The sequence below is a fragment of the Xiphophorus couchianus genome, chromosome 16 (genome assembly GCF_001444195.1).
Source record: "Xiphophorus couchianus chromosome 16, X_couchianus-1.0, whole genome shotgun sequence".
NCBI lineage: Eukaryota > Metazoa > Chordata > Actinopteri > Cyprinodontiformes > Poeciliidae > Xiphophorus > Xiphophorus couchianus.
In genome coordinates, this window is record NC_040243.1 from 18,444,833 (window position 1) to 18,587,290 (window position 142,458).

General features: G+C 42.1%; 7 protein-coding genes across 13 annotated transcripts in view; 5 read left to right on the forward strand and 2 right to left on the reverse strand.

Moving 5' to 3' along the window:
* ap5z1 (adaptor related protein complex 5 subunit zeta 1) overlaps positions 1–6,814 on the forward strand; it is a 13,108-nt gene extending 6,294 nt beyond the window's left edge. For all 3 annotated transcript variants that reach the window (XM_028041899.1, XM_028041900.1, XM_028041901.1), the window contains 11 exons: positions 1,234–1,374; positions 1,470–1,507; positions 1,750–1,912; positions 2,332–2,510; positions 2,587–2,729; positions 2,806–2,924; positions 3,973–4,100; positions 4,168–4,265; positions 4,341–4,473; positions 5,065–5,279; positions 5,366–6,814. In XM_028041899.1, coding sequence (XP_027897700.1) covers positions 1,234–1,374; positions 1,470–1,507; positions 1,750–1,912; positions 2,332–2,510; positions 2,587–2,729; positions 2,806–2,924; positions 3,973–4,100; positions 4,168–4,265; positions 4,341–4,473; positions 5,065–5,279; positions 5,366–5,618 — 1,610 coding nt within the window. In that variant the 3' untranslated portion in view covers positions 5,619–6,814. The remainder of the gene's footprint in view (positions 1–1,233; positions 1,375–1,469; positions 1,508–1,749; positions 1,913–2,331; positions 2,511–2,586; positions 2,730–2,805; positions 2,925–3,972; positions 4,101–4,167; positions 4,266–4,340; positions 4,474–5,064; positions 5,280–5,365) is intronic.
* A 1,625-nt stretch (positions 6,815–8,439) lies between these two features.
* On the reverse strand, positions 8,440–17,718 carry mmd2a (monocyte to macrophage differentiation-associated 2a). The gene is made up of 7 exons (XM_028041912.1): positions 16,527–17,718; positions 12,668–12,749; positions 11,281–11,441; positions 10,925–10,999; positions 9,996–10,097; positions 9,800–9,869; positions 8,440–9,003 (listed from the first exon to the last, which is right to left on the reverse strand). Exons 1-7 carry the CDS (start codon positions 16,553–16,555, stop codon positions 8,803–8,805), a joined length of 720 nt encoding a protein of 239 aa, XP_027897713.1. The 5' UTR covers positions 16,556–17,718; the 3' UTR covers positions 8,440–8,802.
* An 8,101-nt stretch (positions 17,719–25,819) lies between these two features.
* wipi2 (WD repeat domain, phosphoinositide interacting 2) lies at positions 25,820–34,379 on the forward strand. Of its 2 annotated transcripts, none has more exons than XM_028041908.1 (12): positions 25,820–26,070; positions 26,743–26,825; positions 27,438–27,607; positions 27,685–27,781; positions 29,073–29,170; positions 29,340–29,432; positions 29,533–29,603; positions 29,751–29,858; positions 31,286–31,450; positions 31,738–31,845; positions 31,923–32,020; positions 32,967–34,379. In XM_028041908.1, the coding sequence occupies exons 1-12, from the start codon at positions 25,997–25,999 to the stop codon at positions 33,077–33,079; spliced, it is 1,278 nt and encodes a 425-aa protein (XP_027897709.1). In that variant the 5' UTR covers positions 25,820–25,996; the 3' UTR covers positions 33,080–34,379. The 2 variants fall into 2 exon arrangements, with proteins under 2 accessions (XP_027897709.1, XP_027897707.1); XM_028041906.1 differs by having other exon boundaries at positions 25,821–26,070; positions 29,751–29,864.
* Positions 34,380–42,575: 8,196 nt separating this feature from the next.
* Positions 42,576–60,801, forward strand: smurf1 (SMAD specific E3 ubiquitin protein ligase 1). 4 transcript variants are annotated; one of them, XM_028041902.1, is made up of 18 exons: positions 42,576–42,872; positions 50,751–50,789; positions 50,880–50,988; positions 51,086–51,219; positions 51,311–51,376; positions 52,725–52,800; positions 52,890–53,101; positions 53,178–53,262; positions 54,044–54,193; positions 54,523–54,751; positions 56,046–56,149; positions 57,171–57,285; positions 57,372–57,550; positions 57,669–57,806; positions 57,897–58,017; positions 58,137–58,338; positions 58,896–58,980; positions 59,061–60,801. In XM_028041902.1, exons 1-18 carry the CDS (start codon positions 42,818–42,820, stop codon positions 59,158–59,160), a joined length of 2,199 nt encoding a protein of 732 aa, XP_027897703.1. In that variant the 5' UTR covers positions 42,576–42,817; the 3' UTR covers positions 59,161–60,801. The 4 variants fall into 4 exon arrangements, with proteins under 4 accessions (XP_027897703.1, XP_027897705.1, XP_027897704.1 ...); XM_028041904.1 differs by having other exon boundaries at positions 58,905–58,980; XM_028041903.1 differs by having other exon boundaries at positions 54,047–54,193.
* Positions 60,802–62,182: 1,381 nt separating this feature from the next.
* rnf216 (ring finger protein 216) lies at positions 62,183–80,692 on the forward strand. Its single transcript, XM_028042433.1, has 17 exons — positions 62,183–62,336; positions 63,218–63,335; positions 64,329–64,459; positions 64,580–65,851; positions 66,592–66,668; positions 66,791–66,899; positions 67,731–67,892; positions 68,002–68,113; positions 68,216–68,349; positions 68,702–68,752; positions 69,518–69,655; positions 70,477–70,625; positions 70,727–70,805; positions 76,373–76,470; positions 77,960–78,182; positions 79,462–79,531; positions 79,942–80,692. Exons 2-17 carry the CDS (start codon positions 63,272–63,274, stop codon positions 80,310–80,312), a joined length of 3,240 nt encoding a protein of 1,079 aa, XP_027898234.1. The 5' UTR covers positions 62,183–62,336; positions 63,218–63,271; the 3' UTR covers positions 80,313–80,692.
* Positions 80,693–86,828: 6,136 nt separating this feature from the next.
* Positions 86,829–106,413, reverse strand: fscn1a (fascin actin-bundling protein 1a). Its single transcript, XM_028041891.1, has 5 exons — positions 105,337–106,413; positions 93,535–93,691; positions 91,741–91,862; positions 88,679–88,846; positions 86,829–88,589 (listed from the first exon to the last, which is right to left on the reverse strand). The coding sequence occupies exons 1-5, from the start codon at positions 106,175–106,177 to the stop codon at positions 88,381–88,383; spliced, it is 1,497 nt and encodes a 498-aa protein (XP_027897692.1). The 5' UTR covers positions 106,178–106,413; the 3' UTR covers positions 86,829–88,380.
* Positions 106,414–135,369: 28,956 nt separating this feature from the next.
* On the forward strand, positions 135,370–139,283 carry actb2 (actin, beta 2). Its single transcript, XM_028041894.1, has 6 exons — positions 135,370–135,518; positions 136,868–136,997; positions 137,117–137,356; positions 137,708–138,146; positions 138,231–138,412; positions 138,502–139,283. The coding sequence occupies exons 2-6, from the start codon at positions 136,875–136,877 to the stop codon at positions 138,643–138,645; spliced, it is 1,128 nt and encodes a 375-aa protein (XP_027897695.1). The 5' UTR covers positions 135,370–135,518; positions 136,868–136,874; the 3' UTR covers positions 138,646–139,283.
* Positions 139,284–142,458: the final 3,175 nt, after the last annotated feature.

Sequence of the window (142,458 nt, forward strand, 5' to 3'; positions counted from 1 at the left end):
GAGAAATGTAACTTTTTAGTTTTGTGCTAAATATTAGATGTAGCATTTAGGTTGTGGTGGTAATGCCTGTTTAAACTTGTCCGCGCATCTTTAAAGATTCTTAAATTCGTGTATCTAAAATTTTATTTTTTTAAATGTCTTATATTAATTAAAAATGTATGTTGGCTTTCGATACGTTTTACATTTCGTCGTGGCAAAACTATTTAATCTTACATATTATACATACTTTTTTTTTTTTTGCCTCGCGGGATTTTCCGTCAGGCAATATTTTGAGTCGCCTGCTGACGTGACTCGAGGCGGTTCAAGTGTTATCGCTAAATAGCTAATACGTTCTTGCTAGATAGATAGCTTTTTTCCGTCTGGCATGGGAAGGTCCATATCTTTTGTGGACGAGGTTCGTTAAGTATCAGTTTTACCTATTGAAGAATTTTATTTCAACAAAGTGTTTACTTTGGAGAAAAATACAGCTATACTGAAGCAGGGAAAAAAGATTTAAGGGAATGATAATTAATGTCTTCGACCAAAGTAAGAATGTGACAACATCTATTAATAATCTCACAAGTCGTACTAATTTCTTCCTTGGTAACTTTCTATTCTTTTTATTTTTGTATTTTGGCAATTTTCTTTTGTGTGTTCTGATGTGATACAAGTCTTAAATTTAATTCATAATTATCTTAAAAAGTCCTAAATTTGAATTGGTAAAATCCTGAAATAATTAAATCTATGCATTTAATTGTCCAGGAATCCCAGCTCTTTAGGCATTTTTCATGATGCTTGTTCTTGATTTTTTTTAAGCTGTTTTTTTTTCTCTATTTATTTGGCTGTGATGTACTGTATATATGACATTAAAGTAGCTAAATAAACCAAACTTTAGTGACATTTAGATCATCGCCTATGATGGGTTGTTTTTATCGTAAAAGTTGAGTCAGAAAACATGTGTGGCTTGCAAGTATGTTTTTATCCATTAAATTTGAACTGATTTGGTCACATTTTAGCCACAAACTTCACATCTTTTTTTTTTTACTCTATGTGACAGAACACAAAGTTGCTCATTATAGAAAGGAAATGCATATAATTTTCTTATTTGTCTTTTTGTTTTGCTTGCAAAGTATTTTAACATTCTGCTTTTCTTTATTTGTTTGTTTTCTGGACCTCGATCCAAGTGGATCCAAAGCAGTCCAATCCAAGCTTCTTTTCTTTCCACTCTTTAATACCTGACCCTGCATGTTGCAGATGATCAATCAGAAGTGGACGGATCAGTGGTTTCCATGGTTTCGGCGACGTCCTCCTCCAGCCGCCTTCTTCCCCCAAAGGAGCGTCTGAGAGAGAAAGCGTTCCAGTACTGCCAGCGCCTGATCGAGCAGTGCGATCGCAGTGAGTGAGCTCCACCAGGAAATCCTCCTCTTTTAGTTCGAATCGTTTAAGCATGTGAGGCTGAACTCCGGTGTGAATTTCTCTCTTTCCATCAGAAGCACAGAAGAAGTCGGACACGGAACTGCAAAAAGCGGTGAGATTTTGAAGGTGTAAAACCATGAAAAGGTTTCATGAAAAGAAGCTGGGCGATAACTCTACTTCATTGATTTTTGAAGATTTAATTATTGGGAAATCTGGATATGTTTTTTTTTCTCCACCAATGAACTCTTTGGGTTTCCATAGTTCATAGTGACGTTAGCCCGACCTTTATCAAAATATTCACAAAAACACATCACACCACTGCTGTTTGTGTGCTGACTGGTTCCTCTCTGTTAGTGCATGGTGGAGGCCGTGTGCATCCTGGACTGCGTGTGCGTGGAGGACCCCTCCATGGTCTTCCGCACCTTCCCGTCCATAAAGGCTCTGTTCAGTCGGCTGAGCTCGGATTTGTCGTATGCCAGAGTCCTGCTGCCCATAGCGCAGTTCTACCTCAACCATGGTGAGCGCTGAAGGCTGACTGAAATTTACTACACATTACCCTCAACAGTGGTCAGAGCTTGTTAATAATTAAACAAAACAATAAAATCATTCACTGAGCTTAAGTTGGTTTTTGTTAGTATTTATTACTACTTCTGCAAGACTCGTTTTATTTTTGACGCCAGATCCTTTATGGTAGATCAAAAATTTTTAATCATACAGTCTGATTTAAAAAAAAAAAAAACGTGAAAATTGTGGGAAAAGTGTACAGACTCTGCTCTGAATGCTGTCTTTTTGACAACTTTCTACTGTTGATTTGAGAGCTGCATAGAAACCACAACGCGGTTTATGTTAAATATGGAGAAAAATCCACCAACAACTACAAATTTGTTTATCTGAAATTGAATAACGGTAGATGCGACCCTGAATGTGTGTGTGCAGGTGAAATGGCAGCCGTGGACTGCGAGTGTGTGTGGAAGTTGGTCTTTGCCCACTTTCCCGCTGAGCTCTTCAACGACCCTTTCCTCGCCCACGAGCTGCTGCGCTTCCTCCGACAGAACCTGGACGGCCTGCGGCTCCGAGCTCCTGAGTTCATACGATTCCTCCCGAACCTCCTGAAGGTGTCGATCCAAAACCCAGGCATGCTGCATCCCCCCGCGTGGATCCCTGCTCACTTTCTGACCCTTCTGTGTGTAGTTTTTAGCATGGGATAGCTCAGCGGTTGTGGATGACTTTGTGGATCTGCTGCCCTCTCTGGTTACTGAAGGAACTGCGGTGGAGATACTTCACACGCTGCTGGACCTGCCATGCCTTTCTGCTACACTCGTCTTGCAGCTCAGGTTTACAGACACACAAACACATTCAACGCTGGTTATTTACCCCCGTCTCACTTGTTTCTCCATGTGCGTGCTGCAGGTCCGTGTCTTTGCCCATCTCGGAGTCGAGCAGCCGAGGCTTGCTGCCGCTCGACGCATTTCGAAACCCCGCGTTCAGAGGACTTTTCCTTTTTCTGCTTCGAGTGGAGACGGGCTCAGGTAGTGATGGACTCGAGATATGTTGGGAATTCTTTCTCCACACTTACATAATCCACACGTGTGACAGACGGGTATGAAATCTATCTGAGCAAACAGTTAAAAAACTTATGATTAATGGTTTATTAGGTTAAAATTAGTTCCAATCTATTAACTAATAACGCCCACTTAAACCTTCTTTCAGTGTTGTAGTTTGGCCGCCATCCAGGAGAGGGCGGCGCTGGTCATCTCTAAGTGGAGTCAGTTGATGCAGAAATAAATATGGCAGGCCCATACCGGAACAGGAAAGAGAAAGGGGCCAAACAGAGTCCAGTGTGGGACTTAAAACGCCCTTACTGCGGTTCTGTTTTGAAACATGAACAAGCTTAATGGCGCTCGTTCAGCCGGGATGCATGACGGGAACAGCATCGACTTCTCAATAAAAAATAACGGATGTGGTATGAAGGCGAGGATGTGAAGACTGAATAGCAGAGGGCATAACAGAAAAAAAAAATTACATAATGGGAACAAAACACGATCCTAATGAGCAAGGTTGATTTTTGGGTTAAAGTGCTTCATGAAGCAGTTTTAACTTTCTTTCAAAGGCAACCACAGACAACACATTAACAGAGAGATGTTCACAAAGAAGTACTGTTTCACATATTTTATTCTTTTCATCGTTTACATTTCTGTTCAGCAGCTTGAGACGTTCCCATTTTGTTATGTTTCATATATATGTCTAACTGTAGTAATATGAGAAACCCACAAGTTTCTGTTCATTCAGTCAGTATTTAATGCAACAGCAACAAAAATAATGTTTACATTTTCTTATGCTTTTTTTAAATTCAGCATATCATGACAAATTCAGCCCTTTATGATATGAAAAGATGATTGACCCTTTTGATATAAGAGAAAATTAATTTTTTTAAAGAAAATGACCGCTTATAAATTAATTGTTAGTTGATCAGATTAACTCGATAATTGTTGTTGTTTTCAAGACTTGTTATTTCTACACCGGTGCTTGGTAATAAAATTGTGTTTTTTTTCGAATTGATTTTGCTTCTCTTCTTAGGTCACACCATCGACCGGTTGAGCACGCTCCACGATCTGCTGGCCGAGGCGGCCGACTGGCCCAGAGTGGTGCGCTGTGCCCAGGTCGTCCCCGTGCTGCTGCACATTTATTTCAACACGGTTGTTACGGTAGGGACAGAGCGCATCCCGAGTTAACATTTGGAGCAGACAGAATAACATCGTTGTTGGTTTTCAGGTGGGTCAGGAGAAGCTGTTGGCTCACCTGATTCTGGTGATGCTGGAGAGGAGCGGCCTCCTCCTCGCCATCCCCACGTACAGCAGAGAGATACACAGGTACAACAGGAGACATTCCCTAAAGGCTCCGTCTCCGTTTCCCCGCCTCCTTATTCTCTCTCATTGCTCCTGCAGGGTGTTCAGCTGCCACCTGCTGAGGCTGTGCAAGCTCCGCCCCTCTCTGGTTGTGGACCAGTCACATGAGCTGCTGGAGTTTGCTGGGACAACGGCGAACGTCTACAGCAAGGAAGAAGTCTACACTCACGTGGTAAAGAAAAAAGAACAGTTTTGGTTCTGATTAAAAATGTTTCCAATCATGTTTTTTTTTTTTAAGGAAAAAATCACTAAATATAGCCACATAGTTGCTAAGTTGGCAACAGTCAAGTGTAGAGGTAGACATTTATTTTATTGTTCATTTATTTTTAAAATGATCTTATGGTGATAATTTGGATTTGTTGTCTTGAGGAATTCAAAATAATGATGTTAATTTAAAAAACCTTTCAGTATTATCAGAATTATATATTTTTTTCCCACTGTTTGTTTCACAAGAGCATCAGTAAATATCAGTAAGTTTGAAAATGCGTTTAAACGCAATTACTGTGTGCAGCTTCGCAATATAAATCTCACTTATTAAAGTAACTGTGTTTTAGAGTATTTTCTGAAGGACAATATTTGTTTGTGGCGCTATTATACCTAAAAAAGGAGTAATAAATAGTTTTTTCATCATTTTCATCTGCGTACGTACAGACCTGACTTGGTGGGCGGGTCCGTCACTCAATAGAAATGATAATAAAACGTAATAGAAAACGCTGAGCTGTTTTTTTTTGTGTTTTTTTTTCGTTTTGTTTTTGGTCGGCAGGTGTGGGTCCTGGGGGAGTACCTGTCGGCGGCGTCTGACTCCCGCTGCTCCGTGGCGCTCATCACTTCCTGTTTTGAAACTTTGGAGGCGGTGCTGTTTGAGATAACCTCGTCTGCCCCGCCTCCTGGAACGGTGTGCCCCGCCCCTAAAGTCATCACCACTTTGATGAGCGCGCTGGCTAAACTGGCGTCGCGATCACATGACTTGATTCCAAGGTGAATAACTTTTTTGTATGCGTGTGTTTTATTAGCGTTCCTTTCAGAATAATGTAAGGTGATTGACTGTTTCTGTCTCTCGGTAGGGTGTCTCTTTTCTTCTCCAAGCTAAGAACTGCAGCCAGAAACGGCTCGGTTGCCTGGTGCGCCGACGAAGACGACCTCGTTGCCATAGTAACCCGTGGTGAGGAGTTGTGGTTTCTGCTGAAAGCCCCCGGTGTGGCTCAGAGCGTCCTGACCCCGCCCCCTCACGTCCTGACGCCACGCTGGCACAGAGACACGAACCTGGCCATGCCGCTGCAGCTCCGAGTCCTCACCAGGCTCACACACTCACAGTGACTCACACACACACACACTCTCACAGTGACAGACACACACTTCATTCTCCTGCACTGGCACTTGATATGAATTATCTGAACAACAAAACACCTTCATTTTGAAATTAGATTTTTTTTTTAGTAAATAAATGAGATTTAGTGATGTTGTAAATAACTTTAAAATAAATAAATAAATAAATCTCACTGGTTTTTAAAGTGTCATATTTATTACAATGATTTTACTGAAAAATAGCATTTTTACAAAAAAATACTTGATTAAAAACACACTCACACACACTGTGCTTCACTTCCTGAGTCAGTGGTGTCTTAAGACAGTAGCACATTACGGTAGAAAATTCCTCACTTGTGGTTTTTACTGTTCTTGTTTAGGCATCATCAATAAAAATCAACATTTTCATGAAAACCTGCATGCTTAAAATGATTAAATCGACACTGTAAGCCAGATTTAACTAGTTGGTTTGATTAAATTGTACATTAAATGACACATCTGTGAATCGAAAAGTGCTTGTGAATTTAAGTGCGTCATAGTAGCAAAATAACTGGCAATTGCAGTCCAGACTACGTAAAGAGTCTGAATGCAGTGGTATATCTTTTAAAATGACTACAAAAGTTTTGATAAAATCATTTCAAAGCTTTTTTTCCACTTTTAGCACAAATCAGCTGAAAGAAAAACAAAACAAATACAAAAGCTTCATAAACCTGGTTGCATAAATGAGCAGAGCATCGGTCTGATCATTTCTGTATTCGCTCTTCGAGATCTGATGAAACTTAAATAAATATCAGCTGTTCTAGTGAAAGCAATCTAGCTGGTCAAAGGTATCAATCAGGAGAAGGGTACAGAAAAATCCCACCAAGAAAACAGACTAAAACTGGATGATTTTCCAATATGCACACTTATGTAACTGGATAATTCAGATGTTTTTGTTTTTCAGTCAAATACTACAGGATATGCAACATGTTAAATTTGAATATGAATAATTTATCATCGTCTCATTTTATTTGCATCGCAGAACACACTTTTTATATCCACTGCAGTCCATCTTGAATTTGCCTGTACAATTTAAAACCTTTCCTTTCGTCAGTTCTCTGTGACGCATCTTTAATGATGCCAGATTGGAGTTATTTACCCACGACATGTTACCATAGCAAATTATGTCAAATTAATTAGCGACACCTTCACAAACAAATAAAAATCAACAACAAAATTACAATCAGACGACATTTATCCTGAGAGCAGCTGTCGATCCACATCGGGCTTTAAGTCCGTCTTCATTGCTCCCCACGCTCTTAGTCCACCTGATGAGTGGACTTTTAACCAGAAATTCTCAGCGAAACGCAGAGCATATCCTTAAAAGAATGCCTCCCTAAAACTTTCACCTTGAGATAAAGTCAGTAATTAAAAGTGGTCGGTAAGTTTTGGAACCCCAAAACGAGCAAATGGTTACAGTTACTGTGAAAAAATCTTGAGATATATCAGATTTTTTTTCATTTTCACTCCCAACGGCTGATCGATTTCATGTTGTTCATTATGTCAGTTAAGTCCAGCCTATAAATTATTCAGTAATTGTCTCTGCTAATTGTTGAATCAGTGGTGAGTGTGAACACACACAACCCAACTGAGCAAAGAACTCGTTTTGAACTGGATCTTTAGGCACTTTGTTACCAGCAGCCTGTTGCAAAGAGGCAAATTGTTCAACGTGTTCAGTTGAATCTAACAAAAAGCAAAAACCAGATTCCTGTTTCAACAAAAGGAAAATACTATTTTAGCTCAGATGTTGTGGTTCCCAAAGAGAAAACAATGCATCTTATAAGGGACCTGTCTCTGATACTGATTCTTCTTCTTTTGTCCTCCACATGACACAATACACTACCAAGACCTGGTACTTGAACTAGACTTGCATAGAAAAAAACAACAAAAATCCCCCCAAAAAATTATTGTCAAGTCCTTTAGAAACTCTTTGCAACTCTGAATCTCTACCACTTTAAAACGACCATCTTGGAAATTATTGCTTCACCTTCACAAACAAATAAAAATCAACAGCATGAAGCTAACTTTATGTTAGCTTCATGCTGACATAAAGTAGCTCCTATGCTAGCTTAGCATAAAAAAGACATTCTGGTTTTTCCCCTGACTGCCAATCAACGGTCATCTTCATTTAGCTTTAGAGATAATTTTCTATCTTAAACTGCAGACATTATGTCCTTTTATAAATACTTTTTTTCTTAATCCTGCCAAACAATAGTGCCCTGCAAAAGTACATTTACCCCTTAAACCTGACATTTTCTCATGTTACAATCATAATCGTTGATGTGGTTTAATGGGGTTTTACGTGATTCGTCTGTGAAATGGAAAAAAAAAAGTATGGCTCTCATTTCTTTATCAATGAAAGTCTGAAAAGTGCGGTGCGTATTGTGTTTTGCAAAACCCCCTTTCACTGCAAATGTAGCTGAAAACCTTTTGAGGTGGAATGAGCACATCTTGAGACTAAAATTTCATCTTTCCAAAAGAACCTGACCTACGTCTGGACTTTAATGGAGCCGTTCAATCTCACGAACATGACGCGATTTAAACTTTTGTTGCAGCTCTGATTGTAAGCGTCAACGAAAATAGGTCTGAGTATTCTTCTTCCACTTCATGATTATGCACCCTTTTTTTGTTGGGTTACTGTCACATAAAATCACCATAACACTCGTTGACGTCTGTGGTTGTAACCTGACAAAATGTGAGCAATTTCAACACTTTGGCCACCATACACTTTAAATTATTCTTCTGAAGATATTTCAATGCTAAGCCTATGTTTAGCAACAACAGAAAATATTTTAGCAATGATATAAGTTATTGCTTAAAAAATGTAGGCTTCAGAATCAAAAACACATAAAGTACTTAAAACCTTTGCACAGTTCTCTATTTAGGCACACAAATGAAAACTTGATACAAATAATGCTCTTAGTCAGCTCGTTAACAGCAAAAACACAATAATATACTAGAAAAAGCTCCCATTTATCCTACTGTACTGGCTTTGATCAGGTGTTTCGTCCCTAAAACTGAGAGTTTAATCATCAGCACCAACCCAAGATGAAACCCTTCAGTCCATTTAAGTGCAACCATCAGTAGCCGCCTTCGGGTTTCGAATTGCCAGCTTTCAGTATTTATTCTCCAATGAGATCGGCTGAAAAGCTGTCCGTCACCTGGAGGTCTGCGGCTGTGGTCCCGCCACGTACAGGTACCTCCAGATGGCGTAGTAATGAATGCCCGCTCCGACCGCAACGAAAAGATGCCATATTGCGTGGGCGAATGGGACGAGCCCATCGCTCTTGAAGAAGGCCACGCCCACCACATAGAAGATGCCTCCCAGAGCCAGCTCGCACACACCTGCGCGGTCCACCTGTGATGGAGCAGGACACATGTCACTGAAGAGCCTGGGGGCACGGCAAGGGAAGGCAGGGAAAGTTTATTTGTGCTGCAGTGGTTAGAAGTAAAAAAAAGAAAAGTTAAATAAATTGACTAAAAGAATAGCACAGAAACTAAATCCTACCCAGATTTTTTTTATTCTCATGTTGAGGGACACTTGGTAAACTGGCCTCTGATTACTTAGAGAGTATCAAGTACCATTTTTTTCAAATTGAATGTTTCTGTTGCTTTCAAGTGTTTCAAAAGTTTACCAGTCTCATCCCAGAGGACGCGGCTACTGTTGATATCACAAATGTGAGGGCAAAACACTCCCAGTGATATCCGTTACACTCCTCGCTCCTGTTTCAGTGATGTTTGAAATAAACCTAAAAGCCGCTTTGGCGAATTCTTTTAATCTTTTCTGAAAATAACATGACCAGATTTAAAGATTTAGCTGGTGAGTTCGGGGCCTCTAAACTCAAAGCTAAGAGGTTTTAGAAGAGCAGATTCAACTTTCAGGCGCTGAAAGCAAACATTAGGGGCTTCTAATGAGTCTAACCACAATGATTCAGAAGAGAAGAAGGTTAATGACAAACATTTGCATTTGTTGGCTTAGCAGAGCAAGAAGATGTGTTCGGAGGAAATGCGCTGAAGCAAACGGGTCTCGGCTTGACTCTCTATAGGGGCCGTGCAGTTCAACCACAATGGAAGGAAGTGTCGAACGATCAGAGAAAGGCTTAGCTTGAAGCTGAAAACAGACAATAGTTAGACCCTGTTGTTTTAGTGCTCACCATGAACAGAATGACCAACGCAGGAACAGCCCCCATTGTCACATATCCCAGCAACTCTCCCAGTTTGTACCTGCGGAGCAAGAACGGGAGCGTCAAAAAGACAAGACTTCAGAGTTTCACCTGAACACATGAGGGCCGGAGTTGGGTTTCAGTCAACACGTTCACGCAAAGCTTTAAGAACTTGAGAGAATCTTACCTCTCGTGGAAAAAAAAGACGTACGTGGACCCAACGCAAGCCATGACCCAGATCAGCCAGCGCATGTGGTACGTCCAGGGTCCCAGCTCCCTCAGCATCAACCTGTGGATGTTTTTAATGCAACTCTGGTCACGTGCCTCCAACTTGCAAATTTTTCCCCGCACATGCGCCAACATTATAGACACAGTTATTCAGTGACTGTAAGGAGCCATTGTCCTGTGGCGAAGCATGAACATAAAGTCTTGCGTCATCAGCATTGATGAGGGAGGATATGTTGTAATGAAACCAAAGACTCAAGACGAGACACAATATTGAGTTCACAAGATGAGACCAAATTTTAGCGTTACTTTTAAGAAAACCACAAAGATCCAATTTATGCTGCACAAAGGCCTTTAGCCAATCTGACATCTTTCTTCTTCTGACTTCTTGAATCTCTCCAGACCTTAGGACAGAGCTTCAACTGCCTGCAGTGCAACATTTACCACTGCAGACCCGCAGACGTCCTGGCATTGGAAGTCATTGTGATGCTTTCTGTCTCTTTCAGCATCAGAACAACTTGCAGTACATATCGACAGCGGTCTCCTGCCATAGGTGAAGTTTTAATATTGCAAAATCTTGTACGATGAGATCTCGTTACTCTACTCTAGAGCTAAGGAAAGTATATTGATGTTCAACAGAAAGGAGCCTGAGAATTGAACCTTGAGGAACTCCAGGTGTAATCTTTGTCCCACAAGTAAATCCTGAACCAATTTAGCACAGCACTGTTCCAATCTCTCAACCAATAAGGGTAACGATCAACCTGTCAAATCAAGTAGTGTCAATAGATGCCATTTAAGACCTTAATGATGGTGTCCCAGTGCCTAAAACCCAACCGGATTAGATGGCGTTTGATTTTGATTTTTACAGAACAATCAAATCCAAAGACCCACCAGGGAGAATAGGAGGCAGCGATGAAGAAGTAGATGGCCATCCGGTCACACATGTGGAAACGTTCCTCCACCTTCCTACAACAAGTTACAGACGAAACATTTCAAATTCAGTACGGTCTTATGAAATTATATCTAAAATGTTACGCTTCAGTACTAGAAAACGCATAAAACCACCGCAAGGTAATTGTTTTTGACAGATTTGAACATGTCCTCCATTTGTAAGCAGTCTTCTACTGAAGTTTCAAACAAGTCGCGTTCTTCTCTCCACTATTGTTCTCCCACTGTAACATGACAGACCCACGGCGACATGAAAATCTACTAGAACTGCTGAGATGCACACAGGTGCAAGCACTCACCGGAGATGGCTGATCTTCCAGGCGGCCGTGTGGAAGAGCGTCGAGGTGAGGAAGAGGCCAGTGAGACCGCTCCCATAGAGCAAGGCAGCGACCCGGTGCCATTTGTCCACAGACAGGAAGTAAAGCGCAGACCCGCCTACCATGCTGGGAAGAATCCAAAACTTTAAAAAAAAAAAGTCATAAATTATTGTTGGGATTAACTCAGAGCTTCATATATATTTTTTGTTGTTAATTCTTTAACAGAAGGCTGAAAGAAATATGTTATATTTTGGCTGGGACGAATGCTGGCCTCGACTTCACACCAGAGGTTTCAACATGGCGGCGAGCCTAAACTTTGTTTCTAATAGCTTTTATGAACATCATTTTAAGTTTTTCCTTCCATAAGCAAACAAATCTTAATTTTCTCAGCGTATACTGTAGTTGCAGGTGCTACACGAAACATTGGTTGTTGACCCATTTTACTTACAGCTCTGGAAAAAACGAAGAGATCACTGCACTGAAAGCTTCATGGTTATTCCACCAAATATTGATTTCTGAACTCTTCTGAGTTAAAACATTAGTATTGTTGTTTCTAAATGAATATGAACTTGTTTTCTTTGCATTCTTTGAGGTCTGAAAGCGCTGCATCTTTTTTGCTATTTTGACCATTTCTCATTTTCTCCAAATAAATACAGTTTTGCGTTGAATTTCAGAGACATGAGTAGTAAATAGAATTTTCTTTTAAATTCAATTTACTCAAACATATACTCATGAAAAGTAAAATCAGAGAAACTGGTCATTTTAAGTGGTCTCTTATTTATTTCCAGAGCTTTATGTGTCATGTTAAATATTTTCACCACTTCACTACTGTAGACAGGAGGATCAGACATATTGAAACGCAAAGTTCGCCTTACAAGTCGTAACTGGGGGTAGTTGAAGTTGTTCCTCGTTTCCCAGTAGGAAAACCCACTTTTGAGGGTGTATTACTTGATTTTCAGACTGGGAACTCAGAATTTCCCCGTTCCAAGTACAACTGGAACGCAGCATTAATGAATGCTGAAACAGAAGGACTCTCATCTCTAACAATCTGGTGTCCAAGAAGGAGCAAATGTACATAAATGATCAGTGGCAGGTGAACATGCTTGGCGGTTAATACATCACGGCTCAAGCCAAAAATCTAAAGAAGCCTAAACACAACTGAGCATTATTTTTCCATTTTCTTCCAATTTCTGCATCCGTCTGTTTCGTTCCATCTGTGTGAGGCTGCAAGGATTACAGCAGATTAAATGAAACTCGCAGATTATCTCCTCCCGTCACACAGCCAAAAGAGAAAGAACTGTCCTCTCCATTCTGCCTCCACATCCAGTCAAACACTTCCCACTCCCCCTATACATGCTGGTCATCTTACCGCGTGTGTGACACAGTTGGCTGCGTGTTCGTACTCTGTGGGCTGGTATCTCTTGTTGGCCGGCACCCTGCAGTTCATGTACCTGACCGCAACGACGGCAGAGAGGGAGAGAACACATTAGCAGTAGATTTAGAGGCCAGACGGGTCAATTTGTGTCTTTACTGGTTCCGAAAACACAAAGGGAACCGGAGCAATGTGCTGGACAAGTGATTATTCTTGGAGGATTTGCAGTTTTCTAATCCATATCACACTTTGTGTGACTTTTAGCTTTCAACATCCCCACTGAGGCCTTCCACTAAGTCACATGACTTTAAACAATGTCCAATTCTCCAACGATAAGTTGAGTTCTAGGTGAGCAGGCAGCCAAGGCTTAAACAAAACATTACCTTCCCCTCGTGTGTTTTTCTTCTGCTTCACCTCCCCCTAAGTGTTCTTTCTCGCTCAACCATGAAGCCAAGCAGCAGTAAGAGGTATGCGCGCATGATGATGAGCACACGGCCTATATGCAACCAAACAGCACGACCCGACCGGCGCGGACGCACCTGCGTCCCCACGCGAGGGGCTGCGCTCACGTAACTTAGTGTTAGTCTGGGAGAGTGGAAAAAAAACAAAAAAAAAACGTGGTTTCATAACATCTCCAGATGTGCTGTGAGCTGGGATGGAGGGATTTACTGCTGATTAAATAGGATGCACAACGGAGGCGTTCATATGCTAACTCTCTGTAAACTGTGCACATCCATATTAAAATGCCAGGCTTCTGTGATGGAGGAAATATATTTTTTTTTTTTTTTTTTTTACATGTATCCTGATCAAATAACAAAAACTTGCGGAAAGAGCCTGTCAGCAACAAGTGCTGAATGTGTTTTAAATGCAAAATAAAACTTTATTATCCATATTTTAGGGTGGGACAACTACATATGCTTGCATTTATTTATTTATTGAGTTTTACATGATGACTTTTTATAAACCAAACATGATTCTCTGGGGGGGGGCAAAGGGCTAGTTAGCATATTTCCAGCAGGTTTCCCCAGCTACCCCTTTGGGGGCCGCCACTGATTGGGGGGGAATATATAATAGTCTGAAGGAATCAAAATAACTTATGGGCCATAATTTCAAAAGATCCCAACACATCACCAAGGGAAACACAATAACCACATAATGGTGGCGCCATCATGCTCTGGGATTACATGTTTTACCAATGTAGGTCAGAGGTTGTTATACAGGTGGATTAAGTTCTGATTAGTTCCTGTTTGTTTTGACCAAAATCTTTGAGTGGGTTTCCTTTTTTTAATCCCCACGTGAGTTCAAGAATGATTTCCTGGAATTGAAATTCCAGTTTTGAGAGTTGAATCAGAATTGAAAATAGATATCCTTACAATCATAATCTGACATCATCTTTGTTAATCACCTGTTCTTATATTTACTCCAATTCCCCGGCATGACGAATTATAGTTTTAATCATGACAACAACAAAAAAACAACGGAAGAAATCTTCATGTTTATTGAGATCCCGGGAGTCGTAGCACATATAGCCGAAAAATTAACGTAGAAAGACTATAAAAACACATCCAGCCATTTTTTTTTTTTTTAAATAAATCAAAAGTTATAAAGAATAACACACTGAACTGTGGATAATAAACCCTTTCCAATATGCTTTGACTGGGTTTCAAATGTGAAAGCTGCTAAGATCTGAAGCTTATACATAAATAATTAGGCATCATCTGTCCTTCAACCCCGCCCTCTCTCCACCACAAACAGATCTGTTGACGTCTGTGATGGCTTTAGCTAGTGGATGTGGGCATCAGGGTCCCAAAATGTACATGGCAGATCTCTTTATCACATTTTCACCCTTATTTTTCTGTTTGTGTTCATAATGCAAAGTGGCTGGTCCTGCTTTCTGTAGCCTCACTGGAATTCCCTTCCTACTTACATGAGTTAAAAAAAACAAAACAGTGACATGACGAACTAAAGTCAAAGTTTTTATTGTCAAACTTCAGAGCAGAAATATAGAAACAATTAGTAAGATAACATCCGATGTTTGAGTAGCTGCCACTTCTTCCCCGTTTGTCCTCCATCTCTTGAGGCCGTGCCAAGAACGCACAACAAGCGAGCAGCTATTCTCCTCAGCACCGTTGCTGTGTTTGTGGCTTCATGTGGCGCTCTGCTGTTCTCTAATCAGCTATGACAGAACTCTGAGTGTGTGTGTGCCAGGGTGTGTAATCAACTGAAAAACGGGGCTGATCGCACAGGATGGATGGCAGCGTTATCTGTCTTCTTTTCTGATCCTCTCTTTCCTCTTAACAAGACTTGCCTCTTCTTCTTCTTCTTCTTCTCCTTTTGTGCACAGATGGGCGTCACATGCCGGCTAAATGTTCCCACGTGTCTACAGGAGCCCGGCTTTCTCCTCGCGGAGACAGAGGGCCCGTTGCACCACACAGCGCATGAATAGGATCAGCTGTACGTAATAATGTAAGGATCAGAGCCTCTGGATCCCAGCGTGCGCCGCAGGAATCTGTGCGTGAGTAACTCCAAGGCTATTCCTTTCACTGCGAAGATCAAGTTAATCTCCTCTGGGAGTCCCGACTCTGGTTCTCACGATTATAGCCAAGCTTCCCCTTCGACGCAGTGAACGTCCCGGGGCAGGACTGGACTTGATAAACTGGTGTCACGACGCTGAACTATGACCCGCATCGGGGGAGGAGGGGGGGCTTACTGAGAAACAGAAGCCTGACCCATGTATGTGTTTCAAGGGGGTTACAGAGCAATATAAAATAGCAGATGATTGTGACGTAGAAGGAAAACTACACATGGATTTCTTTTGTTTTCAGCCATCTTTAATCTGACATATAAAACCACCACCAGTGTTAAATCAGCAGGGCCAGATTTACAAGGATGTGTGGCCCCGGGCAGAGCAGTTTTGGTGCCCTGTCCCCTAAGAAAAACCTATTTTATTAATGCAAATTACAGGACACTAATAGGTTGTCATCCACAGCTATGCCTTGATTCATGGTAGGTTTAATAGCCCCCCCCCCCCCCCCCCCCAAACAAACGGCGCCCTGGGCTACTGCCCCTATGAGCTCTTCTTAAAATCTGGCCCAGCAGATCAGGGATAAAGTTGTGCAGACGTTTAAAGTACTGCTTGGTTATACAACAATATCCAGATTTGACCTTCTAAGGAGAAACTTACAGTAAATAGACAGAGTGAAAACAAGTGGTGGCAGCATTATGTTGTGTAAATGATTTTCTTCGGGGATACAATCCTGGACGACAAAATAATTAGAGAGCGAAAATCTTACGGCAGGACAGCCTGCAGTGAAATGGTTTAAATAGAAATATGCTCATGTGTTGGAATGGACCAGTCAAAGTCCAAACGTGAAATTTAGTGAGAATCCGTAGCAAAACGTGAATATTGATGTTTACGGATGTTGTCTATCCAATTTGACAATTGGACAGATAGGAAGTGTTGGCTTGGTTAATACACGCCACATGTTTCCGTTTTGTATGAATGAAAACGATGAGAGTCGTGAATGTTGCACTGACTTAGTGTTGGCCTTCTTGTTCTATCACATAAAGTCTGTGGTGGTTTCCATGTTACAAAAGGTGAAAAGTTTCAAGGAGCGTGAATACCTTTCGACGCCACTGTACCCCGGTGGAGGAAATACGATGATCCCGGGAGAAAGATTAATATTTGAACCGATTGCTGCCTCGCATATGCGCGCGCTCACTAATCCGTAAATCGCTCTGATTGTCCTCGCGCCAGCGCGTCACAGCGCGTGGTAGATGCACAACATCTGTCCGCCGTGTGTGGGAGTCTAGTTTCATTCATAATGAGCTCAAACTTTCTTTTCCCCATAATTACCTTCCAAATTTGGTCTTCTTGAAGTCCATCTCGAGCGCAGAAAAGCGCGTGCGTCGGTGCGCTCGCGCTCTCTTCACCAACCCAGTAGCGACCGTGGTCTCCTCCTCCTCCTACTGACTCTCCATGCCGGATGTCCCACCGCCGTGCTTTCGGAGATGAAAACAATAAAACGGCGCTCGCTCATATGTCCAGCAGGGCAAAAGCGACCTGCAGAGTGGGCCAACTATATCTGGAGCGCCGAGACTTCCTCCCCACGGAGCGGCATCACGACACGAGCACGGAGGGAGCGAAGCGCCGCGAGGAGGGTGTGGGGGGGAAACACTGAGCGGAGTTTGGTTTCGACTCCCGGACTTGTTTGCAGGATGATCCGCGGGACTGGACTTGTAAGCCCTCCCCTCCCCTCTCCCCTCTCCTGGTGATAACGCATCAGCGGCGAACAGCTCCTCCTCGCTGCACGTTAGCGACACACGAACAGTGAGGCTGGTGGAACATAACGCAACACTTTTAGGTGGGTTCTGTTATACAAACACAGGCCAACCGCTTAAAGACACAGTCCAGAGCTGTAGCTCTTTCTCTTTCTCTCTCTTACAGATGCACACTAATGAAAAAAAGACAGCTGGGTAATGAAACGGTTATTATACAGTTTCACCAAGTATAACTTTTTTAATTAAAAAAAAAATCTAGTTTTGCTTTGCATGTTTGTGAGTCGATGACATCACATTAGGCACGAGATTTCAAACTTTATTAGCAACATACAAGTCAACACATTGGGAGGAGAAGTTTGATGAAAAACAAAGAACAAATTATGAACTCAAAAGAACTCGTCAGCTGACTTGTGCCTCATATGGTTTCTCCAAATGCTAAGTTTTTCTAAAGCGAAGACTTTATTTTAATTAAATAAACATTTTATTATAGAATGGGGGGGGGGAACTGATCACAACTCAGTGCCTTCATCTGAGTGAGCTTTATGAACATAGTGTGTGTTACCCCCCAAATGAACGTGCTACATCTTAACCCTCAAACTTTATTTAAGAAGGTGTTCTTCTTGTTTGTTTTTTGTGATTTTTCTGATCGTCTAGGTTTCAAGTTTTAAGTCTAGTGAGAAGATTCTGGGTTGAGAAGTCTGAAATGTGTCCGGTCATTCTTCTTGGTGTTAAATCGCTCATTGTTCCGATGTTTTTTACTCCGATGAATAAAATAGCACATGTTGCTTGTTACGTCTAAAATTGGAATCAAGTGGTCATTGAATTCATCATAGTTGCATCAGTTTTATTCGTCAGTTTCTTTCACTTTATTGCAACCATTCGCAAGGACACTACATTTATTTTTCTTAGCCAGTTACAAACAGGGAAATATTTCTAATAAAGTTTTAAAGGTTAAAAAAACACTGTCCTTTTTCAGCATTTTAATATTGGACTGTGGCTACAGTTGCTCTGTGGGAAAAGGGAAAGCCTCACCATTCATGTAACGCTGCCTGCAAGATTTGATTATTCAGATTATGTTGCGCTTTTATAGGCTTCACTGGGGGCTTCGGTGTAGACAAAATATAGTATATCGATGTGTTTTGACATTGTTTAGCAGCTATAGAGCTGAACAATAAATATCATCTCCATTTGAGTTAGCACAAGACAACTCAGAAATCTGACTGTTGGCATTTTCTGAAGTTTCTTGTTGAAATTCATAATAAGTTTCAACAAGTAAAAACTTGAGGAGAGCCCATGAACAGACAACAGAAAGCCTCAGCTTGGAGGCGGGTTTATAAAGTTTGAGCTTGATTTGCAGCCAAAGGCAACAGGAAGAGGAAAGAATTTTAAGGGATACCAAAAGTTCCTATTAACAAACTTCCTATTTGTAAAAGAAAAAAAAAAATGACAAAGTAGCTTCTGTTACAAGATTTTAATTGTTAACCAAATTGAACAAAACCAAGCCAGAGCATTTTGCCGTAAACACAACAAAAAGACACAGAAAAGTAAATAAAGATGAGAATCTCTCGGTAATAAAAAGCAGTTACTCTGAAAAATGAGTAAGAATCTCTCTGATCAAAACTATCTCTTCACCACAAAACACTTGTAGACAGTAAACGGAAACTAAAGTTCTAAAAGCCGCACTACCTTCATCTAAACGAAGTACGCCAGAACTGCTTTTGGTTTATTACGGTAAGATCTTGCTAAAACTGTTGTCTTTCTTTGCCTTTTAAAAATGAAGTGTTGGTTTTTAACATTATTTACTTATGAAGATTTTTGGTGGTAACCTTAAATATCATTATTGTTGTCTCACTCATTTCATTTATTTATCGTTTTGGCCACTAGAGCCATGAAAAAACTTTTTAAAAAGGAAAATGTGTGAGCAGGTTTGAAAAGGTGTGTGTGAGTGAGGCGGCCTACAGACCTGACTTAATTTCTTCATATAGGAGGAATTGGCCAAAATTTATGCAAAGCTTTATGCAACTCCTGTGGAAGAATAAGCAAAGTATCAAAAAAATGAATAAATTGTGAAACTCAAACAGCAATCCTTTTGAATACAAAGAAAATGTCTGTAAACACCTGACTACCCCACTCAGCTCCTTCAGACTAGCCAGCAGCAATTAGCAACCACTTGGTGGAACTGCACATCAGCTGAACTTATTATTACGAGCTGCTTCTCAGTGAAACGCTGGTAAAAAATGTTGCTAGAAGGTTAATAGAGGAGTCATGTTGTGATGACTTCCTGAAGGCAGAGTTTCAGAAAGAACAAGAGCTTCTTAAAGAGACAGAGGCCCAATTTCAAGGAGTTAAATTACAAAGTCAAATTTTTCTTAAGTCTTATTTGATATATATAGCATTTTTATAACAACAACTGAAAGTAACATACTTCCTAGTTACATCATAGTTACTTGATTATGCTATAATTCAAATTAAATAAACGCCATGTGGCTGTGAAAGCATGTAATACTGCCTCTTTTAAAAAAAAACAACTAACTTTTCCTATTCTGGGATTTGGCAACTACAAATAATTTTGGTATTCGTAAATAACGAATACCAAAATTTGTTGTTTACCCATTACTTTTATAAAGTAAAACATTTCAGTCTGAATTTATTGACAGACAGATGGCTATCTGCCTTTTTTATACAGCAACTGGATTTATAAATAGAGAAGATAGAAAATACACTTTAAATTCAAACTTTTTGCACCCAATATTTGATTTAAAACACCTCCCACCTTCATTGTATTGTAAATGGTAGTCAGTAGATATATATATATATATATATATATTTTTTTTTTTTTTCAAAGTCTGCTCATGCATTTCCTCAAAGTCACGTTTGCACTTGCTGTAAAAGTGAATGGAAAATTAAACATTATCCTGCGGTGACCGCAGCCAGCAGAAGCCAGTTGAGGCCGAGTTCAGCAGCTGTGCGAGGGAACAGAAACAATATGCAAATACACGAACATCCTAACGAGTCAGCAGGACACGTGACGCGTTCACCCCGCTGTGTTTGAAGATAAGATTCAGTATCAGTGACTGTGTGGTCAAGCAACCAAATATTCTGGTAAATAACACTCCCACCAGCACACAGTGAGCAGGCCTGGGGGTGTGTTTGCGTGTGGGTGTGTGTGTGGGGGTGTGTGTGTGTGTGAGTGGATGGTTTACATACAGGAATAAATACATGTCAGAGCCAGCAGGTGGATGGGAACGTGTGCAGTTTGTGCTCAATCATTTATCGAGTCAACCTGCAGTTATCAGTTAATTTACACTCTGGGTTATATTGTCCGCTACAAGATGAACATGGATTTCTGATTTACAGCTGCGAAAGGCTGTTTCTCAGGCCCCAGTTTCTCTGCCCTCTGGCCGTTATGTTTGTTTGGACAGCCTGGTTTGGACCTGCTGGCAGACCGGGGGACGCTCAATCCCTGGAAACGGTAAAACTGGACCAACTGACGTCGCTTTCTCTGAATCATAATGTAAGCAGAGTAGAAAGCGACCTTTGAGGAATTCACAAAATGCTGCTGTGGTTGTTTAAAAGACCAAAGTCAAATCTCACCATGGCATTTCTCAAAGTACTCAGATGTTTGTTTGTTTTTTTTCCTCATTGCAGCCACTAACCTTGGTGTGTTTTACTGGGATTTTGTGTGACTGACCAACACAGAGTGGAACACAATTGTGACATTGTAGAAAATATGATGCCGTTTGTCTAAAACTGTCGGGCAACTGCATTCACGCCCCATGTTAAATACTGCAGAATCATCTTTTGCTGTAGCTCCGAGTCTTTTGGGATACGTCTCTACCAGTTTTGTACCTCAAGTCTGAAATCTTTGATGATTCTTTTCATCGCAAAATAGCTCAAAGTCATTGAGAATCCGCAGGAGAGTGATTCTTAAACAATGATTCCTTTTTCTTTTTCTTTTTCCTTCATCCATCTTCTGATCGGTTCTGACCGGCTTCTCTGTTCCCTGTGACATGACGCTGCCACCACCATGTTTCACTGCGGGGATGATTAAGTCGATGTGCAGTTTTATACTTTTTCCTGCCACACATATTGTTTTACATACATAATCCTGGTCTCGTTTGACCTGAGTACTGTTTGCCGTGTCTCTCAAATGGCTTGTGGGAAACTTTAAAAGTGGCCATATTTGTTTCAACTGATCGTTACTTCTCTACCTCTGGCTTTCTGCTGTGTTCCTCGGCCTCCACGATGCTTTTTTCTTCTCTAATATTACAAAATTCACTTTTATAATAATAGAAAAAAACTTTTCAGAAAACATTTTTATTTCAGAGCATCACAATAAAAGGGGCTGGGTAAAAATACACACCAATTTTTTTTCTGTAATCTCACAAATTATGCACCGTTTTGTGTTAGCTTGTGACATAAAATCCCAATAAACTGCCTTTAAGTTTTGTGGCTGTAATTTTACAGAATGAGACAAAAGTTCAGTGGGTGCCAATGTATATATATAAATATATATATATATATATATATATATATATATTTTTTTTTTTTTTTTTTTTTTCTTTTTTTGCACAAGTATAAGCTGTTGATTTTACCGAGGTGTTCGGCGAAATCTCGAGGAATCGAACATTTCTGCCAAATTTAATCGAACAAAACAACACGGACTGCAGGTGCTTCCTTACAGAAACAAACAATGTTGCTTTGTTTTCTCCCTCAGCTGTGCTGCCCTTCTCCTCGCTCTTTTTCCTCTCCGTGCCTCTGCCAGCCGTCTGACTGTGTCTGGGTTCTGTATCCTTCCTTTGTTTGGCGAGATTCTCGCACTGAACAAGCAGCAGAGCCAGCCGGCGCAGGCTGCCAATTCCTCCTGCTTCACTTTCCTCCGAGTTGTTCTCCTGGCGACCCATATCACACACACGCACACCCCCCCTAAGATTTCACTGGCATGACTGGTTGCTTCTTTCGCGTGTCCCTCGCCAATTACCAACGACTGAAAGACAAACTGCTAATTATCTTGTGGAGCAGCCAATTCTCAGGACAAGTCGGGGCTTGGTGCAAAAAAAAAGAGAAAAGATCCCGTTGGATGACTAACGCTGCTGATGAGTTGAGACAAGTTGGGGAAAAAAAGAAGAAAGTGGTGATGTTAATGTGAATAAATTCAGGTGCTGTCAAGTTTGTTTCATTTGTCAGGAGCTGGCATTCAGAACGATTAGGAAGTCTGCGGATGAAGACCAGATTTCCCGTGACGCAGGTTTTATGTAACATTCTGGCATTCAACAGGCTTCTGGAAACCTATTAAATCATTCCATTTTACCTGTGATCAGTTTGTGGAAAAACGTAATGCCCAATATGAACCTAACAATCGTGATTTTTTTAACCGTGGCGGGGAAGCCGGAGTGCCTGTAGAGAACCCACACATGCACAAGGAGAACAGCAGACTCCAATCCAGGACCTTCTTGATGCAAAGCAACAAGTGCGACAGCCATTTTCTATCATATTAGGCATATTAAATCTAAAATTTTGATAGCACTAAAAACAGTTAGGAATGAAAAAACATAAGTAGCTGATGAAAGTAACTAAAACACAATTGTAAAATAAGACACAAAAAACACAATTTCTGGAGAGGAATAATGGGGTGTTCCAGTTGAACTGATGGGAAAAAACATCAACTGGAACGCCTTCTGAAGTCAGATTTCCCACTGCGAAACTGGGAGCAACTCCACTACTCCCACTGTAGGGAGGACTTTAACTTAATGCAAAACTATAAATCAAGGAAATTGTGTAAATATATCTCATCTCTTGATTTTTTATTCATTTATTCTGCTCCCACCAAGTAAACTTGTGGCTTCTCTCTTTCTTAAATTCATGTCCTTGCCAAAAAAGCCTTGTTTTTGTATTATTAGCCATAATTACCCCCTTTTATCTTCTGTTTCTGCATGTTTTTGTATCGCCTTGTCAGATTTGTGCCTCTGTATAGTGTTGGTAAATCTTAAATCAATTTTTTTTAAAAGGCGGACTTCCGTTTCAATATGGCCGCTCCTCGCATTAACAGTCATAAGTTGTGGTGGAAACTGGAAACGTGTTTATTTACAAATGTAAAAGTGCATTTCAGATTAATATTATATGTAACGCCTGCAATTTGTTCTAAGCTGAACAAATTAAAAGTGGCTCTTGCATATGAAAAATAAAGCTATTGCAAACCATGTTTATGGGCGTCGCCATGTTGAAATCCGACTTTTTCACTAGAGCGTTGTTAGCCTCGGCTAGCGTCAAACCCAGCACCGAGGTAACACTTCCCAGCGAAGTGGAGCACACCTACATTTAGTTTTTTTGCATCATAATTATAACATTCTGCATTTTGAAGGAGGTTTGACCCGTCTGAACCTTGGACATATAGTCTGGCTGCTCCTATCTGTTGAAGGGAGAGTGAAAACCTTTCTGGGGTCAAAACAGCAATCTGGTGCCTCCAGGAAGTGAGTGTGGTAAAAGGGTCTCAAAGGAATTTGAAATCGGCTTTTTCACTCTATTGGAAATAGTCTAACTATGGAGGACACTCCAAATGAGCGCCTAGATCTGGCCGTACGAGCAAGTATAGCAGACAACGTTTTGCAAAAAGGAAGCCTCCAAATACCTTAAATTCCCATGGTGCTTGAAGAAATACAGTGGAAATTAGTAAAATGTGTGTGATGCCTCACATCTGAGGTGTTCATATGCACAAAAACATTTGACATTTTCATGCATCAGGATGAAATTACATGTTTTTTGCCACCATAAAAGCATTAAAGGTTAACTATCAGAACTGATGAGCAGTTTTATAAGCTTACATATTGTTGGCCGGAGTGATTTAATCCCCAAACAGTTTGCTCACAATGCTTATGAATGAAATGGGAAGGAAATGGGATAGGACAAACAGAGTATCTATCATAGTGAAAACAGGATTAGGAAATACATCCTCAAAACGTTCACAGTATTTAAAAGGGAAAGTGGCAGGTGCTGCTAGTAGTGTGTGTTTCATTAAACTGTTTAGTCATCAGCGTGAACATCTCAGTGTGACCATACTTCTATATTATAGAATCAATATCGTTCTGTCCAGTGGAAACATTTAATGCTTTTGGTATTTTCCCAGGAGTATTTTAGCCAACGTTTAGACAGTAATAAATCGTGACGTTCACAACAGAACAATTTATGCACCAGTTTTGGTTGGTCAGAGAGAGACATCCTATTTTCTCTAAAAGGAATACGGCAGCAAAACTTAGGCAGTTAGGTTGTTCTATCAGAATGAACCACGACGAATCTGGAAAACCTTGAATAGGCATAACTGAAACCAGGACATCAGCACATGCATTTTATTTTAACTGTCAAGTATGGCAATAGAAGAGCGATAGTTTGTGCTCGACTTGTAGCCACAGAGTCTGTCCTATCACGCACTGATGATACGATCATGAACTCCTAAATATGCTGGCGTGGGTCATGTGGGCATTGCGGGTACCAGGCGCCCAACAGGTAAAAGTCGTCCCAAACAGAACAACGATTCCAAACACACCAGAAAATCCAGAATGATTGAAAATAAAATAAAAACAGAGACGTTGCAATGACCCAGTCACAGTATGGACCTCAGTTTGACTGAAATGCTGTAGTGGGCTCTTAAAGAAACAGAAACAAATGTTGTAGCGATGCGGTAAAGAATCATAAGGATAAGACTGTTTAAAGCTGTTGCGGCTACGGATGGTTCTCCGAGCTGGTCATTAATAGGATGTGTTGGTTTTTCTCACGAGTTTTAGAAATGCTGCCCTCTGCTGCTGAACATGAGATTTGCTTACCAAGTTCTGAACATAAACCGAAACTTCTTGTACATTTAATTATTTCATTATCACGCGTTAAATTTTTCCAAAAGTGTTTTACACATGCGCACAAATACTACCAAACATATTTGTGTTATTATACAGTTCACTGTCTTTTTTTTTTTTTTTTTTGCTTTAATCTACTTTCTCGTTTAATATTTTAAAACGGTTTAGTGAATCCAAAATGTTATGTTTTTATTTATTTGTTTGGGTTTTTTCACTTTCATTTTATGCTGGTTTTCTTTTCTTTTTTTTAAACAATCCCTTTCACAAGCAACTGACAATCAGGATGATTTTACCTTAAAATGCTTAGTACTTTTAAAAAGGGAGATCATTACACCGCATTTTTTGCTAATATGTTATATAAAAAATATTTATTTTGCAATGTGGACAAAGCACACTTGTTATTTTTTTTATCTAGTCAGTCCTAAAATATAATTCATGCAAAAATGTTAATAAATAAATAAACTGACTAATTAATTAATTACAAATAAATTAGTGTTTATCCTACTCTGGCCCTCTAAATGCAATCGATTTGGAAGGTATGTAAAATCTGCCCTTCTGACTGAACTGAATTGAACTTAATTGAAGGATCGTGTATCAAGGATTTATCAGCAAAGACGCCAAACCAGTCTGTTTGTGGGTTAATAAAGTTAGGTCTAAATATATTATAGTTATCGGCTGAATTTAAATGACACATCAAGAGCCCAACAAATTTTCTAGTTCATTGTCCACCACAGATTAGGAGGATTTGTGTGATTAATGTTGGACGCTGTATGCATTACTACACATCCTAAAACTCCTATATGTGACGGTAGAGGGCGCTGGTAGATCAACTCACAAATTACGTTACATTGTTATATTTTCCATAGAGTCATACTTGTAATTCATCCTCTTCCTCTTTTCGCTGCTGTAACACAGACGTACATTTTGAATTTCGCGAACGGTTAAAATTTATTTTTTAAAAGCTATTTATTGACACTTTGTGACGTTGGCCCTTTAAGGGAACTGAACGCAGTCTTCCACTGAGCATGCGCGCAGAGGGTCAGCAACATCCCCAGTGAAAAACAACAACAATCAGAACCGTGGGGCTGGAAACGGAGATGGCCCCGTGAAAACGCAACACTTATACTTATTTCATTGAAACAATTCCAGTCTCGTTGCTGCTATTTTACCAGAAACTTTATATGTCGACGGTGTCGAGCCCATGAACCTGGCCAGTCTGAGCGGGGATGCTGGCGGAAGCCAGCTTCTCTTCGCCAACTTTAACCAGGACAACACGTAAGGCTGGGCCGGGGAGCGAGTCCGGGGATGCAGCGGCCTGTGGGAGTTTTCAGGCTAGCTGACGTTAGCTCAGTGTGTAGCTGCCAAGGCTGCGTGACATTCAGGACGGGGTTTCTCACTGTAAAATTGAAAGTAGCAGTCAGGTTGTTAAGGAAAACATCTGTATAGGATTTTAAGGTACTGAAGACTAGCTTAGCTTGTTAGCTAACGTGATGCTGTAATATCGGGGCTAACTTTAGCCACAATACATCCAAGTTAGCCTCCACGGGGATTATTAGGGTGTCTAAATGAAGGCTGCAAATGTTATTCTTTACCCGAAAGCTAAAGTGTGTAAAGTTATAATTATGTGGCGTGTTTCAGTCGCTCTAATGATGAATGACCAACATTTTCAGGAGCTGTTGGATCTAGTCTTGCTCGCCGCATTTGCATTCGTTCATATTAGGAAATGGGAGAACTGTCAGCGGGGTTTTGTTCAGCTGAATTAGCAGCGGACAAGCCTGGGTATTATTGCAAAACCGCCTCAGTCGGGTGACAAATGTCGCAGTGTGACAGCTAACTCTGGCGTATCCAGTGACACAGAGACAGCGGAGCTCCATGCAGCCTCCATGTGCCGCTGATGCAACGCTCGGTCACTTGCAGATGTCTGTCCTCCTCCCGCTGTTCCTGCAGGTCTTTGGCTGTTGGCACCAAATCAGGATACAAGTTTTTCTCCTTGTCCTCTGTGGACAAATTGGAGCAGATATATGAATGTAGTAAGTATTGTGCGAACTCTGTTCTTTCTTTTCTTCCCCCTCCTCCAGACTGTGTTTCCCAGCAGGTTATCACTCATCACACCGCTGCTCAGTCATATGTTTGAGTAGATGTTTTCAATGCAGTTTGTCTAGACAGAATTGAATCACCAACCCGTTAGTAGTTTTTTAGTTGTTTTTTTTTAAACAAAAATATTAAATATCTTGTAAATCTATGCTTTAACATCATGTATTTCCCTTCTTAGATTTAAATTGTATTATGTAATTTAAAAAAAAATCCTTTTATGTTTTGCAAAAGTATTTACAGCTTTTTAACGTCACAACCAAAACTTTCACTGAATTTTTCTGAGAGTTTAGGTGATAAACCAACATAGTGTAGAAATATCACACACGGTTTTACTTTATTCCTACTACAAATAAAAATGTGTAAATATGTTGTGTGCAAGCCCCATTTACTCTGACGCCACTAAATAAAGTCCAGTGCAACGAAACGCTAACTCTGAAGAGTTTGGAAAAACCCCTGGTTTTTCCACACTAAGGGTTGTTCTCGTTTCCGTTGCGACGCGACGGAGCAGACGCCGTGCGGTGATGTTTTCTGTGCGTCCGTCTCCGCAGCTGACACAGAGGATGTGTGCATCGTGGAGCGCCTGTTCTCCAGCAGCCTGGTGGCCATCGTGAGCCTGAAGGCACCCAGGAAGCTCAAAGTCTGTCACTTCAAGAAGGGAACTGAGATCTGCAACTACTCTTATTCAAACACCATACTGGCTGTGAAACTGAACAGACAGGTAGGGGAAATAAAAATGACAACACGGTTAGTTTTGTTTTTGTCAATCTTGTTGATGTTGCCGTTGTCTCCCTGCAGAGGCTGATTGTGTGTCTGGAAGAGTCGCTTTACATTCACAACATCAGAGACATGAAAGTGCTGCACACCATCAGAGAGACTCCACCCAACCCGTCAGGTCGGTTCACACAAGCTGGATTAAAAACGTATTGATTCAATTTGCGGTGGAATGAAAATGGATCAGTTCTCCTCCATTAAAAGTTTACGAGAATCTGTTAGAACCAGGAACTGATGTGTAATTTAGGTTATATATACGTATATATACAGTACATATACTGTACATATACTGTATCTATATACAGTACAGACCAAAAGTTTGGACACACCTTCTCATTGAATTCAATGAGAAGGTGTGTCCAAACTTTTGGTCTGTACTGTATATATATATATACCTATATATATATATATATGTGTGTGTGTGTGTGTGTGTGTCACAGTAAATCAGAATATTATCAAAAGAGAAAACTTTGACCACTTAATAGTGGTATTAGCTGTAGCCTGTCCAGCTGCAGTTGACACCTTGTCAATGGGAAATTTACTGAATTTATGTAATGCTTTTACATAAATTCAAAGTGCTTTACACAAAAGTCACATTCATCCAGTTGTAATCACAAAGGCGCACACATTCATACACTGACACTGAACCCCAAAATGGCCACCTGTAGAGTTAGGGACACAGATGCATGAAGCTGGAATTCAACCCATTATCTTCAGATTGCTAAAGGGATTTCTCTACCCACTGATCCACTGTCAGAATCTCCCCCCCCAAAATCTTTTTTTAATCAAACTTTTTTCTTCCACTAAACTTTTTATTGACGTACTTGCATACAGAACTCTGCAAACTGTCCATGTCAGGCCATAACATTGAAATAACATCTCTGAATTGATTATTATTATTATTATTGCTCTTAAGAAATATTCAAGTTTTTAGTGAAACTGAATGTTGGATTTTATTCAGCAGTAACCCCCCCCAGAAATAAACACTTGTAAAATGTCTCACTTGTCATGTAATGTATTTGTAGAATGATTGTATTTGAACTCAGTCGACATTCACATGGCAAAAACACATAATTTTACTATAAAATATTTTTGGTCCAGGTTTTGTTCAAATATGTTAGGAAATTTGAAATGAAATAAAACTAACTGATAAGTAACTTTTCAGAAAACCAATAGGAGCTTGTTACAAGTCAATAATTCCTTAATATTGATGGAAAAACTACTAGTTATTTGTAAATTAATCTGCCAGTGCAGCAACACATTTCCCATTTATAATATCAAGACGTAGCACTAGAAATTAAACCAAAAATACGTAGCAAGATTTTCTGTTTTTGCAGGTTTAGATTTAAACTACTTAACACCTGCTTCAGTTTTTCTGTAGTTCATCTTTTTTTTTTTTTGCTTCTCTGCAGGACTGTGTGCTCTCTCCATCAGCAACGATAACTGTTACTTGGCGTATCCGGGCAGCGCCACGATAGGGGAGGTCCAGGTGTTCGACACGGTCAACCTGGTAGGGGGAACCGACCCGGCTCAAGCAGTTTGGTTTATGTGGCTGAAATATTTACACACACTTCTTATCTGTAATGTTCGCGAGTCTAGATGGCATCCGTTCGGTTTGGGTCTCTCTGCGTGAGCTCGCTCAGCTTAAAGTAAACACGGGCGTGTTTTGTTTTCCTCAGAGGGCAGCCAACATGATTCCGGCTCACGACAGCCCCTTAGCGGCGTTGGCGTTCGATGCCAGCGGCACCAAGCTGGCCACGGCTTCAGAGAAGGTAATTTGTCTGACGCGTCTGGAGGACAGACAGAGGAGGCCTTGTGTTCCCTTCCTTTTTTATCTCAGCCTGCCTCCTGTGCGTTTCACTTCCCTGTCAGGGCACGGTCATCCGCGTCTTCTCCATCCCAGAGGGACAGAAGCTCTTTGAGTTCCGGCGAGGCGTCAAGAGGTAGAGCACGACTGAGATACCTGAGCGGTTTGCTGGTTGGGAAGTGAAAGAGAAGTCGAGCCTCGGCTGTGTTTCTGCGCCTGCGCATGTTTCCATTTGCTGAATGTGTGTGTGTTTTATTTAGTTTTTTATGTTTTTTGTTCTCAGGTGTGTGAGCATCTGTTCGCTGGCGTTCAGCATGGAAGGCCTGTATCTTTCTGCCTCAAGCAACACAGAGACGGTCCACATTTTCAAATTGGAGACACAGAAGGAGAAGTATGTGTAAGTGCCCTTTGTTTTTCTTTCTGTCCATTATTTTAACCCTTGGGGAAAAAACACAGTGCCTCCTGAATGTTTCACCATTCAGTTACCGTATTTTCCGCACTATAAGGCGCACCTAAAAACCTTAATTTTTCTCAAAAGCCGACAGTGCGCCTTATAATCCGGTGCTCCTTATATATGGACCAATATTGAGCCACAACAGGTCTCGCAACTACGGTAAGCAGCCGCCGACTTCATTTTCCCCCATAGAAGAAGAAGCGCGCGGTGCATGCTGGGTTTTGTGTAAAGACCCCAAAATGGCTCCTATTAAGAGACACGCTTACGACGCAGAGTTTAAGCTCAAGTCACGCAGTAGAACACGGGAACAGAGCAGCAGCGAGAGAATTTAACATGAACGAATCAATGGTGAGGAAGTGGATATATATTGTGATTGCACTAACATTTGATTTACCGTAACAGTATCAGATTGTTTTTTACGTGTTTATTGAATCGAGGAAAAGTTCCCCTCCACTATATGTTACACCTTGCTGTTGTTAAAAGATAAACTGTGTCACGAAAATACCACGTCACTTACTTTACCTCGGGGAAAATAATCAAACATGTTTGTTCATTTTGGGAATGAACGGAGTTTTCAGAACGCTGGTTTGTAATATATTAATAAAGTTTGACTGACCTATCTGACTATTTTGTTGACATTGCCTTTAGCGCAGTTCCATCTAATGGATGCATAATGTAACCCCAGCCTCTACTGTAGTGTCTATTCTATGCGCCTTATAATGTGGTGCGCCTTATATATGAAAAAAGTTTTAAAATAGGCCATTCATTGAAGGTGGGCCTTATAATGTGGAAAATACTGTATTTTACAACCACACACATCAGAAAGATGATTAGTAAGTAGTCTTTATTTATTTTTTTCTACATGTAGAGTCTTAAACTTGTCGTGTGCATTACTTCCCATTCCCCTTAGTGAACTCTTTGGTGGTCTTTACTAAATTTACACATGTGGAAACTCATGTTTATGCTCATCCTTTCCAAAAACAAGTGCAGCTCAGTCAGAATGAACAGAAATCATCTCCAAACATACATTTTCAAGTCTTGCCTCGTGGACTTTGACTAGGCTTAGACATGCTTTGATCACTGAAGGTCTGGTTTGTATGTTTTGGGCCGTCGTGCTGCTAAACGATGAATTTTTGCCTCAGTTTCAAGTTGTTGTTTTTTTTGCAGCTTCTGACACGTTTTTCTTATCAGAAAACTCCACATTCTTTTCCCAGCCCTGGAAGAAACGTGATGCTGTCAAGTAAAATAAAATAAATAAATCATAGATCACATAAAATCCTTATAAATTATAGCAAAAGAAATTTCAAATAAACACTTTTGCAGCAAACTATAAACATTCTCTGTTTCTCCCCCCCCCCTTCCAGGCCGGCTGAGGAGCCGACGACATGGGGGGGTTACTTGGGGAAGGTGCTGATGGCGTCCACCACCTACCTGCCTTCACAGGTCACAGAAATGTTCACCCAGGGACGAGCTTTCGCCACCGTACGCCTGCCCTTCTGCGGACACAAAAACATCTGCGCCTTAGCTGTGTGAGCACAAACGAAACCTCTTTTAGTTGCTTTGAAAACAAACCTGATCAGTGCACATTTCCCTTGGTGTTTACCAGGATTCAGTTGCTATAATTTTTTGAAGAAAAATGTTTGTAAAAGTTGACTGACTTCCTTTTCTGATCCGCCTGATAGTGTAAGAGCTGAAATGCAAATGAGCAGGGAGATGACCTAACTGCTCTGTGTGTGTGGATGCGTGTGGGTGTGTGAGAGAGAGCTGCAGCAGAATGCTCAGCGGGTTTCTGACGAGCCTCCGTTTTCCAAACCAGGATTCAGAAGATTCCCAGGCTGCTGGTGGCAGCGGCTGACGGATATTTGTACCTGTACAACTTGGACCCTCAGGAGGGGGGGGAATGCACGCTCATGAAGCAGCACAGGTGAAGCAGAAAGGCTGTTACATCCAGCAGACTGTGGGAGTTTATTTATTTTAACGTTTTTCTGTTTCTGCACGCAGACTTGACAGCAGTGCCGAATCTCCCAATGAGATCCTGGAACAGGGCTCACACGATCGCCCCCTTGTGGCCCAAACCTACAGTGCTGCTGTCAGTAAAGGTAATTTAGAAATCTGCAATTCACTCAGAACTGTTCTAATTTACATTTTATATCAGTAAATGCCTTGAAAATATACTGGGGACAGGATCAGATCAGATGGTGGAGCCCTGTGTAAAAACAAAGACGGGTCATAGCTGGAACTGTGTGATAAAATGTGGGAGGAATAATTTATCTTGTACTTTCATGCTTGAAGCACATATACACACACAAAAGGTTTTGGTAATGCATGTAATGGAATTTTTCACACTGTAAGATTTAGAGAAATCCAACCTTTTTGAGAACATGTGTTCATTTATTTTCCACTGCTTTTTCTACAGTTCAAATGATTCATCACGATTAATCGATTTATTGAAATAATCGTCAACTAATTTAGTAATCGATTCATCGCTAACTGGAGTATAGAGAATCGAAAAGGGCCATTTGCTGAAATAATAACACAATCAGAGCAGCAATTAACTCAAAACTTTACTAAAAAGAAATTACATTTTGCATTTGAGATAAAAAAAAAAACTGTCTGTAAATTTGTTCTACCCTATTAAGCACGCCTGGCTATCTAATTATAAATCTGCAAATCCAAAAAACAATCAACAGATCAGCCCTCTGCTGTATTATTTATGCTAGAAGTATTTTTTTAGCTGGAAATGCCTCTTTTGCTAAAAATGATCAAGTGTTCACTAAATGAATGCTATGTTGTTGCATTTTAGATATTTTCTTATGTACAAAACGAATTGAATTATTCATTTGCATCTCTTAATATATTTCTAATATTGCATTGAAACGCCTTAAATGAAATGCTTCCAAATCCGCAGAATTTTAAAAAATAGAAAAAAAAAACTTCCTACCCTGCATAACTTCAATTCCTATTGAAGTTACGCAGGGTAACTTCAAATGTGCAAAGCTGTTCGTCTCACTTGTCCCGATTGCGTCCGACTCTCTCGTCTCCTAGGTTACTGCGAAGAGCAGGGCGCGGTGGGAGGGGCGGGACTCGAGGAGGACCTGAACGACTTGCGCCTGGAGGAGGAGAACGAGCAGCCGCCGCTCATCCTGGAAACCGACTGACCCCGACAGAACCCTAAAACCCTCCTCCCGACGTCCAGAGGCCTCTTCTGGTGCTGCTGTGAAAACACCAGACACGACAAGGGGCAGGGACGGGATCAAAGGCTGGGGGAGGCGTTCAGGAACCTGCCTTTCAGTCTGTCTGTCTGTGCGTTGTTCTGTTCACATACCAATCACTTTTCTGCCCCCCTCTCCTCTCTCCACTCCTCCTCCGTCCCCTTTAGTTTGCCTGTGCGGGCCAGAATCTGGAGCGTTTTGCATGTACATGTGCCAACTGCTACAAAAAAGAGCAAAAACAAACCATGCTTCATTGTGAAACTGAGCCCCCCCCACCCTGTGAGCGTGGTCGAACAGAAAGAGTAAAAAATAAAAAGAAAACACAATGTAGCCGTGTCTCATTTGGTGGACACGTATATAAATGCAAGCACTGTGTACAATGAAAGTGATTGTGTAAGTGCCTCTCTGTTTTTTTTTTTGTTTTTGTTTTTTTATTTCTGTTTGGAAGGGGAGGACATTTTTAAAAATCCGTCGTCAGCAGGCCGACGGTTCCTGATTGTCTGGCGCAGCATCCGTCGGGTTTACCAATTTTATTTTATTTTTTTCAAAAAAAAAGGAAGATTTGAAAACTTCCGACTTGAGACATTTGTGCGCTTAGCTGAGACTTTGTGTGTGTGTTGGGCATGTACAATAGCAAAGCATCTACCCCCTTTCCATCATCCAAGCTCCTTCTCTTCTGCACAAATCGGTTGATTCCTCTCTTTTTTTATTTTATTTTTTAAATGACTGATAATATTGATGGTTTTATAAACAAACAAAAAAAAAACCTTCTTAGCTAATCAACCCAATGATGTGTCGTGCGTATGCAAACATGCATGGTGTTGTTGACGTGCTACTGTGCCCATCCATCGCAGACATACGAGTAGAGAAAGACAGTACGGCGTCGGCCGCAGACTCTCCTTCTCCTTCATCCTAATCTGTATCTCTATACCTTACTAGATGTGGTCAGATTATACCGGCCCTAATCCCAGACGTCCCTCGCTGGGGAAAGAGTAGTGAAAGTGGATGTTTGACCATAAAATGGGAAACGGTGGACTGAAACTTTGATCTGAAGGTCAGGCTGAGCCTCGTCATCCGGTCCAGGATGCTGCATGATTCCCAGTTTAATCCTTTAGCGGTCCCAACACCCTCTACCAAGGATTAGCCCCGGGATTATGGAGCAGCAGACATTTTCTAATGATTTTGTACAAAATGTAAGACGTTCATCTGAAGGTAAAATGAAAATAAAATTCTGTATTGATGTATACGAGACGTTGCTTTTCTCTTGCGTTTCATATAAACTTGGAGGGGAGGAAAAATCCAAGTTGACCCACAGCAGTGATTAGTTGTGCGAATTTAAAGGTTTCAGAGTTTCAACTCCCATTTTACTGCTGCAAAAATAAAAACTTCTGAAACGTTCAGACAGCTACATGCTAAAGTTTAGGGCTGAAACAATCGGATTTATTGTGATTAATCGATTGTTGAAAATATCAAATAATTTAGCAGTTGTTTATGGCTTTCTTTTTCTTTTTTTAAGACAAAATGTAATTTGTTGAAAGAGCAACATGGAGAAATTAAGTCAAAACTATGCATTGCATTTTAAAGTAAAAAAAACAAAACGACTTTGTATGTGCAGTCTGACAAAATAGCAAGTTGAGCTTTTCACATATTGTTGCTAAAAGTTATTTTTATTTTTTTGCTGCAGACACAAATGATCAATTGTTCACTGAAGGAATAAAATGTTTATTTTCTTGTTGAAAGGGAACTCAAATTTTTTGCATTATATGTGATGCTAGTATTAAAGAAACTTTTTTACACTAGAAATATAGTATAAAAATGTTTATACTAGTTTAAAAAAAACTGAAGATTGTTTGAGTAATTGATTACTCAGACAATGATTAGTTGCAGCCCTTCTACAGTTAAGTCTAAAATTATTCGTAGTAAATATTAGGCAAAGAGCCTTTCCAAACTCAAAGACTTGAAGCTCATCACCCAAAAAAAACGGTGACATGCAAAAAGTTGCTGAGCATTTATAGTCCACAACGGAATTTTTTTTTCTTTCTTTTTGTTAAATTGTAAACAAAAACAGTTAAATTTGCTCATCCTCCGTTCTCACTGCCAGACAAACTTCTTGGTTGAATGAAGGTCATTTTAAATCTTAACCTTACTGGGCTGTGAATACGTTTTGGCCTCATTATATCGTCTTCAGTCGTGGCAAGATTTCTAATGAAATGCAGAGGGTTCAGCTTCAACCGGCTCGGGTAAGCTGGGAGGAACAAAACGTCAGCCTCCAGGCATGTTGACAAAGTAATTGTTCTTGGTTAAAATAACATGACGCAAGTTATTTTTGTACTAAACATCAGCCTGAAATTGACACAATGGTCTTTTTTTTTTTTTTTATTGTATAATCTTGTAGAAACTGCAATTTATTAGATATCACAATTCAACCAAACTATATATGTATAGTAGGGGAAAATTTTCTATTCGTTTCTATGCGTCTCGTTTGTGTGAATTACGGTAAGAAATCGCAACAGCTTCATAAATAATACATATTTTCTCCAATAAAAGTTGTATTCGTTGCAGCTTGACATGTTAAAGTTGCTTTTCAACTTGTATTATTAATAGCAGTATTACTACTTATATTTATTCATACTTGGATACTTAGAGCTACATAAGCAACGATTTCCACCCATTTCCAGCAACAACAGTTATGCAGCCCAGACTACATGGATGAATTTATACATTTATTTCTGATACTTTCCCTGCAGTGTTTCTCTTCAGTGTGATGAATCCTGCATGTATTCCGGAAAGACAAAAAAAAGAAAAAAGAAACTTTTGCACAAGTGCAAACTCATATGTTGCTTAAAACTCAAATCATTTTGTTTAGCGTATTATTTTTATTTCTTTTCTGACAGGTCTTGTTGCTCATTTTTACTGTTTTCCATGTCATCGTCTGCTCTTTATTTCACACACTTGTGATGTCCATTCTTCTGTAGTTGATCTCAAAGTCACAGATCACTCGGGTTTTTTTATGAGAATTTGAGGAGGATACAATTCTAGGAAACTTAAAAGCAACTTGTTTTCCTGAACAATGTACATTTTTCATGGTATCTTAGAAACGGTCAGTAGCTGCATTTCCACGTTTAGTGTGTCCACTATTGTGAAAAATCATTGCTTAGCATGTAAAAGTGCCTCTCTTGCTTGTAAAATCTACCAGATTGTAATGACATCCCATCAGATTCAGTCTTGAACTCTGACCTTTCCAAAACTTTTAATTTTCCTCTCGCATTTTTCCCCTTAATTTGAATGTTGAAATTTAGGTTCAGTCCGTCCAGATCATGATTCTGCCTCCGCTGTTTGTTTGTCGGTGCTCTTTTGGAGACACTCAGTGTCATGTTTAAAGACGTGGGAGATCCCACCCCGACTCCCTGATGTTTTCCTTTAAAGAAAACACGTCTTTTCTTGTAATCCTCCTCTCTGGTCCAGACGTACGTAGAAAACAAAGCATCCACAGTGGAAATTCCTGCAGTTCTTCCTGTGTTGCCATCAGGTTCCCGGACCGGTTTCATTCCTCTCTTGTCATCAGCTTCAGAGGAACATGAAATGTTTTGTGAAGTACCTGCTGTCCCGTATCATCGCAATTATCTATGACTCTCCTCATTGTGCTGCTGCATAAAACACGATGTGAAGTTTTTTGGCTCTTGTTCTGACTGAAGTGTTAACACAATGTGTAATTAACGAAGTACAGCTCGAACCAGGAACTTTGATCAACGCCCAGGAAAGATGAAACAAGTTTTATTTGAATGTGCAAGATGATCACTGGCGAGAGAGCTACTTCAGAGTTGAGTGGACTTTTTATTTTTTTTGGGATCCCTCTCCTGACGGATACGTTTGTACAAAGCGGTCATTTTGATCCCGTGTGACCTCAGCCAGCGAGGATTTCACAGGATGAAATGTACAGAGAAAACCAACGCATGCACAGGGAAAACATGCAAAATCCATGCGGAAAGACCCCGGGCCGGGAATCGAACCCAGGACCTTCTTGCTGCAAGGCAACAGCTCTTCAGCTAGAATCATTACAATTATTTCTATAGGCTATACCACATACAGCAATAACGAAAGAGTGTTTTCAAAATCACAAGTTTACATAAGGAATCATTACTATGTCTTCAAACAACGAGGGAAAGCCCAGGATGATGTCATGACTTTGGAAACTTCCGGCAGGTTACATCTGAGTTAGCCGGAGCCATACCTGGAGCGCACTACTTTCTGGTTTGACACGGTGGGAAGGTAATAGTTGTAAAAGTAAGTATTTTTTAAAAAAGTAACATAGACATGACGGGAAGGAGGCACGTTCTGTGACCCAGAGAGAATTTAGTTTTGGTCCGAAATGTGCGAATAAACCCCAGAGTAAAAGCTAAAGACTTTGTGTCTATGCTGGCTGAAGCTGGTTAGGCCGAGTCATTGTCCACAGCGAACCGTTTCCGGTGTTACCCGGTCCCGACTTGGGCTGAAAGGCCGCCCAGCGAAGAAGAAGCCATTACTCCCAAGATAAGAAAAGCAACCAAGCTACTGGGAGAGCACGAACATTCCTCCAGTCATAAATTTCATCCTCTACCATCACCTGCATCCTTCAAAGGACGCACTCTGGGATTCCTCGACTTCCTGGTGTTGCACCAAAATATATCATCTCCACTAGTAAATCCCGTCTGAGAAAAAAAGAATATAAGAACGTAACATTGTTTGCTAAAAAAAAAGAAAATACCAAATTTATGCTCCCAAATAAGCAAACCAACAAGCGTTACAGAAAAAGTGTAACACTGATTAAACATGCTGGTGTAACACTTTATAAATAAATGCTCACTGAAACATAGCTGGAGGACATGTCATATATTTAGGTTTGTTTTTTTTTTTTTGTATTTTAATTGTATTTTTTTTTACATTTTTACCAGCTGGGTTGGGGACTGCAGTTGGAAATTAGCACATAGAGATAATTTCCTGGTACAGTGCATCTTTCCTCTTGTGGCTAATATATATTTTGTACATTGTCCCGGTTTCAAATAAATAAATCGTAATGTAAAAATCAGACCCAATGCAAAATAACAAGGCACATTTTACATCAAGGAAGTACAATTTCACTTCTGTGAGGATATACAAGCATGTTGTGAAGAAAAAAAGGAAAGGGGAATTACTATTAAGAAAAACTTTCCATTATTTATGTAAGACTTAGTGACCTCCAAGACGCCACACCTGGCCATAGTGACCTCTAGAGATTTTTTTAATGCACCGTACTGCTCACTGTTCATGGTGGCAAAATAAAACTAGGTCATTGTTCAAGCAGTGGCATGTGTGTCATGGCTTATAGGCAAATGCTGCTTCAACTACATTTATCTCAAATGGTTTGCTAACATGTAGAAGCAAAAGTGTCATGTGTGCTTTTCTTCAAAGTAATTATTTATTAGCAGATTGTTGTTTTTTGTTTTGTTTTGCCCTCTTTTGAAATAACTCATTGAATGTTGGAATTTTCACTCATGAAGGGAACATTTTCTTTGTGAGAATAAATTCACAGTACTGACAGTAAATTATTTACACAGGAACAAAAGCAGTTAGATCCTTTGAGTTTCAGCACCAGGATCCTCTGGAGTTTGTTTTGCTTTTTACATCATTCCATTGAGTTTCGGTTTCGAGTTGACTCCTGTGTTTCTGCTCTTTTGTTCCGTTCATTAGAGTTTTTCCCCTTTGCCTCCTTTCTGTTTTGATTCTGTGTTCAACAATGTTCTTCCCTTCTCCTCCTCCCTTCTTTATGGCTCCAGTAATCATCCCAGTTCCTCCTGGTGGTTCTGTTGTCTTCTCCGTGCTGCTAATTCTCATTTTCGTTGTTTTTTGTAGCTTAATTCTGGCTACCTTGTGCCTGTTTTTGATCTCCTACCAACAACAAGCACAGAAAGCGTGCTTCTAGAGTAAAAGATGAAACGATTTAAAGGTTCACTCTGAAAACATGAGATATTTCCAGCCTGTAAAGTTTGAACAAATTTACAGCCAGCAAGTTGACTTATGACTTTATTCGCTGTCATTAAAATCAATAGCACTGCAGCTTCATCAGCCTCACCTACGAGTTCTGGCTTTTATCCCAAACAGAGGCCGATAAAAAACGTAATCTCCCTACCAGAAACGGTTTGTCAAACATTTCACTTTGGTTCTAGTAGTCTCTTCGCATAGCTTCTGTGTTAATTTTTTTAAAAACCTGCACGTAAAAGGAAGGCTGTGTAACCTGTACAACTGGTACAGCCTGATCCCGACTAGCAGGAGAATGAAAGTCCACTCAGAGGTCCAAACATTGGCACCAGCCCACCTGAAGTGGATTTAAACGAACTTGCCCTGGAAGCAGCAAGGATGCAGAGAAAACCTAATCCTCACAGAACTTCTGAGAGAGGAAAGGGAAGAGTTTGGAACCAGAGGAGACTCTCATGTTTCTGACTGGACTTTTCCTCCCAAATCCAACGGCCTTCTTGGGTTTTCATACTTCCGAGGATGAGATTCTTTCCGGCCAAGTCCCAGAAACAAATAAGGAAGATGCTGCTTCGTGCATAATTTGCACCATTTGTCTGAGACAGATGTTTGCTCTTATGTGACAAACGTCGACTGTTTTCTCTTTTTTTATCTAATGTAATGGCAGGAGATGGAAAAAGGATAGGAGAGGAGGGAACAGAGAGAGACAGAGAGGAGAATAATTGCCGCTGATTTCCCTGAGAGCAGATCAGAGAAGCGTTGATTTTCAGTGTCAGCACTCCAAACAACACAGACAGATGTTTGCTCTCTGCAGACGCCTCCTGTAACAACTTCAAAGTATTTCCCCTCTCCCTAAACAAATCACGCCAGTGATTAGCCACCGCCAACGACTGGCCCATTTCCACATAGAGCTCTGCTTTTACTTTCAAGCAGCTGGTCTCCAGGGTGGAGACTGAACAGACCCACACACACGCACACATACACACACACACACACAGCATGCATGCTCATCTCCCCTCTGTGTCTGAAATCCTGAACCCCCTCCCCCCCCTGCTTATTGGTCATATTATTATAACTTTCAGCATTCATATCTCAACAACCTGGGTTGCTTAGTTCAAAAATCACCTACTGTTTTCACATGCATGGTTGCAAAATCCTACTATTGTTATTTAATCTAATAATCTGGCTTTTCCTGAACAATGCTAAAAACATTTTAACTGTTTGCAGAGACTTTCACTTTCACGGTTGACAAAAAGGCCGCACTGGCTGCTGAAGCGTCCCGTGTGTCTGCATGATGGGATGCGAGGAGGAAGTGACAAGGAGAGCAGCTGAAACGTGAGCCGTTAAATGTGAAGATGATGGAAGAAACACTCAAAACGATGTTATGGGTCAATTACTCCAAACTTTTCAGTCAAAATGTGGTTGAAAAAATTATTTAAAACAGATAGCTGATTCCTTTTTAGCTTTCGGGAATATTGAAATTATACTTTTTTTAAAAAACTGTAATTTTTTTATTTACAGTTTTTAAAAAACTGTAATTTTTTTACAGTATTTTTAAACTGTAAAAAATTGAGTTTAAATTTCACAGTTTAAAAACACTAATTTTTTTACCGTTTTTTTAAACTGTAAAATTACAATTTACAATTTAATTTAAATTAAACAATTTAATTTAAATTAACTTTGAATTAAATTACAGTTCAGATGAACTGAACTGTTGCTTTGTTCAGTTCACAGCAGCTGAACATTTTTCTGACCCGAACAAGAGGCCAGCAACTGACCTTTTGTTAGTTGCTGGCCTCATCTCTCTGATATAATTTCATTTCTTCTCTTGTTTTTATGTGTCCTCTTTTTTTTGATTACCATATTGCTATTGTACATGTGCAGCATTTCCATAGTGCGCACGCAGTCACACACACACACGCCCACACACACACATACACACACACACAGCCAAATAAACAAATAGACATCCAGTCTCATAACAAGTAGGCGTACACGGTGAGTGTCTTTATAAACTACTGGAGTGTTCAAACAATTAAAAAAGGAGCCAAAACACAATCTAAATGGAAATAACATAGAATAAAATAAATCAGTTTGTGCTTTGTGACATTATAAGGATGGCATTGCGCAAATTTAATAAGGGTGAGTGTGATGAGGAATGTTTGACTCAGATGAACAAAAGAAAAGTTGACAAGAAGAAAAAAAAGGAGCAATGAACAGAGTCTGCATGTGTGTGCTTATGAGCCTTGGTGCGTTCGGGTGTTAGTAAGCCGAGCCTCTAAGTGAACAAGCGGCCTTGGTGCTGATGTGGATTTACTGGGTCCTGTAAACAGGCTGAAGAGAGCCTCCATTGTTTCCAAAGCTAATGCTACAGACACACAGCTGAGGAACTCAATCCCATAATCCTCAATGCCTCTCTTTCCTCCTGGCTTTCGCAACTGTGTCGGCCTCCCGTGCTAAAAACAATCCGTTTCTGAAAGCAAGAGAGACGCTCACCTCTCCTGGTTCTTCTTCTTCTTACAGTCCGAAGTGATGCATGAAAACTTCAGGCGAAATCAGATGAGCATTGGGGAATTGCTCAGTGCACTTTTATATCAAACTATGATTACATGAATAAATATAAATCTACTCCCCTAGACATTATAACTAGCAGAACAACTGCTATCAACCAGTTGCAGGAAATCTGGCCCTCTTTGCTGCAGAATTGCTTCTGAATAAATATCACAGAATCTCATTCAGATTTAACTCTAGAATTTGACTAGGCCACTACAAAACACGGTGCATTTCCGGGTCAGTTTTCTGCTGCATAACCTAAGTGCACTTGACTTTAAGGTAACAACTTTTTTTTTTAATTATGACAAGCTGTCCAGATGCAACAGGACACACATCTTACAAATAATCATAATTATAAATACTTTGTCCCCAAATCAATTTCATCAATCAATTTGGTCAAATTGAATTGTGGTAGACAATTACAGGCTTATCAAGATCAACACAAAATAAATCACAAGTACATACAGGCCAGCTAGGCATTCCTTCAAACAAACTACATACGCGTCATATGATTAAGAGCTTAATAGTTTCCGAAAGAAATTAGAATTTTGATATTTTTTTTTAGTAAAAAGATGCTTGTTTGTAAATTGAAGAGATGTCTTACTACTACTCATATCATTATCGATTTATTTTAAAAGCTTTACACGTAATATATGTTAGCTAAAATGGAAGTGTTGCTATTTCGTGAAAAAGGTATTTAGCTGAATTAATTTGTAAAAATTCTATATGTTAAATTTAATATGCAGCATCCATTTATTAAAAAAAAAAAAGTTGTTAAACATATTTTTATAACAGTCTGTTTATAACCCAGTGGTTTCATTTATGGATTTTAACGCACCAGTCAGCTTTTTGAGCGGGCGCGCTCACGCTATCCGGCGCGCGCACGCAGCGGTGAGAACATGACGTCAGCCGCGTACGTGCTTAAGCCTGCCCGAAAATGTTCTCCCGTGTTGTTGAATTTCGAAGGAGCGCAGGACTTTGCGGTGAAATAATACAGTTTTGTCGGTGAGGAATAGCTAAGCGGACCACATGTTTCGCCGCTGAAGTCCCTCGCGGTTCCGTTTCTTGGCGAAGGTTGTGATTTCGGGCGACTCCGAGGGAAAGTTTGAGCTATCCTTTTTTTTTTTTCTCTCTCCCGGAGTGATGTCGAATCCTGGGAGTCGGAGAAACGGGTCCAGCATCAAAATCCGACTGACAGGTAAAAAAAAAAAAAAAAAAAACGAGCCAAAGAGAAAACGCTTACAGTGCTTGTTTTATCCAAAGCTAAATTGCCTTGTACACAAGCGTATACTGTAATATGTTGATGTAGTCAAACCGAACAAGTTTCTGCGGGGCTCTTGGTCTGTTCTTCACCCAAACATCCGGTTTTTGCGAGGTGAACAGCAGTTAAAGCCTAGCCTGTTAGCAAAAATGCTACCAAAATTGCCGATAGGACAGCCGAAAAGCTGTCTTTTGTTGTTTTTACGGCTGATTTACGCTTCTGTTCGCCTGTTTGCACGTTATTAGAGAGAGTGGCGACTGAAAGCCGTCCAGAAACTTTATTTACAGCCAACCGTCGCCTCTCAGTGTTAGCCCGCTGCTGTTAGCCTTTAGTAACACTGTAGTTACTGCTGACCGCTATAGCTGGTTAGCTACACCCTTTTTAAGGGGGTTGACCACCAGCAGGACCCGTCGCTTTTTTAGCTAATGCGACAAAATTAAAAGCATATAAAGCAAACGTTTCTCCGCATCCTCTGCGAAATCGATCTTTTTCGTGCAGATATGACATGCTAGCCTAGATAATACCAGTGTGTATCGATTGGCGTTTGGCTGCTGTGTCAGCTGCAGTTAGACTCATTGAACTTATCCCGACCCGGACGAGTTGGACACGTTTGCTCTCTGAGCATCACGTACTCAACGCACCAAGGATACATGTGTATATATATATATATTTTTTTTTCTCAGTTTTTGGGTCAGGATTTTCTTCGTAGGACTCTGTTTTTTTCTCCCACTTTTCTACGTGGACAGAGAGCAGGAGCAACGGTTTTTACTGTAGCTTAATGTAACGCCACTAGGCATCGAGGGGCCTCTATTCAAATGGAAATGACCTCCCTTTGCTGCCTGGCTCACTGTTTCCCTTCTGCTCAATTTACAACGGGACATGCAGGCACCACAGGTTCATTTTGTACAGTTTTATGTTTTATTTTAAATTTTTTGGTTTAGAGTTGCTAGTGTATCAATAATGTGTTCACGTGAAAACCTGTTTTAACCTTTATTTTTCTGCATGGCTTTGCTTTTTGCCGAGCAGGATTTCAAAGCCGGTAGAGCAGCAGAAACATCCTTCCCAAATTAAAGACTCATCTTTCCACATTCCGGATTTCACAAAACTCCGAAATGTCTTTTCAGTTCATCTGCTCAGGCACATAATAGACCAGGTTACTGCTGCATTTTGTTAATGTGGAAACAACTGATGCCAGTCATTCAACTGATCAGTTCATTTAATGCTACTGGTTAGAGCTATGCAGTGAAATCTGTACGTAAATGACACATGTGGTGACAAACCACGTGATCTCGCTCCCTCTGTTATCTTTTTGTATCTGAAAGCAACCTATTCTACTCATGTACTTTAATAAGCAATGAAGATAATGTAACAAAATGACATTTGTGTACCTGTATCCCAGAACAGCTAAGCAAAAAATATGTCTGATTGGATCAAACACTCCATTGAAGCGAAGCGTTGTTCTGATCAGGTTATTTTAGGTGCTTTAATTGTTTTGCCTCGACTCCATCCAAAGAAGTTCAGGAAGATCCAAATAGATCTTATCAGAAAGTTGTGGCTCAGATGATTCGCTGTGAAAACAAAGCAGAGAACGTGTGTGTGGGTTTGTGAAAGGCACGTCGCTCATTATTTCAACATGGATGCAGAGGTTATTGCCCCCCTCCGAGTGTGTCCCGCCCCCCCAGGTATGACTGGAATCCTAATTGGGCGAGGAATGCGCGCTGAGCCAATGGGCCGACTATGCTGTCGGCCAGCTCTGTTTAGTCTGACAGACTGAACGATTGTTTGGCCTACATCAGAGAAGCCTGTGTGTCTGTGACAGGGAGTCTGGCTCTGGGTCACACTTCAGAGCGCCCTCAGTGTGTTTATGCAGGCTTCTATTTAGCCAGACAGAATGTAGTTGTTGTATTTGATGGGTACCGTACAATAACCCTCGGGAACAAGCATTAAATTAGTGGTTTCACGAAGATTTCTGCGAAGATGTCGGTACGACGCGAACGAGCGCAGCATTTAGACCTGGCAGGTTTCCAGTCGTCTGCAGCTAGGAGCTTAAATAAAGCGCAGACGGCCGATGGAGGAAGCAAATGTGCAATTTTTTCCCCCTTGTTTTAGTCAAAACTTGGGTTTTCTTTAAACAAAATTCAAATTTCCATAAATGCCTCAACACGATGGATCAATATTGAAAACACACGCTGCCCCACTGCAATCCAAAATAGAAGCAAACTATTTTTGCTTCTAATCAATTCATTAGATATTAGAAAATATCTAATGAATTGAATTACTTTAATCACAGGACCATTTAATCTTTCATATTCTATGTAGTTTTTCTCACAAGACTTTCCTGTCAGACAAACTTTGAGTTGCGCTCAGACATCTTCTTTCCGTTCTGTAACTGGAAGCAGATGAAGCTATTGCTAATTAGTTGCTAATAAACCACTGCTAGCTAGCTGTTTTGCATCTTTCATGGGTAAGAGTAGTTTATCACAATGTTGGTCTTTACCTGGCTCACTTCTATCGCCAAACTCATACGATGCTACATTCATTCTGGGAAAAACCTTGGCACTACTATGGGAAATATGTGACTCTTTTGTACATTTCTGTCATGACACGTGTCTTAAATTTCATTCATAATGGTCTTAAAAAGGTCTTAAATTTGCGTTGGTGAAACTTGCACAAACCCTGTGTTTTATAGCATTTACCTTTGTGAAATTGTAACCACAGAACAGCTTTTGAAGTCTGCATAGTCAAAGCTAAACAATGAACCATTTCCAGGAAACCAACTCATGTTCTAAGCACTTTCCTGTTACTCACTAACTATTAAGTGGGTACTGTCGAGGGACCACAAACCCTTCATTCTGCAAGTGGCCAGTGTTGTCTGTTTTTCTCTGGCTGTTGCGATTGGAGTTGGTATTTGGGTCCTGGAATTACTACTTCCTCATTTCACGTAGCAGTCACATGATCAAGCTCTTAGACGTGCCGTCAGCCCTTTTTTTGTTGATGCCACCGAGGATCCCCACCAGTGAATAAACCATCGCTGATCATGCACTCAGTTTATTAAACTGAGCTGCTGCTGGTGCTGCTTTAGGTGAGGTTATGTCATAGCGTTGCTGCAGATTATTGAATATGATTACATAGTACCTCTGGGTTTTAATTTGTTAAAATGATGGCTCCTTTTAGAGCTCTCTGTTAGATAATCTGGATACAAAATAATGTTAGAAACTGAATTAATGAGACATTTAAAAAAATGCATGGAAGTTTGGGAAATTAATATAATAGGTGTTCTGTTCTGCCAAAAATAAAGGGATAAACAAACATTAAATCACAAAAATGTATAAGTTTAGTCATACGTTTTTAGCCAGTTGTAAAAATAGATATATAGAGGACAACTATGCACTTGTTTTTGGAAAAAAACACAATACTTCAACAGTTTCTCATTGTTTAAGCAGAGATTTGGCAAAAAAAATATGTTTTAAGACTAAAGAAATAAAACAATCAACTTCCCCAAACTAGGAAATTTCATGATCTTGTTTTAATTTATTGCAGACCTTTTTATTTTTCAAAACTGATGTGAAACACAAGGAAGTGATATGACTGATAACTCCTGAATTAGCACACAATAGTTGTGATATAAAACTTATAATGCTGTAACTCGATGATCTTTCTGGTTGTTTGGTGGGTGGATTAGTAATACGGAGCAATTTGTCTGAAATTAAGGTGACATTTCTAAAGCAGCTTTCTTTTACATCATGGTAGAGATGAGTCAAAGTTTTGTAATCAGTGTGATCTGTGTTTTTATTAAAGATTCAACCTGACAATAAAGACTTTAGACAATTCTGAATTATCTTCAACAACTACAACATAAGGAGACATTCAAGTTCACATTTTTAGTCTTGTTGCTGGTAGCAGTGATTAATTTATTACATTTGAGACAAATGTGACAGCATGTTGTGTGCCTAAAAGACGAATGGCTGTAAATTGGAGTTTACAGTCTTAAAACAAACAGAAAGGGCTTATTCATTTCCAACAAAGTTTATGAAGGGCAGCGAGTGAGAGCTTAAAAAAGATAAAACGAAGCAACTTGTTTACTTTCAGCCTTCCTGTTGTCTGCTGAAATCTCACTCCGTTTAAAAAGCAGCGAATGCCCTTCACAGAACACATTTCTGATTCCTCTGGCTGGATTTTCAAACACCTTGCTGAAAATGGCTAACTTTAAGTCTCTGTTACTCATTAAGGACCTTAACAACTATGATAGTTGCTGTTACCCTGGTCTGTTAGGCACGGTGCATTCACTAATCAAAAATAAAGATAGGATTTTTAAGTTTCTTACAGACTGAAGTTAGGGCGATGAAGCAGGAAGTTGTCAGATTTCAGTCACCAGACGATTTAATGGCTTGTCTCTAGAGTTGGGCGATTAATTCATTTGATAGAATAGTGAAAATTTTCTGTTCACTGAAGATTCACTTTTTGGAAAATTAAGATTTTCTTTCACTAATGCACTTCTCGGGTTTCCAGCACGATGTTAAGAACTACCGTCTTGTTTGACAAGATTGTAGTTATTTTGACTTTGAATTCAGTTGAACTCAAGGAAGGAATTATTAAAATAAAAGCCAGTTTTTAAAGATATTTTCTCTCATTTGTATTTTTCAGGGAAAAGGAGTGAGGAAAAATATAGACTAAAATCAGAAATTTAATTTGGCAAAAAAACAAAAGCCATATCGCCCAGGGCTTAGCAAGGTTTCCCCCAGAAAACTTGTAGTAATGGACCACTCATCATCGGTTCAAGGGCCACAATAGACCTGTGCCCCACACTTTGGACACCCCTGTGTTAAAGGGTGGCCAAAGTGTGTGATCATAAAAAAGAAGACGGTTGTGTAAGAGGAAAATGTACACAATTATTCTCAAAATGGAGAGTTTGACTGTTACACTTCATTTTAGCATTGATTTATAATATTTTATTTTGTTTTATTTTTGATTTTGAGAAATCACTCGCACCCCAAAGCAGTCCTTCAATTTAGTTTGACTTCAGCCTGAGTGGAACCTTTTTGCTTGTTTTTTTGCCCCCCTCTGCTTTTACCTCTTAACTTTAAAGCCAATAATGCAATGAACTAAATTGGCAGTGAGGGAAATCGGGCACCAGCTGAGCTGTCTGTGTCTCGGCCATCGGTTACCTTGGCAGCATGGGAAATTTCCCGAGACGCTGCGAAGGGGGTCCGTCACACATTCAGCGCCGCTAAGGAGGTGGTCAAGTAGCCTAAGAGAGGGGGGGGAAACAAAGCCGGATGTTGAAATCAGAGCTGTCCTCTGTTTGTGGCGAGGGAGCGGAAGTGCAGATGGAGTGGAGAGAATGGTTTTCCTGGACTGTCTGGATGAAAGAGGAGTCAGGGATCAGCCTCCCTGTTCTTTTCCTCTCCGTCTCTCTCTCTGTCTCGGTGCCCGACGAAAAGATGAGATCTCGGTGTGGAATGCGTGAGTCAGGCAGAGGAGCACTGAAAGAGGTCTGCGTGGGGAAAGAGGGAAGGATATCCTGTCAGCATTCTCCATGGCTGGATCACAGGAAGTAGGACCCGGCTGAGCCTGACACATGTTTGCCACAAGTTGCCACATCCTAAACCACCGACTGCCTTACTCACCGCCTGGGAGGGGGGAAGAGGCCTGACGGGTTTTAAATCTACTTGAAGTGATGTTTTTATTGATTAGTCATATTAATCCCTAACAGGCTTCATTCACTTATCTTTGCTGGTTAGAGGAAGTACGGGATACTTCTGTTTTTATCTAATCACCATTTTTACACATTTTTGTGGAAATTGTGTTGAGAAATATGTGTAGATGCTTTTTATTATTTAATGGTCTCTCTTATTGAATAGATTGTCATGGTATGATTACTTTAAGTAGAAATTCAGTAGTAAAATATGGAGAAAATGATGAAATTGGTTTCATATAAAGCAGAATTATTTGAAAACAGAAATATTTAAAGCAGCTATTCAACATATTGCTTACTAAGCTTGTAACATGGCTAAGCCTGGATGATATGGCTAAAAAGCACATTATGATATAATCGTTTCATATCAGTCGATATTGATAATTGTAGATTAGTTTTTTGGTTTCAATATCTGAAATGCTGCTAAACTGGCGATGTGACCTTTCCCGTTTTATCCATAGTTTTAACTCCACACCATTATTTATTTATTTTCTTTTAATATCAGAGTAGAAAGTACATGGTGTAATACATTACATCATTGAAGGGGGGGGGGTCATGGAACTAACAAAGAAAAGAAACAAGTTATTGTGTTTAAAAAAAAGCATTTTTAATTTTTAAGCAGTTATGAGGTACATAACATGAAACTGTTGCACAATTTACTCAACAGGTTGTTGCTAGGTAGCCAAAGAGTGAGTGAGTTAAGATGCCACCAACCTTGCTTAACTCGCTTCAGAGGTTGAGCCGCTAAAGTATTTCTTATGCCTACATCCCCCAGAATGCTTTGCATTTCTGGCTCACTGTTCAGTAAAATGATTGAACATTCTGTCATGTATTATCTATTACTATTGAACATGTCTATCACGGTGTGTATTGTTATTAATTTATTGTTCCTAGCCATGGAATAATTGGCTGTTAGATGTTAAACTTTTCTGTGGTTTTGCTCTTTATCAAAAAGCATAAGCTAATTCAATTTCTGATTTTAATTTAATTCCCTCACTTAAAAAAAAAAATGGAAATGACAGAATATATGTATTTTTTTTTAAATCATTCTTTCTTTAAGTTGACTTGAATTTGGAGTTGATGTAAATAGAAAGTGTAAAACACGCTTAGTGAAACAAGATGGTAGCTCCTGGATGGGCTGACATCACTCTGAACTATGGAAACCCAAGGAACACATTGGTGTAGAAAAAATAAATAAAATATTTTCCTAAAAGAAAGTCTCCAAAAACATCAAATTCAGTAAAATAGATTTATCGCCCAGCCTTAACTCCTAAACAACAAAATTTGTCATTCTTATAAGTGAGTAGCCATTTTTCAGCTACCTGAAATTATACCAGTTAGAGTACTGTTGTCTGCAACAAGTTTTTTATTATTTTAATTGTGATACACTATAAAATTAATACCCACTCTATTTATTTTCAGTTTTAACCTTTTTTTTTTTTGCAGTTTTGCTCTTAATAACATAATAGTTCAACACTTTCTCTTGTAACTTTTTAAAACTTCCTTGTTACTATATTAATTACTCTAGTCACACAGTTTAAAAAACATCTTTATTTCTTTTGTTAGTGGAGATCACAGTTGCTTTGGGTATTTATTGTTGTTTGTTTTTTTTAGCTCATTAATATATGTTTATATGTATCCTCTGGCTATGTGAGCATGTCTAAAGTGTCACCAATACAACAGAAAGTATTAATTACATCGTAAGTCGGTGTGTAAACACATCATGTTGTGATTACAAGCTACTGCATGTTTGTGGAGTATTGAGAGCAGAAGACCAGCTCTGTTTTCCAACATGTTTACTGCATGGCTAACATTAGCTGCGGCTCACACCTGAGCTAAATTGAAGTGACTGTGTCATCCGCGCGCTGCATAAACAGGAGAATTCATGTTGACATGCAGCTTGAGAAAACTTTGAGACAGAGTGGGCAGCCTCATCTCAACAGCGGCATGCATTATCCTGCTCACCCAGTTCTGCAGCTCATCAGTATTCTCTGGCATTCATATTTTATCCTAAACTACATTCTTCCTCCTCAGAGTGTTTGTTATGCGTCAGAATTTATTAGAGCTGCCTACACAGTAAGATTAGCCTCATGCTTATGCCTTTTTTTCCCCCCTTGCAGTATTATGTGCCAAGAACCTCGCAAAGAAAGACTTCTTTCGTAAGTATTGCTGTGGCATTTTCCATTAGTCTACTGTAGTAACAATTGGTACACAGAGCAGCGTTTTGGTGACGTCTTGTGTGCGTGCAGGCCTACCGGATCCTTTCGCTAAGGTGGTAGTAGACGGATCGGGTCAATGCCACTCCACAGACACAGTCAAGAGCACACTGGATCCCAAGTGGAATCAGCACTATGACCTGTAAGCCTCCTGGCGACCCCTCACCTCCCACATGCCTAGGTTTTAAATTCAGGCGGCGGTGGCGTAAAGAAACCTGACGAGTTCCTCGCTTTTGCAGCTACATCGGGAAGACGGACTCGATCACCATCAGCATATGGAACCACAAGAAGATCCACAAGCGGCAGGGGGCGGGGTTTTTGGGCTGCATACGACTGCTTTCCAACGCCATCAGCAGGCTAAAAGACACAGGATGTAATTTAGATTTTTTTTTTTCTTCTCTAAATGATTTTATTTTTAACCCTATTTGCATCTGGTGCATTCATTCTGACTTTCCTCCCTCCAGACCAGCGCCTAGATCTTTGCAAGCTGAACCCCTCTGACAGTGACGCAGTGAGGGGGCAGATCGTAGGTGAGGATGGACACACTGATAAGCTATCTCTGTTTCCACTTGCCGTTTTTTTTTTCTTCTCTATCTTTGTCTCCGGGCAAATGTTCAGCTGCAAGAATGTTAACAAAACCCAGAAAGAGCGCACACATCGCACTCGTTTCAGTCTGGAAACCTCATCCCCGTAGAAGGACTTAAGTAATCTGCATACCAAAAGATTTGAATGTCATTAAAAGTTTATTTCGTTCAATAACGTCACACTTATTTCTGTTCATTTTGATTACTCTGTCATACAGACTTAAACCCAAAATCCACTCTTATCAGGAAATGAATAATATTACATTAGAACAATAAAAAAAAGCATTTTTTATTGCGAAATGGCAGCGTATAGAAAAATATGTCCATGTGCTCGACTGTAGCTTTCTGCCAGCAGTCAGTTTCTTTAGCATTGACCCTCTTCGGCTTCCTCTCCTCGTCGGGGTGTCAGTGACCGTCTGCTCCACATCTGTGAAGTCAGCAGTTATCCCGTCCCTTTATAGACCATAAAATAACACATCTACACATTTAGAAGTCATTAAGTTATAACGATCAAGGCTTAAAGAAATAAATTCTACATCGACCAATGTGGACCTCTATAACACCAGTTTCACTTTTTAATTGAATCAGTTAAAAATGTTTCATCATAATTTATTGTAGAACGCATAGAGAAGCCGCCATTTTGCTGATAATGCTGATTTGCTGATTTTGCTGACATGTTCTTCCAAACTGGAATTCACTCGCAGAAGACCCGAAGCAGTGTTTAAAAATAAAATCAAGAAGTTAGTTTTTAATTTAGCTGATTTCTAAGATCCTGTTAACATGTTAGATTATCTTTCTGATTGACTTTTAAATGAAAATTTATTCTGAGTGTAAGAAGAAATTCAATTGAAAACTTTTTTTTTTAATTAGACATTTTTATATTTTTATGGATGCTTAGTTGGTTTGGAATTTTCCAACTTTATTTGCATTTATGTGAATGAATTGTTTGTTTTCAATGTTTTTTTTTAAATCATTAAAATATTTGTAAATACATTTTACTTCAGTCTAATTCCTACTTTTCTTTAAACCCAGTTTTATATTTTTATTCCTGTGTTTTTATTGGCCATAAAGATGGAAAACCGACGTTTCTTCCTCCACCATCCACATTGACAGATTCAAACATCTATGAATGTATTTTTTATTTTTTTCTTCATACATTTTGGCAGTTTTATCTGTTTCGTTTTGTTTTTTCTTTATCTTGTATGGCACTTTATATATTTGGTATGAAAGGCACTGAATAATTACATCCTGACTTATTGATTCTGTCCGATGTCGACATATTTCCTGTTTGTAGTGAGCTTACAGACGCGGGACCGCATTGGCAGCGGTGGTCCTGTAGTGGACTGCAGAGGACTGTTGGAAAACGATGGGTGAGTGCATCTCCAGACTTTTATAACTTTAACGTTATTACAGTTAAATATCACGTTTAGACTTCTGAGCTTTGTGCGTAACTCCTCAGACCTGTTTTCGAGGGCTGCTTCAGCGAAGAGCCGCTGCCCTACTCCGACCCCACCGGCGCCGCGGGCGGCGGGAACTGTCGGCTGGACTCACCGGGTCAGGAGGGCCGTCTGCAGACTCTGCGAATCAGAGGGCCGGACTCCAGAGGTCATGGCCACACCCCTCAGAACAGACCTCACGGGCATCAACCGCCTGATCTGCCAGAGGGATACGGTCCGTTCTCAAACACATTTATCAGCCATCTAAATTTGAAACGGCCACGAATAACATTGTTTCCTTATTGTAACAGAGCAACGAACAACTGTGCAAGGCCAGGTGTACTTCCTTCACACACAGACAGGTGTCAGCACCTGGCACGACCCTCGGATACCACGGTAGGATTACTCACTGGTTATAGTCAAACACAGCTTGAAAATAAGGAAAATCTTTAAGAAATTACACTGAAAATTATACTTTACACTTGAGCAATTATGTTTCTTTGTACAAAATCTGGTGTTCTGTTTGTAGGAATGAATAGTTATACATTTAAATTGATAAACAGTCAGAGAAAAGAAGAATAATGCTGAAAAGTCTGAATAAGTATAGAGAAAATAAAAACTGAGCATGAAATTATTGATTGTTTTTTCAGATTTTTGTGGTCATCAAAAAATTCAAAGATCTTAGTTTCTGAAAAATAAATAGTTTTTCAGATTGATTTGTACTTAAATGTTTCATCACAGCTGTGACAACGTTTTAGTTTTTGATTTTCAGACTTAAGAACCCGTAAGTGAATGCTCACATTTCAACAAAACAACTATTAGCCCTGTAGTTCCTCTGAGATTCAACTTTAACCTGTACTTGTTGTTCTGAAAGCTGCTGTGGTTTAAATACCAAACATATTTGGCACATTGTGCATATTTACATCAGATTAAAGGTAGCAGAAATGCTGAACTGCATTTAAAGAATCTGCATGGCGTGTCCCAGTCCTCATTTGAGGAATTTTTAATTTTTGAAATGAGCTTGGTCCAAAACAAGAATTATAAACATAAAAATTCTGACTTGGGGAATATTTTGTGCTCACATGTATTGAATGTAGTAAAACCCGAATGTAAAATCTAGAAGTTTGAGTCAGAAAACGTCTGAGAAAATGTTCTGCCACGTCCTCTGATTCTGGAGTAGGGATCTGGCCAGCGTGAGCTGCGAGGAACTCGGCCCGCTGCCAGTGGGGTGGGAGGTCCGAAGCACCGTGTCCGGCCGCATCTACTTTGTGGACCACAACAACCGGACCACGCAGTTCACAGACCCCCGTCTGCACAACATCATCAGGTGTGTGTCTGATCCAGGAACACTCCAGATTTCTCCCGACTGCAGACTCGGCCCGCTTTAGGGTGGCAGACTCCTGCAGCACGTCCTTAATTAGTGGATTTTAGTCTGATTTGTTCTTAGCCTGATCTGACACCGACGTAAAGCTACACCCAGTCTGGCCCCGGACGTGACCTACTAACGGTCATCAGCTCCGTTAACACTGCAGGGAAGTGTGATTTACAGAAACGCTGGCTTACGGGAGATTTAGCTCGGCGCGCGGTGTCTAATCCTGTCTGCTCTCCTGGCCTGCCGCCGTCTCACCCACCTCTCGCTTCTTCCGCTCTCTCCAGCCACCAATCCCAAGTGAAGGAGACGTCCCAGGCCCCGCCGATGGATGTCGGGGTGGACGAGGGGGGAGGCGGAGGGATTGGCGGGGGCGGAGGAGGAGACGGAGACATGGCGGTGCGCTACGAGCGAGACCTGGTGCATAAGCTGAAGCTGCTGCGCCACGAGCTGTCGCTGCAGCAACCTCAAGCGGGACATTGTCGCATTGAGGTGTCCCGAGAGGAGATCTTTGAGGTAAGGAGGAACAAAAAGGTAATATACCACTGGACTGCATCATTTTTGTTTCTGATTCCAACAAAAAAACAATAAATATATATTAAAAACAGCTTGCTAAATGCATGTAAAAGTGCAAAACAACATGTTTTTATCACCTTTTTTTCCCCCATGAAATGTGTTTCTTTTCCCCTACACATCAAAAACACTAAATCTTACCAAGTATTTTTGGCCTAGTTTCTAATTTATAATATCTTGGCACAATTAAAATAGAACAAAACTAACTTACAAGTAACCTTTCAGCAAGATAAAGGAGCTTGTTTTAAGTCAATAATTCGTTAATAGTGATGAAAAAAAGGTACTAATTTCACATTTTTCCCATGTTATGAGTGAAACAATCTGCCAGTGGAGCTAGCAGTGTAGAAGATAGATACATGAAGTTGTCACAATCTTTTCTGGACACAAAAATGGCTTTAATATATTTTTTTTTAATCTGTTTTTTTATTTTTTATCCTCTTTGTTTTCTTTGAATTACTTATTTTTTCCCCGAAACGCCTCAGCGGAGAAACATTTTCAACCCTGATCCACTCAGCTGCTTATTATTCTACTGAGCTGAGAGGTTTTCAGATTGTAAACATGCCTCTGATTGGTGGATAGCCTCTGTGCAAAACCTTGTTTGTGTTGCATCACCGGCAAACAACAGCAGCTGCTGCTGCTGAAGCAATACCGACTCCAGAACCTTTTCCACTTTTTTGTGGCACAAACTTTAATATGTTTTATTGCAGTTTTATGTGATAGACAAACACAAAAAGTAGTTGTGAAGTAAAACAATGATACAAAGGGTGTTAAACAAGTTTCTCAAATAAAAATCTGTGACGTGGGTGTTTATTTAGCCCTTATCAAGGGGACTTTTCCACCAAACCGGATTCAGTGTTAAACTTAGCACCAGTTTGTTTTGTTTCCACTGAGAGAAACTGTGTCTGCCCCGAAGAAGCAGCGCTAACCCGCGTTATGGTCGGCAGGCGTGGAGCCGCGTTTGTCAGGAGAACGAGGCAAAACCGATGAACAACAGGCCAATCAAAACATTGAGTGTGCCATGTTTAAAACTCCTGAATTAAACAAAAAAACATTTAGCACTAGAATACATTAAACCACCAGGCTGCAGCACTAAATGTCGTATTCAACATTGTGCTTAACTCGGCTGATTAGGATTGTGACACGTTCACGGCCCAGGCTTGTTGTCTCAAACCGTTTCGGCAGACTTGTATGAGTTATTCAGGTTTGTGTGTGATCTGTATCCTGTCTGCGTTCCCAGGAGTCGTATCGACAGATAATGAAGATGAGGCCGAAGGACCTGAAGAAACGGCTGATGGTGAAGTTCAGAGGAGAGGAGGGCCTTGATTACGGAGGAGTGGCCAGGTGAGGGTGAAGGCTCTGAGTTGTTGTTTATTGTTGCTCTATTTCTTGTCTGTGCCACGTTTTATTAAAATGTGCAGCATATGTTTAATTAAGCAGAAGTGCTGATTCTTTTCAGCTAATCTGTTAAATATTTCCAGTCATTTACTTTCTCACAGAGGTAAAAATCATATCTAGTGAGAGAAACTGAAGGTTTTCCATTGTTATTTCCTTCCAGTTAGTATATTACTAAATAAATGTATTTAATAAAAATAATACCCACTTTAGGGCTGAAACAATTAATTGAATTAATTATGATTAATCGATTATTGAAATAATTGTCAACTACGATTAGTAGTCTATTAGTTGTTAATAGGAGTTTACAAAGATTTGCTGAAAGAACAACATACTTAGAGCAGTGATTAAACCAACGCTGTACAAAAACATAAACATTTTCGCATTTAAGATAATAAAAAAAAACTCTTTGTAAAAATGTTTTACCCAGAACTCCACAAGTGATAGTTTTTGCTTTATTTGATTCAAAATCTTAAACCAAAAAATCTCCTATAAATGCTATCTATTTCATATCAAAATAAATCAACAGATCAGTAGATAATATTTCTCTAGCTGCAGATGCATCCTTTGCCACAAATGATCAACATAACATACACTAAAGGAATGTTATTTCATTTTAAGCAATACATTTTTTATTCGAGAATGTAAATGAATTATTTGCGTCTTTTAATGTATTTCTAATATAGTGTTTTTAAAAAAAAGCTTTAAGTGGTTAAGTGGCCATTTTTTATCATGTTAATCATCAGAGTAACCTGACGATTACTAAAATAAACGTTAGTTGCAGCGTTAGCCCCCGTTGTAGCTTCCTTTAACTTGAATAGAACAGAAAATTCCTTTTATTTGTCCTTCAGTGGGAAAATTTCAGAGTATCAGTAAGAAATTCACAAGCACATGTATGAAGAATAAGCAATAATATCTGGTTCATTGTGTTTAAGTTCACTCGTTTAATGCTGAGTAACCTTGTCTCCAGGGAGTGGCTGTATCTGCTGTGTCATGAAATGTTGAACCCCTACTACGGCCTCTTCCAGTACTCCACTGACAATATCTACACACTACAGATCAACCCCGACTCCTCCATCAACCCTGTGAGTTCACTAATAACCCGCTTTACGTCGAGTTAATTATGGATCTCAAACTTTGGTTCACATTCCTTTCTCTCTCTTTTTCTAAGGACCACTTGTCCTATTTTCACTTTGTGGGCCGCGTGATGGGCCTGGCGGTCTTCCACAGTCACTACATCAATGGCAGCTTCACGCTGCCCTTCTACAAGCAGCTGCTAGGCAAACCCATCCAGCTCAACGACCTGGAGACCACGGACCCGGAGTTGCACAAGAGCCTCGTCTGGATATTGTGAGAACTTTGCCTAGATCGGCCCAAATAACCCACTGTGACTTTGAGTCACTTCCCTGTTTTTATTTCATATTTTACAGCCCAGTGTTCTCTTTATCGTGTGTGTGTGTGTGTGCAGGGAGAATGACATCACTTCTGTCCTGGATCACACTTTCTGCGTGGAGCACAATGCCTTTGGGAAGTTCTCCCAACATGAACTCAAACCTAACGGCAGAAATGTTCCCGTCACTGAGGAGAACAAGAAGGAATACGTTAGGTGGGCACAGATAACAAAACAAGGTGTTCAGAAATGCTTCCCAGTGTGGTGTGGGATGCTGACTTTGCTCGTGTTGGCTGTGTGTTGCAGACTTTATGTGAACTGGAGGTTCATGCGTGGGATTGAAGCCCAGTTTCTGGCTCTCCAGAAAGGATTCAGTGAGCTGATCCCACAGCACCTCCTCAAACCGTTCGACCACAAAGAGCTAGAGGTGCGCGCCTCTGAACGATAAACCTTCATTTGAGGGAAACCAGCTTAACCGACCAGGATTCTTCACATCTCGTTCCTGTTTTCAATCTCATAACATCCCGCTCTCTCCGTCCCATCCAGCTAATAATCGGCGGACTGGGGAAGATAGACCTGGCGGACTGGAAGGCCAACACCCGGCTGAAGCACTGCACCGGGGAGAGCAACGTGGTGCGGTGGTTCTGGCAGGCCGTGGAGGCCTTCAGCGAGGAGAGGAGAGGGCGCCTCCTGCAGTTCGTCACGGGCTCCACTCGGGTTCCCCTGCAGGGGTTCAAAGCGCTGCAGGGTGGGTCAGGCACCGGCACAGAGCCTCCACACAAAATCAACACTGCAGTCGTTTCATATCAACATTCGTTCATTTACTGCCAATAGGTTTGTTTTGTTTCACGTTAGGGCGGAAACAATTAATTGTGATTAATCGGTTATTGAAGTAATCATCAATTATTAATCATAGCTTGTGAGACAAACGGAAGGTTCTTGTCAATTCCTTCCAATCGGCATATTGCTAATTGAATATGTGCTGAATAAAATGGGGGGCTGAAACGATTAATCGTGATTAATGAATTATTTGAAATAATCAACTAATTTAGCAAATGATTAATCGTTAACTAGAGTATACAGATTCTAAAATATGCCATTTGCTGAAACAACAGCACTCTCAAAGCAGTATTTGGGGCAAAACTGTACAAAAAATATGAACATTTTGTAATTTAGATGTCAAAAATAAGGACAAAGATAAACCTGTAAATAAACCGCCTGCGTTTATACTGGTGTCTGATTTCAAACGACCAGCCAACCGTTTCCCATTGTAGAGCAGTGATAACTAGAATGTATGTGTGTAAGGCTCTACAGGTTCTGCAGGACCGAGGCTCTTCACCATCCACTTGATAGACGCCAACACAGAGAACCTACCGAAAGCTCACACGTGGTAAGACGCCTCGGGTCTCATTCATTCATTCATTCATTTATTAGAGTCTGACTTCCTGACGAATCCTTTTTCATCTCCAGTTTTAACAGAATAGACATCCCTCCCTACGAGTCCTACGAGAAACTTTACGAGAAGCTGCTGACAGCTGTGGAGGAGACGTGCGGCTTTGCCGTGGAGTGATGGCTCCGCCACAAGGACGAGGAGGACAACGCCGGTCACACTCGCTTGCACTTGCACACCCAACTATCTGACATTCGACATGTATGCACACACACGAACCGAACTCGAGGTGTACTCCGAGTATACCGAACAGCCAAGCATTACGAGAACACGCCGTCTCTTGCCACCTCTGTGCCGCCGGACTGCCTGCGGTTAAACGAGGAAGCGCAGCAGCAGCAGGAGGAGGAAGCAAAGGAGGAGGAGGAGAGGGAAGGGGATCAAAGGGGGGGGTGGGAATAAAAGAAAAAAAAAAGTATTTTAAAAAATTTTTCAAATATTTTCAAGAAGCATTTTTATCCTTCAGTTTTAACAAGCTATGATGTCACTCTTAAGAATGTGTAACCACGGCAAATTCGACTCGAGTCGCGCTCAAGTCTTCGGGCACAATCAGCCAATCGCGTACGAGCCTGCGAACTTTGAATTCGGGTGTGCGTTGAACAAGGCGGGGAGCGATGTTTTTTTTTTTTTTCTTTCTTTTTTTTCCTCCGTAACAAGCTGATTGATCGACTAGTATTCATGCTTCATGTTTAACCACTGTTGCGTGTCTTTGTGTCTCAGTCTGCATGTGAGAGAGTGGGATTTTTTTTTTTTTTGTATGCGTGTGTGCGTTTGCATGTGTGTCGAGCATGGCACTCTGTTATGCTGTAAAAATGATAAAATGAGCCTCCATTTAACTTTTTTTTTTTCCTCTTACGTTTGTACCTGCGACCACTCTGATCCTCTCTGATGTTTTTATTATTTATTACTAAATGATTACTGACCAAGCTGCTATATGCTCTGCAATGAGCCCTCACTAATTTCTTAATCGCAGCTCAACCTACTGGAGCTGAAGGGTCAATTCTCATGCAATTCAAGTCATCCACAAAGTGGATTTTTTTTATTTTTTTTTATTGAGTTTTGTTACTTTCAAACATCCATGTTACTGTGGGGGGGAGAAAATGCTCTCGTCGGTGTACAAAAGATGTTGGTGTTTTGAAAACACCGGGTTACATTTGCTGAAGTTACATTTCCCCTGCCACCCCCAACTGTAATTTGAGAAATAAAATTAATCCAAGGGTATGTCCAAGATTTTATCTTGTTTTTTATTTTTGGTGGGGTGGGGGGGGAGGGAGTTTGTTATTCGTAATCAAAACGAGCCTCAAGATGCAAAGAAGCCACTTCATTTGCAACATCTGTGCTTAAAAACAAAAGACCCCTTAAGCCTTTTTATACATGTCTTATCGCCTATATTGCCATGTTTTTATTCCTCCTAAACATGATTTTTTTTCTCTCTCTCTCTCTCTGTAGCCAGAACGTTTGGAAAACTAATCATCATCTTTAAGACCACAATGAATGAACTTTTGAACCATTTAAGCTCCACAGTAGAGAATGAAATCAAATTTTATTGAGCGAGAAGAAACATGCGGACGGGAGGGAAAGAGAGGAACGTTCCGTTGTAGATTGAAGACTGTTACGCAGTATTATTTTAATCTGCATTTTCTATGGTCTAATTTCACTGTGTAATGGATGCAAAAGTATTGTAACTTACAATGTACTAAACATTTATGAAAAAATACAATGTAAATAAGATTATATTAAAAGAAATTAAATTGAAAAATACAATCTGGCGTGTGTGCGTGTCGCCCTTTCTTTGCCGTTTCAGTTAGACAGACTTATAATGATGTGCTTAATGGTTGTAAGGATTGTTTTTGTAACAATTCAGAAAAATTATTCTTTACAATCCTGGAGAAGCTACAGAAAATCCCTAAAGAATGATGGAAAATTATATCTACTGCCTGCGGGAGCACTTATACACATAAATCTGAAAAGTGTGGCATGAAAGTCAAGGTAGCACGGGGTCCACGCATCTTTAAAATGTCTTAAGTTCATTATTAAGAGCTCTCCATTTTATACAAGTTAAATCAGCAAAACCAACACTTTTGGATGCATTCACCATCTCCACCCAACTGGCACGCACCTCACAAAGAATCAAGCGCACCCGTCTCTTTCACTGCTCAAGCTCAGCAGCCGAAGCTGTAGGTAACCTGGCACACCTGTGCTCACACACTGACCTGGACAGGACTCACAACACTGAAGCGCTCTCCAGATTGGAGTGTGGATCAGGTGCTTTTACTACTAAAATCTTCCCAAAACACCCGTTCTTTCTAACAAACTAAAATTACTAAAAACTACATTCCCGGATGATCTCTGAAACAATTCCCTTTTATCTGATTTACTTTAATTCCCATCTAAATTTCTAATTAACAAGGGGGGCACTTCCAAAGACCCTCTTTGACTTTAGTATTATCAGCCATCTTCTATGGTGCTTTCCGTTAAAACAGCAGCTACAGCTTAGATAAGCTAATCAGGAAGGCCAGCTCTATGCTAAAATGCCCACACAACCCAATGCAGGTGGTGGGAGACAGAAGGACTCTGGCTAAAGTAACATCACTATTGGACAACAAGGGTGTCAGCTCATCCTTAAAAAGTTTTGCATTTATATTGCTCAAATTTAGGCCTTAAAATGGTTTGAGTTCATTTTGTCCAAACTGGCTGCGCTTTGTGTGGAAGGATGAACAGAAATGTGTGGTGTCCAGGTGTGTGAAGCTGGCAGAGACATGCTACAACAAACCTGCAGTTGTAGTAGCAACGCAGTAGGTATTCAGAGTGGCTGAATTCACATGCATGCCACACTTTTCAGATTTCTCTTCGTGGGGGGGTTAATCCTGTTTCAATTTCCTCCTTCCTAGTGAATTTGTCTGTGTTGCTCTATTGTGCAAAGTTAGAATTTTTTGGTATTTTCCAGATACCTTGGTAACCAAAACTTTATCCTATTTCAATTCTAGAAATAGTTTGTCTGGTAATTTTTTAAGTCTTTATCCCTTCTGTCTATATATGTAATATTGAGCTTACTCGGGTGGGAAGAAGAAATGTAGCAAAACATTACACTTTTGCTTTATCTTCCCTTACCGATAGCCTTCCTGTACAAGTGAAACGCTCAGCACGTCTTAAAGACTACATTTCCCAAAATCCAGCAGGAGGACGTAGGCGCCTCTTCATGTTTTGGCAGTTTCTCACCGATAAAGCTACACGGATATAGAGCCTATCAAGGAGACAGACCACCGGGATTTTTCGTGGTTATCCACGACAAAGCTACGGTATTCAACCTTTTTATTTTGTGGGATTTTCTTTATTAAAAATAACCCCGTGTTTTACTCCTTATGCGACTGATTTGAAGCGCTGCTAGTGACTAAAGGAAAATCCTGACTTCTGTCAGCTAACTAGTTACCCTTCTAGCTAGTTAGCCAGGCAGGCTAATACGCATCGAGTAAAGCTACTCCGAGAAGAGCGGAAAAGACTGACGATAAGTGGCCTGTTTGTTTTTAAAAGCTGCAGTCTCGATGTTCTTTGTGTCGGAGCCGATGTCAGTGCGATTAACACAGCGCAGCTACTTGGAGCAACTGCACTCTTAGTTCCTGCTGTTAGCCAGAAACATCTGAACTACACGTGAGATTTAGATTGATTTAAGGCATATCTGAGCGCCTGCTGGACTAAAACAGCCGCAGCCTTTGTCAAAGCTAACAGAAACGTACGGAAAGCGGTGGCCGGAGCTGGGTAAACAATCAACTTTAGGATTAGCTGTCAGTGTTCAGTTTAGTAAGGGGGTTGTTGGGGTTGCTCTTGTTCAACTGCTAACATGTGATTTCCTGGTAATCCGTGATTTGTTTACCTCTTAAATCTCAAAAGTTTGACCATTGCAGACCTGATTCCGCGTCGCCTTTTGTGTTCTTTGCGTGACGTATGCATGTTATGGCAACAAATGATGCATTAAAAATGAAACCAACTGGTGGGTTTTAGGGGAATTCTGTCTGCATTAGTGATCCAGAGTGTGACTCATGTTGCTTACCGCTATATATCCACAGTCACCGGACAGAAACCTGCATTTCTGATGATCCAACTTTCACAGTGTGAAGATGATATTGCTTAACTTTCATGATGAACTCTCTCTCTCTCTCTCTCTGTGTGTGTGTTTTTGTAGATGCTACTGACTGGGCAGTGACTGGCAGTGTGAGCTGGTTAGTGCTGCTTCACAATGGCCGATGGAAATGATGATGATGTCATCCACCTGGCCAGCTTCAACGTGCACCGGAGCCAAGGTGGGACTCATCACTGACATGCACTGCATCGCGTTTTAGCACATTACATCAAGAAGAAGAAGAAAAAATAGTTGAATGCATGCTTTATGTGTTTCATGCTTTTGTCTGTGGACCTCAGTTATTAGACTTTTAGTTAGTCGTAAATCTTTACTTTCACTAGGCCATTTTAGCAAATGAAGCTCAAAGTTTCCCCCAGAAAACTTGCCAAGCCCGGTGGTTGGGTGTTAGGGCAGTCATTCATCCAGCAGCCCGTCGTGTTTTTGAGTTAAAAAATGTTTAAAGTTGACAAGAAATTTGGAAAATATCACTTGATAATTGTGTGCTATTGGAAGAGTAATACCTGTACACCAACTATAAAGTCTTAAAAAATGCAGACATTTTAAAAAGACATAAATAAATAAGCATTGCCAAGCCTGGTGGGGGCACAGGTATCTGCTCTTCTTTTGAGTAAAGGTAGTTGGTTACGATGAAATGAAAACGAAAGCAATAAATGGGTTTAATAGAAGACGCGTGCTGCTTATTTTAAGGTTCTAATCTGTGAGAGAAAAGTACGGCCCAAAGCATGACGAGTCCAACACCGTGTTTCACAGTGAGGATGGTGTATTCAGGGTGATGTGGGCAAGCTGATTTCTGCCACCCAGGCATTTCTTTTGGAACATATTTGTGTGCTTACAGACACAAATGTTTTTTTTTGTTGGGGTCAAAAATCCATTTCCAGATGGTAAAACATGTTAATGTCCAGTTTTCTATTTTAAGAAACAATCCATCCAAACCAACTGGCATAAATATCTATATATTTGCTGTAAGATTTTGACTGATTTTTGTGTTTATGTTCAGAAATGTGTGGCTGTACATCACTCAATTCCCTTGTAATTGATCAATTATTCCTCAGTTCTTTTGACAGCTATGATCAATAAAGTTAATTATTGTCTCGTAGCGTTTAGTGTGCTATGTTTGCTATTGATCCAGCAGTGTGTGTTTGTGTGCGTGCAGGCTCTCGTTCGGGTCAAAAAGAGTTAATCACCATTTCCGATGACTCGGATGAAGAGCCAGTGACCTTTTTACCCGGCAGTCCGGTTTTAGTCCCAGACGATGGCGATGACGACGACGTTAGCATACTAGAGGTGACTGACATGTCGATCAGATGCTTTATCTCACTTTTTCTTTGATTAATGTTATAGGTTTTTTCTGCTTATGTAGCATTTTCCCTTTGTAGATTTGTTGTGTTTGTAATTTTCTTGCAGGTACCACCTCCGGCACGCAGGAACATAATCCGTCAAGCAGCCAAATGGAGCGGGATCTTGCACAACCCGGGTCAAAGCAGCGAGATGGTCACCGCCGGGGACCCAGACTCCGCTGTTTCTACCTCCAGAGACATCAGGACAAACCAGCAGGCCACACAGACATCGACCGCTGCGCCCTCTGCCCCGACGTTGCACGCACAGCTTCAGCCAAAGCACCACACGTCCGCGCGGCACCGGGACAACACGCCGGCCCATCCCGCCGACACCCCGTCTACCTCTAAGCCGTCTGGGACAGCTACCATTTTTCAGGTTCAGCCGAGCACATCGGGACTCCTCCAGGGCCCCTCGGCGTGCGTACCGCAGCGTCAGAGACATGAAGCTGCAACCGCGGCGTGTTCCTCCACCAAGCCTCAGGAGACGGCGAGTACGTCCGGATTCGTTCTGGGCCCCTCGGTGTGCGTACCGCGGCGTCAGAGACATGAAGCTGCAACCGCGGCCTGTTCCTCCGCCAAGCCTCAAGAGAGGGCGAGTACGTCCGGATTCCTTCTGGGCCCCTCGGCGTGCGTACCGCGGCATCAGCAACATGAAGCTGCCAAGCCTCAGGAGACGGCGAGTAAGAGTGGACGAGCAGCAGTGGACGGTACTCAGGCCAGTACGTCATCTGCGCACGCACGGACTCAGCCTCAGCCGCAGCCGGGCACGTCTGCGCAGCCCAATGTCTTCCAGGTGAGCCTGGTCGTGCTTCCGCAGCCGCCCAGCATCCGGGCGTCGGCGCTCATAACCCAGCCGCAGCAGCGGCCCAAGAACTTTCCGTCGCACAATCAGCCGCAGGGCAATCTGGTGCAGATCGAGCCGCAGCCCCTGGCCCAAGCCCCCGCCCAGACACCTCAGGCCGCGCCCGTCGTCCCTCCCGCGGTTCTAATCGCTGCTGCCCCAGAAAGATTAGGTTCTCCTGAGGCGGGTCACCGAATCATCCTGGGGAGCCAGGCGCCGGCGGAGGCTGTCCCGGATCCCCCGCCGCAGGCCTCTGTGGCAGCGGCGCCCGCCCACGAAGTCCGGCCGGCCAACCCGCTTATGCCCCATGACCGAGGAAGGGCCGCTGGGCTCGTCCTGGCCCCAACTCCAGAGCAGGTAAATCCAGCGCCGGCTCTGGTGGCCGTCCCCCCTGCACCCGAGGCCGTTCCCCAGATAGAGGACGCCAGACCCGGACCCTCAGCGCCGCAGGGCAGACCGGACCAGCAGCCTCACGTTAGAGCCCTCATCACTGGAGTTGTGAGTATCTCACACACTTTGCTCCTCTCCACCCAACAACCATTTAATACCACAAAAGTATTCATGTTCATTAAAGCTGCAGTACGTAGCTTTTACTAAAAGATGATGTTTACAAATTTGTTCAAACTGTCACATTATGAGACAGAAAATGTGTCCCTGGTGTAAGGAAAGATACATGTGAGAAAGTCGTGGAGTTAATTGTAATCACAATTGTTTTTTCATATTTCAAATAAATATCTTCCTGTTAAAATGGTCCAGTCAAAGTACAAATCCAAAAGCCAACGGACAATCTGAGGTGAGACGTGAACATAGAGGCTCGCCATTCAAATTAGAATGAATGGTAGAGATTTGCTTGAAGGGATATATGCTAAATTTCCCCATATTTGATGAAGAAATGCTTGGCCACAGCATGACTCCACCGCCACCGTGCTTTACAGTGGGGACAGTGTGTTCACCGTGACGTCATTGTTTCCTCACATTGTAGCTGGATTTATATTGAGATTAAATCGCACACAGCTGGACTTTATTTAATGATCAGGCAACATCTGAAGGCAGATTTTATTTTTTATTTTTTCATTCTTTTAGGGGATCAGAATAAATGGTAATGAATACCATGTTTAAGATTTTTCTTTTTCTTTCAGAAGTTGAACTTTATGCGTAATTTTTCTTTCAAATCCACATCTCTGCACTGCTTTGACCAGGACCGTCACCTAACGTCTGTTTCTCCGTCTCTCCTCCAGCTGGATCTACTCCCAGACGTCCAGGAAGCGTATGTAGCAGAACTGATCCTGAGGAATAATGTGAAAGACTTGAATGTGTAAGAAGCATTTACTTTCCTATTGTGGAAATAATGGATACACATTTGTGAGAATTCGCCTCTACGTTTTTTTTTAACCCTGATGTGAAATAATTTAAACTCTGCGTCGTTCTGTGTGGCAGGATCTGCAACCTGCTGCTGGAGAATCCAGAGTATCCGAGGAGGGAGGCGGCTGCGGCCACAGCCGCTCCCACCAGCATCCTGCTGGAGTCAGGAGACGTGCAGGTGGAGGTGGGTGCTGCTCTGCTAGTCCTCCCCTCCAGAAGGTTCCACTTCGTGCGGGATTTCAGTCGCTGAACTCAAAAATCAGAACCTATGTTCCAGAAAACCGATTGGTGGTTCGGTTCTGCTGTCTGATTTTGGCATCAGCCGATAGGAATAGCTCTGCACCCTGCATTGTCTTACAAAAAGAATGAACAAATAAAACCAAAATAAACTATAAAGAACATTCATGTTGTCTTTAAAAGAATATTAAAAAATGAAATGAATAATTAAGGTGCTGATGTCTTAAACAGTAATTCTAAAAATAAACCAAGAAAAGAAAAATAAATTGTAAAGGTGACGCTGTCTTAAAAAATAATAATAGTAATTTTAAAAAGTCAAGAAAAATAAATAATAATGTAAAGTACTGCTGTCTTTTACAAAAGTAAATAATAAAACAGCTGGTACCTTAAAAATAGTACAATAAAATGAATTAATAAGAAATAAAATAATAATTATAAAAGGTACTGCTGTTGTTTAGTCCATCGTGTGCAGAAGCTGTCCCAGATTACAGCATTCCCTCTGAATCCTACAATGTACAAATTAATTAGGTTTTTATTAAGAAAATAGTTTTTCCAAAGCTTTTGCTATTTAGGGTCATTTTCAGCACCTTCCAACCTGGTAAAGAAAAATAAATGTTCTCTTGCAGTACGATTTAGAAAAATCCAAACTTTACTTTAAGTACAGTGCGGGAAATGCACTATAAAGGAAAAATCGCTCAGCCCACTTGTTTTCCTTGAGTTTGTTTGTGCGTCAGTGACTTATCTGAGAATAAAGGACGCGTGTTTTTTATTCTTTCAGGTGACTGAGGACCTGTTTGACTATGCCAAGCTGAGCACGGTGGGGCCCATGGTAATCATGCAGGCTGCCGACTTGCTGATGGCAGACTTCAGGATGCTCAGCTGTCAGGACATCAAATGGGCCCTGAACGCCCTGAAGGGACACTATGCAATCACACGCAAGGTACCGCTGCTGCTCTATGACAGCACGAATCTCAGAAATGCAGTCTTCCTTTCTACCTCGCCTGTAGCCTGTCTCATCTCCATTACATGGGGTTTTTATTTTTGATCAGGCCTTATGTGAAGCTCTGAAGAAGTGGCAGGAATCCGGCGACCCGTCCGGAAAGAGACGACGGAGCAGGACCTCGTCGGAGCGCTGCTACATCGATTTTCATTTTGAGCACGGTAAGGATAATCGTTTTTACATTCTTTCTTGCCGATAAATAAGTCACAACACGAACTGGAAACCAGGTTCTCAGTTTGACGAGCATCCTGTTTGCACACCAGGTTCTTACAGGTTGGACAGAAGGATGTATTTTTTGGAGAACGACCGACGCTACTGCAGGACGTACAACAATCTGGAAGGTTCTGTCCAAAAGGAGCTGTCGTTCTATCAGCAGAAGACCAAGGAGTGGGCAGAGGTACACAAACTTGTTTTCTGAACTATTAATGGTGCTTCATCTCTTTTCATGTTAAGCTTTTTTTAAACAGCAGGTTTTGTTTTTTTTGCCAGATTTTATTTTTATCTTTCATGGTCTATTGCTGCTATAAAGACCATCAGTGACATAAAAGCCCTAAGTAAAGAGTCTATGATGGGGTTCCACAAGGTTCAGTTCTTGGCCCTTTTTCTTTTTTTACTTGTTGTACTTTAGTTTATGGCACATTTTACGCAGTATTTTGGCTACAAAGCTTTCAGTTGTACAACAGAATTGATCAAATTGCTTAATATAGGTGTCCCTGCTAATAATAATAATAATCCATCTCTGTCTCCAGCACGAAGACTTCCTCCTTGCTCTGCAGGTCAACGAAGATGAATATAAGAAGGTATGAACCACATATTTTAGCTCAACTGATTTTATTTGCTACAACCTAGTGCTGCATTTGACCAAACAGTTCCTGGTTGCTTTACTGTCGTTACTCTATTTTGTGTGACAAAGTTACTGCCGAGTTTAGTATGTGTGTGTTTGTTTCAGATACAGGACGCCACGTCTCAAACGTTCTGTTACTTTGAAACAACGAAGTGAGGAAAAAGACGACCTCGGTTTTCAGAGTCACAAAGTTCAACAGGACACATTTTTAAACAAGATTACTTTCATGCCTCTGTTTTGCGCTTCCCTGATTTCCAAGAATAGCTAAATGAACCCAATCAAAAGTTACGTTATAACCAAGCTGCCGAACGTTCTTATCGTTCTCAAAGCAAATGAGGTACAGATAAATTCTCCAGTCGTCGTGAAGCCACTTCTCGGGATAAGTGGGTTTTCTCATTTAAAAGCTAAACACCGTTAAAAAAAATGTTCGCCGTTACCACAGGAGCACAGCTCAGTATCCAGCTTAACAGTGTTCAGCACCTGTTGGGGAAAAATACTTGAATAAAGTGTAAATTGGAAACAACATCCTACAATAGCTCCTATATCTGTAACTCTGTCAAATTATTATTTTGGATGTTGGCCTGTCTCATTTTATTCTTAAAAAATTAATTGAAAAGAAAGTTTGATCTCAAATATTTCGTCTTGTTTTTCCATCAGGATGTTGTCGAGCGCTGGAGCTTGGCGACTTGTGTTGGTAAACGTGGGCTTGTTTTCTGCACAGGACGGTCAGCTGATCGAGTGCGGCTGCTGCTACGGGGAGTTTGCCTTTGAGAAGATGACGCAGTGCTCGGACGGACACCTGTTCTGCAAGGAGTGCCTGGTTAAATACGCTCAGGAGGCCGTTTTTGGCTCCGGCAAGGTACTCTGGTTTCAGTAGAACATGACAACATCTCTACGGCCTTGAAGTGTCTCGCATTTTCTTATGCTGCAGTCAGAAATTTCAGGATATTTTAAGATTTTGTGTGTCTTACTAAAACAAAAATGATGTGAAAGTGACTGTACTTCTTGTTAAATTTGTGTTCGGCTTCTGCAACAGTAGGAGTTTTGGGACCACATTGAAGGATTTTATTTTTAATTACGAAAAAAAGTTGTGGAAATACGAGAGTTAAGTCATCGTAAAGCAAGAATAAAGTCGCGGGAGGGCAGGACTAAAGTTGTTGTAAGGCGAGAATAAAGTTGTAAGAATAATAGATTGAAGTAGTAATTTTACATTGGCTCACCATGACCACACCACCCCTTGTGTAGAAACATGGTGGTGGCAGAATCATGCTGTGGGGAATTTTATCGGCTGTTGGTTGGAACTAAAAAACAGGGGAATCCTGGAAACAACACGTTGTAGATGTATTGCAAAGAAAAATGTGCAAAAGTGATAGACTTCCTCCAAGGTATTGGAAGAGGTTGAATACAAATGCGTGCCACACTTTTCAGATTTTTCTTGAGGGAAAAACATGAAATCCAGTTTTTCTTTGTTATTCCACTTCATTTTAAAGTAATTTTTTTTTTTTTTTTTTTTTTTAAGTTCAAGGGTTGTGAATACTTGTAGTCGCCACGGTAACAGTTTACTTTCTTAATGAAATGCATGTGGAGAGCTATGGGACCCGGGAGATAAATCGCAGCTTCGTAACAGCTGGAAGGTGTCGCTCGCCGTGACGACAGGAGTGTGTATTTTTTGTGTTTTAGTCGGAGCTGAGCTGCATGGAGGACGGCTGCCCGTGCTCCTACCCCATGTGCGAGCTGCAGAAGGTCCTCCCCGACAACATCCTGTGCAAATACAACGAGAGGCAGGCGGAGGAGGCGGTGGCGGCCACCTGCGCCGACGAGTTAGTGAGGTGAGGCGCGGCGCAACGCGGCCGGACCCCGAAGAAGGAACTGCGACAAATGCGTCTGTTTTCTCACTGTTTTCTCTCTCTGTTCTTCTCGGCTCTCGCAGGTGTCCGTTTTGTAACTTCCCGGCCTTGTTGGACAAAAACATGTCTCTGTTTAGCTGTCCCAACCCGCGCTGCCGCAAGGTCAGTCCACCCGCCTTTCCCTCAAAATCAAAGTCCAGACTCTGATTCTAGCCGTCATAAATTACACCGCATCAATCTCCTCGGTGCCTCGGTCCAATCAAAGCGAGAGTGACTGCTGGAGGGGAGAAACGGTTCCCCTCTCTTCCTTTGTTTTTGTTGTTGTTGTTTTTTTTATCTCTGCGTCTCCTCCTTCTATCTCAGGAATGCAAGAAGTGTGTGTGGGTGTGTGTGGGTGTGTGTGTGTGGGGCTTTTTGTCCGGTGAGGTTATCACAGGAATTCCAGTGTGAAATGCTTTAGTGTTGGTGAGAAAGAAAGTGACAGAAACTCACAAATATGCCGCCAGTTGTCATTCTTGCGACATAATCACAGCCCTGGTGTTTTGCTCTCGGTTAGTCCTTGGCTTTCTGCTGGTGGGAATGTCCCACAGTTACATCTCCTCCACAAACTCTGATCTCTGTTATTGAATAAGAAAACATCGTTCGCTTCTGACCTAAAAGTGTGTATTTTTTACCTGCTGACGATGTGCTAAAAGGGCAAGGCTAGCTAATAACTACTTACTTTTTGTTTTTTTCAAATAATTGTTAGTTACGCAAGTTTTTTTTTGTCATACCACTTACACGTTTTCACCTTTTGACTTGTTAGATTGTCCAAATTCAGTGTTTTACGTCATAAACCAGCAGAAACTCGTCATAATTGTTACATAATGGTGTTCGAACTCGTCCCCCTTTCCTCTGATCCCAACAATAAAATTCCGTCAGATGTTGATAATAGTCAGTCCACCTGTGTGTGATTTAGTCTCTGTTCTGTGAAGGCCTCAGAGGTCTGTTAGAGAACAAACTGGACTTTTTTTTTTATTATTATTTTTTTAGGGCTGAAACGATTAATTGTGATTAATCAATTATTGATATAATTGTCAAATATTTTAGCAATCAATTAATCATCAAGCGACTCAAAAAAGGTTGTTTATTTTTGGAAGAACATTCTCAGAGCAGTAATTGAGCCAAAACTACAACAAATATAAACATTTTTCATTTAAGATTAAAAAAACGAAGACTTTTTAAAAATGTAAATATGTTACCCAGAACACCTGAGGCGGTGGAATATATGGAGTGCTATGTTATTACATTTTAGGCATGAATATATTTAAAAAAAATTTTTTAGAAAGGAATTGTTTGTTCATTTGCATCTTTTACTGTATTTCTAATATATTTATATCCAATTGTTTGATTACTAAAATATTTGATAGTTGCAGCTCTGCTGTTTTTTTTTTTTTTTCCTACTAGCTTGGATTAAAACTTAATCATATGTTAGGATGAACTAGATCTTAATCCAGTGGAGAGTCTGGGGTGAAATGTTGCCGTTTACAGTCTGACTGAGTTGGAGCTACAGAGGGGAAAAAAAAAAAGAACAGACTCAGATTCTAATCCAGACACGTTAATCTGGTTGAGACGCGTTGTACAAAGGCCTGCGGGCGGTTCTGCAGCAGCGCACCTCCGGTATCACGAGTTGTTTCCATAGGAACGTCCCCAGGGGATCCGAGGTGAAACCGAAATTATCCGACTTCTTAGTTTCCCTTTTGCTTTTTTCCCGCCTTGAACGATTCTGACATTTAGTTGCAGCTGCGTATGTTTGTAGAACAACAATCAGGATCCGTGCAGGAAGAAGTTATCTGCGGCGTTTACAGTAATCGGCCTCTAGGTGGAGCCAGAGGTTCACTGATTCTCCTGCACAAGTTGGGTTTCCTGCCCTGCTTGCTCACTCCTGATCCAGAGCAGAAGAAGTTCGGCAGACTTCTTCTTCTTTGGTTCTGATTCATCGCTAATTAGCATGCCTGAACAGATCCCAGCAGCTGGGATGGGCTCAGAGGGAACTGCGTGCTCTATCCGTTTTAGGTTTTGTTTTTGTTTTTTTGTTCCTTCTTGGCAGGAAGCTCTGGCCTGGTAAAATGGATTTCTTCTTTGTTGTGTGTAAAAACATGAGGGTGTGTTTTGTTGTTTGCTTCACACACACATAAACACCTGGAGTCCGTTAAACAGATGCAGGGACCGGTTCCAGGAAGCCGTTGGTCCGTCGTGGCCAAACAGCTCTCCCTCCAGGGTGGGGCGTCGTTATGTAACTAACACACTTCTGTTAAGCCCCGCCCATCCAGCCGCCCCCCCCATTGGGCAACTCTCCTTCTCTGGTTTCTTACTGGTTGGGGAAGCTGCTAACATCGTTTTGAAACGATCCGGCTCTGTTTTGACCCAGATTCTCGTGTGTGTGTGTGTGTGTGTGTGTGTGTGTGTGTGTTTGTGTTTGTGGGGTGGGGGGTCCTGCATGTGTTAATCCGATCCACATGTGTCTGGGCCTTTTTATTTGCTGTCAGAACCACCAACACAAACGTGTGGAACTTTGCAGAACTTTTTCTTTTTAATGCATAATTTACACTTAACTGTGTGCATAATTGTCATAATGAATCATTTAATCCCATGATAAATTAAAAGGAGCTCAATAATTTCTATTTGCCTGATGTGTTGTTTTCCTCTTTCCTCTCGCTCTTTCTGTCAAAAACAGGATAACAAAAGTCTTCGGATCTCATCGAGCAAAATAGTCCTTTAATTGAAGGACTATTTTGCTTACGGAGACTCCATAATTCATTTTATTTGTTTATGTTTAGCAGACATTTAAAATGATGCTGCTAAATAGTTGTTAGAAATTAAAGTTTGGAAGTGTTTTCTTGTATTATTTTGCCTTTTACTTGAAAACGGTCTCAAAGCCACAATATAATCATTTATGGCAATAACTTCTGGGGCAATTTATTGTCCACCATCACAATAATTGTGAAGCAGAGGCAGTTTTGGAGGTCAGAATTACTCCTCAAGTGTGTTTAACGAGGTGTGAATGCTTTTATAAAGCACTTTGACGCTCTTTGCTTCTCGTTCAGTCTCCAGCGCCACTGCCTCCGTCTTGTCGTGTTTTCTTAATTTCCTTCCTTCCTCCTTCAGCAATTAAACGCTCACCTCTGCACAGCCTCAATGGCCCCGTCTCAATCAGGAGCGCCGCAGACGGCCTGCACTGCCTTATAAGGGCTGCTGCAGCACCACAGAGCAGCAGCATGGGAGGGGAGAAAAGATATGAATGAAACCGGGCGTGGGGAGGGGCAGAGCTGAGGGAGAGGAGAGGCGAGTTGGAGCAAGTAGTAAAAGAAGGCGAGGCTTGTTAAAAGTGCAGGGTTAATTGTTGTTGTTTTTTTAAGCAAATGTGTGGTTTACCTCTGGCACACCTTTAGTCTGGTACAGGTGAAACGCTCCGGGGTTGACGAAGCCACGCCCCTTTAAGGTCGGACCCTGACGTCGTTATTTTTAGCCGCGCTATAAGAGCTCAGGTGTCTTCCTGCTTTTCAGTCGCATGCTTTCACTCTCTTGTGCTGCTCTTCTTCTCGCTCTCTGTAAACCACTAGGGGGCGATCTTTCTCCACTCCATCTCACTGTTTTTCTTTCCTCCCCTCCTCTAGCTCTTCTGCCCCTCTTTGTTTGATCCGAGGTTTTTTTTTTCTCTCCTCTTCTCTCTGCTGCAGACCGGTTCCTGTTTCCTCCCTTTTTTTGTGTCTTCGTCGTCTTTCTCCTTCTGCAAACTCTAACAATAATCCAGTTCCTCACCCTTTGGCTGAACCTGCACGCCGCACAGCCGTGTCAGGAAAAATACCGTTGGCGCAAATAAGAAGCAGATTTGTGCAGACGTGCGTGCTCAGACAGTGATTAAAGGATGCAGAACTTAGGCGTGACCGCCTCCCCTTCGCAAAGGTCAGATTGGATCTTGCCGCGCCGCATCAGCTGTCGTTCGCCGCGCTCTTCAATATTAGATGAGCGACTCAAATATTTATTGCAGCACCACTTAGCTAAGGGTTAGCAAGGCGAGGGGAACCATCCGAGCCGGTCCGAGGCGTGCACGTGTCTCGGGGGGCCCCTCGGCGAGACAAAGCAGGCCGGAGGATGGAGTTCGTCCTTGTTCCTAGGCAACCGAGCATCCTGCAGCCGCAGACAGATGTTTGCGGCAATAAAAAGAAGAAAGAAAAAAAGCTGCACCTACATGTCTGCGAATGGGGCGTGTGCTGCAGTGGCCACGGCAGCAGCATACAGAGCAGATGATAAAGGGCGGGGGGTGTTGCTCTTAATGCAGTGCGCCTCTGGTTTGGCGTGGATTTGGAAGATGTCAGAGAAGATGGATGACATGTGGTGTGGAACTGCAGGTTTTAGCAACAGTTACCAAGGTGACGGTGTGGAAGGAGAAGAAAAATACAGATTTCTATTTGACCTGAAAATTGCACGGCGGGATTTCTTTTCAGCTGATAGCTCAGCAAAGATGTTGAAGGAATTTGGTAAACCTTTCTACCCACATGCAAACAAGCTGTCAAAGTGAAACACGGCAGTGGCAGCGTCATCCTGATGGGGGGGCTTGTCTTCAGCAGGGGTACGGATATAGTTGGACAATAAATCAATAACAATATCTGTTGATATCGATAGATAAATATATCTAGATGTAGAATATTCAACAATTTCACAAAGTCCGATCCTCTGCCTACATTCTAGGAGATGTAGGCAGAGGAAAGGCTTTAACCTCGCAAACTCTCAAGGCTAGCTAAGCACGGTTAGTGGCATCGACTAACTCACTCACTCTTTGGTTACCTAGCAGCAACCTGTTGAGTAACCAATCAGTAATTATCTATATCAACTCATATTGAGTAGAAGAATATATGGTTTAGCAATATATGCTGGGTTCAGCCTCCAGCAGGACAACAGCCATGAAGACACCACTAGGGCTACAATGGATCGAAGCATTTTCATCTGGTAGAATGGCCCAGTCAAAGTCCAGACCTAAATCTTCTTGAAAAGTGATGTTCAAAGATTCTCTCTGTCCAGTCTGACTCTCTTCAGATGTTTTCACAGAATGAAACCTCCTGACTTGCTGCTTTAGTCGCAGCTTCTGATTGTTTCTTTGTTTATCTGGATGCCCATTAGACGTTGCCGTGACGACGGCTACTCTTCCTGCAATGCACAGCATTACGAGAAACGACAACAAAAAAGCACTCATTACAAAAGCAGTTACACACACTTAGTATAACATTAGTAACGCGACATATTATTCCATAAGTGTCCAATTTAAACACATTTTAATAAAATCTCTGGCAGTTGATGTAATTAAAACCAGATGATGGACAGGATTTCTATGCTCTCGTTCCTCTAAATGTGACAGATTTTCATCCGGTCTTCCTGTTGTATGCCGGAGGAGTAAAACAACCTGTTGAAGCAACCTGTGCCTTGTGTTAAATGTGTGCCAAGTGTGGCAAACATTTGGGATCTTAGATACAGTTTCCAAAAATAAAAAGCTTAAACTGGCAAAATCAGCCTTATTTTTAACATACGGCCAACCCAATGCTCTGTGCATGCTGAGATTATTTATGTGGAACAATTCAGTGCAAGACGCCCTATATTGGATGTCTTGTAATTTGGTTAGATGTTCTTCTCTCTCTGATTTCTCGCCATTCTCATCTGACTTTGCTTTTTGTTGCCGTTTGTTTTTCCTTTAGGAGAGCTGCAGGAAGTGTCATGTCCAGTGGAAGCAGCATGTGGGAAAAACCTGCGAGCAGGTTCTGGAGAGAGACGAGATCCGCATGAGAGTTCTGTTGTAAGTTCCTTCTGAAATCTGCTTATTGTGGCCATTCTGTTAGGAGAACCTGCATTCATCAGCGTTTGACTTGATGGAAACCAAACGCCTCTGATACAAACTTTTTACTCGTCTAGATGTTTTGTTTTTCCACCCATTTTGACACTTTGTGCACATTTGGATTTGAGTCCCTGCTCGTTTTCCCGTCTGCCACCCCTCTCTGGCAGGAGAGGATGCTGGGTAAACAATATCAGTTTCCCGGACGACGCTCCGGGAAGCAGCCGTGTCGGTGGGCCAGCTGCTTCCTTTCGACCCAGCAGGCTCAGAGGCGCCACTTCCTGTTTTCGGAGCAGCTTTACTTCCTGGTGCCGAAAGACACAGGAAGAGATCTGGTAGATGAATCAGTCGTCCTGTTGTTGTAACGGGACGAAACCAGTCGGCTAAGTGCTTTTGCACTTTCCCACAAGCGTGGAAGTCTTAAAAAGTCTGCAACTTCAAGCGTCTAAAATTAAGGCCTTAAAATGTCTAAAATAATTTTTTTGTCCCTGGTTTTTCCTCATACATTCCATGTAGAAAAGTCTTGGAAACTTTTCTGTCAGGCAAAAGTTTGAGTCGCACACAGGCGTCTTGATTACGTTCTGTAATCCGAAGCGGTTGAGGCTACCGCTAACCTGCTGCTAATAAGCCCTTGTTAGCTAGCTAGCTAGATTTTTTGTGTGTCCATGATTGGTAAATGTACCACCAGTTGTCCGAACAACGTTGGACTTTGCCATTGGCTAAATGCTGTTGCCAACTTGTACGATGCTACAAAGCTTCTGGGCAACAAACGTTTGGCACTACTGTATTAAATATGCAACTATTTTTTGTACACATTCGTTGTGATTCAGGTCCTAAATTTCATTCAGAATGGACTTTTAAAAAGTCTTAAGTTTGTGTACATGTATAAATAAGGCCTAAGGTCTTAAATTCATTAGAAAATATGCAAGTTGGCCTTAAATATTTTTCTTACAGATCTTAAATTTTGTTGCAGCAAAACTATTCAACCTCCTACCTTCTTTGTAGTTTTTCTGTCAGACAAAAATTTGAGTCGCACACAAACATCTTTCTTAGGTTTTGTGACTCGAGGTGGTTCATGCTAACCAGCTGCTAATAAAGCTTTGCTAGCCAGTGTAAATTATAGCCGGTTGACTGAACAATGTTCATCCTATCCACTGGCTCACTTTTATTGCTAATGCTACGTGCGTTTTAGGCAAAAGATGAAGATTGGCGCTGCCATGTAAAATATGTGATTTTTTTTCCCCCCTACGTTTTGTGTTGTGATCCAGGTCTTAAATTTCATTCATAAACTTATTAAAAAGTCTTAAATTTGAGTTGGTGACACCTGCATGAACGCTGCTTCATTATTGTGAAGTAAAAACCACGAGTGGTTGCAGACGGTGTGTTGAAACGACCTTTCCTGATCTCGTATATTGCTGCGTAAACCGTCACCATGTCGGCGTTCTGACCGCAGCGAGGAGCGGATGACGGCGGCGCGGGTCAGGAAGTGCGTGAAGTGCGGGACGGGCCTGGTGAAGTCGGAGGGCTGCAACCGGATGTCGTGCCGCTGCGGCAGCTTCATGTGCTACCTGTGCCGGGAGCCCATCACGGGCTACAACCACTTCTGCCAGCACGCCCGCTCCCCCGGCGCCCCCTGCAGGCACTGTCGCAAATGCTCGCTGTGGACCGACCCCACGGTGAGTCTGAACACTCACACCGTTTTATTTTTTGTTAGCCTGGTATCCATCTCCTCGCCACCCACAGTGCACCTTGGCTGCAGCTTCTCTGGCAACCAGAAGCATCATTTAGCTCCCAGCCGGCCGATGAGCTGGCACAGAGCTCGCCGTGGCAACGAAGCCAAACGACGGGATTAAAAGTCTGGCCTGTAAAGATACGCTGGAGGGAGGCGGCTGACCTCTTACCTTCACCAAACGGAAGCCAGATAATCTCTGAAAACAAAAACTAGATTGAATATATATGTATATTTATATGTATATTTTTCCATCCATTTGTTGGAAGCTCTGAAATTCGCTTTTGTCATTTTTCAGGTTTAAATTGTTACAGAAAAAAAAGAAAACTGAGAAATGAAAAGAATGTTTCATTTCTTTTGTTTCCAGACTTTTTGTTATTTTTATTTTCTAAAGATCAGTGATGAGAAAGATCTTACCAATTTTTTTGCAACATTTTTTATTCCCTTTCTTAGATATTTATTTCCACCTTTTTTTTTTTTTATTTACTCATGATTTATCCAATGCATTTGCTTATTTTGTTTTTATCCCTTTGCGGCGCTTTGACAGCATCCTTGACCTTTAATCGGCCAAATTACACCCTGATTTTAACGTCTCCCTGCCGAAACGTTTTTAAGATGCGAAAGCCACAGATATTTCCTGGTTTTTTCTTTTGGACTCAAACCTCTTTCTATCAGAGTTTCAGGCTGGAGCTGCTCCTCTGGGTCTGGTTAAAATGCCGGAGCTCTGAAACTGTTGTGAAACTTTACAGTTCACAACAGTGAGCACAAACCGAGACAGATCGCACAAACAAGCTTTTGTTTGCGCGATCTGTCTTCAGTGTTGCGTAACCCAGTCCATTTATGGCTAATCTTTTTAGTTGCAGCTGAAGTAAATTAGCTGAAATAGCTCTTTAATGCTCTTCCACATCGGCTGCCGTTTAAATTATGTTGTCTCACAAATCGTCGAGCGCACACACAGAGAGAGAGAGACCGACTGACATTCTAGCAGCTTCAACCGGAAACCTTTTTTTTTGTTGTTGTTGTTTTTATGCTGAAAATCTAGAAATTTGAGCCCAGGCGTCGTTACGTCGGCATGACGACGTGTAGGAACTCCAGACTTCACGCTCTTGTTTTGGTTGAACGTCGTGATTATTTTTATTTTTATTTTATCATAAGGTCATAAGGGTGGAACGTGGAAGCTGCTGAAGCAGGTTTGACATGAATCTCTTTCTCTTTTGTTTCTGCAGCAAGACGACGAGCGAATCATCCAGGAGATCCAGAAGGAGGGCGAAGCTGAGCTGAGCAAGAAGTGTACAGGTCAGTCAGCGCGGCGGGTTCTCTCGACTTCGCATCTCTGTTTTCTGAAAGACGGCAGAGAAAAGATCCGGACCCCCAGGATGTTTTAATCCGACATCTGAATGAATTAGGGTTTCGCCGAAAAGTTCGTTTATGTTAGTAAGTTGGAAAAGTGAAACTCATCATTAAATTTGTTATGCTACAAAAGAAGGACCAGCGCTAAAGAAGCTGGTAAACGTTATTCAGATGTATTGATAGAAAGTTGAGAGGAAGGAAAAAGTTTTACAAGTGCTCAAGCAGCAGTGATCACGTTGGGGTTGAGAGAAATTGTAAGAAATAGTTGTCTGTCCATCTGTCATAAATCTATTCATCTGTTTATTCATCCAGCCATCACTCCGTATGAATCTCTTATTTTCTTCTTCTTCTGTCAGATAATTCAGGGAAGCGGGTCGGCCCGCCTCCTGAGGCCATCAAAGACTCTAAACGGCCCCGTGTGGGTCCGCCCCCGGAGAACCCCCCACATCCCAACGCCCCGCCTGCAGCCCCCCACGGACCCCAGGCGGTCCAGGCCCCCCTGTTTGTCCCCCCTCGCGCCCACTACCACCCGCCGGTGCCGCAGGGCCGGATCTACCACCCCATCATCATCCCGCGGTTGCCCCCGGCGCCCTACGTGCCCCCGCTGCAGCACGTGCCCCCCCTGAACAATAACAACAACAACAACCAGCACAACCACAACCCGCCCTTCAACATGGACATGCCCATGCATTACGGACCCCCGCCACACTACTACAGACGCTACTGACAGCGCGGTGAGTCGCCGCCCCGACCCGACTGCGACGTCACAGCCAGGTTTCCTCTCCGCGTAACAAACACTGAGATCAGAACTGCATTAAAGACGCAGCTCTGCCCTCTTTTTAATTTGCCTTCTGCTGACTTCTGTTATTCAAGAGGATGTTCCCTTTTTACTTTTACTTTTTACTCTCTTTGTCTCTCTTTACAGAACCGAACCGACGGACCGCTGAGGCAATTTCTGTCCGGTTTCTACAGATATTTTTGAGTAATAAAATTGTATAGAAGTGCAAAACGACAACAACAAAAGAAATACGTTGAATTCCCTTCTGTATTTTTGTCTAACAGGTATGAATTTTCTAATAATAAAGTTTTCTTCACGATGCCTCAGAATTCCGCCTCCGGCCTCGTCTCGCGCAGGAGGGGAAAAAAAAACGGGCTGAGTCACGATAACCGAGCCCAGAGGGGGTGGGGGGGCTCTCCTCCAATCGCAGCGTCGGCGCTGGCGTCGCGACGTTTTCTCAGAGAGCCGAGTTCAGCCGAGTGTGTCTGTGAGTGTGACGGATCACTCGGCCGCACGCCGCCTCCGGTGCCATCATGGAGGCCGCCGCCACTGCTGCTGCTAACAGGAAGGACGGTGAACCTCCGCTGCAGCCCTGGGCTCCAAAGGCTGTTAGTCACGGATTGCATGAGAAAGAGGAGGAGGAGGTTCTTTTTCTTTCTTTTTTTTTTTTTTTTTTTGCTGCTGTTTGGGTTTTATTTATGCGTGAGCCAGAATTGGATTTTAATGAGATTATTCGTCTCTAAGCAGCAGCCAAGTGAAAATGGCTCCAGCGATCTGCGCTGCGTTTAGAGCAGACGCCAAAAGAGCGCAGGGAGGGGCCAAGGAGAAATGCTGCACCGCTTATAATCAGTTTTCTACCCTCAAGTCACACGGTAACCTCATGGCCCCGACCTTTGACCCATCCATGCAGGTCATCATCCGGGGACATATGAACGTCTCCTCCTGTTTGGAAGAAAACCCTAAACCAGCTTTTAGCCAGTAACTAAACTCATTTTCTATTTGGGGAATCTTTATTTTTTTTTTTTTTTTGCAAAATTAAAATTGAAGGGGAAAAAAATTTATAAAAAATATAAAAAGATGCGCCTCTTCTTATCGATTCCCCACAGCACGATGCTGCCACCGCTGTGTTTCTACAGACGCGGTGCGTTCGTGGTTTCATGCATGGTAGTTTTCTGACTTGCGCAGCGTTTTGCAATTAGACCAGGAAATATAAAAACGTGGATTTGATTAGGTGACTTCCGATAGAAATTGATTTCACTGACGCAGGATAAAATGCTAGTTTTAATTTGATTCCCTCAAGTACGACCCGCTCATGTAGCAACTACAAGAAATCGTGAATGAAAAGGAGCAGAAAGAAGTATAAGCTTAAAATTTCAGACATTTAAAATACACAAACATCAGCTGATTCGCTGCCGTGTTGCTTCGTCAAAATCGTATTCAATTCAGCTCGTTTCATTCCGTCGTCACCATCCTGAGTCTGAATTATTTTAAGAGCAATGTATGTTTTTGTTTTGTTAAACTTCATTCCCCAGTTTCTCTGTTCCGTTTTCTTTCTTTTTTTTTTAAGCCCCTGATTATGCTGCGGGGTTCCCCAGATGAGGCTCATGGATTACGCTTGCAGAGAATTAAAGAGAATTATCAGCTAATGACTTTGTTCATTTAGACAACAGAGGGCCTTCTCGGCTGATGCGATTAGGCAAAAATAAAAGACAATTCCAGCCGTCACTCATTCACACCCACTGCTATAGACTTAAAAACACGGAGGACGGAGTTGGATTGTCCAAAACCTTTTCTTTTTTGTCCAGCTTTTGAGCATCGACAGAGGATCAATCTCTACAGCATAAATTAGATTTATGCTAAATTAGCCGCCTATTCTAGATATTTTAGGTGGATTCTGTCCAGTTTAGTGGGTCACTAAATCTGTGAGTGCAAATAGTCTGAGCAAGCACGGGGCGCCAGTGGAGGGAAACCTCTCCGACGTGCCGCCGACTCGGTCCGAGCGGCCATCTTCCTCGATTGGCTGGAGGGTGAGAAAAAACTCGAATCGTGTGATAAACGGTCTTAATAAAACACGTAGTCATAATTAAAAGGCAACACTTTTGAGTTCATTTTGTTTTTTGGATTGAAAATATAAAAGTCACTTTGAATGCTGATGCATGTGTAACTTTTACGATTCAAAATTACACGTTTCTCCGTTCTGCTAGCACCTTTTTATGTTGCGATCTTTATTTGGCAGACAGAAGATATGCATGATCATTGTGAAAACGTATGTAAGTTTTCCTAGATGTTATGCATTCATTCCCCCAGAAGCTAATAGAAAAACTTCTGCTTGGACCAAAACTCTGCTGCTCGTTCCTGGACTCTGACTTTCTTCATCAGAACGTCTCCGTCTCCGTCACAGTGGGTTCCTCAGGGTCGTGTGCTTAGTCCTTTGCTATTCCTCCTGTTGAAGACTTAACAGAGGGAAACCTGATCGTTAAATGTGCAAATGGCGCCACACTCTTATGCCTTTATGTCGACTTTATGATTTAGTCAAACTCACACTTCCTAAAGAATCTGAACATTAAAAAAAATTGCTCTCAATTTGTTGAGGACTCCCAGGAGCAGGACACTTTTAGATTTGATATTTATCTTTCAAAACTTTACTGATATTATATGAATTATATTGAAGCACACCAGAAGATGCTTCTTTCTGCGCGACCAGCAGCTAACCTTTAGTTCAGTCTCTGTTCAGGAGCAAATCTGGCACCAAATCCAGCCTTCACAATGAAATGTATAAGTCGAGCTTCCAGTACAGTAACCTTCATCCTCCGTTTTGAAAGAGCACTCGGAAAAACAAACAGGCTTTTCATCGAACCCTGGCTCCGGACCTGGACCTCTCAATGGGTTTTCGATGGCCCAGATTAGAGCTTTTGTTCTGGGAGAAAACGCGAACCAGACGCGACCCGCATATCTTCTGCGACACCTGAGATGGACAAAGCAGCTCCGCGCCAGAAACTTCCTGCTATTCAGATCAGTGATCTGCGTTCACGCGCAAACGAGGCGAGACCTTCAAATCCTGAAGGTCTCGCCTGGAGGTTTTTCATCTGTGTGTGTGTGTGTATATATATGAAAGGTCTCGCCTGCGCGAGCCGGCTGACATTTTGAGCCGTTTCGGACTTTAAAGAGGCTTTAAAGACGGATGTTGATGTTTTTTCTCATGCTTGTGCGATTTCTTTTTTTTTTTTTTGACCAACAAAAACTCTGCTGCTGCTCTATTTAGCAGAGTTTACTAAATGGGGGCTCCAGTTAGTGGATGGAGTTTGGTCCTGCTTAGTATGATGTCGAATTAAAAGCGGAAAACGTGGCTGATAAAAGACGAGTACTTTGTTTTTAATCCTTAGTAGGGAAAAAAAAAAAAAAATCTCTGGAATTAGTTTTGATTTTTTTTTAACTGCATCAACTTCCAAAACCTTGAGGTGAAAAACCAAATTTGTGCCACTTTTTTTTTTTTTCCACGTCACGTTTGTTGGGCCACACAAAATTCCCCCGAGGTGCCTCAAACGGCCCGTGTGCCGCATTTTGGACTCCTCTTGTGTAGATGAACATATGAGTGTGTGTGTGTGTGTGTGTGTGTGTGTGTGTGTGAAAGCTTCCTCCTCTGGGACCGCTGGTGTCTGCCAGTGTTTTCCCCCCCGGCGGTCCCGCATCCCGCCGGCTCTGTTTGTGTCTGTTATTGTTTGTGTGTATCTTTAAATGAGGGGATGTAAATTTAATGAGCGGCGCGTTTACAGCTGTGAGCTCACAGAGCAGCTGCTCACGCCTGCCCAGCTGCTGCCTCATCTCCCTCTGATTAATAGGCGTGTTTGTCACGATAAAATGCCTTTCTGGCGTGGAAATGCAGCATTAAATGTGAACTAAATAGCGGCTTACAAAAAAAATATGGAGACGTTCATATTCCTTGAACGTTTCCATATTTTGTCATATTAGAGACTGCAGAGCAGCTGGGCTTGCACCGGCTGCATTTCATCGATTTGCACTCACAGACACGCCACACTTCTCAGTTTTTCATATGTAAAAAATGTTTTGAATATCATTTTCTTGCATACCACTTTGTGCTTATTTTTCACATTAAATTCCAGTTAAATATATTAATTTTTGTGGGTTTTAATGTGACAAAACAGAACATTTCAAGGGGTGTGAATACTTTTGCGACCCTCTGTGTACACAACCACTAATACAATAAGTTATTCTTGCCCCCAAGAAGCGAAATCGCTTTTTTCCCCCCAAAACGTTTCCTGCCAAAACAACTATACATTTATTTTTGGGGGGATTTTAATATCTAAAAATCACCAATGAGCTCCCACTGCCACCCAGGGAAACATTACGCCCGCTGCAGAGGTGAAAGCTCGCAGAAAGTCTTTGATTTGCATTAGTGAGTCATCCTGCTATTCATCTCCCACATCCTAAAGAGATTAGCGCCTGACCCACTGACCCGGAACCGGACCTGCGACTGTCTGACTGGGGAAACGTGTGGAGGCAGGTTCGATTAGAGCGCCGCGGAGCCACGTGGTCGACATGATGAAAGGCAGACGCCCCCCTCTCTTCTTCTTCTTCTCCTTCTTGATACGAGTCTGGAGATCGAGGCGCCCCATGTCTCGGGCGCCCGCTCGCAGCTGCCGTCTCCATGGCAACACTGAAGCCGGACGGGGCTGCAGAGGAGATGGCGGCCTTTCTGCCTTTCAGCCTTCCTGATATGAGCTAGTCGGTGTTTTAGCCGCAGACCGCCGCAGCCATTCCTGGGAAATGGATCATATTTTTAGTGACTCATCTTAGGAGCTGGGAAAAAAAAAAAAAAAATGGAGGCCGGGACGAAGGATGGAGGGAGCGAGGACTGATGGGAGATTAGAGGAGGAGTTGGCGCGTGTTTGTTTTCAGCCGTGGCGGTGGTCGGTCCTCTAGGATCTGGGAAACAGATTGGGGAGAAATGCTCTGGAGGCTCCATCACGACGTTACCACCCGGATCTTTCAGAGGGACGCACTGCCTCCCCCCTCCCCCCCCACACACACACACACACTCACACTCTGCGCTCCAGAATAAATGTTTCAACACAAAGGCTCTATTCAGGAGACAAGGAGGGGGAAAAAGTGTGTGGCTCTCCCGCATAAATGTGTGCGAGTGGGACAACACATGGAGCCGCTGTGGTCAGAACCTGGAGGGAGGCCAAGTATGGAGCTAAATCGTGGCCATAAAGTTTGTTCAAAAGTAAAAAAAAAAACATACATTGAATCAGGAAAAAACAATCCTCTTTTTTCTGTTGCAAAATCATTTTTCAGATTTTACTTTAAAAAAAAACAAAAAAACTTTATGACCCCAATTTAGCTCCATAAGCAGACCTGGAGCTGGGATTACGCGGAGCGGTGAGAACACAGAAGGAAAAGGTTGGCATTTGCACAGGTATACGGGTTAAATGTTGAGATCCGAGACGTTTTAATGGACGTCTCGGCTCTCACAAACACTGTGATTTTTGGTTGTGGCATCGTTCATGAATAATTTGTCAGATTTCTGCATCAGTCTGTGTTTCTGGCGGAAAGAAATGTGTGATGTTTGGACAAATCAAAAATAATATGTTTAGGATGTTTTGAAGGTTAAAAAGACTTTTTGTCTTCTGCCGTTTTCTCAGCTGAAAACTTAATCTGGTTTGAACGTTTAAAATTAAATTAAAACACAGCTGGGCTTTCTCCTTTTATTCAGAGACATTTAGTGTGAAAAATGCAAGTTGGTTTAGATTCCACCCTTAGGTTTCTAACCAATAAACCGACCAACACAACAAAGTGCATGAATCAAGTAGAGGTGACAGTTTCCATCTGCCAGTGGAACGAGGCCATTTTATTAATATTAAGAAATTATTCACTTTAAACAAGCTCATTTTTTGCTAAAAGGCTAGTTTTATTTCAAACACACTAAAACATTTGCAGTAATAGAGCAAAAACCAAAATTAGACCAAAAATACTTAAGATTTTGTGTTTTTACAGTGTGGAAATGGCTCAAGCCACGTGATTTATTTCTTTTTATAAAAACTGAAACCAAAAAACAAAAGTAATATAATAGTTTATTTAAAAAACAATAAAAAATTGTTTCAGTCATGCTGCATTTTTTTCTGGACCAAAGGCAAAAGTGGCTCTCAGGGTTAAAGGTCACTGACCCCTGATATAATCCATTACCCAGTCAAGTATTCACCAGGGTTTTTTAATTTTATATTTAGCTCCACCCTAAGGAAGAAAAACATTCCCACAGCATGCTACTGCCTCCACCATGTCTCACTATGGTGACGGGTTCTAAGGGATGTGCAGAGTCAGATTCTCTGCCATGAAGTGTTTGCATGCAGGCCAAATATGCACAACATCAACAGCTTTGGTGCGTATCAGCACAATTATGCTCATATGCCACTGACTGAACATTGAGACAAGAAAAGAAAAAGTCACTTTGCGTTCCAAATTCCAGTTTTTATTGGTTGCTGGATTTCAGGTGAACCAATGGCACAAGAGAGAGATTACTCCACAATATCCCAGAAAAATTGTACAAAATAATACAAAAGGAAGTTCCAGTTTTACAAAGCAAAATGTGTGGACTTTCATTTTCTTTTCTTTCTTTTTTTTGATCAATTAATTATCCTACTGCCAAAAAATCAAAACTCAAGAGTAAGGCACAGTCATTACCACATGTTTACCCTCCCAACATCCAGTTTGCCAAAAGTTTCTCGGAGAGGAACTTCTCTGTTTTTGTTTCCCACAGAACCTTTCATGAAAACACTCAGAACATCAGAAAAACGTTGGACCGGATACAATCGTGCATCGATTCGTCGAGTGATTGCAGTGATTGGTCGTCTAAGCGGATTTAAAAAAAAACAAAAATAAAATTTTAAAAAAAATCAGCACATTGAGATTCCGTGCGACTGAACTACGAGATGAAACGTCCGTTTCGAACCGAGACGGCAGGAACCCGAGATGCAAGAGAGAGAAAAAGAGAAACGGATTTTGGGTGAACAGGTTCTCCGATGTGAAGCCGAGATGTTGAACGGGAACATGTTGCTAGCACCAGATTCCAGTTTTGAACAGCTTGTCGTCTACCCAGTATCAAAAGTTTGGTCTGCGTAAAGGCTCAGGTGTTTGTTTGGTCGAGGGAAATCGAGAAAAAAAAACTAAAATAATAATTAAAAAAAGCAGCTTTCTAGGCATCTATTGACTGTTTCACTACATTTACTACATCTATCCGCTGTACCCTTTTAGCCATGATAATGTCTGTGCCTTGAACTTGGAGCAAGAAATGAATCCAACTGTGCAAGAGTGCAGCAAACGTACGGAAACGTGTGTTGATCTGCGTCGGCTTTTAACCCTTTATACCGTTTCTCCGACTACAGCTTCCGGAGGATTTAGGTTTCTTCCTACGACCTGCTAAGATCTCAGACTTCTGCCTCGTCACCGACTGATGATAATACAGCTAGAGAGCAACACGGGCTTACATCTAAATATCATACACTTGAGATGAAAGGAGCGTGGGGGGAGGGGCTAAGAGGAGGTGGGCGGGGCTTTGTCTCGTCGAGTTACATTGTCTACATCGTCAGATCCACTCTAGTTATATTACAGTCATCAAGAACGCCAAGCTCTCATAAACAAACGCTGAATCTGGACCCTTCAGTCCAGTTCAGACGCCAACAAGCAGAAACGCGGAGGGAGCGAGAAGTGGCGCGACAAAGACGGATCGAAGCAGGAAAAGTGCACAGCACCCTGTGGTAACTACGGCGACGGATACAGGTTGGCACCGGAGGGCAGAGCTGACAAAAAAAAACAAAACGAAGAAAAACGGAGGAAGGAAGGAAGGCAAGGGAGGGAGAAAGGAGAGGCTCCTGTCTTCTATCCTTGCTGATCTCTGTGCAGTTTGTCAACATATAGTCAAAAAGGGGGCGGGGTTTAATATGAGGGGCAGGGGTGGACGGGTAGGTGTTTAGGCGGTGGACGGGTCAGGGGGCTCTGGTACTCAGTACTCCCAGAGCGTGGCGGTTTCCAGGTCGTCGGCGTTGGCCTTCAACACGCCGGCGTGGTCGCCGCGGAGGTACTTCCCGTCGCCGGCGTGGCGGACGGCCAGCTTGTTGTAGTCGCAGAACTCGAACAGGAAGTCGACGGGAGTGTCGCTGCTGCTCACGACCGCCTGCTCGTTCCCCACCATCCAGTACTTTCCGGTGGAATCTGCAGGACAGACGACGGAGAAGAAGGCGCGTTAAAAGGGGCGACGTCAAGATGGGATTTGCGGATTTGCCCTCGACAGCCGCGCCCACCCTGCAGGCTGTAAGCGCCGTCTCTGAACTCCAGGGTGAAGTAGTCGTAGGAGGAGCGGTTGGAGTCCAGCGTGCCGGTCACCTTCCTGCAGCCGATGAAGCCGTGTTCGCCACGCAGGACGATGATGGGACGGTTGATCAGCTTCATGATGAACTCCTCGGACTCTCCTGAAGATGGAGGACAGGCGACACAGAGACGGTCAGCAGCAGACAGGGCTGGGCGATGTATCAAGTATACTCAATGTATCGTGATATTTTCAATTTACGATAGTGAACATGGCTATATCGCAACCATCCAGCATAAATTGTCGTTCAAATAATAAACTTTCGCCGTCAAATTCTAGTCCCTCTCCCCTCCCAACCTGAAAATTTTCTACCAATCGCGCTGCTCGGAGAAAACAAACATGGCGACAGCGAGAGTTTGAGGCGAGCCGTGAATGAGACGGTAACTGAAGAGGAATCAGATGAACTAGTCTGGTTCCGAAGAGAAACAGCGCTGCATCAATAATCTGGCAGTGGTTTGGATTTTATATGGAGGACGTCAAACAAAATGAGGTAATTTGTGAAACAGGTTTTAAAACTATTGTGACAAAAGGTTGCGTCACAAATCTATTTCACTGCCTAATCAGACTATTGTTTTACATGCCGTTCATAGCCGGTAGAACTGGTCCGTTAAAGTGAAACCTGGAGACGTAGGTAGGATTAACTTAGTGATATGCAATAGGAAAAATAACTCAAAACTACTCATTCCTTTTTTTCCTCGCTCTCTGTCGGCTTTACGCTACGCGTAGACTCGTTGCCATAGCAACTGACAACAACGCAACTTTATGCATCAGGATTACCCCCACACAGAGAAGAACATTTACTTTGTTACAGTTTTATGCTTTTAGACTTTTTTGTGCTTTTATTAACAAGTGATCGCTGTGGTAGATTAGCCGCCGCTGCTATTAGCCAAGCTAACACAGCGGTGGTTGGTAAGATAATTTAAACACCTGCTTTGCTGATGCTCTGTCAGTGTGTGTGTAGGTCGCCTTTTTAGTTTTAAGATGAACCAAAAACACACCTTATTCCACAGCACATCTATGTTAAGTTTGTCAAAGTCAAGCATAACTGACCTACTTCTCTCTCCCTCGCTATTTTTGTTTCTTAGTTAAAACTTAATTCTCACCTTATCTAGTCATAGTGTAGACAGTTCATAGCAAATCACTGCATCCCTTTTTATATGAGCTTACATTTAAGTCTAGCAGAGAAATGGGGGCAGGAACTTGCATGGGTGACATCATGCTGCAAGGAGCATAGTTTAAAATAACTTTGGAGCTCATTTAAGAATATCGTGATATATATCGTGTATCGTGATACAGCAAAAATATATCCGGATATTAGATTTTCCTCAGATCCCCCAGCCCTAGCAGCAGAGTTACTGTTCTGGTACAACTCATCTAGATATCCTGACTAAACAAAAACACATCTGCCCGTTTCGTTTCTGCTTCACCACCATCAGGAGGGGGAAATAAAGAAGAAAAAAAAAAAGGTACGATCGGCAAATGCTGGAACATGATGTCCATAATTTGAGACTTTTTAGATCTGCACAGCTTGCAGCAGGAAAAGCGGTCGCAATGGTTGAAATCCCTGACAATTAAGTGCTGAGTTTTGTTGTATTTTTAGTGTTGAGCAGCTGTTTGGAGCGGAGCAGCTGTTCTCCAACCAGATCGTGAAACAAGCTGCAAGTTTAGAAAACTAGTGAGAGCGAAACGCTGAAACCTTTCGTTCGGTGCATTCTGACCAGTTTAAGGTTGGAAGGTTTTCTGAAGGTTACAAAAAGCTTCCAGCATCCATTGAAATTGGGAAACTTTTAGCTGAAAATTTCACATAGACCAACATTTAGCTTCATCAAACCAAATTGGTAACCGATCTGTCAGAAACATAAAAATCCAATCTTTTTCCTCAGTCAGTCAACCTGTCATGGCGCCAACAACTTAACTTTTTTTTGAGTGGATGTCGTTACCGACCGAGTCCAACTCAAAGTCAACCATTTTCTGAAAGCAAAGAAATTAAGGGCTTGAAAAGGAGACCGTCTTCAAACTTATGCCGACTTTTGCCTGCAGTTTATTCAGGCTGTGACAGAGCGAGAGAGAGCAAGACGTCAAACTTGACTTTATATTTGAGAGTTTAACCTCAGTTGAGCTGGTTTTGGAAATATTGGCACCTTTAGGTGAATCTGATGATTTACAGTCTCCAGGAACTACACTGAGGCCGTTTTTGATAAAGTCGCCAATATGAGAAGCTAAAGACCATGTAAAGTAGCCAAATTTGTGCTTTCACACAAAAGTGCGATGTCTCCACTTCTAATTAATGATTGCTCATTAATTAGAAAAATTAAATGTTGTATCCTAATGTTTTATTTGGACTCTTAAGGAAAAGCATGTTTGAGTAAGAAATTAAAAAAAAAATAAAGATCTCTTTAGAAATGCATTCATGCGTTTAATCATCAGCTAATTTTATTTTTCCTCTTCAAATTATATTTCAGTGTTTACATTTATGGATTATGTGAAGTCTACCTGTGAAAGATATATATACAACTCCTATAGGTGCCAAATGGAAACTGGAATCCGCTAAAATAACTGCAAAACATCCCGTTTGTTCAACACGGGGGGGGGGGAACTGAAGAGAAATAAATTTTTAGCATTTCGGTATTTTTTCTGAGCCACGTCTTGACCTTAAAGTGGAACTTTGACAAGTGGGTGTCACCTCTCTGTGCAAAGCAAAACAAAAACAGACATTTTAGTATGAAGTATTTTGTGCACAGGAATAAAAATGACGCAGCAAAGTGCCGTTCCCAATATCCATAATTAAAGACAGAAAACTGGGACACTACAGCTCTGGAAAATGCAGTAAGCAGCCATGTTTACTCAGAAATGCTGAACCCTTTAAGAACCAAAACAACTGGAGCATCCAGACATGATTTCATTACTCCTCCTCCTCCTCCACTGAACCCTTCATCGCGTCAGCGCCAGGCTGTGAATCAGTTATCCAGTCGTTCCTGTCAGCAGATCAACACCGACCTGCAGAGTCCATGGTAGCGGCGAGCTGGCCGTTTTTCTTGGCCGCCACGTACTTCCCGTTGGCTGCGCGGAGAGTCAGCCGCTTCCCACGCCACTCGATGTCAAAGTAGCAGTTAGTGGACCTGCGGAGGAACAGACAGAAGGCTTCAGCGTGCGCGTCAGGAGCGGATGAGTCGCGCCACGTTGTCATTTTTGGAGCCTCGACGGTTGGGGTCTCATCTGTCTTTTCTCCCCTTTGGCAAATGTGGATGACTTCCAGGAGCGATAAATTAAGAAAAAAAAAAAAAAAAGAAACAGATTACTCACTGTTGACACCCTCACACGTACAAAAACAAGGAGCCGAGTTCAGGGTTTCTTTAAATCAAGCAGGCGTTTGTCCTTGACCGAACTGGCTACAAGCTAGGACCGAGCAATCTGTTAAAGTTGATTTAAAGAAGTCAGAGCCATTAGAAAACACAATATTTACTTGTACCTCAATGTCATTGAGAAGTTTACTCAATAAATAAAGTGAAACTCGACGTAGCACGGCACGGAGGAGAAATGTTACAGGTTGCTTCTACGGCGACCTTTAAGGAGTTTTCTGACCGAACCAAGCAGAGCAACACCACAGGCATCAAAAGCAGGTTTTGGTACGTTTAGCAGCGTGTGCTGGTACCGAGTCCTGCCGGGAAAATAAACTCAACGTGGCGTCCTGGACTTCACTCTGGACGTCAAGCAGCTTGGATTTTGTGCTGCTTAGTTTACTTTATTTTGGAAAAACAGTCACGTAAACACAGCAGCCAAGTAAAAGCTGGCTACTGTGTGCTGCACTGCTCTGAGTGAAGTAAAACCAGGACGGTCTGAAGTAGAGGGAGAACAATTACAATTAAGCTGAATTAATTTTCAGTTCTCGGGTGAAAACGGCCTTGATGTCGATGAATGTCACAGTAGCGTAGCTAATCTACTGCTATAGCGAGACGCACAAGTTTGCTACCATCACATACTAATCAGATCAATTAAATCTTTTGAATTTGGAGACATTGAGACAAAAAAATATATATCTAATGTTGCTACATATTAGAGAATGTAAATAAATAAGTATATAAATAAATGTAAAAAAATAGCATTCAGCGTTGTTTATCCACGTCTGGTGAGAGATCAGATTCCTGTGGTCTGGTCTGAGCACTCAGTCGAGCCAAATCTCAGGAATTTGTTGCAGGAATGTGGGGAAGTTCCTGCAGAGGACTCAGAGCCGTGACCCCTCCACCCCCGTCCCGTCTCCAAGCTTCAAGTAAAGTTTAATTTGTAACAGGGGGAATCCGATTTTCTGCTGTTTGAGAACAATGTCTGCCTCCGAGATCGCACGGCAACCAGACCCACCGTAGCATTTGAGCTAAATTGAGTTCCAGTAACCTTTGATTGATGTTCACGCGTTGGACACTGGTCCACTTTACGTAACTCGGGGTGAAGAATCTTTAATCCTGGGTCAGGAGCCTCACTGGGATTCGTTTCTGGAAAACTGGATGGAGGGCGGGGGTGGGGGGTGGGGGTCAGAGGTCAACAGCCAGCTCCCTGCTCGGAAAGAACTACTACACACAAAAGAAAACACTCCCCACCCCACACACACACACACACACTTCATCTTCCACTACATGCCACTGCCAGGACAGGAGGTCACCCACTCTTAACCTCCCACTCATTGGTCCCCTCCCCCCGTAGGAACCCAGAGCTCCTGTTACACCAACCGCTGCGACCGGACAGATTTCCTTTCCCAAACAGACGGGGACAGGTGCGGCTCTGCTGATGGACTCTTACTTGCTGGAGGCGGTGCACTGCAGGCCTCCGTTGGCGGTGAGGGTCCAGTACTTCCCAGCGGCGGTCCGGAACGCGCACTTCCTGTTCTCGCGGCAGATCTCCACCTGGAACACCTCCTGGTCGCTCTCTTCGTCCTGATTGGCAGACAGGTCCATGCCTAGAGGGGTAGAGAAGAAGCAGATAGGATTTATGGGCGGGGGGGTTAACGAATCCATCATGAAGTGGGCGGGCAGCTGGGCTGACTGGTGAGACACACACACACACACACACACACATCCTGTGGTCAGGATCAGAGGGACTAAATGAGCAACATCAGACGGCTGAGATTAGAGGGATTTCACACAGCTGCACACACGGCCACATCTGTCAGACCTCAACGGGCTTCAAAGGATCAACAGTCAGGACGGACGGCGAGCGGCAGACAGAGGTTGCACCGTAATGAGGTGACCGCTCCACACCGAGGGGCAACTTTAACACCATGTCAGCAAAAAAAAAAAAGAAAAAGGCTTCCGATGACCACGATTGTTATAGTTCCCTAAAACTAAAGAAATGAGCTGAAATTAAACATTTTAGCCGAAACTGAAATTAAAAAAAGTATAATGGGGGAAACTGTAACTATGTTTATAAAACTGAAACATACAGAAGGTAGAAGTGATACCCTTCGTTTTTCACATTTATGAATCGATCCGATGTGAAATAAGGTTTTACGTCAGCTGTCGGCAAATTACAGAACGCCACACCGGCGGCACTTATGTCAGTCCGCAAAATAGTGACGGCTAACATTGGAAGAAAACACCAGAGTCAGTCGATTATTCAATAATAACTGAATACTTTTTTTAAATTGTATCTTCTGTTGAGTGTTCATGACCCAATCAATGGATACATAATCAATACAATACTTGGACCTTTTTGAATTCTGCACCTAAAAATGATCTAAAGTATGAAAAAAAAGCCCCACCAAAATTACATCCATAAAAAAGAAACAATATTTAAACTCATAGCTAACAGAAACCAGCAAACACACTCTAAAAAGTAATTTAAATTAACTGAATTAGACGAAAAACTAAATTGTAATGAAAAACCCAACGTATTATCACCGTGCTGTCGACTCATCCAGAAACTGATCAAATCCATTTTAAAAAGTTACTTCCTGGTAACAATCAGGAACTACAACGTGTCACAAAACATCAGTAAACTCTAATAGACGCTTCGATGAGGACGCGACGCCAAGGCAACCGGAAAGAAATCAAATGCATCATTTCCTTCTCAACAACAAGGTTTTACTGAAAATGTCACTTCTGGTTGGGGATTTGATGACCCTGGAGAAAAAAAACCCAACTAAGTTTTAGTTTACTTTTATTCTACATTAAAACTAATTGTAACCAAATCCATTGCAGACATAGCCAGATGCACTTTCAAGCTTTGCAACATTTAACCCATTTAGCATGTAGTTTTTGTAGTAGTGCTGAATTGTAATTCAGAGTATCACTGCTTTGCACATAAAATAACCCCTTCCTTTATTTTCCCCAATCAGTTCGTCCAAACAGAACAATTCAATCCAAGTTAAGCTGGTCTACACAAGCTGGTTCTAATTCCCCATTTGACGTGGAGCAAAGCGCCTCCGTTTGATCCGTCACTTAGATTTGTAACTACAGAGGTCCAGATTCCCCAAACAACCAAAAGTTGCACCGTTTAGTGGCAACAGAAAGCTTCAGGGCAGACGAACAAGTTCAGCGCCCAGAGCCAACTCTGACGCAAAGTTTTTAAAGAATCTTACATCAAGAACTACTTTGTTTCTTACTTCAAAATAAGAGTCCAACTTGATTCTGGACATCACGTTAAAGAACGATTGGCTGAAGAACGTCGACATGTTCAACTGGACAGATGTCCCTTTATCTAATCAAAATGATTTAATGTAGTCAAATCTTGTCCCACAAGATCTGGTTACGACCGTCAATCTGAATTGGTTAATGTTTAGTAATAATAATAATAATAATAATTCTGTTTTTGGATAACTTCAAAGTGCCACAAACAAACTCTTGGAAAAACATTCACATACGTCACTGAGCTGCACTTTGTGACTGCATTTAATCATATTTTCAAATTTACAGATATTTATTGATGCTCTGGAGGAGCAAAGGGGAGAAAATAGTGAAAATAACTTCTGATAATACTGTCAGTTTTGAGGGTTTTTTTATTCATCATCATCAATTGGAATTTACTTAAACATTAAATCAAATTCGTAATACTTTTATCACGATAAACGACCTGTCTAGTAGAAAGAGTTCTCCAGTATCGCTTTTATCACAAACACTCAAACAGAATATTTGAGAGTTTGTCGTTTCCAGGAAAATCCATTTAACTTTGCGTCATCATCTGAAGCCTACAAGTGGGAAATTTTTCCAGAAATACCTCAGAGTCCAGAACACAAATCCCCCCCGCTGGGCCAAACGCTTTAGCTTAGCCGACGACTAGCTTTGACCACGTTAGAAAGTCGGCCCGTCAGTCCCGCTGTCTGCCCAGAACAAGAGACGCCATTAAACATCACGCCATCCTCGCTCCGGCTTTTAAGAGCAGCAAAGTGGTGGACAAATATGACTGAGCCGCCGGATGAACACACACAGATACTTCATCGCGGACAATGCGGCCCATTGTCCAGGCTGAGGTCACGGCGTGGCTGGACGTATAGCCAGGGGCCTCATGGGCCGTGACTGGGCGCTGTGTAAATGTGTGCCGAGAAAAGAAAGACCTGTTTGAGAAAAGACGAACGGAGTCATGGTTTCACCGTCCGTGTCTTTTCACACATGACTCACTCCCCATCCCCTAACATCATCCCTCCATCTTGGTTTTTTGCCTCTTCACGTCGACTCTGCTCATGTCGGTGAAAGTATTAAAGCGGGGAAGGTGTTATTCCACGCCTTCCTCCGCTTTTCCTCCCCTTTAAATCCAAATCTGAAACCACACAAGCTTACGAAACGTTGGATCCAGTTTCTGCAGAAACGCGCTGGGGACACACGCGTGCACGACTGCACACGAAACGCAAACATAGACAACTGGGGAAGAGAATGGAGCGGATCGTAATGGAAACCACATGGCAGGGAGGAGGAGGAGGAAGAGTAGCGCATGAGAAGACGAAATCTGAGTTCATCTGCCAGATGAAGGTGAAAGCCTCGCCGCGTTGGCCGACCGGTCAGCAAACTTGAGCAGAAATCGCTCCCGGCGCGGGAGTCCGTTCGTTACTATAGAGATGACACATCTGCTGGACGAGTCGAGAGAGAGACACACATATACACAAGGTTTATATATAAAGAAAGTGCCATTGTGTTTTGTTTTAATCTGGTTATTCTGACGATTAATCCGTTACTCGTTCGCTGCGGCTCTAGTTGTATGCATTATATTGACAGTTGCAAATTAAGTCAGTGGAGTTCAGTTTAACCCCTGATTTTCTCTGACAAAATCCAAAAACAAATTCAAATGCAACTACCGTAATGCAGGAGCATGCAGAAAACCTTCGAGTAACAGAGTTCTTCTCTTGCTGCAAGACTGTAATGGTTTTGCACAGTCAAAAATGTGCAGCTATGCAAGAAAAGGAAAAGAAAAATTGGCACCTGAAACCTGAGAAAACTCTTTTTTTCTTGTTCCTTAAGTATAAACTCGCAGTCGCTACTTTATGGCTACCGTCTGAGAAGCTTTTTAAAATGTTTTTGTAACGTCAGCAAGCCCAAACTGTAACCAGAAGTCTGGACTATTAAGAGGCCAGGCTTAAAGTTTGAAAGAGTTTTGCTAGTCGTGCAAAAGCCTGGTATTCTGATAACGCATCATTGACCTCGAGGGAAATCAAACACGAAATGCCAAACTAGGGCGTTTGCATGCTGTGGTGAACCTTTAATACTGAACAAACATATGATTTGAATAAAGCCCTTGAAGGTCTCATCTCCTATTTTGCCTGGATATTTTCAGTAAAAGCTAATTTCAGTGGAAGCACACAGAGGAGGATGTTACAACAGTTCAGTGTTTGAACTGAAACCGTTTCCAAACGTTACCCCTGGAGGACAGAGCAAATATTTTTTAGAGGACAGATGAGCCTGATGGAGACAAAACAGAGAGGAAGCCTGAAGCTACCGAACAGATTCAGCTCTGCTGATCAGTTTGTGAGGCTCGCAGGGATAAGCGAGGGTGAGGGGAGGATCAGCCACACACTTAACGTCCTTCTTCATCAAAAGTGGCGACCGCGGGGTCAGAAAGATCCTCAACCACGAGCGTACAGCCATAAACAACCCCTCCATCTTGGCCTCGTCCTCGCTTCCACGAGAGGCCTGCTGCGTACGCACGTGATTGCATCAAGGGCCATTGTGCTCCGGTGTGTGTGTGTGTGTGTGTGTCTCTTCTATTGTTTGAGGAGGCGACCAGCTGGAGCACAAACATTCAGCGGGATCAGCAGCCTTTATTCTGATCAGGACAGACAGAGCGCGGAGCCAGGCAGCCAACAAGAGCTCTCAGAAAGGTCCCACAACAATGGCGGCCGGGATATGACTGCGTCTCGCACGAGGGCGTTTGCAGGAATTGATGTGTGTGTTCAGGTTTGGATTGGAGACACACCCTCAGCAGGCTGACACACTGGAGCCCAGCACAAGTCCAACCTATAATAAAGCAACAGCCAGGGAGGAGGAGGAGGAGAAGGCTCCTCTGTGGTTGATGAACCCAAGATGGCTTGGCATGCTCCGAAACGGACCCGGAGAATCAAACACTAAAAACATACGGAGTCTCTATAAACACATTATCGCATATCCGCTCGCTTAAAACGCCCGGCTTTACAGGGAGAGCACAAGTGTATCAGTTTCTCTTCGTTCGTGACGAGAGCTGGCGGACACAAATCATCGCCCTTCACCCTGCCGGCGGAGATTATCGCAGCGGCAGACAAGGTCGAATATGTGCGACTCATGTCTCATTTCCTGTCAGCAGGAGGCGAAGGATGCAGAAAGGGTGTCAGGGTTGACTCGGGGCCAGACGCAACAGCTTCGGTCTGCGGCCTTTAACCTGCACAAACACCGCATGGAGCTGTTTATTTGAAGAGCTCCTAAAGTCTTAGTGATTACAAGAAAAAAAAGCCAGTAGTGTAACCAAAGGAAAGAGTTTAGGTATTTTATGATTAAAAATATATCAGGGTTATTTGATGTTTTGGCTGTAGTCTTTTTAAACTATACCACTTTAAAGCCTCAGTTAGCAAACTTAATACAGCATCTCTTAAAGCAGTTGATATGCTAGCTACTGCAGTAGCCAGCTAGCTCCTAGTAGCTTGTTTATTTCTCCATAAAATGGAGCTGAAAAGCTAAAAGATGCCTTGAATAAAAATCCATTAAAAACCATGGCTAAGTTCTCCTGTTTATTAAATTTTTTATTTATAAAAAATGAATAACAGTGGACGTCAAATCCAAACTATTTGCTTTTTTTGTAGAATCATATCAGGAAGCAAAAATAGCTAGGCTAATTGCTACGTAGCATGCTATTAGCTAGCATTAGTAACTCAGCTAATCCAGGAGCGCCCTTTTTATTCCTTGGCACTGATTGGCTGCAGTAAGACCGTAAATCATGACGACAGTGGATGTAGCTTCTGCGGTGGAGTAAAAACTGTTTCTGCTGTGTTTATTAATGCATAACAAGGTATGTTTGGTGTTTGAACTACAAAAATAGCCAGCGTTAGTCTTTTTTTGTTTACTTTTAGGAGGTGGAGTCTCAAATATTTCTGAATTTCAGCTATTCATCAGCTATTCGTGATTGTAGTCCCAAATCTCTGTGAATACTGGGTGTCAGAAATGTAACAAATACTTAAAGATGTGTTACCATTACAGTAATGTAACAGTTTACCTTTTCTGTAAACTGTGAAAGTAACATCTATAAAAGTATCACTGCAACAGTTACAGTAAAAAAAAAAAAAAAAATACTGCTTTCTGTAAAAAAAAAAAGAAAAGCAACTGGTTAACTTGTAAACATTTGTTGTAAATTTATGGTTTTACTCACGCCAAAGTTATATCAAGAGAATCTGATGTCAACTTGCCGTAAAATCTCACCCATCATCATAAATAAGCTGGTTTACAGTTACAGAAAAGGTACATGTTCTCATTCAAGATCTTTAAGCTGCTTGATGTTTTCAGTATTTTCTGGCTTTATTTCATTTAGTAGAACCATGGCCTCCTTTCTTCATTTCAAATCAATTTTACAGTTCAACTAGTGGTTAGTCACATGAGGCGGCTGGAAAACAAAAACTTGGTGCCACAAGACCAAATGCCCCAGGGCATTTTACTGTAACCCATTCACACCAAATGCATAATCAAAATAAATATAACCCATATTTACAAAAGAACAGTCGGTGGTCGCACCAGAAGCCGGCCGGATGTGATGGGCTTTCATCCATTTAGGCCTCTGGTACCAAGAGTAAGGAGCAGAACGAGTAAGAGCCTCTAAGCTCCAGGCTAACTGACTGATAATTGTGGCCCGGACCACATGAGGGTCGTTAAACTGTCTCTGGGAATTTGTGCCCGCTGATGAGAAAAGTGGATGTTATGAACCGGAAACAGGCAACAGCATAGAGTCTGTTTATTGGCGGCTTTGAAAGCCATGAGCTCAAGTTGGACGATAAACAATGGGACTGCTGTAACGCCTGCATAACATTTGTCTAATTAAAAAAAGAAAAAAGAAAATGATAAGTTTCTGTAAGTGACACATTCTGACTCTTTAGTCAATGCATCTGGGAAATGAACATGAACTTTCTGGCTACATTTATAGCTTCAGGCTGAAAAACTGAGGCTATAATAATAGGGTTTAGTGTTTAGCAGAATTGTCATATTGGCTACATTTTTTAACAAAATGTAGCCATGTTTGGGGGGTGACTAACACTAGCTAGTATTATCTTGATCAACCCTGAGATACTCACCGGTTGGCAACAAAAAGTTAAAAATCAAATGAACCACAGATGTAAAAAGCCATTTTAAAAATAATAATTTTCTAAGACATGCAAAGGCAAATCTCCTATGGGCTGCCAGACAGCGAGAGAGATCAAGACTTCAGAAAACAGGAAGGCTGAAAAGTGGTAAAGCAACGTTGCTCCGTTTCAGTAGTCCAGAATAAATATGGAGATTAAAATCCTAAGAAATTTCTAAGTACATATCGAGTTTGCATATTGTGAGAAAGTTATTCTACAGGTGAAATGACTAAATGCCTGCTAATCAGAAACAAATCCTTGACACAACTAATGTATTGAAGAAAAAAGAAAAAAAAAAAAACAGGTCCCGAATGTTTCATTTTAATATTTTATAAGTCTATCATCAAGTATCTATTAGGTTTCTTCAAATCTGAACTACTATGCTGGTTTTGATTAAACATGGGGGGGAACTAGGTCATCACTTTTTGTAAAAAAGCCAAAAGGAGGGGAAAATGGTCTCAATTAAAATGGACTATTTCACAATTCAGTTGCACAAGACAATTCCGTGAACAAATTAAGTTACTGTAAATTATGGGACAAACACTTCAATCCAACTTAAAGTAGTAATTGTCGGGAGGGGGAAGCTAAACCAACTAATGGAAGGATATTTTCGAGTAGGGATTTTCCGTCTCTACTCGTCTAAAGCTTAGTGAAAGTAAAATCTGTACTCTTGACTGGACAGACACAGATTTTGGATTGACCCACTTGAGCTGGCCTCATGTCTAAAACCTCCCAGCGCTAATGAAAGCCAGCGGAGTCCGACCGCCATCTTGGCTCAGGTCTGCCAGGCAAACAGCCGCTGCAGAGTTCGACTCTGAGCTGCGGCGTGTTTGCTGAACATCTGGAGCCAGTTTAATTCCTCTCAGCATTAATCCTCATCCCAGCCGTCCAGTTGTCAGAGGGAAAAGTACAGAGTTTCTGTAAGAACTCAGGTCAGGTTTTGCAATAAGCAAAAATCTACACAGGTTGACTGTTAATTACCCGCAAGGAAGGAGGCTTCAGGCGACCAATAGAAAGCTGACATTGTTTAAGACCGTAAGTCTTTACTCTATAAGACAACAAAATCTTTTAAAACTAGACATGCAGAAATAAAAATGGGAAGCACATCATTTTCGACTTCATTCATCCTTCTGTCCATACCATGCAAATAAAGCCACATGCTAACATTAGCCTAGCCAAAGAGTATATTTTTTATATTTAATAAGGCAAAAACTAAAGTAAATAAAAATGACATTTGAAATGTCTCCTGGAATGTCAAATTTGAATTAGCAAAGAGTCAGAAATGACAGCGCTAGCTGCATGTAGAGCTAGTTTTTGTTAGCCAAAAACAAGGTGTGAATGAAGTTTGCTTTCACAAATATGTGTGGAATCATCAGATGTGTTCACAAACTCAACACTTCAGTGTTTCAGTCAAAAAATGAAAAGTAGCTAGTAGCTGTCTAAAATGTTGCTGAAAGAAAATCGCCTAATATGCACAAACATCAATAAGACAGCAAAAGAATATACCTTCAATATGCTTAAACCCACACTAATGGACGTATTTTCCTTTTGTTTAAGGTCACTATTGCAACCAGCCTCTGTATAAGGTATGGGATTATAAATGTGTTTATTTATTCTTCATATTTTTCAAACTGTGGCACTTGGGAGCCTACAAAGTGTCTCAGTAAAAATTCACATTTTTAAGTCAAAGACTTTTCTGAATAGACTAAAAACACCAAGACCAATAGAAGCTTCATGCATATATGAAGCATTAAAACACTGCAGGCAGCGTGTTTGAACAGTGGCCTCATCCTGGCACAGAGTCTTCATGATTACCAAATGCCAACCCTTCTCTGTCAAATCTAAAGACATGGAGCTTGATAAGCTCTACTAGAACCTTGGCTTTGTGCTTTGGTCAGACACAACTAAGGTTAAACTTTGCTATGTTAAATGCTCTAGGTATGTTTGGAAAAGCAATTCATTCCCATTGTTAAGTACGGTAGAAGACCTGGGATGTTTGAAAAATAAAAAGGTGTTTTCTCAAGATAATGAGCCAAAATATATTAAAATAATGATTTAGACACTTTGAAATTCTAGAGAGACTAATCAAAGAGTAATTGTTAAATGGATTCTCCAACCTTGTAAAAAGTTATGGAAAAAGAAAAATTTCCATCTTTATGCAAAGTATCGGCAGCGGTACCAATCCTTGTACCAAACAAGATTTTTTTTTTTTTTTTAAAAACTAACATCTTTAAGAAATGTGTTCTCCAAAGGTTTCCGCCTGAGGGCATCCATCTTTATTTTTAACAACCCACCTTAACCAATGAGCTTACACAGCCAACTTTAATTCATCAAACTGATTTATACCATTATAAATGTGGGAGTACAACAGTTTTGTACTATAATGTCACTTCTAGGTTTAGTTGAACAGGGAGCTATGGGCTGTTTGAAGTGAAACCAATGCTCTCTGTAGCCAAGGGAGATGCCGTTTCAGAGGACGAGAGGTTTAGATTATGGGGTCTTGGTGACATGCTGCAATCAGAGTCAGATTTGTTGCGCAACAGAGTCCGCGTACACCCACAGAGCCCTGAAGATCGAAGAGTGGGAACCTTTTAGTACAAGCCTTTCCTCCGACAGCCAGCCTCCATTTTGTGCTCGAGAAAGCAAACCGTGTCAGAAAGATTTGTGGCTGCCGGTGGAAACAAAAGCTGATAAATATACCAGAGAAGTAAACAAAGAAGAAAGAAAGACAGCCACTCCCTAGGGTGATTGAGACTTGGCAACAGGAAATTAAAAGTGATGCATCACATCACGGTTTCAGAAAAAAAAGGAAAACGGGCAAAGCCACTAAAACCACATGGCATTCCCAGTAAGCTCCTCCGACCAAATGCCATATTGAGATCTGGAGATCAGTCACACATTCCTGTCACTCAGTACAATTCAGTCACAAGCAACTGCTTTCAGGCAATTCCTCTGTATCCTTTCTATTCCACTGATTCTTTATGAAACATTTCATGGCCCCAATCTTATATTTTACTGATTTAGATGCATTAAAGCACCTCAATAGTTGTGGTTATTCAACTTCAGAGCTTCTAAATGGCATCAACAACTCCCCATGAGGGATTGGGACAATGCCAAATGGAGACAACCATCCGGTGCGAAGGAGCAGGGAGGAGTTGGGGGAGGAGAGGAGGCCACAATGGAAAAGATGTTCAAAAAGGAGGCACGCATGTCAAAATGGGGGGCGGCGGGGAAAAGCAAGGAAAGAGGAAGCAAGAAAGTGGGGGGGGTCGGGCAATTTAGCATCTCTGCCAAGTTAAACAGCTGAAACAGCCCAGACACAAAACCACATCTGATCTGAAAGCAAGGCAGAACCAAAGTATTTAAAGGTCTGGAGACCTGACAGAGTTATCTGGAGTGTGGGCGCTGCCAGATGCATCAAATTAGACCTGAGTAGGTCTAAAAAAAAGAAACATGTGTTTTTCAGTTTTTTCCCCGTATTTTCCTTGGACCATAACATCCTAAGTGTTAACTGTTTTTTTGTGCACTAGAACAGATCCATAAACATCAGGCCACTTTGGGCTGTTGAGGCAATTGTTGTCCAATTTGAGGATATTAATGATATCCATCGTTAATCTTGAGTGCTACAAGTACTTTCAAGTCCTTTGTTTTCTGCGAGTAGCAGATCAAATATTGTAATCTGAATCCTTAAATCAAGAGAATCCCCAGCATTTTTAGTCCAATACATCCACCAGCTCCGTGTACTTTAAACATTGGCGCTTAATAAGTTTGAATCAGGCGTCAAATCAGAGGAAACAACCAGATTAAGCTAGTGTTCACCCTTGTTCTTGCTAAACATACCATTTTGTTGAACTTGCACCACTATCCACTTTGACCATGTTGATACAAAACACAGGTTCTGGCCTTGATTACCAGATAACCCATCAAATGACCAAAATGAGCCAATTTTCCTCTCACTGGTCAGTCAAATGCATAAAGACTAAGAATGCCCAATCATTGTTAGTCTCAAAACACGACCTGCAGCATGTAGATTGTGACCAGAGCTGATCTGGTCTTGGATCAGCTCATTAACCAATGGATAAAAGTAGCATGCCAAGGTTTTTGGGGGGTTTTTTCCTAGAGATGCACCAAACTTTTGATGATTGGCTGTCCAAATGCTGGAAAAGCAGAATGCTGAAAACCAGGACCTCCCACCATTTCATCACCCAGCAGCTTAAAGCGAGAGAAAGGTCATGGGAGCAGCAGAATCCTGTTGCAGATCACCTACGTTTACCTTTGGATGTACGACTGAATTTTATCAAAGCACATTTTATCTAATGTTCCGTCGTCCTTATGGGAACAAAAGAAAACCAGAAACACAACTGGCAACAACGTGATCCCAGTTTGTTTGTCTGCCATTGTTCCTGCACTTTCATCTTCAGAGTGAAACCAGATCAGATCATTTCAAACACATTTTAAGGGTTTTAGTCGATAAATAATACAATTGGCATCTGTTGTGCTTGTTGCCACACCAAGACTCATATGAGAGGTCGGGTTCAGGCCAAGCAGGCCATTGTTTGGGGTGTAAATACACACAGGCCACTGTTGTGTGTGTGTGTGTGGGGGGGGGGGGGGGGGGGGTGTATGTGTGTGTGACTGGACCGTGTCCTGTAAGGATCATTTAGGATGTGCAGCAATGGATGGGAGTGGGGGGGAAGGGTTGGGATGGGGATGCAGGCTCACATTCCATCACGTTAACACTTCCTCTGCCAACACACTCACGCCCTCACTCACACACCGACCCGGGAGACCTGGTCCGGGCCTGCATGGACCACCACACCCACCTTGCCTGGTGGAGACGTTCCTCTCGTTCCCGGCGGTAAGCACGACCTGCGGGTGGCTCTGCTCCAGCACAAACAGCTCGTCCTTTCCCACCCGCGCGCTCTTGCCGGACTTCATGGTGCCGGACGGCCCCGAGGGCGCCAGGTACTTGCCGCTGCAGTCCCTGAAGGCCACCTTCCCGGAGCGGAACTCCAGCGTGTAGCCCGTGGTCTTGTCCGTGGTGGCCACCAGCGCCCCGTCGTTCCTCAGGAAGCGGTTGTCGGAGGTCTGCAGGTGGTACCGCTGCTCGCGGAACACCAGCGTGATCATGGAGTCCACCCCCCACGGCACGTCCCGGTCGATGGCGATCTCGTCCACCTTGTCGCTCAGGTGCGCGTAGCGCTTGCGCGTCACGCTGAAGATGTTCACCTGCGGGTGCATGGCGATGTGCACGCTCCATTTCTCCGCCACGGACACAGTCTGCGCGAAGCAGATGATCCGGTCCTCGGTGCCGCCCAGGTACCGGCCGTACTGCTCGGACTGCAGGGACCAGCGGCCGTCGTCGTGGGCGGTGATGACGAAGCGGCACTCCGGACCGGCGGCCTCACTGTCTCCGGTGACGTTCCCGTCCTTGTCCGCGGCGATGTACCGGCCCAGATGCGACTTGAGGAAGAACACGTTGGCGCTGGAGTCGTCTCCGCTCTGCTCCAGGGTCCAGATCTGCTTCTTCTTCATGCTGGTGGCCGACGCGTTAATTTTGAAGCCGAACGTCTCCGCGGTGAGGTATTTGTTCCCGCAGTTGATGAGGCCGAACTGGATCTGCAGCATGTCGCTGGTTCCGTTAGCGGAGCCGTTGGTCGTCATGGTCGGGGCCGGGTGAGGGTGTGTGTGGGGGGGGGCCTTCGGTTCGGACCGGTTCTTGCCTTGGAGGGATGAGCAGGGTGGGGGGTTTCGGGGGGGAAGGCTTCTGCAAGTGGGCCGAAAGGGTGGGATGCTCTGCCGCCTCGCGTGCTGCTTCTTTGTTTGGGGGAGAGCGTGAGTGTGAGCGCGCGCCTGCCGGTCCTCAGTGCTCTGCTTGTCTCAGCAGCGCGAGCCCGTCGCCACAGCTGCAGCCTATGTAACCATCAGTGACGTAGCTCCCCCCTCCCCCCCCCCGCCCCCCAACCTCGCCACAAACCACGCCCACCCCGAAACATCCACACATAAAAAATAAAAATAAAATCTGGAAGCAGATGAGCTGGAGGCTGAGGATTCATTCCTCTGGTGATGATGTCGATGCCAGAACCGGTCCAAGGTTCTGACCTTGGTTTCTGGTGAGACCTTCAGCCAGCTTAACACCGTGGCAATGAACTGGACTATCACTGAAAACTGTATTTCAGCCATTTAATTGTAAATAAATAAATAAAACTGATATAAAGATGAATTGCGCACATGTCCTCAGAAAATTTAAAGTCACGGAAATATAAAACAAAAGAGGTGACAAGAGAAGCAGGCTGCTCACAGAGTGTCGCGTTTGAGAATGCTTTTGGAAAGTTGAGTGGAAGGAAAAAGTCTTGTCCAAAAATGCCACAGGGATAGCTGCGACCTTGGGAGGACTGCGAAGCAAAGTCAAATAGTTTACTTTTTTTTTTTCTTTGAAGAACGTTTAAATTTGTCTCCCTGCCAGAAAATATTCAGGATATTTAAATCTAACATACAGTCACATCTGAACACATTAAAATATCGGCGAAAATTGTAATTTATTTTAATAATTCAGCTCAAAAAGTGAAGCTCATATTATATTGACTTATTACATTCCACAAAAAGGCCACTGCTATAAAAACAAAACAAAAGAAAAAAAAAATTGGTTATTCAGAGTGCTGAGAGAAAGTTGAGTGGAAGGAAAAAGTGTGTTAGAAAAAGGAGTAGAGTGGAGTAGATTGCAAATGTGTGGAGTGTGGCTGTAGTCTAAGTCGACTCCAACACAGACACAAGCAGCAGAAAGGATTTAATAGCGACAATAAATTGCGATTGTTAGCATAATTATGCTAACAGTGGTTTTTCCTTTAATTGTTCTCGTGTGCTATTTGACTGGTTTTATTGATGTTGAGCCTAACTGGGGACCACAGAGAAGTTTTGCTAAATTGCTGGTGTTCAATTATGTGAAATGTTTCCTGTTTACTTTGTTAAAACATACATTGATATATTGCTTGATACATACATTGATGGGCTGCATTGTTGCTTTACTTGGCGTATTTTTATTTGTGTGCATATTATTGGATGCCTGTCGCTTGGTGTGGTGCGTAGTTTTTGCATTGTCCTGCACAACGTGTGTGTTGTTCAGGTACAGTTGACGCCTACTGCAGGTCCTGAGTGAAACCTCGTGGCACGCCACTGTAAATATGAAACTGTCAACATATTTTTATATGATTAGAACTAACATAATATAAATTTGAAATAGCTTCAAGTTATTTTGACAAAAAGAAAGAAAGCAAAAGTGTTAACATTTACATATCCAAGGCGTTCCATTAAGCAGCAGCTTAGTTTGCTTATACCTTGGGCTGGCCCTGGTTAAAACTTTTACACTTTTAATACACAAGTTAAAGTAAAAAATAAAAATAAAAGATAAACTTAACACAACTTTAAAGAAAAAAGCAAACTCTTCAGTCTGGAAGAAGTCACATGAAGGGAGTCTGTTTCCCACTGGACGCTGAAATTATATCAGTTTCTCCGGAATCCGACGGACTCAGCATTCAAATCATGAGGACCGGGTGTGTGTGTGTGTGTGTGTCCCCGGACAAAGCGCCATTCATGGCCCCTAGCGCGCACATCAGAGGGTAGAAATGGCTCGGTTCCGTAAACAAAGAGGCCAAACAGATCAGGGTGCATGAACATCGCCCTCAAAAAAACACACACACACAAATACCGAGGCGCACAAAGTGCAGGGGCGCATGTCAACATCAGCGGCACACTCTCTGCAGAGACAGAAATGCTACGCGGCCTTATTGCGGCCGTTGTCTTGGCGAAGTGAAGCATAACATGGGAGAAACCTGCATCGCGATGCAAATGATGGGAAATTTTGTTCAAACACATATCGGTTTATGTTCCAACAAGCAGCACTGGTTGGCAGCAATACTTTGTTTTTATAGGAGACGACTACTGAGTGTTTTCTTTTTTTTTAAATAACAACAATCATCTGCTCTGTGTGGAAGCAGCAGTAAAAAAAAAAAAAAGCTGGTGGGGAAGGTAGATATCTCCTGTTTACCTCTGGGTACTGCAGGGTTTGCAAAACAGAAAGAAACTCGACCTTCTTTCTGTCTCTGGTTCCCCCGCGGTCTGGATAAATCCGATCCTCACCAGAAAACCCAGAAAATTAAATCTGGGCGCGTTTTCACCTCCCCGCAGCGCCGCGCTAATAAAATCACCTGCGATGCTCGGATGTGTTATCAGGAAACATGGATCCTAAAAGCCGGTTTGTAAAGATTTAAAAGCCCGAAGAGAAAGAGAGAGAGAGAGAGAGAGAGAGAGAGAGAGAGAGAGAGAGAGAGAGAGAGAGAGAGAGAGAGATATTTGGGATCCACATCTCGGGATTTTCTTTTATTTTCTTCGGTCGCCTAGCAACAGATCCGACGGAGCTGCTATGGTGTGATATAATAACACTTCAAACAATTCAGTCGTGCTCATACTGAAAGCAGAGCATCTGTATAGTCAGGAATGTCCGACATTTGTCTCAGATTCTCGTTCGGGTCAAAGTCTGGGCTTTGACTAGGCCATTTCAACACATGACATGCTTCTGGTGTTATGAGTGAAACAGAAACATGACCCATGAAATGACCAAAGGACGTGTTGCGAAGGTGACTCCAGGATCATTCGACTCTGTTTTGGGTGCAATATTTTGGTTTCCCAGGACAAAAAAAAAAAAAAAGTATAATCTGTCAGATTATCTCAACATCTGAGTAATTAACTCAGGATTCATCCGCCTCGGTCTCTTAAATCCTGGTACAACAGGGCTCTTTTACAGTCACTCAATACCATCATTTCAAATGAGCGTGGGTTTGCTTTGTGGCCCTAAAGTCAAAGCATCTTTTTGCAGGAGGTAAATGAAAGAGTCTCAAAGCGGGAGGGGACGTGGGGTATGACTGCCCTGACCATAAGATGTGAGTGGATGGAAAACATGACTCAGCTCCTTTGCATTGGATGACACGCAACTTTACAGCTAACCCTAACTAAGGATTTGAATCGCCAGGGTGACATGTAGGCAAATCAGACACAGGAGCAGAAATGTTCAAAGACGAGTGTGGTGCACACGTGTGTGTGTGTGCATAAGTGTGTGCTTGTGGGCGTGGGTGTGTGTGTGTGTGGTGGGACCACACCTCAGCGTTCTCTGGGTATCTCTCCTCCGTTGTTGGAGAAATAAATAAAAATCAGATCCAGTTACCCACATAGAGCTCTTTGACTGAGCATCTCTCTCACATATTTTGTCTGGTGTGATGAGATTAGTACTGATTTATGATGGCAACATGCCTCACACACACACACACCACACACACACACACACCCCACACACACACACACACACACAATGGCCACAGGAGACACCCACAGCTGGTTCAGGGAAAAGAGGAGGGAACCGAGAGAGAGAAGGGGGTCGCTATCTTTTTGTTCACAGGGCATGTTGCTATGGAGACCGGCCTCGAGCCCTTTCGCTGACTGCCTGGTGGTGTGCGCTGACACACTGACACACTTGCTGCCTCTTAGGCAGGCCGTCACTGCAGCAATGCAGCAGGGGCATCAGAGCAGACCAATCAGCAGCAGAGATGTTTGGCAGAGCCGCGAGCTGAAGCTGAGAGTCTGGGGGAGGTTTCCATGCAGTCCAGTTCGCTGCAGCTGTTGAGGAGTCATAGATTCCCAATTTCCCTTCCAAGCGGCGAAACGCTGGGAATTAAAGGAAAATATCCGAACGAGAGAAAAAGAGGGAATGCTGTGAGTGTGAGCCGGAAAGAGAGACAGAGAGAGAGAGAAAGATGGCTGGTGTCAGGGGGGATTTTGTTCCTCATCTGACCTATATTCAGTCTGTCTCCTATGACCCCTGCCTGCAGAACGATGATGAGTGTGCACTCTAAAAAAAAGGCAACAATTCAATCCACTCAGTTTTTTAAGTTACAAGCATTGCCTGTCATTAAAGGGGCAGTGTTATGTATTTTCTAGGCACATTGTGTCATTTTATAGCACAATCAAGTAACTATGTTACCTTAAGTTGCTATGAAAATGCTATATGTAGATATCGAATGCGACTTAAAATAAATGTGACTTTTTCTTGACATTGTGTCTCTGCCTCTTTAAAAACTCCTGCTCTTCCCAACATTCTTCCTTCAGGAAGTCATCACAACCTCTGTTAACCCTTTAACAACATTATTATCAGCGTTTCACTCATAAGTAGCTCCTATAATGAGATTAGTTGATGCACACTTCCTGGGTGTTTGTTTCTGCTGCTGTCTAGTCTGCAGGAGCTGAGGGTGAGAGCCGCAGGGGAGGGCTGCTTTGTGGGGCGGAAACGTAGAAACTGCAGCTCCAAGGAGGAGCTCTGCCTCGAGGGCGGGGCTAGGACCACCCAGGCGTTTTACACAGCTGAATGGTTGCCACGGGACATTAAAGGATTTCTCAAACATGCATCAATTCAACACTCCAAGTACATTTTTGATAAGGGAATAACATTATAACATCAGAAAAGCCAACTTTACATAATACTGCCCCTTTAAATAAACCCAACATGTAATTTTAGGTTTGGTCAACTCAGCTAGTTTAGGAAACCAATGTGATTGTATATTTAAGTTGAAAAAAATCTAATATTAATTTGGAAATTCTGGTAATATTAATGTGACAAATTACATTAACTGAGTTACTCTAACTTGCTTTTGTTTTTACATTTACTCACACATATTCATTCATTTTGTTTTCCAGGCTACTATAGTAACTTTTCAAACCACTTAAAGTCACACATGACCTTTACACTTCTTCCTGCTAATTACTTGTTTGTTGAATATACTAAAACATTTCAGTTAGGAGCTGTTTTCTTTTCTCTTTTTTTGTGAGCTTTAAAAATAATTAGCCAGCTCCCTAAAACATTTTTTTTAATGCTGACAAATGTTTTTGTGTTAACTTCTACCGGCAAACGGCAGGAATTATTTTTTTTTAGAGCATATCCATGCAGGTCTGATTTTAGATTTACTCAGGCAGGTAGAGGGCAGCCTAAGGGGCCTAAACACGGGAGATGGATGGTGGAGTTCTGAGTCAGCTCCGCAGCCACTGACCTACATCTTTCTTTGACCAGCGAAATGGATTCAGCCTGCAGTGTAGGAGGTAAAGTTAGCACTTCTGTGAAACTGATGTCAACCGTCATGTCACAATCTGCCCTACTTCGCTACAAACGCAGCAAATCATACGACACGTGACTCAGCAAATTTGAGTCCAAAACCGGAATCTCAACAAAGATGGAAGCTTCTCACAACTCTGACAAAATCAGACGGGTCTGCTTTTGTCGGCCCCGGTAATGCTTCCCGACCAAGGCGACACAAATGTGTTTTGCTAATAATAAGAAGCTAACGGTGATCAAATCATGAACTGTTAGTAACCAGGAACCAATACGGAAGTATTCAAAAACTGCTAGTTCACAATTACCTAATGTAAACAAATGGTTAACTGAACTAATCGCGAACCAACTGTTAGGAGCAAAAAAGTAAGAAAGAACCACAAACTGAACTGATTATAATCTACTAATAGTTAGCTAATGTCTAACTACTAATAGACTTTAGCTAATAATAAACAAAGCGGTAGCAAAAACTGTAACTTAATCATAAACTAATGATGAATCATGAACTAACTTCTGATTAACAATTCATTGCTCATGAATCAATAAAGTGTTGGTAACCATAAACTGAACATGAACTAACTATTAGTGGACATGAGCTACTATTGTCACATCACTGCAGACGCATCACCGATCATTTGGTACTTAAACTCCTCCACTTGGGAGAGGACCAGGTGTGGCACGTTATCAAGTCCAGAGGACTCCAAAGTTCTTCATCCAAGGACAGAGGTGGGAATCGAACCTTTTTTGGCTCAAGACGTTGGAGTTGGTCTGGGATTTGGAGTTGCTGATCAGAATTTTCTTGTTAGCATTAACTAATAACAATAATGCTCTCAATGAAACATTGAACTAAGCATTTTTGCTAAGCGTCCTACAATTATTTGGCATTGCAAAATGTCCATAAGTTCATCAGTAGGTAATGGGTAACAAGCAGGTATTTCATGATTAGATTCACGTTAGCTAATGGTTACCTAACATTTAGTTCTTGAGTACTTCAGCATTACTAAATGGATAACAAGCAGCTTGAGTATAGTAGATTGTTATTAGCTTGTGAATAGTGAGGCACATGCTCTAGTCTTTAAAGAGTTTATGTGTCTTACAATAAATCTGGAATAAAGTTACAAAGATCTTTGAATAAAAATGTTTTTAAATTAAATACTTTGCAAGTTTATGGTTTGTAGGATCCCAAATCAAGCCATCTACATTATCCAGAGTTTTTATTTTCTTTAAAGTCATTTGAAAAGTTGTTCTAATCTTAAATATTGGAACAAAAGCCTGAATATATTAGTATTTCTGTAGGTTGTGTGTCCATTTAATCCCAGGAAACCACATCCTGGTCTCCACCATGAAAATAGGTACCAGGACATATGTGTGTCCTTCATCGCAGTGGAATGTGTGTGTGTGTGTGTGTGTGTGTGTGTGGTGGGGGGAGTTGGGTATGTGTGTCTGTGTGATTGCTGGTGGGGGTGAGCACACAGCTGCAGCCCTACCAAGGGCCTCCTCTCTGCCAACAAAGAGCTGGAAGCTGGAGCCACAGGGGAACGCCACACACTCCCCTCCTCCTCTGCTTCACCTCCACTCTGCACACAGCAGTCAGGTCAGGAGGTCACAATGTGCGCATATGTGTGTGTGTGTGGGTGTGCGTGGTGGAGGGAGAGGAGGGGTCCTCAGCTCTCACATCAGCTTCATTGTCATGGCGACAGCTACAAGCAATCAGGCCCGGTCAGCCTCTTCTCTTCTCCCTCTGTTGGACACTTTATGAAACGGTTAGGATTCAGTTTGCATAATGTGTCTGTGTGTCTGTGTGTGTCACAGTGATGGCTCTGACAGACATTAGGACAAGCCGTTCAGTTTTCTTGTTGGTATAAATTACACTGTTTTACATCCACATCCAATCCTCTTCTGCACTTCCAGTAAATGTGAGCTAGCGCTGCTCTGCTCACTTTTGCAGAGCAGCGCAAAAGTGAGCAGTCACTGTAACTAGCGTGCAGCCATTTTGGAGCGCGCTCTCTCACCTACCTGAATCGATCGGGGGCTTGGGTCGGCGCCCGGAACACTGACTGCAGAGGAATTTGATCAGGATGCCACTAAAAATACCTCTTCCTGCCTCTCAGCGATGGTCTGTGACTTCACATCCTGGCCTCACAAATAAGCAGTGTTGCTCTGGTCAGCTGCCCTCCTTCCTGCCTGCTTTGCTCCCGCCCAACACCTTGCGCTCATTGTTCCACCTCCTTGGCAGCGTCTGTGTTGCTTACAATTCTTCTCTTCAGCTTGAAGACACGGCGTTTGATGTCACGCAGCGGCTCTAAGCGAAAAGGACGTTTGGAAAGTTTTTGATCTCGTCAATGAATCTTAAAGATGCAGAATTTAGTACTTTAATATTTGACACTTTTGGTCAGGTTAAAACCTCAAGTTGTATCTTAAAGGGGCACTGTCGTGTAAATTCGACTTTTTTGAGCTTTACATCATGCTATGATGTTATCCCAACATCAAAACCACATTTGGAGTTTTGCTTTGATTCTTTCACGCATGTTTGAGAAATCCTTTAATCTCCATGGCAACCCTTTAATTGTGCAAAATGCCAAAATGCCTGGGTGGACCTGGCGCCACCTACAGCGCCGTTTTCCAGTTTCCAAGCTTCCAACTCACAGAGCAACTCTTCCTCTTCAGCTCCCCCACTCAGCTCCTTCAGACTAGCCAGCAGCAATTAGCAAACACCTGGAGGAACTGAGCATCTGCTGAGCTCGTTAATGGAGCTGCTTCTTTGTGAAACAGTGGTAAAAATGTTGCTAACGCGTTGATCGAGGAGCCATGTTGTGATGACTTTGTGAAGGCGGAGCTTCAGAAAGGGCAGGAGCTTTTAAAGAGACACAGGCCCAATTTCAAGGCGATAAATTACAGAGTAAAGTTTCTTTTAAGACATATTTGATATACGGAGCATTTTCATAACAATTGAAGGCAACATAGTTATTTGATTGTGCTATAAAACGACACTATGCGCCTGGAAAACAGATAATACTGTCCCTTTAAGTGAAAGGCCAGCCAAAAGAAGTCCATTACGGTGAAATGAAAATATCTAAAAAAGAAAAACAAAATCCCATTTCTCACATTTTTGTTTGTAAAAAAAAAAAAAAAAAAATCAAATACAATTAAAAGCACTGAAGCGTTGAAGTTTGTGAACGTTACATGAGGAAAATGTGAAAACTTCCAAAGGATGTGAGAACTTTTGCGAAATACGACATGACGTGGCATTAAAGGCAATTAAAGGGTTCAAAATAACAAGGAACCCATGTTTAGACCAATGAGCAAGATGGTCTCCATGACAACCACTTACTTTAAGGTTGTTGGGGTTTTTGCTACGTATTTGTACCAGGGATGTAAATATTTGGGAGGGGTTGTACTAGAAACCCAACTTGAGTTTATGCCTTAATCATTAATATATTTAAAGTTGTACATCTTTCTCTGAAAATACATGGAAAAAATAAAGAAAATTGGAAGAAATCTTGATTGGCATCACTTGAAAGGAAAATAAATTCTGTCTTCCTGGAAGCAAAATATGAATAAAATATATACATATGTATGTATATGTTATTTGTTCTTTCTCTCTTCCCGTAGGTGTAGAAGAAGATTCCTAGTTTTTACGTCTTTTCTTGCCTCTCTCCTGTTTAACATTCTGCCTTTTCCCCTTTCTTTTCTGTCTCTATGTCCATTCCATTTGAAATAAACCTACAATAACCCCTAATCTATCGGATACAACATTAAAAATAAGAACCAGCGTTCCTCCAATGTGATGAGCTCACTGGTTTGTTTGAACCTTGACCCTCAATCTCTGGAATTTCTTCCTAAGAAAGCAACTTGGCAGCTTTCAGTTCTTCAAAAAGGCAAAAATAAATCGACCTGAACTGGTAACGATTGCAACGCGGCAAAAATAAAAATGAACTGTATAACTTAAAAATATTGCAGAAAAAATCATATCTGAGGGGATGCGTGTTCATATTTATGTTAGCGTGTGTGTTTGCGTATTATGGATTCAGTGGCTTTTTATAAGTTCCTTTTTTTTAAGACAAAGGCATCTTTCTCTCAACGCAAGTGAAAAAGAAGAAAATCTGAACAAACTCTTTCCACAGGTCCAGAAGCAGAGTTTCCATCTATCCTTCTTCCTCTCTTTTACTCTCACCTCCCTCTTTCTTTTTCATTTCTTTTGTTTTTCTCTCTTCCTCCCTTTCTTTTCCGCCTTGCATTTCAAATAAACCCGAAGCAATCGGCGAAAGCCAGAACGTCCCACTTGTGGAAGTAATTCTTTTGGATTTCCAAAACTAATAAAACAGGGGTCACTCGGGACTTTTGCACAAAGCTGTGTTCCTCTATCAGTTGTAACGTAAAAATAAGAACCAGCATGCTTCTGACTATATGATGCGCTTAGTCTTAGTGATTTAGTTGTAGCAATAGCGCAACGAACCTTGAACCTCGATAGATGGAAATTCTTTCTTAGAAAGCAGCTTTCAGTTCTTCACAAAGGCCAAAAATAAACATTGCAACACACAGCAAAAAAAAACTAAGGATTCAGAATTTGAGGTTATGCATGTGACATTTATTGTTGAGTGTGTGTTTGCAAATTACGTACTTATATAATAGGGAGGGAGTACGTTCGCTCACTTCCAAAGACATAATATCCTATAAGTTTCTCTTCAAGACAAAAAAAGGGGCAAACAATCAATTAAAAATTGAGAAAACGAATGAATTCCTGCCACATTTAACTCATTACTCCACATTCACTTTTTCCCTCCTCTGGTTCGTCTCTAAAGGAGCTCTTCTGCGCCATCCACTGGCGGCTGCGGCGAACTACACCTATCAAATGAACTGATGGAGGGCCTGGGTAGCATCCCGTCTGATCTGCTCTGAGAACAGTTAGTGGAATCCCTGAATGGACAAACAAACATGTAAACAGAGGGTGGATGAAGCTGCACTGGCAGGTGTTGCTGGTTGCTGCCACCACTTTCCTCCTGGATCCCTGGGGCTCCACCTGCCCCCCACCTCCACCTCCCCACCTCCATCACTCCGACTCTCTGCATCCGTCTCGCCTCAGCTTTTCATCGTCTTCTCTTGATGGCCAATGAGCGGTTTGGGATGCTAATGATATGCCCTCTTGCAACAAAAGGTTGGAGGCCCCCCTCTGGACAAAGACACACACACACATGCGTGCACACACACCCACATACACACACACACACACACACATATATGTACATACCAAGCAGCAGCTGTTGTCTGCTGGTCTTTCATTACACAGGAAGAAAAAGAGTCAATTTTGCACAAAGACTCAATTTAATAAAAGCATTTCATTCTCAGCAATTATTCCCAAAACACAACCACATTTTGCTACAAATTCAGAATTAAGAAAATGGCACCTTTAAGATTAGCAGATAATTTAACCATTCAGGTACCTTCAGGTTGACTATACAGTGGTCAGCTTCATGTCCCAAAATGGTACACTTCATAAATCTTTAATAAAAATGCAATACTATTTTTTTTGTCAAATTTTATTGCATTTAATCTCTTCGGCAGCTTCAGAAATTATCCATAAATATGAAGTTTTTCATATTTTTTCTATGTTTTTGTGCCTCTTTGGTCCGCCCCCCAAAAAAACTTTTCTTTTTTGAAGGAAAACCCACAATATGCAGTATTTTAAAGAACAAAATGTTTAAAAAAAAAAAGCCAAAAGGAATATTTTTGGTGTGGGTGTTTCAGCCTTGAGCAGCTCGAAATTTATCAACAGCGTAGATTTTTATGAATTGTTATTTTTGACGCGATGAGAGTCGACACTCTTAACCTTTGTGAGCTAAAACAGTACAAGGTAAAATTCAATATTTATTCCCCCCACTTTCACTGTATTATAGGAAAAACTATAACCTGTTTTTACTGTAAATACATATTTTTTATTTTATAAACATATACTGTATACGGTATTTTACTTTTTAAACTTGAATTATTTATTACTTGAATGTTTCCTGGGTGTCAATGTCCTGGTGTGAATAATTGATGACTGGGGGAACTGGGATAATGGGAGAGACTATGTGTGTGTGTGTGTGTGTGTGTGATGAACACAAACCATCTGCTCACACACACACACATCCACGTCAGACACTCACTACACACCGAGCAGAGGGGGCATTAACATCTGGCACAGATGGCCATCTTGAAACCTTAAACACACAACCTGAGCTGCCACATTGACAGAGATTAACCACTGGGAACACTGGTTTTCATCCCAGCAGACCAAACATTAAGAAATGCAAATACAGACAAAAATATTTTACAGCTAGCAGTTTGTCACTGTCTCGTAAACACACGCTCTGTCTGTTCTGCAGGCCAAAGGGAAGCGTGTCAAAGTGACACTCAAAATAACGACGCTATTATTGAGGTTCTGCTTTGAGAATCTCGGTTTAAAGGTTACTGGGCTGAACATGTGACACGCCGACGGGTTAACTGGGAAAAACCTTTTTGAATGTGACAATAAAAAATAAAAAGAAAGGCCAGCTTTCTGTTCCTGATAAGGCTAAATATAGGAAATACAAAATAGCTTTCGCAGCTCCGCACAAATGTTGGGAACGTTTCTCGCCTTTCGCCAGCCAACGCTAAAAGTTTCAGCTCCACCCCCAGGACTCTTTTTACGGGTTTCTTTTAAGAGGACAAGATTTTTGTTTCAGGGTATCAGAGTGAAGGAGGCTGGACACAAATGGACGCCTCACGTTTTAGATATTCATCCTTCCAATTTGCAACTATGCGCTCATTTGTGCTGATCTGTCGTATCAGATCCCAGTAAAATACACTGAGGCTTTGAGACAAAACACGAACGTATTCATGGATCTGAATCTGATTTCAGCTAGTTTCTTAGTTGCATTTTCTCTTTCCATCCAACTTTTTCCTGATTTCATAGGAAAAGAAATTTAAATTTTATAACTGTATGACTGACATATCCAGATTTTTCAGGTAGTTAAAATATAAACAACAAGCTGAATAAACCACTTTAATGTTTCGTGTTTTTTAAGTTTTTTGTTCTGTTCTGTTCTTGTCTCCGACTTCATGGAAGCTGACATTTACAACAAACGTATCCAAATGCACCATTAATGACACGGTGAGTTCATGTACGTTTCTGCAGAACTGGCTGGGTTATCGATGAGTGTAGACATGCGGTGCACACACAAAAAAAGTGATGCAGCAACTTTCCCAGAGTTTTTTTGTTTTCTTTTTCACTGAAACGCTTCACTGTCTCTCACATGGTGAAATATTGGGGAAATGAGCTGAGAGTGTCTAAATTACAGGCAGGATGGGATCACGGGATGAAAACTGGTTGCATTTCCCTCAAGCCAGAGTGTGAGTCTATCACATGAAAAGCCAACACACACACACACACACACACACACACGCGCGCATAAACACATGGAGAAATGAACCACAGCTGCAGCCAGTTTCTTTTGACTGAAAATATGTCAGTGTGACTAACCCAGTTATCTGTGACAATGAGAGGGGGAAAGTGGGCTTCTTATACACACACACACACACACACACACAACACGGTCTCTGAGGGTGTCGCCTGTCTCTCTTATGTAACAGCTCAGCACTGCGTTCCAGGTTATCAGCTTACAATCAGACGATGAGCCAAGGAAGGCGTTGCTCCTCCTGTAAATCTCCTCTCACTTCTTGCGCTTTATCCTCCCCTCGCCTTTTGTCCCGCAGGCGCTTTGCTACACAAAAGCGGGAGTGCGTGTGAAACTGGGAGCGACCGACAAAAAAAAAAGAAAAGAAAAACAGGAATAAGAAGAATTCCACGACGATGAAAAGACGACAAGCATTTTTACAGCGGTTGCCTTAAAAGGGCAACCAGCATGCGAATTACCTGCCGGCTGCAGCCAATGGCAGCGCCGCAAGTCGTCTGCATGTCATCTCTCTCCGCGCCGCCGCCGCTGCTGCTGCCCGACACGCTGCCAAGGCTGGAGCATTTTCACATCTGCAGAAAAAAAGTGGTGGAGCAGAGGAGAGAAGTGCTGCTCACGCAGTAGCCCCCAATAAAACTTTATGACTTTCTGCATCGCTTTGAACACAAGCGGAGCATGGTGGGGGCAGCATCATGCTGCGGAGACGCTTTACCTTAGCAGGGGACAGAGACGTGGGTCAGAGATTTTAGGAACTCAGTCCTCACTGACAAAAAAAAGAGAGTAGAGTCATTTTTGGTTTGTTTCCGTTTTAAATTTGTCTGGTGTAATCAAATTAAGTTTGTCAAACTTACTTTATTTATACTAACGTGACAACTCAATAAGCTTCATGAGTTTACTTGGACGACCTTAATTTGATTAGCTGTGACCAATTAACGCGTTATGCCTAAATTGGATCGCCCGTTTTCGTTTTCTTTTTTTTTCAGTGCAGGAAAACAAACTTGAGACGTCGAGGGGCGGAGAGTCATCAGCAGGGGAATGACGCTCGACCAGATTCATGTGAGAGTCCTGACCTACGTCTAGTCTCTGAAACTTTAGTTTAACTGTGTTCTGCTGGGCCGGACTGTAGAAAGGGCTGACATGGGCAGTAGCCCAGGGCGCCGATTGTTTTTGTTTGTTTGTTTGGGGGGCGGCCCAAATACGGAGCCTCTGAAGGGACATTGAAGGAAAAAGTAAACTTTCTGGTGCACGCCACATACTAAAAGTAAAGCAAATATCAGATACTATCTAATTTTTATTTCCTTACCTTTATTTTTCTTTTTGTTTTTGTTTATTTATTTCAAAAGGGATAATGCAGAGTTAGCCATTAAAGCTAGTTTTTATCCAGGTACAATTAGTATAAATACAACACGTTACAGTGCAATGCAGACAACTTAACAAGTTTCTACCCAGAGATTAATAATAAATAAAAAGCTTTTTGTAGTCTAGGTGAGGATATCATATTTTGTTTTGTCAATGAATGCATATTTTACAAACATTTTTACTTTATCTTATAAAGCTGATAGGATATAAACAAACTCATGAAAATAAACAGCGAAGTACTTGTTTGTTTTACGTGTTGCTTTTTGGGGGGGGAACAACGTGTGGCTACGAGACGCTTTAAACTTAGCGTGCATCAATTCATGACCGCTAATGTATACGGGCATCGGATAGGGCACCAAAAGTGGCTCCCGCCCAAGGGCCCACACCCCCTCTAAACCCGGCCCTGGTTCTCTGTGCAGTGTGGCTGAGTGAGAGTTATCTGCAAAGAAAAGTAAGCCACAAATTTGAGCATGTAGAAGCACCTGGAAGACATGCCACTAAAGACCTGCGCACCAAAAAGCAGTTTCACTAAGGCCTGCCTTGGACGGGCTGAATGCAAATGCACACCACACTTTTCAGCTTTTTACCTGAAAAGTGTAAAAGCCAAATGAAGCGCGTCGCCTTCCATTCCAAACGGCTCCGTGTCGAAAAGCTAATCAAACTCAAGCAGACACCGTGTGTGTGTGTGTGTGTTTTCACAACATGACCTATATTTTACCCACCGCTATGGGAATCCCTTCAGCTGCAGAACACACACCGGGTCGCTCAAGCATGCACAGACACAAATAGCCTCTCTGAGACCTTTTTAGCTTTCAGATTCATTTCTGTCCGTCACCTCACCTGTTTGACTTTCTGACACCAAGTGAGTGTGTGGGCGTACGTGGGTCGGGGTGTGTGTGTGTGTGTACTCTGCTGGGGTAAACCGTGGGGCGGCCAGGCGACAGCTTTGTCCAAGCAAAAACAACCAGGGGGAATAAAGGAAGGAAAGCAAAGAGTGAAGGGTTGCAGCAACCCTGTGACTGGAGAAACATGCCAACACCTCGGAGACGAGGAGAACGTCAACGATAGGAATGCCTTTGTTTTGGAAGCAGGAGGCCACTTCCAAAACAAAGAAGTCGGTGGACGGTTTTTCTTGCTGAGCTGACATGCTGCGGGTCGTAAGGAATGCTCCGCAGAGGTCTGAGTCAGTGAAGCTCGGAGGTCATCAGCGGGGAAAGTTGAGTGGAAGAAGCGGCAGGAGCCAAATTTAGAACGTGTTTATTAGTTTCCTGCCTTCCACGGCTGAAATCCGCTGAATCAGTCAGACTGAAAACCTCACCGACAACAAAACAGCTGACAGTAAAGCTGAAACATTCGTTTAAAAACCTACGAGTCACAAACCTAGCTAAGTCGCATCCTGATTCTTTTGGTTTTGTTTTGTTTTAATCCTTAACTTGGGGAAAACTGGAACTTTCTGCAGCCGATTGGACCATTTTGGAAAATCTCAAACTGTATGCTGATGACAGCTGAACACCCTCACCGGCCTGTTGCCCAAAACTTCCTGTTCTCACGCTGACAAACAGCCTCGCTTCGCTGTCAAATCATATAAGGAGACATGATGCTTCACTCAGCCTCGGCAGCACCATTGGCTCAGCCCGTGCAGAATGTGTCTACCTGTCAACTGTTAACCTTATATGGTGCCAGATAAATGGGGGGGGAAAGAAAGAAGAGGAAGTCCCTTTCAGCGAAGCTTAAGGCAACTGTGTGGTTTACATGAGTTGCTTTGTGCTATAGGGGGCAGTAGAGAGCAGCCCACAGGGAGGCTGCAGCTTCAGGAAGTGCTGATTTTCAATTCTACATTCACACACTTGTGCACAAACATGGACTGAAAGCTGATTTTTTTTCTGTCAACAGGACAGGATGTGCTAAAAAGGAAAAAAAAGGAAGTACGGGGAGTTTCTTTTTATTATGAGGTCCCTCATAAATTTCAAACTGTCAAGTATAAAAACAACCAGGGGGAATAAAGGAAGGAAAGCAAAGAGTGAAGGGTTGCAGCAACCCTGTGACTGGAGAAACATGCTCTATTGGCAAGCACACAATGAACCGCTGACACACACACACACCCACACACACACACACACCCCTACAAACACACACACACAAATTGTTCTTCTTCTGACAGAGAAGGAAATTGGAACAAACTCCTCCTTTTGCAGTTTCCAGTTACTGAAGCATATCTGAAAGAGAAGTGAAATCCACATGCACACACACACGCACACACACACACACACACCTCAACACACAAGCACACACACAAACACACAAGCACATAAGATAAAAACACACGTAAACACACCCCGTCATGATACATAAAGACATAAAGTCTTGCTATTTACTTTAATATTTAAAAGAAAGATAAATGCAACTGATAATTGAGAAATTCATAATGAAACCACAATTGCACACACACCCACCCACACACACGCCATTTCGCCTGTCCTCAGGGGTGAAACTGATTTCTTGAGATGGCATCCCATGTGACCAGTCTTGCATTCCTCGGATTATTGTCATGTGACAAACTTAAAGATCTCCTTTTATGGATGTCAGTGTTGACAAGAAGGTGTGGCCTCAACAATACACACCCCACCAGGTCAACACACACACACACACACACACGCGCACACACACGCACCAGCACAAACGCAGAATTCATAACCTGACTGGAACTCTACTGCACACTCCTGCCAACACGAACAGACAAAAGAGTCAAAGGAGTTGCGAAATCAAAACTGTCGCTTGTCATTTCTCCTGAATTTCACAACAACTGCTACATTGTGTAGATCTGAACTTTTTCTAATCCTGTAAAAGCTCTCGGCAATAATTGGCACTGCCGTTTCTATCTGTTAACATGTCCAGTCGGTGATACTTCAGTGGCTTCACATCTGTTTGGTCCATTTGGTTAAATTTCACCTGCAACAGTTTGGTATCAGTTGTGTCTCTATTTGGTATGAAAAATACTCCATACACCCCCTCGTGATCTCACTATGCTAGCTGGACATACAGTTGAAAAGTTAAATGGATAAAAAGATGATCTGCACAAATTCAACCCATTTATTTAATACCTACAGCCACATTGGGTACCAATCTGGTATTGTTACAAGAAGTTTACATAGTTGACACATTAAGACGAGGCATATGCCGTCGTTGGTGGGAAACGGGACGCAAAATGAGTTCCAAATAGAACTGTCAGTAGATTACATCATATCAAAATGATGTAATCAACTCTCAAAAAAGAGATAGGACCAATTTGAATCCTACATGGCTTGAATCCTAGATGTATCCCATTTTTTAACACTCATTTCATCCCCAACTGTGACCTTCTCAGGGTACCTAACTAGTTTTGCCAAAATAGGTTGCATAAAGTCAGTCCAAATGGGCCCCATACGGGAAGGTCAATGTAAACTAGGGCAGTTTAGCCAGAGCATAGCCCACATGGGCCCACATAGGTGGGAAACAGGCTGGGGAAAAAAATCCCAAATAGGATGGACCCATGTTTACCATCAACACAGGTTATAGGTAGATGAACTCTGGGGGGCGGACGCCATTTTGAATCTAGAGAGCTGCACAGATTTAAACCACGTTTTTACCCATTTGAGATCCAACAGGGCGGAAAGAACATTGACCAAAATACTTGATGTGTATTGACGATTTTAACGATGGAACTTGACAAAATTTAATATCTGTTTTCACAACTGTTGACTCTATGGTGTGTGTATGAACGTTTTGTTTTTATGCTCTCATGATGTGAACTGCCATGTTTCTGAAATGGGCTCTGCAGATCAACTTGATTGACTCAGTTGACTCAAAAGGTTTCCATTGAAGCCCATTATGAGCCTAACCCTGTGTTGCAGCCCACATGGGGCCCTTCCGCACATGTCGGCTTGTTTGTGTTTCTGAATTTTTATTTGATCTGGGGGTCAGGGGTCACAGTTTATGACTGCTCATCAAACCAAAATAACTCTAATTCGACCTGTTGTTCACAGATACAACTTAATGGAGTTGCGTAACCGCATTTCTTTTTACAGAGGACCGTCAGTTATCAGGTGGACAACATGATAGTGTGTGAATCGGCACATGGCCAGGCCGCTGAATAACTCCAGCTTGGACTGTGTCAAACCCTCGGGTGTAAAAGCACCACTCGCATGCTGAACTAAGCTGAAAGATTGCTGGCGTGAGCGATTAAGAGATTTCCAGTTTTAAGCTTCCAAAGGGACTGCATTTGTGACACGAATGTGTCAAGATGCTAAGTCAGGAGAAGGAGATAGCGGAGGAGATAATGACTGTTATCAAGAGCGAACCAGGAGAGGGTGAGATAACCGACGGGGTGGCATGTTGCACACTCGAAAAGAAAAGCTGGGAGATGGACCGACAAACAAGGTGTGGCATGCTTGTTCTTGTGATTCCTCGGCAGGCTGCACATGCTTCTCTTTGACAGGAGGCTCTCCACTTCCTCCTTTGCCCCACTTCCTGCCTCTGCTGCTGGCCTATGTCCATATATGGCAGCTGCGGGCGGCCAATCAGAGCCGAGCAGGCAGCTCATTCAAACAGCCGGGGAGAGACGGGTGGGAACTGCAAACAAAAATCAAGCACTGCTGCATACATAATAATAATAATATATTCCAGCCCAATCAGATAACATATTTCCAGGCCTGACTGGTTGACATACGGAGGAATAAGGAAGTATTTGTACAGACGTTCGACTATGTAAATGCTCCGAAATAGCGCAGACGAAGACAGAAGGCGCTAACAAGAAGCTATGCAGAGAATGGAGAAACAGAAAGTTATGTGTGTCAGTAACCACAGGCAACTACCCATTGCGTGTAGGTGGCTGACCTCTCTTGGCGTGCTTTGACTGAGGGGCAGCAACACGACAAGGAAGACCAGGAAGCTGGGGAAGGACCGCGGCCAGTCAGAGGCCACGAATCTCCAAACGAGCCAATCAGAAGGTGGGCAGCTTACAAGTCCCTCCCGTTGGTCAGAGGCAGATGGCTGAGAAAGGATGAGCCTCCCTGGGTCCACCAGCATGTATGGGGGGTATAAAGTGTGTGTGTGTGTGTGTGTGTGTAGTCAGCTTTCAGGTTTTCTGCAAAGATCCTTTTACTTTACATTCAAAACCGACTGATCACACATGCATGTCTGACTTTTGCATGGATGTCATCGCAAAACAGGCCTCACTCTACCAGTCAGCACATCATTATACAAATGTGTGCTGCCATGAGGTTTGACTGGAGACTGCTTTGTCATCAGTGCCGGGTTTGAACGGCACCTGAGTCAAACATCACACCCTTAAAAGGCACCTCAGCCTCGGCTGTGGGCCAATGGCAGGCAGGGACAGCGTGAGGAAGTGAGGTGGGTGCACCAGAAGAGGAAGAGAAGCAGCAAAGGAGACAGAGGGCCAATGCCTTTGTGTGTTAGAGAGCAATAGGGTTGGAGGGGGGAAAAAACGCAACATTTTATGACAGGCTTTCCAGCCTCAGGCATTGCTGCATGTGGCTGATCGAATGACTGAATTGGGCTGCACACTTCAAGCTTTTAATCAGATTTAACCCTGATGATCATATGATTTTTGAAAGGGCAGGGGGTCTAAGACGGCCTTGCAATGGAGAGCACAAAAAAAACCTTCTTTTGCACTTCCATCTAAAGAAAACAAAGCAGTGACAAAAATGTCAAAAAAGGAAGCAGGAAACCAGTGAGCCAACTAAAATGGGCCCAGTTCCTCACAATAAAACGCTTGTTGTGGTCTGAACTACCCTGCTGGAGATGAACTTTTATGTGGACTAAGCACAGGGAAACAGAAGATAATTAACCTCACAAATATTTCATATGATCCAAATCTCACCGCCCGGCTTTATTAGTCACACTGCGATTGTGTCAGCAGTGACGTGCGGTCAGGGGAGGCAGGTGAGGCAGTGCCTCACCAGCCATCATGGAAAGAAAGAAAATATATAATCATAAAGTAATTTAAATTGTTATATTCATCCGGTGGTTTGTACTAAAAAATATTTATTTTTCATGTAGCTTCACCAATTTCGATTTTTATTTGTTCAAAATCGCTGAATTTTCTTATTTTCCCATTCAAATGCTTGGAAGCGATGCCGGTGAGGCAGCAGCGAGCTCTGCCTCACCTTGGATTGCGCAACCCCTGGCTCTGCGCTGGCTGCTAAGCGGAGAGAGCATGTTGCTGTACGGCGTCAATAAAATGGTTTAAACAAATTTAATATGTGAACTTATTTCCAATAATTTAGCTTATGTATATAATGTACAGTGCTTTTTGTCACCAACTGTGTTTGTGTAACGTGTTTCGTGTAATGAGCGATTATAAACGGCAGAGAACAGGTTCGTGGTGAGGCAGGCAGTTCTCTTGCCTCATGGCAGGGGGCGCTCAAGATCCCAGACGTTCGTCTTGTTCACTCCTCAACTGCCGAGTAAGTGACAGCGAGCTAGGCTAAACGATTCGGGAAGCAAGTCAAGTGCAGCGATAGATTATAATAGAGATAGTGATTTTTTTCCTCTCGCTTATCCCGACTTTCGACATGGATGACTACATTACAACACTAAAAAAGTTTTCTCAAGTGGACTTTCAATCGAAGCAGGAGATAATAACCAAAGGAAGACCAACGCCGGAGCTGAAAGGTTTGTATGTGTAAGGATGCAGAAGTGAAACATAACCTGTAAACTGCTGTCAATCTATGCATCTATTTGCAAATCTGATTCTGATGACGTCAGTGCCTCACCAGCTATGAACCTCACCGCACGTCACTGTGTGTCAGTAAATATAAATCTAACACATGTTTAGTAGCAGCTCTACAAGCACTAAGCTTTCCGATCAGCACCGTTTTTACAAACATCCTAAAACATTATCTAAACAGGTCTTGGATTTTTACATGTCGTAAAAACAAAAGAACAAGAATAGCAAATGCTATCAATTAGCACTGCGTGATTGGTTTAGCGATGTAGTTTACTTGTGCCTTTCGTCTCTGCTCAAAAGTTGAAATTTCCTAGATGGAATTTGAGAGAATTCACGGAACGGTTCGTGGAAGCCAGAAATCCAAGTGGAGAGTTGGACGTTTCCAACCAACCCTGATTTCATAATCAAACATGGCTGCCTTGAGCGATACATGTTATATTTGACCTGGAGTAAAGGAAAAAAACAAAAACACATTCATCGTTTACACACTCAATACCTGTTTCAGTTCATTTTTCTTGTTACAACAAGTAATAAAAATGCGAAAGAATATTGCTGCTAGCTTGTTTTGCTAATCATAGTTAGCCTAGCATATCAGAAGAAGCAGCTACCAGCTTCATTCATGGACTAAGCAGAATATAGAATAAACACCCAATAAATGCAAAAGTAGTGTTCAAGTAGACATGTTTTTTTTCCACATGATGTTATGCATTTTTGTCATTTTTTGTTACAGAGTCACACTGGACTCTGTAAGAAGATTAGCTAGTTTAGTTTCACTACCTCCTCAGGTAGGCATTCTGCAGCCGACTGGCTTAAAGATGCGTGCTGCACTTTTTAAAATAGCAATGTCTAAAGCCTGGGACTTAAACATGCTACACTACAGCAGCTTGGCATTAGGCAAGGCAAGTCTTTATGTTTAGCACGTTTCAGCCACAAGGCGATTCAAGGTGCCTTAGATGAAAAAACCTAAAACAACAAACAAGAGACAATGTATCATACCACACATTGGAGTGGTATGATAAAGGAAAAATAATCAAAATATCAGACTATAATTAATGATGCTCCAGTTATCATTAATCAAAGGCAATGCTAAACAAATGGGTTTAGCTTTGATTCATAGGAAGTTGGAGTTTCAGCGCTTTTGCAATTTTGTTTCTATTCAGGTGAAGTAAGCGATGACAAATCCATGCGCTGATTCATTCTATGCAGCTTAACTCTCGAATGCGCTCACAGTCGTCTGGTGACATTGCGGCATAGAGCTGTGTATTATCTGCGTAGCTATGGTACCTTTTACAACCTCTTGTGTATATTAAATAAGAGAGGCCCCAAAATGGAACCCTGAGGTATTCCGTATGTGATTTTTGTCAGCTCAGATTGACACAAAAAAAAGTCTCTGTTCTTTAAGCCTTTAAACTAGTCAAGTACTGCACCAGAGAGTCCTAACCAGCCCTCCAGTCACTTCAGTTTTGTGAAATCTATATTGGAAATCACAGTTTTACCAGGAAAGACCTGATACTGGCTGACATTTGTGGAAATTTGTTGTTGTGAGAATGCTAAATCAGTGACTGGTTCACCTCTCACGATCCTCATGATGGACGACCAACAGCTAAACAGTGTAAACCTGACTTTCCAAAAGAGAGCAATGGGCTTAGCTCCTATAGTTTTCACACAATGTCAACAAACCTTTTACAGCCAGCTGATTGGCAGTGCACAGCGACAAATGTAGAATGGACAGCTTTGGTTACTTTATGCTTACAGAATCCAGTCAAAAGGCCTTTACAACACAGACCTGGAGTAATGAAAAATCCTTGTGGTTTTCAAAACTTAACCTTTATGTGTGAGAGTAAAAAAAAAAAAAGCTTCTTCAATAAACTTTAGCAGGGAAATCTCCTTCGATCTCCACCTCTTGTTTTTTGTTGCTCCAAAGAGACGAACGACATTTGAGGGAATTACAATGCAATATGAGGGAATAGTTTCATGGTTTTGAAACTATGACTTTTTTTAACCTTCATATACTCCATCACTAATAACCAAATCCATGTCTTTAAGGTTTTAATAAAGTACTTTTATAGATTAGGGTGTGGTCAGAAAACAGTTTGTTTGGGTGAATCTGTCTATTTGCAGAGAGAGAGAGAAAGAGAGAGGTGGGTGAGGGGTGCTGGGAATTAATTTGGGCTGTAAATGGGAAGCTAATCCAGTCCAGGCAAACAAACTGGCCAGCTGGCAGGCACAACACACACACACACACACCCACACGTATATATTAAAACACAGCTGGTAACTAGCCCGTTCCTTGGAGTCAGGCCGTCACCACGGTGACCTGCGGATCAATGACGCAGCAGACGGACAATCCATTGGCAGTGTCGCAGGGGAGGAGGGGGTGAACGCGGAAAAGGGCTTCCCCCCTCTGAAACTATGAGCGGTCACAGATGGCAAACAACCGCTCGGCTGGTCACTTTTCATCAGGAGGCACAGGGAGAGGAGAAGGACGGGGAAAGAAAAGCCTGGCAGCCACGATGAGAAAGAAAAGAGACTGTTCTAACATGCTGGTCAACCCCACTGGCTCTCATTAAAGGCAAAACTGTTCCAAAATAAAGAGTTCCTCTAACCTCTTTTACTGATACAGCTGATCTAATTGAGCATCTGGCATGCATCATAATGCAGCTGTGTCCAGACGTTTCATGCAGAGCGCACACGCCCCATGTTCGGCTACGCAGTGGGTAACAAAACACGAGGGCATTAAACATTTCTTGTTATCTGCCTCTTTTCTTCTATTTTACTTCCACAACACACCACCCAGATCCTACTTTATGGATTTTAGCTCTCGTCTCTCCGTCTTACTCTGCTTCCCAGCCGTCTCCGGGCATCAGCCATCACCCTCTCTCAGGGCTAATTGCTGCTAATGCGTTCTGCATTAAGCTGCGCTCCACTACCAGGAAGACTGGAAGTGGTAGCAAAGAGTGTGTCTGCGTGTGTGCAAAAGAAATAGTAGCCCAGTCAAGTCCACGTTCCCCACCCCCAATTTCATCTACAGCAGGTCTCTTTTTCAGAGTTTCCCCCGGACCATCCCCCATAAAACTCAATGTCCCCTCCTTGAAAAATAGCAACCAGTCAGCCAGATGATGCTGTCCCTTACCAACGCATTCATGCTCCTTCAATTTAATATTGTGTGTTTATTGGGACTGTGTAAAGGAACTCAACAAATACTGTTGTTTGTTTTTGGTGTTTTGTTTATTTGCTCTATTGCAAATTAAATCCTGAAAAGTGCGGCATGTATCTGAGCCTCTTTGGTTCAGAACACTTCAGAACCCCATGTTACTGCAAATATGGCTGCTAGATGTTCAAATATGGCAAATATGGCTGCTAGATGTATATATATATATATATATGTATGTATATATTTAGCATATGGATGCTATTCTTTGCATCCATATGCTAAGAATGACATCCATATGCTATTCTTGGCATATGGATGCTATTCTTATAAATGAATAAAACTACTTTGTGTTGGTTTGTCACATGAAATACTTTAACATTTGAATAGAAAAAAAAAAGAACGTTTAAGTGCCGTGAATGAATTTGCCAGGTTACACGTGAGAGAAAAGAAGATGCAAACGCTACAAACAAACGTGGCGGAAATCAGGCTAGTTTGAGTCATTTGTTGGAGGACGACCTCATTAGACTAGAAATAAAATAAAGAACATTTGCGCCATCTTTGCCTGTTTGAGGAGCAGGAGGCCGTGGTGGGATGGCGTTTGTATTATCACAGGGAGCGGCAAGTCTGTGGAGCAGGCAGTTTCTTCTGAACTATATAACCATCAGCCCACTGGTTGGTTTACTAATAATGAGTGAAAGAACAAAAAACCTAAGTGGTTGACGTCACACGTGCCTGTCACAGCAGCTTTAGGCCTCTGGTAAAATCACAGTCATGAACTTGTAGGGGATCAGTTTGTAAGAGTGTGTGTAAACCACTGCAATGCTCTTTCATTGTTACCATTGATCTGGGCTGCTGTCTGCACCAAAAAAAAAAGTTTTAAAACCCACTTGCCACAACTCTTAAAGCATGAGATCACCCAGTCTAATCGCTTTGGGCAACTTCAGTCGGCTAGAGTAAAACAGAGATCGCATGCTGTTTTATTTCAATAACGTAAATAAAGTTGGCTGGCGCTACCAACTTGACCACATGACAAATATAACGAGCTTCTTGTTGCGGCCCCTTTGACTTGAAGAGTTGATGGTTCAAAGTTTTCAAGAGGTGAACTCAAAAATAAATTCGCTGGAAGTCAGATTTTCAATTTGGGAAAACTTCCCCACCTTATTTTTTTTCCCAAAAAGAAAACAATCATGGACGCCCCGTGTTTTCAAAGGGCTCTGGGTGAATTTGCTCTTTTGCCTTTTCAGATCCACGTTTGAATTTGATGCTTCACTCTGTCCTTCTTCCTTTACATACTTATATTTTATATCCTTGCATTTTAATGCAATGGCAGTACATCATCTTGAACAAGCTCAAATCTTATATGTTGTTTAATTTAATCATTTTCTGAAGACTTTGAATCACAATGAGTTTTCACTGATTGTGGTACTGATCTACTGATGGAGCAGCTTACGAGAGATTCTGACCAAAAATTGACCTCTTCACGGTAGATATTATCTACTAGAGTCATGTAACTGCATTTCCTTACAGTAGAGTAAGAGAACCTGATAAAACAATGCTTTAACTCTGTCAAAGCAGGTACAAATGAACCTAAAAGCAGATGCAAACGGAGGCATGGTGGGCACAAAATATTCTATAACAGTTCTTTTTAATACTTAAATAACTCGGTACAAAACACAACCACAAAGCTTTAGGTTATGAGGTGACAAACTGCTGAAATCACTGACATCCTTTTAAAAGCAGAATTAGCTGCCCTATTAGTATACTCCACTGGCACTTCTCCAAGTTTGTGCCTCATTATCGTGATCTGACACAAAGCACTCCCAACATGTGTGGAAGAACTGTGAGTTCTTCCAAATAAAAGATGTTGTTCACATTAGCTAGCCCGGTAAGCTAGCCTAGTCAGTAGAGAACCTTTAAGTTTTTCAATAAACATTATTAATTTGAACTCCGGTGTGAATTATGGTTCTAATATGGTTTAATTTGAACTTTTTAATAAATAATAAGCTGAGATGAAAAGATGATTAAAAAGCTTTTATCTATTAGGAAGCTGGTAGCAGCTAGCTTGTACGCTTCTCACCAGGAATATCTTGGACTAGCTTTGAATAAAAAAATGATTAAATGTCTGAATAAATCCTGAACGCTGAAGCTGTAATGAAGACCACGTTTGCCTCCAAGTATGAAACGCGCGGCCAAAAATAAAGTTCAAAAGCAAGCAATAAAAGAAAATGCCAGCAATTAGCCCCAGAGTTTTGCATGAAGTAAAAACTTGATATATTAGGGCCATGTGAACTGCAACGAATGTTTTACCAACATTGGTTGGTTTTGCAGCGTTGCCTTGACATGCGAAGGCCCCACAAACAAGAACGTGACGCTTTAAGGTCTCATCATAGAATTTACTGCGCAGAAACGACACAAGCTCAAACAACCTCCGTGTTAGACATGCGTAAAACACCTTAAATACGTATTAACCTCATAAATATACTACATTCAGCCTTGTTTGTCACTGATCTGGTGGTTGTAAACATCAGAATCATTCCCCTGACAGGAGATATGAGCGGGTTTGAGGGAAGTTTTCTGTAGCTTTGTTTTTAACTTATGAAAATCCAACACATCAGCCCTGTGTTCAAATGGTATGTTCTCTTTGTTTGGAGAGAGGCAAGCAAAGTGTCAGATTATAGAAGTCGTATTGATATCACAGAAAAAGGAAGTACTGCCACAATGATCACTTTCACAAAAATCAAGTTACATTGAAAAGTGCATTGGTTTGAGGAAAAATAATTTTTATTTCACTGAAAAACTCAGGCAATAAACCTCCTGGAACAGAAAGGTTTGATTTTCCCACATTTTTTAAATATGAGATTATGCTGCACAGGTAAAAAGTTAATTTATTTCAAGTGTTTTCAGTTGAAAACATCTTTACCGTTACACATGGTGCAGCATCATGCTGTGGAGAAGTGAAATAAATAAATCAATAAATAAATAAATAAATAAAACATTTTAGAAATTCTGCAAAAAACAAATTTAAAACAAATTTGTTTTAAGTTACTCTGGCCATATGTGAAGCTCCTCATCAAGCTGATTTTATAAAAGCTTATTTTAGATGCAGAAAGAACCTTGGCAGTGAGGTCCGGGTTCAGCAAGTCTGCATTTAGCTGGCAGCCAGGGTGTAAGCACAAACACACACACACACACCCCTACACATACACTGTTGTGATACATGAGCGGGTGTCTTTCCAGGACAGTATTCCAAGCACTTGGCAAGCGCAGATTCCCAGTGAAGAGTGTTGACAACACAGTACTTAACCAGAGACCTCACACTTACAACCATAAATCAGTCCACACGTAAACACACCTTAAAGCCCTGCCTACCTAAGATTTCTGATGACAGAAACTAACTCTGCATCTGCATGAATGGGCTTTGTCACGGCATGGTTTTAAATGACCGGATGACTCGTCCATACGTTCAGACATGCGGACGTATACACGTGTGAAAATACGGAGGCAGAAATATTTCCCAGCCCGTCCCAGTTTGTGTGACTGTAGCATCAGCGAGGACAGGCGCTGCTCTCAGCTTTATTCTCCAATCTGTTCACCTTGTAAATGGGACCCACCTATTCTGCCTCCTCCCCATCACAGAAGCACAGCATTACCACAGCCCTGTAAATCAGTAAGTGGGACCTGCAGACCTTTGATCGCCAAAACAGTCATCGTTTTCCTGAAGGAAAAACCTCCTGAGTCCAAACGCTAACGCAACATAACTGTTTTGTTATGTCAAAAGAGCATTTAAGTATAAATGCTCTTTTGACGAGCACGAGCATAATAAATCGTCTGAAAACACCTTTTAAGTTGTAAAAGTGATGATTGACGGTGATCTAGCGTGCAGTTCTGGAGGAAAGTTATCAGTTTTTGTGTCACACAGAGCTAACACAGTGTGGAAATGAGAGGATAAAAGTTGATGTCCATTTAAAGTAAACTAAACTGTATGAATGAGATCCAGGAAGAGAAGCTCAGAGCCAAAGAGCAAGAGTGATTATTACAACGAAAAGAGGAAGGGGAAGTGGTGCAGGAGGAAGAGGAGCTGCTACATGTCTCAGTGTGCTTTAAATGGCCATTTGGTCATTTGACACACTGTTTTGTTTAAAGGTTTGAAGATCGTCAAACAATATGCGATTCAAACGTTCACGTCACGAAAAATACAAAAGTTCTAAATAATGAAACTAAAACTTGTCAGCATTGATGAGCTGTGCTCTCTCCTACATGCCAGTGAACAAGTTGATACACGTTAGAGATACATTTATTACAAGTGCACTGAAACTGTTTCTCCCTTCTTTGATGGCACGCCTTCATCAATTTATTGCATTCCAGTCACTGAAAGGGCGGTGGCACAGCAAAGGGATCCTTAAGGTCAATCCACTCTAGAAATGATTGATTCACAAATTTAAAGGGTGTCAAAAAAGACAGAGTGGTCATTCCCCACTCAGTCCATCTTACCCCTGCGTCTGCAGTGTGACCTGTGCGTTTGACCTAATATTGTATGGTTTGGGATCCACAGAGCACATAAATTAAACAGTAGCGTCAGCATCAAATCCAGTTAAAGTTATATATGAGATTATTAAATAAAGTGAATTTATTACTTGAAGGGAAATGGGAGTGAGACATGGTTTCAGATGCAAGTCTTAGGCCTTTGCTGCCTTTACGGGGAGGAGCCCTTTCATGCTTTGCTCCATTAATTGTCACTGAAATACTTGTCTAATTGCTAAGAACAGGTGCGTGAATCATTTATTTGACTTATATCTAGCTCTACACATGCATATAAATGTGTATAGAACATTACAACACGGGATTAGACCTTCTAGGCCTCACCACAGCAATCCCTTCCCTTTTATTTTCTCCAATCCTTTGCTACTATCGCCTCCCTCTCGTCTCACATCGCGAGCACAGCCCTCCGCGCACGGGCAAAAGCGCGCACGCGACGTGCCTCAATGCATGACGCTCGACCAATCAGGAGCGCCATTCCGAAAGTTTACCTTTTATGGCTAGAGCCGGACAGCTGGCGTGGTATAAATACAGAGCGCCCACAGCTAACGGATTCACTCTCGGCGCCGTCACACACGCAGCTCGTGCGGGATATCATTTGCCTGAAACCGGTTCCCTTAAAGCGAAAAGCCCCCCCACACCCAAAGGTAAGCCGACAGAAATTGAATTTTACATCATTCTAATTTTAGAACGCTTTAAAATGTAAACATTGCGGATAATTTTGTATAATTGGGTGGGATTTAATTTTTTTCGGCAATATGTGATACTGACCACGAGGTTCTTTGTCTAGTCTCTCAAAACCGTCTGCAATTGTACAACTAGCAATATATAAACCACTTTTATCTGCCTTTGTTGCTGAACCTCGGATATGGAGGCTTTTATGGCTAGAAAACGTGGAAAATTAGTGCTTCGTGGATGCTTTAATTGTTACCGGCTTGCGGCTTATAATGACTCCTGATATGGTATTGCTACTTGCGGTGGGCTTTGTGTAAGTGGTTAACATGAGCTGTAGTTAATGGTAGCATAAAATGTATTTCTGTGGTGGTTTAACACTTCTGATCTGGGCTTGTCTGGATCAGGGCTGCTCCCTTTGTGCGCCCGATCTAGCGGGGTGTGACCTACTTTAGCATAAGAGCTTAGCCACATCATGCTAACACGCCCTTCAGACTTCAATCATTAACGGCCGCTTCTTGGGCGCATTAAATATAACTTGACGATTTTAAAATGATTTTACATCTTTCAGTCAATTCCTGAAGTAAAGTTTAAGTTAACGCCGCTTAAATTCAAATTTAAGACACAAGTTGAGCGATGGACTTGAACCGTTAAAATTGTTGCTTTGACAGTTAAAGATGAAGGGAAGGAAATGGCGAATGACTAATCACTCTGAGCTAGTAAAGGTGTGGCTTTCAGGAAATGGTGAGTTAGCCGTGCCCTTGTGGCAAATGAAGTCAGAAGTTTATTATGCAACAGTTTTTTTTCTCTTTTTTTTCAGTCGTAATCATAAAATTCCCTTGCGTTATTTATTTTTATTTATTTAAACTTTTATATGGGTGAGCCAGACGGCCTGGCTGAATAGTCGGTCCGAACTATGACGCAGTGATATTGAAGCAAATATTTCTGACCGGGGTGGGGGGTATTGAGCCACAATGGGAGGGAGAGAGGGGGGCGGATTGAAGTGTAACTTTAATGAACCGGAGGGAGTGGTCTCACTGAGCCGGGTCTCCTAATGTCGACTTTTTTTTTTTCTTGTCGTATTCTGGCCGCGTGCCACACTGCCGGTAGCCAAAGCGGCTCAAAACCGAACCATGTCCTTATATGGTAACAACAGAATGCAGCAGCACTTCCTTTTGTCTGACTGGTCGGAATGTGGGTTGGGAGCTCCACCTAGTGGTCGCCTTGGCGCACTGCAGTCAGGAACAGGAAGCGAGACTTGTGACTGCAGACCAGCTGGTTCCCAGTGACTGAGTTGACGGGTTTGTTTGCTGCTCCTTTACAGTTCAGCCATGGAAGATGAAATCGCCGCACTGGTTGTTGACAACGGATCCGGTATGTGCAAAGCCGGATTCGCCGGAGACGACGCCCCTCGTGCTGTCTTCCCATCCATCGTTGGTCGCCCAAGGCATCAGGTTAGTGATGAACACTTTAGTAGATTAAAGTTTCAGTTATGACTAAAGGTATCGCGTTTAAGAAATTGTATCCTATAAAGTATACAATTTAATCTAAATTTAAAATTGCTGTGTTTCAGGGCGTGATGGTTGGTATGGGCCAGAAGGACAGCTATGTAGGTGATGAAGCCCAGAGCAAGAGAGGTATCCTGACCCTGAAGTACCCCATCGAGCACGGTATTGTGACCAACTGGGATGACATGGAGAAGATCTGGCATCACACCTTCTACAACGAGCTGAGAGTTGCCCCTGAGGAGCACCCCGTCCTGCTCACAGAGGCCCCTCTGAACCCCAAAGCCAACAGGGAGAAGATGACCCAGGTACATAGTTGCTTTCATTCAGTTGAACTTGAAAGTTGCCCAATACCTCTTCAGGTTCCTTCTCCATTCTCACTTCCTCCTTCCTCCTCCTCTAGGATCTCTCTACTATAAGATGATCTGTCATCAGCAGGTCTCCTGTGTGCTTTTATTTGCACTTGTGACTAAGATTTAGCAGAGCTGGTGGCTCAGTATTTTAAGTCTGATATGCACAAGTGTGAAGGAATGTAGTTTCTGCACTTGTTCTACTAACTTCAGTCTGAAGCTCACTCTATTGCATGTAGTGAATGCAGTGGCCACAAAGTCCTGAGGGGTCATGTGAGTGTGCTAATGGGTTTCTTTCTGTCCTTGCAGATCATGTTTGAGACCTTCAATACCCCCGCCATGTACGTTGCCATCCAGGCCGTGCTGTCCCTGTACGCTTCTGGTCGTACCACTGGTATCGTCATGGACTCCGGTGATGGTGTGACCCACACAGTGCCCATCTATGAGGGCTACGCCCTGCCCCATGCCATCTTGCGTCTGGATTTGGCCGGCCGCGACCTCACAGACTACCTCATGAAGATCCTGACAGAGCGTGGCTACTCCTTCACCACCACAGCTGAGAGGGAAATCGTGCGTGACATCAAGGAGAAGCTGTGCTATGTCGCCCTGGACTTCGAGCAGGAGATGGGTACTGCTGCCTCCTCTTCATCCCTGGAGAAGAGCTACGAGCTCCCTGACGGACAGGTCATCACCATCGGCAATGAGAGGTTCCGTTGCCCAGAGGCCCTCTTCCAGCCTTCCTTCCTCGGTATGTTTGCCAACTTTAAACCATCTTCTGATTGAAGAGCAAATGTGTTGTGCACCACTTGCTAACTGGTAACTCTGCTCACAGGTATGGAGTCCTGCGGAATCCATGAGACCACCTACAACAGCATCATGAAGTGCGACGTCGACATCCGTAAGGACCTGTACGCAAACACCGTGCTGTCTGGAGGTACCACCATGTACCCTGGCATCGCTGACAGGATGCAGAAGGAGATCACAGCTCTGGCCCCATCCACCATGAAGATCAAGGTGAGCTGGTTTCACAGGTTCTGACTGTCTTCTGCCACAATGCAGTAGGAATATGGTGTCTTAATACCTGCTACCTTGTGTTCCTGCAGATCATCGCCCCACCAGAGCGTAAATACTCTGTCTGGATCGGAGGCTCCATCCTGGCCTCCCTGTCCACCTTCCAGCAGATGTGGATCAGCAAGCAGGAGTACGATGAGTCTGGCCCCTCCATCGTCCACCGCAAATGCTTCTAAACAGACTGTTCCTCCTCCCCGTTCCCCAAACACCCAACAACTTCAGCTCTGTGCAGAACAACCACATTTCTCATACACACTCAGGCGCAGAGCCTAGACGACAACTCATTGGCATGGCTTCAGTTATTTTTGGCGCTTGACTCAGGATTTAAAAAAAACTGGAACGATGAAGGAGACGGTAATGTTTAGGTTTTTGGCTAGGTTTGAAGGAAACCCCTAAGGTTCTGCAGTTGTCTCTGGGGGGCTTAAAAAAAATGTACATTTTGTCATTCCAAATGTTTAAATGCGTTGTTCAGACACATGATTCCAAATGTTAACTGCATTGTTCAGACACGTATTTGCCTCTGTGAAGGCTGCCCAGTGGTTGGCGCATACTTAAACATGGTTGGTAGTATCGCTTGTATGTAAATTTATGTCTGGGTTTTTGTACTTTTCAGCCTTAAAATGATTTTGGTCCTGTTTAATTTTTTTTGTTATGCAAAACCCAATTGTGACCTTCTTCCCCATTGGAGGTTTCATCTCTGGGGTGGTGGGGTAAGGGGTCTCAAAGTGACGGTAATATGGGGTACCAGACCGGTGGGGCCAACCTGTACACTGACTAAACAATCCCAATAAAGTGCACATGTGTTCCAACATAATGTCTTGACTGTCTTCTTCTGGGTCTGTAGTTCTGACTTCACCTTTTTACTTTAGTCTTAAGTTGGTCAAATTGAATTGCTAGCATATCTGCCATGAGAAAGCAGCACTATTATGCAAAAATACCTAGTGAAGCAACTGAAATGTAGCAAAATATTTCCATTGTACAAAAACTTTCAAACTAAACTCAAGTGGCTCTTGTAAAGTGAGGTCCTACTGAAATGTAAACCATTTTTCAGGGTTTACCAATTTGGTCATTAAATCTGACTATTAAAAAAATAAAACTTTAACCAAGCAATCAATACATGCACTAAATTCTTGTCTAAACCTGTGATCAATCCCAGTTTCATCACTTTATACCTCTGCTACAAATCCTCCCAACCTAGCTGAAATGGGCATGTTTGGACACTAGATGGCAGCAAAACTTATTTTTGTGGAACTCTGCTTTCTAAGACCTTGTGCGGGAATTAAAGCTCAGTAAAAAGTTACAAATGCGAACTTGCTGTTCCCATTTACACATCTAAAACATCTCCACTTTAAACCTCAGAGACGAAAGATGGATGCTGAAGTTAGTGGTTGCTCACACTTCTGCGCATCCATTTCCTGTTTCCGTGGATGACATCAAATTATGCGCTTCCTCTGTTCGGTTTGTCCCAGTTGGATGAGTGTTGGACACGGAAGTTATTTAAATTCGCACCGCTATAAACAGAAGCGTGGCTAATATCTAAGATTTATCCCCGCCTCCTCTTCCCTCCGTCCCACCGCAGCTCCACTGTTTCTGCTGAGGCTGCTTCTCTCTGATATTTTACTGCAGCGCCAGCAAAACACCGACTGCTGCCCCGCAAACAATGCCTGCTGGAGAAAGGGGGTGCGCGCACGTTTTCATGTAAATTAGCCTAGCTTTGCTCCATTTTCCCCCTCTTGTCTGTTTTCGTGCGCAGGTGTACGTCAACGACGCACGAAATGACACCAGAGGTCTGGTGGTCTGACTGTGCGCCTCTATTAAAGCGGCCATGTTGGAACCGCTTTAACAGAGGAGACTAAAAAGCTACAAAAATAATCAGCGAGCTCTTGCATTCCTCTGCTTCCTGACAATCACAGCGTGTAGTTCTGTCGTTTCCCCGACAGGTGGGGGTGTTGATCCATTTTATCTGCCTTACAGGAATAGTGGGTGAAAGGCAGCTGGAGGGCTGACATAAGGAGGCCAAAGGAGAGTAATAAATCACACTTAAAATACCGCAGATCTTGTTTTCTAATCCACATCCAGCAGAGGGTGACACTCACACTAAGAGTGGATGACTTCAACTACACAAAGTTGCAAAAGTATTCACATTCCTAGAACATTTCACGTGTTATGTTGGGATCCCTATGGAGGACATTGGGGAACATTAGTCATCAAGACCAATGCAGATAGCCCGCGGCTCAGCAGTAAAGTTGTGGAGAAGTTTAAAGCAGGGTTTGATAATAAAACAATATTTATGCTTTGAACTCTCAAATCTTCCAATTCACATCTGGAAAACAAGAGAGTTTGTGGCAACTGCAAACCTACCAAGTCGTGGCTCTCCACCTAAACTGATACCAAACAAGAACTTTAATCGGAGAAGCGGATAAGAGGCTAATGGTAACTCTGGAGGAGATCCACAGCTCAGGTGGGAGAATCTGTCAAGATGGTGACCATTGATTGAGCAAATCGCCACAACTCTTTACTTTGTGAAACAGTGGAATAAAGATCTTAAAGGCGGCCGTAGAAAGTCCAATTTGATGTTTTTCTGTTCATGTAAACTTTTAAATATTTGAAAGCGCAAGAGAAGCAGCATTCAGCTTCTATGCTCCACTAACCCAGAACAAACCTCCAGAAAACTGCAAAACAGTCGAAACACTGACTTCCTTTAAATCGAGGCCATTTTAGAGCTGGCTTTTTTCCATAACAACTGGAACGTATGTGGCGTGTATTTTGCTTGATGATTGCATTTGACAAAATGTATTGTTTATTATTTAAACGTGACTTTACTTACATTTACATTACACAAAATCCCAGTAACATTAATTGAGCTTTGTGGTGTAGCTCAAGGCCTTTAAATACCTTTACAAGTCACTGTCTTATTTTGACGGAGTGGTAGTGGTACGTGTGTCTGTTTTGTTTTCCCACAGATCCCGGCTCAAGCCAGGTTTCTCCAAGGAGTCTCCTCCGGTCCCAGAACAAACGCCGGGGTCAGCTGCAGCGCGTCCATAAAACAGCCTCTTGCGGGGTTTTATGGCTCTGACACAGCCCAGCTGAACTGTTACCCAGCAGGACGCTTCTGTTGCATCACTGCTCCTTTCTGCTTGTGTTGAGTCTTGATGGCTTTTCTCAGGAAAAAGAAAAAAAGAAACAAGGCCACGGGTTCTCAGGCTGCATGAGTCAGGAGCAACACACCAAAAAAAAAAAAAAGCACATCCTGTGCACTGCAAGCTCTGTCGAACCCGCACCAATCAACAGCACCTGCACACACACACACACACACACACAAACCAAGAATGTGTTTTTCATGACAGAGAAAGCTGCACGGCAAAATTTGCGTCAGCTTTTATAGATACATTTTCAGCTCCAGCGTTAATCATGGTGCATGATTGCATGCGCGGCGGCGCTGGAGGCGTGCAGACGGTGACTACATTTGTTGGCATCGCTGGGAAAGGTCAAAATAAATTTGTCTTTTATGGCAGTGACGCGATCACAGAGAAATGTAGGAAACACTCTAAACATTTAATTTGGGAGCATTTATTCATTTGTAAATACAGTAACGTATTTACTGGCAACCGTTGAGCATGAAAATAGGACCCAGGGTTATATCCATACAGGTTATGTAATAAGAGTAGCTTCCCTTTTAATTTTTTTATTGATTTTTCTTTTTTTTTTTGGACCATCCTTCTCGTGTCCTTGTTTGTCACTGTTCCAGATGTTTTGAATTATTGCTCTAATTCTAGTTATGCACAGGCAGGTTTTGCAGCCATTTTCTTACTTATAACACTCGCCTAACTTACTTGAGCTGTAAGCTCTCTCATCTGTATGATTTCTGAGGAGCGGCAAAGAAAAATTTGGCACTTTTAAGTTTGGATCAGCTTTAGAAAAAGTGAAACAGTGGTCTAAAAGAAGGGGGGGCTATCAGGAGTAGGAATAATTCTGCTTAGTAGTGTTTA

Excerpts from the sequence above, each read along its gene's own strand:
- mmd2a (XM_028041912.1), bottom strand. The coding sequence starts at position 16,555 with ATGGACTTCAAGAAGACCAAATTTGGAAG. Across the intron at positions 12,750-16,526 it reads AAGAAGACCAAATTTGGAAG|GTACATGAACTGCAGGGTGC; the intron begins GTAATTATGGGG and ends CGTTGCGGTCAG. Across the intron at positions 11,000-11,280 it reads TGGAAGATCAGCCATCTCCG|GAAGGTGGAGGAACGTTTCC; the intron begins GTGAGTGCTTGC and ends AACTTGTTGTAG.
- wipi2 (XM_028041906.1), top strand. The coding sequence starts at position 25,997 with ATGAACCTGGCCAGTCTGAGCGGGGATGCTGGCGGAAGCCAGCTTCTC. Across the intron at positions 26,826-27,437 it reads GGAGCAGATATATGAATGTA|CTGACACAGAGGATGTGTGC; the intron begins GTAAGTATTGTG and ends CCGTCTCCGCAG. Across the intron at positions 31,846-31,922 it reads ACGCTCATGAAGCAGCACAG|ACTTGACAGCAGTGCCGAAT; the intron begins GTGAAGCAGAAA and ends TTCTGCACGCAG.
- smurf1 (XM_028041902.1), top strand. The coding sequence starts at position 42,818 with ATGTCGAATCCTGGGAGTCGGAGAAACGGGTCCAGCATCAAAATCCGA. Across the intron at positions 50,790-50,879 it reads CGCAAAGAAAGACTTCTTTC|GCCTACCGGATCCTTTCGCT; the intron begins GTAAGTATTGCT and ends GTGTGCGTGCAG. Across the intron at positions 58,339-58,895 it reads GGGGTTCAAAGCGCTGCAGG|GCTCTACAGGTTCTGCAGGA; the intron begins GTGGGTCAGGCA and ends TATGTGTGTAAG.
- rnf216 (XM_028042433.1), top strand. The coding sequence starts at position 63,272 with ATGGCCGATGGAAATGATGATGATGTCATCCACCTGGCCAGCTTCAAC. Across the intron at positions 63,336-64,328 it reads CAACGTGCACCGGAGCCAAG|GCTCTCGTTCGGGTCAAAAA; the intron begins GTGGGACTCATC and ends GTGTGCGTGCAG. Across the intron at positions 69,656-70,476 it reads CCGTTTTTGGCTCCGGCAAG|TCGGAGCTGAGCTGCATGGA; the intron begins GTACTCTGGTTT and ends TTTGTGTTTTAG.
- fscn1a (XM_028041891.1), bottom strand. The coding sequence starts at position 106,177 with ATGACGACCAACGGCTCCGCTAACGGAACCAGCGACATGCTGCAGATC. Across the intron at positions 93,692-105,336 it reads GAACGTCTCCACCAGGCAAG|GCATGGACCTGTCTGCCAAT; the intron begins GTGGGTGTGGTG and ends CTACCCCTCTAG. Across the intron at positions 91,863-93,534 it reads CAGTGCACCGCCTCCAGCAA|GTCCACTAACTGCTACTTTG; the intron begins GTAAGAGTCCAT and ends GTTCCTCCGCAG.
- actb2 (XM_028041894.1), top strand. The coding sequence starts at position 136,875 with ATGGAAGATGAAATCGCCGCACTGGTTGTTGACAACGGATCCGGTATG. Across the intron at positions 136,998-137,116 it reads TTGGTCGCCCAAGGCATCAG|GGCGTGATGGTTGGTATGGG; the intron begins GTTAGTGATGAA and ends GCTGTGTTTCAG. Across the intron at positions 138,147-138,230 it reads CTTCCAGCCTTCCTTCCTCG|GTATGGAGTCCTGCGGAATC; the intron begins GTATGTTTGCCA and ends CTCTGCTCACAG.